At 31.9% G+C, this 115,408-nt stretch overlaps 3 protein-coding genes across 3 annotated transcripts; 1 reads left to right on the top strand and 2 right to left on the bottom strand.

Moving 5' to 3' along the window:
• Positions 1–5,556: 5,556 nt before the first annotated feature.
• On the bottom strand, positions 5,557–75,257 carry LOC129223868 (carboxypeptidase D-like). Its single transcript, XM_054858233.1, has 26 exons — positions 74,398–75,257; positions 71,834–71,976; positions 61,477–61,646; positions 59,988–60,505; positions 54,819–55,010; positions 53,831–54,117; positions 48,460–48,562; positions 47,099–47,241; positions 44,679–44,845; positions 43,784–44,048; positions 39,381–39,489; positions 38,326–38,578; positions 33,366–33,561; positions 30,669–30,777; positions 28,673–28,819; positions 26,721–26,901; positions 24,751–24,946; positions 23,008–23,137; positions 20,994–21,128; positions 16,261–16,365; positions 16,110–16,171; positions 15,449–15,580; positions 13,843–14,028; positions 13,537–13,639; positions 10,149–10,392; positions 5,557–8,678 (listed from the first exon to the last, which is right to left on the bottom strand). The coding sequence occupies exons 1-26, from the start codon at positions 75,248–75,250 to the stop codon at positions 8,645–8,647; spliced, it is 5,163 nt and encodes a 1,720-aa protein (XP_054714208.1). The 5' UTR covers positions 75,251–75,257; the 3' UTR covers positions 5,557–8,644.
• An 8,401-nt stretch (positions 75,258–83,658) lies between these two features.
• LOC129225253 (E3 ubiquitin-protein ligase RNF185-like) lies at positions 83,659–97,866 on the bottom strand. The gene is made up of 6 exons (XM_054859834.1): positions 97,728–97,866; positions 96,776–96,916; positions 94,236–94,364; positions 92,835–92,892; positions 92,288–92,408; positions 83,659–88,068 (listed from the first exon to the last, which is right to left on the bottom strand). The coding sequence occupies exons 2-6, from the start codon at positions 96,913–96,915 to the stop codon at positions 87,974–87,976; spliced, it is 543 nt and encodes a 180-aa protein (XP_054715809.1). The 5' UTR covers position 96,916; positions 97,728–97,866; the 3' UTR covers positions 83,659–87,973.
• A 250-nt stretch (positions 97,867–98,116) lies between these two features.
• Positions 98,117–105,016, top strand: LOC129224036 (peptide methionine sulfoxide reductase-like). The gene is made up of 3 exons (XM_054858434.1): positions 98,117–98,350; positions 99,889–100,140; positions 102,476–105,016. The coding sequence occupies exons 1-3, from the start codon at positions 98,151–98,153 to the stop codon at positions 102,705–102,707; spliced, it is 684 nt and encodes a 227-aa protein (XP_054714409.1). The 5' UTR covers positions 98,117–98,150; the 3' UTR covers positions 102,708–105,016.
• The last annotated feature ends 10,392 nt before the right edge of the window (positions 105,017–115,408 follow it).

Genomic DNA, 115,408 nt, shown 5'->3' with positions numbered 1-115,408 from the left:
ATTGATTCTTGAAATATCTACAACAAATAGCTACGAATTAAATTACAGGCCAATTCCAAGCAAATGCTGCATTTTTTCGAATTGACCGGTAGGGCTCGACCGATGGCATTTTTTGGCCGATGGGCCGATGCCGATTGTTGGCCGATTGTTCAAAGAAGGCCGATTGTTTTCCTCCAAATGGCCGATGGCCGATGGCAAAAAAAAAAAAAAAATCAAACAGAAATAAATTGATAAGATTGTCAGGGATTTAAAGGATCATTGATTCATTTCACTTTACTTCCTTTCTACGAATAAGGAATTGTAATCATAAAAAAAAAGAAAAAAGTAAAAAATCAGATTTCGACCTAAATTTCTATTTTACGATCACCCAATTTATAATTCACAAATTTTTTCGGCATATCTGTACATGCATATGTACCTAAGAACAGATAGATGACCGAAATATCCAATTTGAACGCCTCCTCAGTTAATTATCGGAAAGTCTCTTGTGATGCCTTCATGCGCGTAAATTTGCGTCACTCAAAAATGTTATGAAATAGTAATTTGAAAACTCATACATACCCGAAGTGGTTTTTTTTTGGGGGGGGGGGGGGAGTAGGAAATAAGGAATCAAAAATTAAAGAAGTAGGGAAAAATTTACTTTAAAAAGTAGGAAAAGATAGGAAGAGATAGGACTGCACACACATCAGAAGGAAACAAATTTAGCGTAAATTTTATTTCACATGTAAAATAAACTAACAGTAATTTTGATTTAAAACTGTCTCAAAAATAAACTAACACTACTTTTGAAGTATTCAAGGGATTTAATGAAATACCGATTTGCAAAAACAAAACGAAAGAAACAAGCTGACAATCATCAGTATTAAAAATGAACTGGTGGGAACAAAGATATTAATTACAAAAATATGAAAACAAAATTTAAACAAAGAAACACCTTTAAACAATACAGTAATAACATTTTTAAGTGTGAAAGAGTAAAAATGTAATATAAAGATCGCAAATAAATAATAATAATAATAAAACAAAACTCATATTTTGGTGCAATAAAACCATTTTTGTTAAAGATTTGTTTTGTCAAAAATGAAAAAGAGCATCCATTTATCATTTAAAAATACCAACACTTTCAGCTCCTGTTGTCATAAACTATGATACAAAAAGCAAAGCAAATATTAAATTAGTTTTAGTTAAAAATTATCAACAGCTACCACCAACGCCTCGGAAGAGTTTCTGAATCTACTTCAACACTTCCGAAGAAAAAATTCAAAAGTCCCTTTGATTTCCGAATTATGTCACCATTCAAAACGTCTTTAATCAATTTCTTACATTAATGCTCTAAATTCTTTCTAAACAATAGATAAAGTTTGAAAAAAAAATCTCTAATTTTATGAATGGTGTTAGTTTTAAACAACTCAGTAGTATAACTAGAGTTTAATTTCAGAAATTGAGGGAGTGGGAGGAGAGGCCTCGCAAGTGTTCAAAATAATCATAAACATTAAGCAGAAAAACCCTTTCAAAACTTGCACCCCATTTTGTTTTGACGTGCAGTGGCGGATTTAAAATATAGCAAATGTTACAATTGCCCGAGAGGCCCCATAACCATAGGGGCACCGTAGGAGTTGCAAAAATGCTTATGATATATGTTTTACAACTCCTGTGATAGAGAAATAGGGCTCCAAAATGTATTTCGACGGGCCCCAAACTTGTAACTACGCCGAAGCGATACAGAGAAGACTTCATTACTGTGATTCATATTACAAATATCGAAAAATTAAAAATGACCGTCGGTTCAACCAGAATCTAATAAAATAACACAAAAACTGGTTTCTTATCTCATATTTGTTTCCATGGTCTCCAATTCGGCAATATATCACCAAATGATCGTCAGTCTGAGACGCTATATTAGTTTTGCATTGAAATAAGTAAATAATAGCCACAAAAAAGGAGTAAACAGGCAGAACACCCTATCGAAAACAAAAAGGGACTGGAACGTACGCACACCCGACATGCGAAAATTTATCCTTTCTACAGCTTACCATTTTTGAGTATGACTTATGAGAGATACATACATACATCCAGCTGCAAGAAACAACGCAATAAATAACTTGTTTGGTACCTGAATGCAGTATTCAAAACACTTTCAGGGGTGACTAAAATGGAAATTCATACTGAAACTTAAACAATTTTATATAAAAACAATAACTCCCTTTATTTTGTATAAAAAAGTAAAACAGCAAAGGCCCTTTTTTTTTCAAAAACATCGGCCAATTCCATCGGCTTTTCGATGTTTTGTAAGGCCAATGGGCTGATGTTTCCTGCAAATTAGCATCGGCCGCCGATGCCGATGGCTAAATTGTTGAGCCATCGGCGCCGATGCATCGGCCAGGCCGATGCATCGGTCGAGTCCTATTGACCGGAAAACTTCACTGGCTACATACAGCCTGTGTGTCACAGGTTGAGTATTACTGCTTTTTATGGTATACAAATTATTTCCATTTTATTTCACCATTATGGGTTGAAATTTAAAAAAAGAAAAAAAAATCAACTGGGGCATTCAATTTGTTGTTCATCTGTTACACATGCAATTTTTTTTTTTGTCATGATGTATATTTTTGGCACTAAAATTTTGTAAGATTAGTTCTAAATCTCTTTTGCATAAAATATACTGCTTCCTTAAAGAATTATCAAGTATTTTATTCCTAATATGCATAAATATAAAAGGTATGCTGAAACAATCTTAGTTTGTGTTAGTCCGTTACGATAAGTTTTGTTGTCTCATTACTTTTGTTATTTAATTACTGATACTAAATATTTTGCCGAAAATAACTACCTTAACTTCATCCTGCTCCCAAATGCAATGTATAACGATTCTGAATGAGTATTTAAAGCTCTTTTAAGATGGCAAGGCAATTTTCTCTTCTGTGATTGTTAATCTATCAAGATGGAATTGCCTAGCTACAATTCAAACATATTAGTTTCATTAGAGAAAAATATATAGAACTAGCTGACCCAACCACCCGTTGCTGTGACTGAGAATGGAAATAATTTTTTACTTATTTTTAAACGATCAAATTAATATGTTTAACAAAGCTGGAAAAAGTTCAGTCGATTTCAAATCACAGGGAATTGAAAGTGGTCGTGTTTGGCCGAAGTAGGAACTTATTAAATTTAGTAAGTACTAACTAAATTTTCTATTGTAAAAGCATAACTTACTATACTTATGTTTGGTAAATTTAGTAAGTACTTACTTTGGCCAAACGTGCAAAATGACTTGAATATCAGAATGTTGTAGTGCCGGAATGTTGAAATTAAGCATTAACCAATATACATTTTTGTATGTACATTTTATTCATCTAAGCTTTAACTATAGTTTTTAATCAATGACTTCTCACAAAATATACCAAATAAATTAATAAGCTATAAAAATGAAATTTTTTATAAATATGGCAGATAACATTGATTTCGAACTATTGTTTCGATTATTTTAAATTATTAAAATTGAAAATTACCTTTGTACTAATTTGTTCTCAATACTTTTGTTAAATCTGTATTTTGCTCACACGAATAGATTTGAGTTTTTCCTCTTGTGAGCAGGTGACATGTAGTTTCCCATGGGCGAAAAACCTATTTTAAAAGTTCAAACCGAAATTGTTTGCCTTGAGATCTATTTTTGGTTATTACGAAAGCTTAGCAAAGCGGAAAATGAAGCCTTCCGAACTATATTGGAGATTCTGACGATATTAATGGAATGCATGACTGCAGGATGATTTCTAATTTAAACTTTTCAAATTGTTGCTTCAAGAACATTTCCGGTGATCTTTTTGATAACTATACGTGTATATTTGCAAAATCTAGATGGGTTTAAATTTTGGAGAAGATTAATTGGTGAACCAATTTTTAACTGGAGATTGTGTGGTGTCATTCCTGGTACATCCAAAGAATTTAAAATTCAGTTGGACACTTTACGGATTCGTTCTCATTCACAATTCTATCGATTGATTTAAATGACTTCAAATAACCGGGCAACAACTGTTGTATCTAAAAGTTAATTGCATCTGTATCAACGTATTTTGCTACCAAAACAGCGCGATTACAGAGGCAATTATGATTGAACAAAATTTAATTTATCCGGGAATACACTCTCAATTTCATCAATTCAACTTTTCGTCTCAACAGCAGTGTAGAAATTGTCTGGCTGTTTGTTGTAATGTATATTTTGATACAGTTCAATTTCACCCTTTCCAATACCCAGCAATTGCTTAGAAAATACTTGTGCGAATAGATCATTTTGCGTTTATACACGCATTTTCATGGTCCATCGTGTTATCTTGACATTACGCTATAAAAACGATTATTTTAAACAAGTTGATTTCATCACAATAACTGGTATCGTCTGCCGGACCTCCCCAGACAAAGTATTTAGACAATTTCGCCTAAAAGTTGATCATTGCCATTCAAATCTTGCATAATTCTATGATGTGCTTTGAATGAATGCTTTCACTCATGAACCATTGTACACTTATCCCAAATTATAATTGCACTCTTTTGCAACACTACAGCCATTCCGCGTTATTTTCTTTAATTATACACCTTGCTTTAGGTTTGTTATGAATATCTAATTGGCAACTTTAAAGCTGAATGTGCTCTTCGTCCACCATATAAAAAATCTCTAGCAGCAATGCCTGACAATGCAATTGTCATTGCAATTTTCTGTTGCGACCGCAACTTTGCAAGAATTAATGATATTGAAAATGTCTTAGAAAAGAAAAGAAATGTTTTCTGCTCAAATTCAGTAACCTTCCACAAATTATCCTGGAATATTTTTGAAGAATTCATTAGTCTTCTTGGTTAAAGCCAGTTATGATTCTGGCACCTTCAGAGAAGCCTAACGTAGGTTTAATATAATAGCCTGGAACCTTCCTGATTTTCCAAGAAATCTCTCAAAGCATTAATGCAATCATTGCCAATGCCAAGACAACCTGTCAAGGAAGTAGCTTGAATGTAACGCGTCTGCAAATCTTGCAAGGCTTCATGATCCAGACATCTTTTCTCTCTCATCGGGAGCTGAGTCAATCTGGACGGACCGTCATTGAGCTGAAACCGATACACCTATTAAACACGTTCAGTTAATCTTAATACTGGTGGAGAAAAATATTTTCCACAGCTGTGTGAAGTCTGCAATTTGTAGGCAATTCAGGAAACTTTTTGACACATATGGATGATTTTCTCCGGAAGTGAATAATAACCTGTAAAGTCACGAAACGTTATATGGAAATAATAAGCAACATTTCGGATTTTTTTTAAAATATATTATTATAGTGTTTTTAGTAGTAAGTCAAATGTTGTTAGAGTTATATCGGTTAATTAACTTACGCTATTATTGTATAATTAATATTTAATTTGCAATAAAAAATAATAAAAACTATCCTATCTCTTAAGTTGGACCAAATGACACATAGGTATGAAATTTGATAAAAATCGGTTGAGTAGTTTCGGAGTTTACCCCGAACAAACATCGTGACACGAGATTTTTATATATATAGATGACAAAAGACTAAATTTCTAAAAATAACAATCTTTAATCACATTTTTTAACAGATAAAATTTAATGTCATTTTTCATCACAGTATGCTTTAAATTAGTTATTTCAGCAGAATCTCCCTTACACAAAGTTCTTCATACTTATTTTTTGTTAAAATAAAAAAAAAAGAACTATGGTTTTTAAAAGATTTTAAAATATTCTGCATGCAGTGGAATGCATAGTTCCAGAAATTTCTTTTGCCGATTAGTCTTTTTTTTTTTAAATTCAATTTTTGCTTAAACAGTTTAACAACATGAGTAATTCACCACTCACAACACATACCATATAGAGTTTCCAATCCCGATCCCCGCGGGATCCCGCATGATATTTAGCGGGATTTCGAATCCCGCAAATTTTTTGCATGCAAATGTTTTCCAACTTTTTCCGCTCATAAAACGACTATTTTCACAAGTGTCATCTGAAGTTAGAATCACCTTCCTTGTATTTCTGCAAGAAGAGTAAGAAAACTTTCTATTATGTGATGTGGATTTACCTTTTAGGAACAGTATAAAAATAGAGCATATTTTTCTGAGGGCGAATTGGTATTCTCATTCGAGGTTTCAGTTTTCATTCGTTCAGTAATTGAGAAAATGCGTAAAAATTACAAACATTTTTGAAAACCATCTCTAAAATTTAAAATTCAGAAAATTATGGTTTAGAAAAAAAATAAAGAAAGTATCATAATAGAGAAAGGACCCACAACATGCGTTTTCATCAAACTTATTATTTTTTGAGCAAAAATCCTTTCACATCCCATACGAACGATGCTTTGTTAAGATGCATTGGATTTTTTTAGAGCACACTTTTGTGTATCAAACGATAATTGCTAATTGGGATCTGACTTTTTAGTGCCCTACAATCCTTTCCAAAAAGCACAATATTTTCGATTTGAGAATTAAAATTTAATTTTTAGTTGAATAAAGTGAATCCTGCGGGATTGACTCCTTACAATCCCAAAATCCCGCGGGACTGAATTCGACGCGGCATTGGAAACTCTAATACCGTACTCTGTTCAGCAAAAGGTAAAAGACCGAAAGTAAACAAATGAGTTACCAGTATTGGTGCATTTTCTCTGCAATAAAAAGGTTAAACCCATATTCACTATCTGTTTGGTGCTGATTTGTATTCCAAATTCATGGTTGACTTTGCCACATGGAGTGTTTCTTTATTTACACCTAGTTTAACTTTTCCCAGATATCTCTACTATTAATACTTATAGCTTTCAAAGGAAGCAAATCTTCAAGCATTAAGAAAAGTAAACATTTTGATTTTACCACATGCAAATAGTTTTATTGTCAAAAAAAGGGGTGACCTACAGATACTTGTGATTATAAAAAGTGCAAGGTGTTTCAATGAAATGAGATCTTCGGAAGTTAAAATTAAACCAATAAAAACTTTCGACATCAGCAACAAATAATTGCAATTGAAAATTTGTTCTCAATTTGCTGCTAATTTATAAATATCTAACATTTGATAACTTTAGAATAAAAATGATCACATAAATATGTTTATACAAAATTATGAAAAATATGCAAGTGTTGACATCTATATTTCCCAGCTACAACCATGATAAAATGACAAAAACAATAAATTATTTACAAACATTTACAAAAATTGTCAATTTTTGTCTGGAGGAATTTGTTGATTTGAAACAATACTTTAGAAGGAAAAAGTAAGAAGATTCAGTTTAATTCATAGCCTTTTGAGCTAGAGGTGATATAGCATTTTTACCTAAAGCATTTTATCCTCAGCATTTATACCATAAGTATTTTATCTTTAGAAAACATCCACTTCTGTTCACTTTAGCTCTCGAAACTGACAATTACACAGGAAATTATATCATACTTATTTTAGGAAAATTTTTGTTTCAAACACAAGCAATTAATGCCACATTTTGAGGACTGAGAACAAATTACTTCTGGTAGGAATATACCAACTTGGAGTTCAAAGTTGAGAAAAGTGTTTTTTCCTCCTTTCTCTCTCTCTCTCTCTCTCTCTCTTTTTTTTTTTTTTTTTTTTTTTTGTTACTTTCCCATTTCTCTTAATTTTTAGCCATTTTACTAGCTAGTAAAAATTTTGTAACTGGCTGCTTATATTGCACTGAGTAAAGATCATAAAAGTATGATTAATGCAGAAATGCTATTAATAGTCAACTGTACAATCATTTATAGGCTTTACAAGATTTTTTTTCTTCTTTCATAAATGGAATAATTTACTAGTATAAACTGGTTTTCATTTATTTAATTTAAGTGACTTTTATGTACTGGCGTTTTTATTGTTACTGTATTTTTTAAATAGTTTACAGCAAAAAAAAAAAAAAAAGAAATGGCTAAAAAATATTCACATAAATATACTGAATGCAGATAGCAGTTCTGCTCAACCACCTGAAAAGGATTCAATACAGAATTTTAAAAACAATGCTTAAAACCTCTTACACTTACCCAACTACATAAACAAACATAAAAACCACATTAAAATTGCACAAATAGCAATTAGAATTGCAGAAACATGTTTCAGGGTTATAAGGAGCCCCTTTTTCAGTATCAAAAAATGACTAATGGATGAAAAGGCAACTCATAAAAGCCCTTGATAAAAGCTTTTCATTTGAGAGAAGTCTTTTCTTCCCATCAGCTAATTTTTTGCATTGAAAAATTGGTTCCTTGCACCCCCAAAAAGTGTACAAAATTGTAAGTGTTAATTTTGTAATTTTAATTTTATTACACATGTAACTTATGACACAAAGGTAAGCATTGCATTTGCAACGTATGCATTTTTAGGTTAAAAAATGAATTTATTGATGAAGTACTGATTTTATAATAAAACAACTTTTGTTTAAAATTCTTCAAAGGCAAACTTAATGAAGTGCAATTTCTTTTAAACAAAATTACATGAAAATAGCTATAGGAACTATCTGAAGAACAATAAAAATGTATATTTAAAATTTAAACATTCATAAAAATTTTAAAATCACAAAAATATTACAGTAGTTTCTCTTAAAAAAATCAAGTTGTTCATGATCACAGGCAATATATTAAATATATATTTTTGTCCTTTCAAGGCTTTTTCCTAAGTTGCATTTCCAGCATACCATTTCTGCTTTCTGAAAATTATAACAAAGAATTAAAATTTACTATTAACTTCACACATGGCAACAAAATAAAATAAACCATTTTATGTTGAGAAACAAGAAAATAAATTTCATATCAAATGAATAGTGATTGCTGCAGTGAAAAATATTTTTACATTTAAATACACACAAGAATTTCACAGATATTTTGCAGAAGAATGACTGCATTAGGACAAGGATAAAACATGTGATTCTTTAAATGTATTGAATACATCCTAATGAAATGGTTTAAAAAGCATAAGTTCTACCCTGAGATAATGTAATAAATTAGCAAAATTCATTTGATGGAGAGATAATGGTTTCTTGCCACTACTGTTTGTAAAACTTTGGGGAAAAATATGTAGGCAGTAAAACAATTTTAAAATGCAACTTAGGGGGCCATGCATCTTAATGCTGTTGTTGTTATGTGCTAGGTAGGCTGGCAATTTGGGGTGCGCTGCTTCACTTTTCTAAATGTACCGTAATTTGGTGTGAAGTTCGACTTCTACAGCACACAAATGCCAGAAGGACCCGTTTATAGGGTAAGCAACCATTCACAGCATAACAACACATTCACACAAAGAAAGGACAGGAGAGAGAAAGTACGTCCATGCCCGGATCCAAACCCGGACCTTTCCGTCGCAGTCAGACTTCTCCGAGCACTAGACAAGGCAGGCGGAGGTGCATCTTAATGATTAACCATTCTGACAAGCTTTCCTCAATAGCTTCAACGGGGCCTTGGATTTCAACAAACTAAAATGTTAATTTGTCTTAGCATAGTAAATTTGTGACCTGTTTTGCATCTGTCAGTTTCTGGTCTTAAAGGCATGTAGCGACCACATGTTCTGATACAACTCTTGGTTATTATCATGCGCCTGACCTGCATTCAGATTTTAAACTACTAGTTCTGAATCACCTAGTACATCAGTGACTATCTAACAAGATGGCCAATTTGAGAAGCCTCACAGTATTGATTCCATGCCTTTTTCTTTGAAATAATTTATACAATTTAAAATTAATTATAAACAAAAAGACTACTGTAAAAGCACTCATTTTCACAAGCTCGTTCTAATCCTGAAAATGTAAGCCTCGCAAAACATTTTTTTGTGGTAGATTTTTAAACTTTCGGTTCTAGTCAGATAAAATTCCTGAAACCAACAATATCTCCATTTTCACAAAAATTACAGCTTGGAAAAATAAGTGCTTTTACAGTATATGTTGTATTTATAGCTCAAAACCGCATACTGTTGAAACTATTTTTTTAAATACCAAACAATTTAATGAATGTAAAAATTCATTCTCTATTGTAACTTCTTACCATCTTTGAAGAGTGAGTTTTATTATTAATTAATAGGATTGCACAGTATTGGAGAATCTTATGCAAGAGGAGCAGTACTTTTTCCTTATTTCACATTATGGTTTCAACATCAGCCAAAAAAAGTGAAAATTAGCTATAAGACTCACCTTCGACCATTTTTCCATGCATATGTATTATAAAGTTCATCTTCGGAGGTGCTTTCATCGTGATACTCAGAAGTTTTTAGGAGCCTTTTAGAGGGGCTAAGTTTTAAAGCTTCAGGTGCTTCATCGTCATCAAACAAACACTGCCCCTGATCAAGTCTCTGGAATGAGTACCCTTTGCGTCTTCTGTAGAGAATAGTACTGTAAACACACAGTGATGCTACCATTAAGAAAATGCCCACTGAGCCTGAAAGAAAAAGAGTTGTATGTTTAATGTTTTTTTCTGAGTTAATTGTTTTTTTTTCCTGAGGTTCAAAGAGAAACTGAATTTGAACTTGTCAAAAATACAAAAAAACTTCATCACTGAAATTGGCACGGATTACAGTCCATAGCAGGCACTGTCTTATCAGGGGGACACCCTCCCTGAGAAACAAAACTATTTATACACATGCATTTCAACAATGGAGAATGTGTTCTATGTCAAAAACAGCTTGTGTTGTTGTTACAGGTATTTGATCATAATTCAAAAATCAACGTTAAAAATCACTACAACCTTTATTTTCAAGTAAAAATTTAATTAAAAAACTGCCAATATAAAGCAGGGACGGGCTGGTCATTAGGGCAAAAAGGCCAGATGGGACGGTCCTTTTCCTGAGCAAAAAAAAAAAAAAAAAAGACGGATAAAAAAAATAGCCGTTTTTTTAATACATTTATAAATATAAATGATTTTTCAATTTTTATAAAAGGTTAATCTCTCAGCAGATCTGTAGGAGGCCATACCACCCGGTTTAAACTGCATCTCTTCAAAAATACTGTGTGGGTTATGTATGTGTTCAGATCATCTTCAGTGCCACCTCTTTTCGTTTTAGTTTATACAGTTTTAGTTATTATGTATTGTTGAGCATCCTAGATCCTGTAAGAAAACACGTTTTTAAAAAAGGATTAAAGGTTAGAATTACCTCTGAAACACTACTTAAAATCATGTTTTGTCATTTTGCTCTCAGTGAATAAATTTTCTAAAATTTTGTGAAAAGAGAACTAATATGGGGGGGGGGCATGCATTTAATTTTAGTGTCCCTTAATATCACAATTCATGATTAAATTTGGGCCATTCCTGTGCTGCAATACTGCTTTCTTCAGATTGTTTAGTGTTGATTTAGTTTGATACCTTGTGTTAGAATTTATCTTCCAACATAAATCAAAAACTCTTTAAATGTCTTGCAATAACTCTCATGAATAATTCTCAGTATTATAAAAAAAATGCAATTTTTTTCAGAGCACAGCACAAAATACAAACTCATCACTATAATTCTTTACATGACCTCAAAAAAAAAATTAAAACTTTCCCAAACTCATAATACACTCACTCTCTCTCTAATACTTTAAGAAAAGAAAATAACTAACTATTAGCCAAAACTTGAAAAATGTCATAAAAATAATTATACGCACACAATAAATAAAAAAAACATGGCAATTGAATATTTCTATTTAGTTTTCTTTTTACTAGGTTTTAATTTTTCTTTTTTAACAATATTATTTTTCAAAAGCAGGTGATTTTTTCACTTTACTTTTTTTTTTTCATTTATGCTGATTTTGTGATCTTTTTAAAAAGGTCTTGCTTAATAACTCAGATCATTTTGCGGCCAAACATGTATAGCAGCAAATAGGTCATAAGAAATAACTTCCTCTGAGATTTAATCCCTCATAAAAGATTTGATTTTTAAACAATATGTTTAGAATTTTTAAACAGCCCTGATTTTACCTTTTCTGCTTGGAACGTTTTTTATCACTATTCCAACGGAAAACATAAAATTGGGGCTCCACTGTATTAAATTATGTGCCCATGAATGAAGTACTCTCAATTCAGTTCTAATATTTAAACGCTGCATGAAAATGTTTCGGACTCTATTCACAACTCCAACGAACTATAGGGGGCACTGCAGTCACTGTCTAATGGCCGACTTAAAAACTAAAACAAACGCATGTGGTAACGAAGAAAATGCTAAAAGTGTTGTGATTTTTGTTCGTATGTATGATATTTTTCGCTTTATTCTTTTTAAATTAATTTTCAAAGTCTTGTGGATATTCTGGCCCATGTAGAAAGAAATGAGAATTCAAGAAGCATTACTAAACGTCAAAGATTAATGCAAACTACGTAGTTCGTAGTTCGTCTTGCTTGGCTAGCACTTATCGTTTTGCATTTGTTGCTGATTATTTCTCTCGAATTCCCAAATCGGTTAATTTAAATTTCTTCTGTTTCGATTTTTCTAATTTCTGAGTTACGATTTAATTATGTCAAGTTATGCAAATCATCTACAGAATTCTTACGGATATATGGTGGTAATTTTCTTTTCAGTTGATTGACCATTATTTCTTTTTACTTATCGAATTCTGTAATCTTACTACCATTTTATTCCACTCATGATAAAAATTAAAAATGGTTTAACTAAAAACGCGAAATCTCGCCAAGGCTACTTTGCTCGCACAATACTAAAACTATAACCCTAAACAAATTTGGCGAAACCTTTCAGCTGAGAATAAAAGGAATAAAGTAAATTCTTTCTCGGTGAAACATTTTTCATTTTGTTCTACGATAATATATTCAAGAAAATATTTTGCATACCGTCCATTCCAACTAAATGCTGCTGTAAAAAATGGTTAGTAAAATTAATTTAAGATTTAAAAAAAACTCATATTCTTACAAATTCACACAAAACAATAAAAAAATTTACCTTGTATAACGTTATCCAAGTTTGTTAATCCAGTTTTCGCTTTCACTATTTTCAATCAACTCATATTTTAGAAGGAAATAAGGAAAACTAACATTATTTTGAGAAGCTCAAGAATACTACTAAGGGACGAATTAATTTCTGTAGCTGAAAGCAAACTAAGACTCATCGATTGCGTTAATAAATACTCAGAACAAACTGCCTGTGTTTACGTCAACAGACACACGTGGAACGCAACGTGGCAATGTTTTAGTTTCATCGGCAGTTTTGTAAATCACCGCAAGGTAGCGTATTCGAGCGCTGGAGTTCCGAAAACAATACACAGAGAATTATGCCATTCAAATACATTGTTATATGCACTATTTCAATCCTGTATACCTCAAAAATGGGAAAGTTGTGAAACATTAGACCCACACCAACGGATTCTGCACCCTTGATATATCATCACCTCAGAGCAACAGTAAGATATCTATTCCCAGAAATAACACTAAGATATCTTACTGTTCTTCTGAGGCAACGATATGTAAGAACCATGTTTAAATCCTTTCTCGAAAACAAGGTTATACCATCCCCATGTTATAAGGAAAGTTATTTTCTTGTACAAATTTTACAGTTAAGCACAAAATCAAATGAAAACCTCTCAACGTCAAATATAAACTTACCCAAGACGATAAAAAATGAGTTACGAGGCACACCTCCAATTCGATTATCTTCCTTTAGTTTAAAATCTACATTAGTGGCTTTCCCGGGGTACACACGCACAATCTAAAACAATAAGCAAATAGTTTTAGTTAAATAAAAAATAATTATTTCAGTATCAATGCCACCAATTACTCAAAATTTGAAATTTTCATTTTTAATTTATAATTAAACAAACTTAAACTTTACACTCAGCTAGAAAAATTTTAGCTTTACTATTAAACAAATGTAAACAATACGATTAAAAGCAATACAAATCTAAAACAAACCTTAGTCAAAGGTACATATCCATCTGCCACCACCTCAGCAACATATTCACCAGGATATAATAAAAACTGATACGATCCTCTGGTATCACTTTTTGAGCATCTTGAAAATTCACGAATTTTCACACAAGCATTAAGTATTGGTTTATCATTCAGAGAACTCACAGATCCAACAATTCCAATCTGAGCCTGAAGATAATTTAAACTATTATTTCTTTGATGCAGAAATATGATGTAAAAATATTTTTTAAAGCAAATAAACAAATAAATAATAATGATGCAGCAAAGCGGGATATATGCGGGACGGATTATCCGTAGCCTTTCCCACTTTCAAAAAAAAAAAAAAAATTCCGACGATGATGTATGCATGATATGATGAATGCATATATATTTTGCCTTGACAAGTGCTAAATTTATTTTTAGACATTCCTATTGCTTTCTTACCTTTATTTTTTTAAAAATGCAGCTACTTAACAGTACCTCAAGTTTCTACCACAAAAAAATTTGTTTTTGTCATCTTCAAAATTTTTTTTTTTTTTGGGGTGGGGGGGGGGGCGGTTTTGTAAACGTTATAATATAGGAGTTTTCCGGCTCATATTTTGTTCTGACACTTGTCAGGCACAATTTGTTGGGATTTGTACTTCTCCCATAAACTGAAGCGTTTTTTTTTAATTTCTTATACTATATACTGCAAAAGCACGAATTTTCACGAGCCCATATCATAGCCCTGAAAATTTAAGTCTAGTGAAATATTTTTCTGCGGCAGAGTTTTCAACTTTCAGTTATGTTCAATTAAACTTCGGAAAAAAATTCAGCTCGCGAAATTACCGATATTTTCTCTTTTGCAAAAATAAGTGCTTTTACAGTATACAGTGAAATCTCATTACATCAAACTTCAAAGGGTTGCAAATTTTGTTCATTAAGATGGGAATTTTGTTGTAGTGGAATTCAAGCAATATAATGGTAATTAAAACATTGAACATTTATTTCATTGAGATAGATATTTCATAGCATTGGCATTCACTATCCTGAGAATTTACAATACATTGGAAAAATTATATATAGGAAAAAGATTAACAAACAAAAGTAAAAATGATGATAAAAAGTAAGTGCAAAACATCTCAAAGGAAGACAAAGTTTCTTGTTTTACATTCATTGTGATGAAATCGACAATGCTTCTCTGTATTCGGTAAAACATTTTAAAAAGTTATCAGCATTTTTTTATAAATATGACTTTTTAAAGTAATGAACAAACATAGAGAAAAAAAGTCAGAAGAAAAAAGGATATTCTAAACAGTAAATAGAAATGATTAACAGATTTTCTTCAAAAAAGTAGGTATATAGTCGGTCACATATAAATATTTTAGTGTGAACGAATTGAACATTTATTAATGATTGTTACAAACTGCCGTAAGAAGGCGTATCCCTTACCTACTATTTAAATAAGTTGTATCATTTGGCAATACTGGCAAGAACGAGCAAACTGCCTTTTAATCTTCATTTCATTTTAATAAACCTTTTAGTTTTTACATTTGTCTTTTTCATTTGGAACCACCAAAGAAGAGAATTTACTTTAATGATAGAGGAACAATATAAATGAAAAACATACTTGCTGAATGAAACTTAGAATTGAAACTTTGTGATCAAGCCAAATTTTTGCCATGTCTTGTGGTTTTGCTTTAGAACAACATGATACATATACACCAAAGTCATAGCTGCTACCATGCTTAAAACCATAATCCTAAAAAAAGAAAAACAAATGTTAAATTCAACATAAGTTATGCACAAAGGGGGAAACTAAAAAATACTTTAATGATAAGAAAATATTAAAAAGCAGTTTTCTTATAAAAGAGTGCCCAAGAAATATATTGGTTTTACAATTTAAACACTGAAAGTGAAATAGCCAAACATTTTTTAATTAATTAAATGGAAATGGAGATTAAACGTTCAGTTATCAGTTATTGTTCTTTCAGTTATCTCAAAAGAAAAATGAGTGCTCTAGTTTTTCATAACATTTTATATGAATCATACTTAAAAACACTATATCTTTGTAGAAATGAACAGCAAATGAAAAAGACTGGTTGAAAAATGAAGCAGACTTGCAATTGAAAAGAAATGACAGTTGTCGATATCATAAATTATGAATGATTAAAAATCTGCAATAAGTATCGTATTTGATTTTATTAAATGTAATGGGCTTATATGTTTCCATAGAATTTAAATGAATCTGGTTGTTGCTAAAAAGAGAGAGATAAAGTAAAATCTCTTACTATATAACTGCCTTTATGAGAATGCAAAGATGAAGCTTTTGCAATACCATCAGCAAAGTTATCTGAAAAGTTAGACAAGAATGAAATACAATGCTAGACTGTTTAAATACAAAAGTTAAAAATACATGCTTAAAAAGACTGAAAAACTTACAGTGTGTTGATGAACAATTGAATTTCCCATGAATCATTTCTGGATGGTTTTGACTGTAAGATTTGGCAAGTTGCATAAAAACATCTTTTTCCTTCGGCATTAAATCTGTAAAAGTTGTGATTCTTCTTGTTTAAAAAAATAATGAAAGTCATAAATAATCTTTTTTTTTTGGTCTATCATTATTAATTTAAAGAAATGAGTCCAATGGCGGTCCTACATTGTTCATCCATTAAAGCTTTTATACCATGATAGCATCTTACAATTTACATAAAATTTTGATGAAAAGAAGTGCATGCATCAATATAAATGACCAGCATTCAGAGTCATGAAATCAAAGTAGGCTTTTTTTTTTTTTTTTTTACAAAGGGGAAGACAACAGGAATGTATCATTTGGAAATCCCTTTTGAAAATGTTTTTTTTTTCGTGTATGTGCATATAGGTCTAATTTAAATTTTGGATGAGTATTTGCACTATCTTAGTTTCTGAGCTTAATTAGTAGTGGAAACTCAAGAGGGATAAGACACCTAAAATTTTGCTTAAAATAAAGTTTTTAATTTCACTCTTTGACCATATGAAGCAATCATAGCATCATACATGTTGCCGTAAAGTATTTTAGCTGCAGGGTTCTGAAAATTTGATTTTAGAAAAAAGCGATCCACATCATCAAAAGTAAATAACTACATTTTTATAAAATTTAGATTTCCAATCTCATTCATTAATTGTAATAAAATTGCTTTCAATGTTTTATACACCTAATAATATAACTTTTATGAAGTAGGAGTTCATTTATACCTAAAATAGAGCATGCTTGTAGTAATGAGCTATTTTATTAAAATGTTGTGTAAAGGGATGACACAATACGGCTCAGAAGGTCCCATAACTCTATTTAATAACTGAGACTGAATAATTATGTTAGATTGTTCTACTTTTTTCTTGAAAAAACAGACATCATTCCTTTTTTTGAGCAATCACGATTGCTTATTGTTCTCATTTGACCGTTTTTGAGGTCCGTGCCTTTTTCAGCTTGGACCAGAAGCATCTGCAGCACCACCGTCCACCGTCTTCTGTAGGCGGCACGGCTGCTCCGGTCCTGAGCTATCCACTTCTCCTGGTCGGAGACGTCCATGTTCTGCGCACGCTCACACACATACACTCACACACGCGTACGTGCATACACACAGGTCTACGCACACACACAAGCCTACACACTTACACTAGGGTGGTCCAAAAAAGGCCCTTTTTAAAAAATTCCTGATTTTTATTGGTCCTACCCCCTCATTTGGTTCCATCTGAGTAAAAAATAATTATTGTGAAGTTTGAGCTCATAATTTTAACATTTAGAGGTAGCTCAACAGCCTCAAAGTTCCGCGTTTTACGATTTTATGCCATAAATGCAGATAGAAATAAAATTGATCCTAGGAAAAGTATATAATTTATTTAATTAAAATTGCCAGCATTTTGTAAGTTAAAAATAGTTACATAATAATAATATTTCAACAGTTATGTATATGACTTTCCTTAGTACACATTACAAACTCTGCTTTTTACATCCGGGATAAGCTCGTCAATGTTTTGCAACAACTTGCAACAAGAATTGGAATTGTTCTTCATTGCGTGTCATTTTTCCATCAAACTATTTTATAAGGGCTATACCCCTTTCATCATTGTCATTAAATAATCCTTTTTGCTTTCTTAAAATCCTCCTGAAGCTCCCAGATTTCTGGATTTATGTGAATGAAGGTAGCTCAACAGCCTCAAAGTTCCACATTTTACGATTTTATGCCATAAATGCAGATAGAAATAAAATTGACGCTAGGAAAAGTATATAATTTATTCAATTAAAATTGCCAGCATTTTGTAAGTTAAAAAAATCTGAAGGTATCAGGTAAACCCATGCTTTGAAAAGATGAAATTGACCCCTTTGTCACAAGTTCTTCAAATTTCATATCCATAAAATGTTTTAGCAAAATCTTAGGGTGCTTCACCACATTATTTTCCCCATTTACTTTATTCATCGCCTTCACCATCTGTCTTTTAATTCAGTGTGGCACTTTATTGGCAAAAAGGGCTAATGCCACGAGCTCTTCTGACAAATACTACAGGTGGTTGGGAAATTTCAGCGTTGCAGTTTTGCTTATGTCTCCATCAATCTTTTTATACTTCAATCAAGATTTCATTAAAATCGTTATACGGTACATTTTGAGGCACAGAAGCAGTCATCCAAGCCCTTAAATGCACACGTGCAACAAATATGCATATTTTTTGCAATCCTTTTTCTTCTATTGACGTGATGGTAAATTGACAGTTAAACATCCATATTTTGAAACAATACAAAGTTTTGGACATCCATCTGGCACAATGCATAGCCCTAGGTGCTACAAATTTGATACCATGTTGGAGGAGCTTTACCGAGAAATATTAAGCATAGTTCAAGACATTCTCGATAATCATCTCTCGCTTGCATGCCATGTAGTAATCTTTCAGCAAATACTATTGTATCATCCTTTACATCTGTCACTTGAGCTAAAACGTCCTTATTGTTGATGCCTATGATGTATTTGTCTTTGTCTATAATTCCCAGTTGGCCTGGAATCGTTTAAAAAGAGGTACGTCTGGTGCGGAAGAAAAACCCAAACATTTATTAAACACTGCACCAATAATTAATTCCATAATGTGATGTCGACATGGAAAATATAGTTTTTGCTTTAGTAAAACACGGGTACGGTTGCTTTCCCCGGTATTGACACTCATTGTGTCAAAGCACATTGCAGAAACTTTGTCAGTTAGGCCCCAGTCCTGCTAAGCTCACCTTCTTTATTTTTTTGTGTCATTGTACTTCTGTTTTTGTTTTTTTTTTTCCAATAACTTCCATTGTTAATAAAGTTTTTCTAACTCGGGCTGACAGTTTTGGGGTCTTTGTACGGGTATTCTGGCTTTCTGCCAAAATTTTATTTCTTCTATTGTATTTCTTGAAGATTCTCTTACGGTTTTCTTTAATTCAGTATGGTTATGAAGAAACGTACCCAATGCCATACAAATCGAAGGTAGTTTACTACCTGTCAGCTCACTATTGGTTGAACTAAGAAGATAAACATCTGATTTTGATTTAATTGATGTATTTGCCATGCTCAGTTATTTTGAAGTAAAGAGACATATGCGTTTCAAAAATAAGTGCAAACTGCCATTCCAACAGTGGTGAAATCAGAACAATTTATATACATACATAAGCAACAACAAGTTGAAAATTTATTCTATCATGACTGTTAAAGGAATAGATTTTATGTATTTACTTGTATTTACATAAAGGCTATTGTTAAGTCTCTATATAAAATAGCAATTTTATAAAGCAATTGTTTTCTTGTTAATAAAAATAGCAATTGTATTTTACCTTAGTGAGGTCAATATTCGCGTGTCGTACGCATTCTATTCAACAATGATGAAAACTTGATCTGTGTTGAGCTACCTCTAAATATTATTGAAATGTTTTCAAATTTTGTCTGATTTATTTTTTAATACATTGGAACAAAATGGGAGGGTAGGACTCAAAAAATTTTCACCTTCGAAATTTTAAACCACCCTAACTTACACACACAAATATGCACACGTAACCGCCCAGGAGGAGAGGCAGGCTTGGGGGGGGACAGGAGCCATTTCTAGAAACAATAACTCCAATGAGTAGGGTCCTGTCTCAGCTCGTGATTGCGAAAAACATAATTTTAATTCAAAATTTCAGAATTCAAATTAATTTTTTTTTTTGATAAAATTCATTATTGAAAATTTGACACATGAAAAAATGGTTGGTAGCAAAAGCATATGCCAAACTTGCAGAGGGCTTATTATTAAAGGCTAGACAAAATAGATTTTACTAATAATATATAAACCTTAAAACATGAGTGATACGGAGTCTTTGTGATTTTACACATTATTTTTGAAAATTATGGTGGTAATTCAACCGTCAAAGCATGTGTGTCCCATTTCTCATTTATGTAAGGCAGGGTTGAGGCATTTTTTTTAAATATTTTTTTTTTGTAACAATTGCCATCAATTATGTGTTTTTTAAAATACATAACTGATGGCAATTAAAATGCTTTAATTTATCGTTCTGAAAATCGCAATGTTGTAGCAGTAAAAAATGATGTGTAAGAAATATTTTTGTCAAAATTGTCCCACCCTTTTAACTCCCAATTTTTTAATGAGACTGACTTGTGTGCACTCATAAGCTAAATTGGCAAAAAAGTTATTTTTTTTAACAAAAACTACTTTTGCTTAGAAAAAGTAACTATACTGGATGAATCTATTACGCCTGACTAATAATTCGAACTCCAGCTCTCATGACATCATTTGATTAAAAATTTACCAATTAGGAAGAACACATATATTTTTATTTTAAAAAAGATATGAGGATAAAAGAGTTACAAGAAAAATTCAAAATGAAACTGATATTTTCAATGAAAAGAGGAACAGATTTTGAAAAAGATGGATTTTTATGGACTTGAAAATAAGAAAGGGAATTTTAGGGGAGGGGAAGGAACCAGTTAGGAGCTTTGTGTTTAGCATACAGATCTAAAAAACTTCTTGCAAAGAATATCCCAAACGTGTAATAGCATATAGCCGATTCAAATTGAAATTCAATACAATTGAAAAAACATTATCTGTTACAGACTAACATTTTGCCATGAGTCCATTCATTATTAAAAAGACAAAATGAAAACAAAAATGAACTAATACGCTACCTCTATTATTTGACTCTTGGAAGGGGAAGGCGACTACTTCAGCACCACTGAAAAAGGCAGCAGACAAAACAGCTGGTTCCAGTTGCATCCATTTTTTTACTGCAGCAACTTCTGGTTCTATGTGCCTCTCAGACGCTGTGTCATTAAACAAGACATTTACATGTTTGTGATTTATGAATTTTAATAGTATGATAAAGCACTACAACTTGTAACAAGAATTGTTGTACAATAAGTAATGCTACTTTTCCAATTCTTAGTTATTAAATTTGTATCGACATTAAATAAATAAATATTACTATCTCATTTTGTCTTGAAGGAAATAGTAGTGCAATATAACTTTTTTACTATTACACAGCATTTCTCTCAGTTTTATAAAAGAAGCAAAAATTGGAATTAATACACATGCAATGTGCCAACAGCCCGTTTATGTAGTTCTGCCTTAGCCCTTGCTTAAGGACGGTAACCTACTGCTTAATGCAACAGGTTTTTCAAATAGATTTAAATTGAAATTGAAGAAAATATTAATCTTCAAAATATAAAATTCAGTGTTTGGCCATTACTTTAAATGATGGGAAGTATAGTCTATTTTCCAGCCTACAGCCTGCAGATAATCCATTTGAATTGTTACAATTTTGATGTGTGTGCAGCCCTGGCTCATACAATAAACTTTTTTAAGAAATATATAGTGATTAAAACATGGATTTTACAAAAACATTGGCAGGAGACATTGCTCTTGCTTCATTATGTTTCAAATACTTGTTTTTATGAAAATGACAGATTTTACTTGAAATCGCTTCTGGATAGAAGAATAGCCACTTAAAAATAGACACAACTGTTGATTAATCTTTTCATGTGTACGTTGAAATATTTAGTTAAATCAATATTTAAAACACTTTCATAAAATATTTGATTATTAAAACTAGTTCTCTTGGATGTTGCTTTTTAAATATTTTTTTTCATGAAAGTAATTACTATTCTAAAAAACCCCTAAATCATTTTTTTTTAAAGGACTATTCCACAATAACCCCACTATGGGGGAGAGGCTGGGGGTAACAGCACCAGTCTAGGAAAAAAAACCTGGATATTTTTTAAGTTGCAATATGCTTAAACCACTTTTTTTTTAATTTAAATATTTGGCTTTAACATGTTGAAAACTTTTTTTTTTTGGCTCATTTTTATATGCTTCTTTGCTCTGTCACTGTGCAGAAACCTTACAGCATTTGCTTTTCGTTAATCTTTCTTTTTTCTCAATAAATTTCTCAATAATAAACAATACAAAGCATATTCAGCAAAAATATTCAGATACTTTTTAGAACAGATGTTATTATTTGGTTGCATTGATCGGTATGTCGTACAATGCATTATAACAAGACAAACACCAGGGTGTCTATTTCAGACCAGTATCTAATTTCTCTAACCTTTCCCGGACCTCCACCTAGCAACAACACAAAATTTTCCAGGATCAAATTGACAAAGTGTTCTTTGAAAATATCATTAAAAAGATACAAAATACTTATATTTTATGTGTAATGTTCAGAGACCAACAAAAACTAAATATTTACCAGAAAATTTTTTTAGTCACCAGACAAATTATTTCTTTAATTTTACATAGACTACCCCCCTCCCATTCTGAAAAAAAAAAAAAAAAAAAAAAAAAAATTTTTAGCCTCTAGGGTCCAACAAAGCCAATGCGACCTGGAGCCCTGGGGACCTTTGTCGAACCCTAGTAATATTTATGAACAAATTATATTATTTATAGACTTTAAAAGCATTTTCAAAAATAATTATAGCATTTAAATACAGCAATCACTAAATAAATAAAAGTATCCACAAAAAAAATTCCATCCTTTCATCAAGCATTTAAAAAATCCGTAACTTTTCTAGATTATCAAGATTTTCCAACTGGATTGACCCCTTGGCAACATATTATCTTTGGATAATATGCCACTAAGAAGTGCACACTGATAAGCATTGTTCACAGCAAATAAAAGTTGTAACATTAAAACTGACATACCATCAAACTTATTGTTCAAGAACAAATGTCTGTTCTGTTTCTGCATTATGTCACAAGATGAAAGATCAGCATTCTCTACTCCATCAGGATCCAACAAAGGTGCAATGTAGATTTTAGTTTTGTCAATCAACTGCAATTGAATTGGGGGATAAAGTCATACATTCATAAAAAATAATAATAATAAACTTTGCAATCAGTCAGTCTTATCAAAAGACAATTAATTCTTTACATATGAGGCAGTGAGAAGCAAAGGGATATAAGTGACATAATTAAAAATTTGCAGATAACCAGTTTAAATGGTAGGGGAACTTCTCCTCTGTTAGGTGCTGACCTGGCAGGCGCTGTTTACATTGGAAATTGGTTCATGTTTGAGATACCACATGAATTTCGAAATACTCGATGCTGTTATACAGCATGATTTTGGAAAAAAATCAATGAAAACCTTCCAAGGAGCTGAATTTCGACTGCGTTTTACTCAAAACTCTAAAACTTCCACTTACATCCCTTTGCTTTTCACTGCTTCATATGTGAATTCAATACAAGCACAGCGAGATCACAGTTAGTTACAATTGTCTGCCAAAATTTAGAAGTATATTTGAAAATATAAATAGTAAAAAAGTGCAGATCTGAAATAAATTTTTTGGTAAAATTAATTCAGTATAATTTTTCCTAAATAATTATAAAATATATCTTTGCTTATTTTGCCCTAAGTTTTTATTATTATTATTTTAAAGCATGTGTAACATGAATTGAAATGAACGTATAAAATACAAACATTTAGAATATTGTTATAATTATTGAGATTTAAAAGAAAAAAAAAAGCTTTTAAACTATGTGGGGTAGGTTGGTCTGGTCCAATGTTCTCCACAAGGAGTGGATCAACCTGCCCCACGTTCTTGGTCTGAAAAAGTGATGTCATAATTTTTTTATTTTAGACAAAAAATGAAAAAATTGCGAATTATTGTGAATTAAAACAACTTACTTTTAGAAAGGAGTTTAATTTTTTTTTCTGCAATCTTGATGAAAACCATTCAAAAAAAAAGTTAGTTTTCCGAAAATTACTCAGGACAACTGAAATAACACTTTCTGGAATAAAATTTGTTCCATATAACTGTACCATGTGATTTCATTATAGGATTTGTAGGATCATAGATGCTATTTGTTGGTCATAAAATATAATAAAAAATATTAATGGCATTAAAACAATTGAGACCGGTTCAACGTGTCCCGTGGTTCAACGTACCCCACCTCCCCCTACACGATAAGACTAAACAATAAAGTGGGGAACTATAAAAATCATAACAAAGCAAAAAAATATAAAAAACTTGTCCCACAATTTCTAATGATAACTTAAGTGCATGCATTTTCCATAAATAAATAAAGAAATAAATAAAAATAAAATTCAATAAACTACAGTTTTTTATTTCACTTAAAAACAAAAATGTTGTTTTATTATTAATAATTGGGTACTTTATTTCTTTGAATTTCAGTAAAATGGACAAGTATTGTGACTTTTTTTTAAATTTATTTACTCTAAATTCAATTTAAACTAGAACAAACACAAGAGGAGTGTTGTACTTCATTATGATAGTTCTCAATAGTTCTCAATTACAATCTTTTAATTGTGTTACATTGAAAAAATTAAAGGATTTTCCAAAATTGAATAATCTTTAAAAAAATTAAGGGTATTTCAAGTCAAGGAAAAATGTTACATGATAGCTAAAATAAAAACATTAAACTCACATTGGTAATGAAGGTATCTTTTCCATAATGTGTAACCAAATGGTTTATTAGTTGAATTAATACTTCTGTAGCAACAGCTTCATAGCCGTTCAATCCTGAAACTAGACGTACTGCAGGTAAAAAGTTCAGTGGTTCTGTTTCAGGAGGGCTGATTTCCAAGACCCACAAATCTTTCCCACTCTTGCTTTTTCCAATACTTCGAAATAAAAAAAGCAACAAATTAGACAACCAAATTTTGGCATTACTTATATTCAAAAAAAAAAAAATTATCAAGCTATTGACCTTCCAATTTCAGACACAGCAGAAAAATAAAGTGACAGTAATGTTTCAAATGTTAATTGAAACAGTAACTAATAAGAGGCTTTTTTACTGATTGAAATGTGGCAGTGAGAAGCAAAGGGATGAAAGTGCCCAAATTAAAAATTTTGAGATAAACAGTACAAATGAGAGAACTTTTATTCTTCGCTGGTCCAATGGATAGTACTAGTAGCCCTGGTAGGTTCTGCTATACAACATGATATAGAAAAAAAATTCACTTAAAGACTACCTAGGATCTGAACTTCAAACGGGTTTTTCTTGATAAGTCGACATTCGTCATAACGACCACTGTGGTCTAAACAAAATAGGTTGCTATACCGAGAGATCCCTACAACGCAAATGTAGAAGATATTGCATGTTTTTCAGAAATAGTTAAAATACTGGAATTACTTTTACATCAAGGGCGTAAAGAAATAAAAAATAATTGTCAGATGCAAAATAATAAATACTACCCGTTGATTAAACATAGCTTGAAAGAATGCATTGAACAATACAAAACCCTGAAAACAAATGAAGTAGGGGGTAAAACTGTTTGGAGTGTCAAAAATACTGACTTTACTGACCAAAATTTATAAAATACTGACCAATACTGACTAAATACTGACCAATGCTAGGTTTTCTATAAAACTAGATGGTTCCAGTCCAATAAAAGAATAGCAAAGATTTTTATTAAGTAAAACAGACTACCAGGTTGGTAAAATTGCGCTGCTGTATTTACAATTTATTGCTTTTTTTTTTAAAAGTTTATCAGAAAAATGAAAACAAAATTGAAGGGGAATATTATCTTAAAATTAATTATTTGGTAAACTTGCTAAAAAACTGACTAAATTCTGCAACAATTGACTTATACTGACCAATTTTTAAAATACCGACTTTAACTGACTTTTACTGACCCGTTTTATGCACTGGTGAAGTCATCAGATACTTTTAATTTAGAAATCATGGTGTGATCTTGTTCCGTTTGAGATAGTTTTTCAAATATCAGTTTCTCCTCTTATTTAGATATATTGTAGAAGCTTCCCGCTTTTTTGACTTTTTCTAAAAAAAAAATCAATGTCTATTATAGGTAATAACGCTTTCATCATCAAAAACCTCCTTCCAATGGAGTTTTTTTTATCTTTAGAAACATAAAATTTTTAATTATTTGTTTTTGAATAGATGGTCTTGAGAGTACAAACATGTTGAAACATTATTTTGGACGTCATATTGAAATGAATGATTCAGTTTGGAGGTTCTAACGGACATTAAAATACCATTGCATGTATGGAATAGAAAATGGGACTTCATACATCGGTCGTTATAAAGGAGAGGTCGCAGTAACGGGAGGTCGCACTAAAGAGCGTTGACTGTACCTGAAAAAAAACATACATCCCTTTGCTTCTCTCTGCCAAAAATATGATTTAACAATGTTATCATTGCTATTATTGTTATTTGAAATATGATAAAATTCTAAAAAAATTTACATCTTTTTCACAAAAAATAAGTACTAAAAATTGAAACTATAAAAAAAAGCAATAACATAAGTAATAATGTTTGTAAAATTTCACCTTATATATATATTTTTTAAAATTTAATTTATTGGGAAATTTTTTTGAAATTGAAGAAATATTTTTTTTAAAGAAGAAAACTATTACGTTTATTTCCTTCCATACCTAAATAAATTTGTTATTTTTGTGTGCTGTTGGTGCAAATGCTTTAAACTGTCAAACATTGAAACATAATCATGAGATCGAATATCTGTAATTACTGTATCCAAAACAATATCATGTTTTAAGACATCGCCTTCACTTAAAGTAATCTGACTTGTGGCAGTTTCGTATCCAGCACAGGAGACTGAAAAACAAAAATGTTAATGTTAGGAATTATTACATCGAAATTCAATATGTTTAGCATAACATGAAAAAATTAATTGATCTTTCCTTTTTCTTTTTTTTTTTTTTTTTTTTTGAAAAAACTAACAAATTTCATTCTGTGACTTTTCAGTACTCGAACAATTTTAGTTAAACTCAATCATCAATATTTCTACACACAAAGGATGATTTGAAACAGTGCTTAGCAAACATTATTTGACATACTAAGATCATTGCATTATTATCACTGAAATGCATAAGAAATATAGTTTTAACTAGAGGACCCGACAGATGTTGTTCTGTTCAAACTTTGTAAATTGAAAAGTTAAAAAATTTCAATAAACTGTCAAGTGTTTGAACCGTTTTGTTGAAAAAAAATAAGTAAAAAGAAAATGTTTTAAGCTGCTTGATGTCAGAATGCGTATATTTATCACAACTTGATTTATCTAATGCCCACTGAGCAGTTGTTTTATTAACTATATTCTTTCTCCCATACTTGATGATTTGCTCCTTCAGCCATCTCGAAGGATAAAAAGCGTCCTCAGATATTAAATGTAAAATACTAACTAACCATCTAGAACAAAAGGAAAATCCCGCTGCAGCATCCCCCATATGAAAAAGAATAAAACAATCGAAAGGGTATCATTTAAAAAAATGATAAAGGTAAAAACAGTTCTCTGAATGAGCAAAAATCACTCATTCCTCCGCCCCCCCCCCCCTGCCTCCCGATGTAAAATGCACAAATTCTTCAACTATGACTAAACACTCTTTAAAAACAACAAGCAATTCTTTGAAGTTTGAAATATTTCGCGGGAAAAAAATGCAATAAATTACATTAACAGTAGTTTTAAAATGTAAACAAATGATCACGCAACTCTATTGTTTATAGCCAAAGTCGCCAAGCCACCATGTTACTGTAATCCAGCCGATCAGTGAGCGAAACTAACTCTGACCGATTAGCGGTCCGATCTATTGAACGAAAACTTTTAAAACTTCATTTCTTGCCTATTATGTTCTTTCCAGCAAAGATAAAGATCTTCCACTGCACGTATCTTTTGTGTACAGAACTACCCTGTTGTAATTTATCTGGATGAAAATAAAATTTGTTTCGTCTTTAAATTAGATCATCTTTTCCTTTAATAATGCACTGATTAGTTTGATAAACCTTAAAGTATTCTTGACATTGGTGCCAAAATTCAGATGGATTTGAGCCAAGAAACAAATGTTGCTGGGTACGGTACTTTCTGATCATTTGGTTAGGAAAACCTGAAGCACCGATTTGGTCACATGGTACAACTACGACGACAGAACACACGTTTTGCGTGAACCTTCCAGTACTTTACTTTAAAATATATCACAGGACCTAAATTCGTTGCTTCCAAGAAATGAAGAGGCTTTACTCTCTCTCTCTCTCTACGTTCTCAATTGACATATCACAGAAGGAAATTTCATTACAAAAAGCAGATCTGGCTTTCTTATTGTCGTTTGGCAACGGATTAAATATTTATTTCAATTCTCGCTCAACAATAGGTTAAAATAAATATTAATCATTTGGGAGATATAACCATTCAATGTTTAAATTAATTAATTAATTAACAAAAACGTTTCCGATTCGATCCATCGCGCTTCAAAACCATGCTTGCCAACCCTTAATTACACACAAAAAATTTGATCAAAATCGGTCCAGCCGTTTAAAATCCTTATTGTGACAAACGTCCACACAGAAGATTTTTATATATTAAGATAAAACTTACAGAAAAAAGTATAAGTTCCTGGAGCTAAAGTGACTGCAAAAAATGCTGTTTTTGCATGCACTGGAATCATTCTCTTGTTATGAAGAATCCTGACATTAGCATTCGTAAGAGGTTGTCCATCACTATTTTTAATGTGCCCAAAAACACCTGAAAGAAACACGAAGTACACAATGAGTACACAAAGATCACTAATTCAGTTTAGCATCAACAGGATTTGAATTTTATTTTACACTAGTGGTACCCGCACGGCTTTGCCCATAGTAGAAAAATTAAAAGGTCTTTTGGTTCGCCTGTATATTTACAAATAATGTATGGTGAATTTTCTTGCCAATTGGCTCGTACCCATGTTACGGTTCCACGTTATGATAATTTCGTATTTTGCCAATTGGCTTCTGCCCAAGTTACGGTTCCACGTTATGATACTTTCGTAATTTACTCGTCCATCTTATGATAGTTTTGTTCTTATAATTGGAATAGAAAAAGAACCACATCGAATTTTAGAAAAATCACTTCAAGGTGCACACCCCCATGCTACAAACTAACTTTGTGCCAAATTTCATGAAAATCGGCCGAACGGTCTAGGCGCTATGCGCATTACAGAGATCCTGACAGACAGAGAGACTTTCAGCTTTATTATTAGTAAAGATTTCTATTGGAAACATTCTGTGCCTTTAACTTCTTTCTTTTATTCATTGTCATGAGTGCGTACAGGTACGCATGTGTGAACCATAAGAGTGAGTTTTCGTTTTTTTGAATAAAAAATAAATGATGTAGTCAACATCATTAACACAAATAAAGAAGTTGCGCCCTATTAAATATTCCTATTTTGACTATTGTATATTGTTAATTGACCCTCAAAATTCAAAAACTCATCATCGCCGAATTTTAAAACAACATGACTGATTTTTAATGAATTTTTAAAAAACCTACGCGCAAAGGTGCGCTCTTCTGAGCGAGCTTACGTCACAGGACTCTAGGAGCAGCCTTCCGCGGAAGATCCCCTGTTGTCGCTACGGACATTTTGAGCGTGCCAATATTTTTATTTTTTAGGAATTTAATAATCCTTTTCAACACACTATGGAGGTCGGAGTCGTTAAAGCACAGTCTAATAATTTTCCTCTAACAACATCAATGATGGTATTCAAATATTTCCGAGAGGATGAGAGATTTAATGTTCCAGAAACGCGATGACAAGTGCGTCTCAAAATATACATCACATGAACTAGTTTAAAGTATTTCAACTATTTCACTTTCAAACTTGTGAAGCTTTTAAAATACATTCCACTTATACATTTTTGCATTATTTTCTGGAAAAAAAAAATTGAATAGTCTAAAAAACTAAGATTAAAACAAATGCAAATAATTGGGTTGTTTCCCATTTTTAAAAATATTTTTTTTCTGAAAGAGCATGGTCAAAAACATGGGGTAAGTTCCTTTTATTTCTTAATTTTGACTTATTTTTCTCTCTTAAAAAAAATGTTAAATGACATTCATCCGTTATTTTCATTTTCGCTGTTAACGTTACAATAGAGCAAATCACTAGGGTTACCATAATAAAGCTTCAGGACACTGCCAAACTTTGCTAAATGAATATTTTATTCAACCAATAATTCTCATCCCGCTAATAGGGGGGAAAAAACATTCAAATGAGATATCTTGCCAGATAAGACAACCACACGCTCCATTTCAAGATGGCTTTCATCACTTGTGACATCACACAATAAAACATTTTGGTTCAAAAATCAGACATTTTAAAAAGGTAATTAAAAATTAAATGCGGAGAAAATACAAGTATTTTCTGAGTCAAAGTCTTATTTTACCAATTTCAGTGACTAAAAGTAATACTTTTGACTGAAGGAAGCATCCCCATTGACATATTACATTGCAGTGAAAAAACAAATCAATACAGACAAATAGTCGCTGACATATCTAAGAGAAAAAGGTGCATTCTAAACCAATTTGTTATGTAAAATGTCAAAAAAAGTTCAGATTTTACCTTGTGCTGCAGCCTTCAGGAGAGAAAGCATTGATTGAAGATTATTAGCCCATAGAGATGGTAATTCTTTGGGTTCTGGACTATTACAGCAGCTAATATGCGCAGCAATCTAGTAATAATTGGTGTCATAAATATATATAAAATTATAAGCAAGTCAATTAAGCTAACATAGTATACAAATTATACAAAAATATAAAAGGGACACATATGAATGTACAGAATTATCAGCTTAAAGATCCTGGAAACCAATAACATACTAAAAAACCTATTACACAATTTTAAAATAAAAAAGTAACCCTTCAATTAAAATTGAGAATTAGCACTCTAAACTTTAAAATGGCAACTAGCAATTTTTAAATCCAATGAAACATTTCCAATGTACTCGAGTAACTTTCGCAGAGAGCTCAGTTGCAAAGGGCACTAGGCTCTTTATGCCGACCAGGGCCGGATTTAGACTTAACGGGGCCCTAAGCTATTTCAGATATGGGGCTCCTTTTGTAGTTTGTACAATGTTTCTCTTGGTGGTGTAAGAGGCAATTTTTTATTTTCTTTCCCTTTACTATGCTAGTCTTTTTTCCTTGATAAATACAGCAATACTTTTACTTTTCTGATAGTTCTTTAATATGTTTTTCCTGATGTACTTTTTTGGATTGACTTTCAGAGGGGAACAGTATGAAGAGAGTAACCCAGGACTCCCCTTTAGGTGCCCCCCCCCCCCCCGTATCCCCAATCTCCCCCGGAGGAATTTTTGAAAAATAGATATATGAAATTCTGCATTTTGAAGCCTTATAAGATGTAATTGGAACTGCAAAAATATCAGGACACAAATAGGCAAAACAAAACTTTCTTTAAAACAATATATTGTTTCGCAAATTAATATAATATACAATAATTGTTTTTGATTCAACAAATCAATGACAGCAGCTGACAGAGAGAAAGAGCACGGCAAGAGAAAAGACAATGGCATTGTTACTTGCTCACACTGGCTTTCGATATAACTAGTTTTTAATCACCCATCCAACCCACCGACAAATACAAAAATGAACTAAATATGAAATGATCCATAGTAAAAAATGCTTTAAAGAAATGGTGTACAGATTTAGAAAATAGGTAACAAGAGAGTAACATATGGCCCATTTGAACAATTCATAATTTATGCACTTGATCTTTAATAATGATAAAGCTGAAAGTCTGTATGTCTTGATCTCTGTATGTCTGTTACATGCATAGCGCCTAGACCGTTTGGCCGATTTTAATGAAATTTGGCACAAAATTAGTTTTTAGCATAGGGGTGAGCACCTCAAAGCGAGTTTTTGAAAATTTGATTTTGTTCTTTTTCTAGTCTAATTTGAAGAACATTTTACCGAGCAAATTGTCATAACATGGACGTGCAAATTACCAAATTATCATAACGTGGAACTGTAACATGGGCGAGCAAATTAACATAGCAAATTTGTGAGAAATTCATCATCCATTATTTGTAAATATACAGGCGAACCAGATGACCTTTTAATTTTCTACTGCGGACAAAGCCGTGCGTGTACCACTAGTAAAAAATAAAATTGGATCTCACTTTGCTTAGGATTTTCAAAGACTTATCTAATTATTTTCAAGGATACTAAAACAATTAAAATTATTTAACGCACTTCATTTGTACTTTCCTGTCTCTGATATTTTAGTACTCAAGTGTAAATTTTTACAGTCCTGTTCTAACTTTGTAAGAAACAGCTAGTTTAAATTAAAAAGAAAAAAAAAACTAGATTTTTTATGACAATTTTTTTTCAGTTGCAAGTGGGGCAGAAAACAAAAAGGAATAGAGGTAGGGTATTTTTATTTTCCCGTGCTAAACAGATTGACAATATGTAGAAGAAGCGAGATAAAAGCAAGCGATAACAAAAGAATTTCCAAAATACTGCATTCGGAATTATATAAATAGCAAGATATGAAACATTGTAAGTCACAAAAATTCGTAATATGTTTCATAAACATGAGAACCATGGTTTTTACATTTTCGCTGCAGGACGCAGCAAGGAGCTGAATTTGACATATATTGGCATGCCTTCCCCCTACCTCCTTCTATTTGTGGTTTGCAGCCACACTTTTCCCAATTTTCAAGGTTTTCAAGCACTAAGAAAATAAAATTTATTTTTTCGAGTACTTTTTTTTTGAAAGAATCGTGCTAATTTTCGGTATTCGGGCCCCTAACAAAGTGGGGGCCCTAAGCTATAGCTTGCTTAGCTTGTACCTAAATCCAGGCTTGGTGAAGTCGTTCGAATGAAAAAGTTCAATGTACAGGTGAAAGAAAGGAACCATCCTCTAATGAATGAATCATTAAACAGAATGACATTGCCTATCTCAAGTATAAATAAGTCGTTTGAAAATGTTTACTTTCTTTTTATGTACAATTTTGATCATGGTAGAACAATGAACCATTTTTAAGTGAAGAAAAAAAAAAGGAAAAAAGAGCTTATCCTATTATCCATAAGCTCATTTTGTGTGCTGTTTTATCTGCTTGAGCAAATTTTCATTGTTATTTGTTGGTTACCTACCCCCACAAAGGCAAACATAGTATTTGTTTAAAAAAGTATTTCTGAATGAATTATCATCACATAAATTATGATAACTTTCATCTCATAAAATATATCCTTTTGCATAGTAAAAATGACAGTATAATATAATAAAAATTATCAATCATACTGCAACAGTTCCGTGATTTGAGTAAGCATAATCCAGAAGGGAATTAGGACCATGATAGACTGTTATAGATTCATTTTTATCCCCGCACATGGCTGATTTGGAGAGTACTGGGTGGTGAACAATATATTCTCTAGATAGATGTTTAAAAGTCAGTGAATCTTCGACATTATCACTTTCAGCAACAGCTTGAGGAAAACTGAAATAACACAAAAAAAGTAGCAATTGTTAATTTGAAAATTTTTCTATGTCAGACACAGATCACAATATTTACAGAGTCCTAAGAATATAACCCAAGTCCAAAGATGATGTATAATTTTGTACCTCAATATAAATACCCACTATAACTTGTATAAAAACTTATAAACTAAGATTAACAGTCACAAATCATATGCTTGTTAAAACAAATAGGAGTTATGGCTTAATTTTTTTTTTGTTATATATAATTCCTTATTCTATAAGCAATGTAATATCATAGCTGCCAACCTCAAGATACAAAAAATAGGAGCACTTAAGGGAAAAAATAGGAGCACTGAGGGTTAAAATAGGAGCATGAAATTGTGGCCTGCGCTAAACCTTCCTTCTGTACCATAAGTTTCCATAAATTCTAAGCACTTTTTAAATGCTTTTCTGAATTTTCATGTTAGATTTTCAACAAAACTACAACCAAGTTTAAAACAAAATTATTTTACATTAAAAAAGCAACATTACATAGATACATATTGAAAAGTTTAAAAAAAAAACATGATTACTGTTTGATTTAATAAAACTGCAATCTTTTTTTTAAAAATATGCTTGTATACATATCCTACATACATAAGAACATATTGAAGATTAAAAAACACAATTATTTCTTATACTTGGAAGTAAAGCAACTTCATAGTAAAGGTCAAAACTCTGAAATTTTGAAAGTGGCCACTAGACTCCAAAAACTTAGTGGTCACCAATATCGCCAAGTTTTGAAATATAATCTGGAGTGGGGGAGGCAGTTTTTACAACTTCCCAAAAAAATAATAGATGAATAGGATTTAAAGAGAGATATTCAATACTTTTTTTGCACATGGAAAATTTAAGTTAAAATAGGTTTCTGATTTATTTAAAAAAAATAATAATAATAAAAATTAAAAAATAAATAAATGAGAAGTCAGCAGGAACCTTCAATTTAGATGAAATAGTTTTAGTTTATAGCAAAGCCTACAAGGCAATGAGGATCAAATAGATAAAATTTCCCCTTCAAGAAAATTATTTTAAAAACTAGTATGTTGTGGCCATCACGAAACTTTCTTCTATATTTTTCTTTTTTTTTCTGATCCCTCCCCATGCTTGACGAGGAAGAAATATTCCCAACAAAAACAAAATTACACATGCAAAAACTTGACGACCATCCCAATGTCTGAATTATTGCAAAAGCAAAGCAAAGAGTGAAATTTGAAAGTTATTTTAAAAGCCTTGCTTGAATTAATTACAAATATTTTATTTGTTAACAAACATAAGATGGCAACAGTTAAAAATTTTAAATCATTGAGATAATATTTCCGATCATTTCCATACAATTAAAATCACGAGAAATATGCAGACGACAATCTATTACGATTTATCTTTCTTATTGTTGCATTAATAAAGCTATTTTTATTCGAAAAAAAAATCAACACCTCATGCAGCGATTGGCGTCAAAATTGAACCAAAGCCTGTTTACATATGGATTCACATATATTCCAAATTTCAACCAGAACGTAGCATTACTTCTTGAGATAGGGCACTCACAATAGAAAAAAAGAACGGGCGATTGCGCTATCCCCTTTTTAGCTGTTGACACTAAAATAAAATCAGCTCTTATACCCCCTAAGGGCTACTTGCTGATAAATTTTTCTTTCATTCCGTTCATTATTTCTTGAGATACAGCAGTCACAATTGACGACAAAAAACGTTCTATAGCTCAGCCCCCGTTTGAGTTATTGACACCAAAATTGAATCAGCACCTGTTCCTGTTACTGGCAACATATGGACCAAATTTTGTTTGATTCCGCCAGTTACTTCCTGAGGAATAGCAAGCACGCGCAACTCAAAAAACGTCCCATTGTTCCACCCCCCTTGGAGGAATTCACGCCAAAAACCAATGGGCACAAGTTCACATAGCGGCACATATGTGTACCAAATTTCGTTTGATTTTATGCGGTAGTTTTTGCTGTAGAGCGGCCACAAAAAACTGGTCACACACAGACGTGACACACATACACACACAGACAGACATTTTCCAAAAATAGTCGAAATGGACTCAATACACCTCAAAACGTTCGAATCCGTCAAAATTCGAAATTCGAAAATTTGCACGAATCCAATACTTTCTTCTATATATTAGATATAGAAGAAAGTAAAAAACATAACTTTTTGCCTTTTGTTATTTTTAATAGTTTGCATTGAGACAAACAACTAATTCTGTTTTCGGGATCTTAGGCTATTAATAGTCTTGTCTACTTCATGTTGCAAATGACCAAACATGGCAACAACGCGAAAAATTCAATACAATAGATTTTTGAGTTTGTTGCATTAAAAGTAATTATAAATAATTATTTAGCCTTAAAAAACTAAAATTTAGACGAAATAGCAAGTTTTTATCACTAGAGTCTAAACCAATGAGGATAAAATAATATTCTGAAGAAAAAATTTTGAATTTTTCAAGAAAAAAAATTTAGAATTTTCCGAAAAAAGAAAAAAAAGTTTATTTTGCATTATTTTCAATATTTTGCATTGCAATAAACAACTAAATCCGATTTTGAAAACTTGGCCACTTAAGAGTCTTGTGTACTAAAATCTCGCAAATGACCAAATATGGCGACTAAGTCAAAAAATTCAAATATAAAATTTTGAATTTATTGCATGAAAAGCAATTATAAATAATTAATGACCCTTAAAAAACTAAAATTTAGACGAAATAGCGAGTTTTTAGCATATTAGAGTCTAAACCAATGAGGATAAAATAATATTCTGGAGAAAAAATTTTGCATTTTTCAAGAAAAAAATGTAGAATTTTCCGGAGAAAAAAAACAGCCCATTTTGTATTATTTTCAATTCATTGCAATAAACATCTAATTCCGATTTTGAAAACTTGGCCGCTTAAGAGTCTTGTGTACTAAAATCTTGCAAATGACCAAAAATGGCGACTAAGTCAAAAATTCAAATATAAAATTTTGAATTTATTGCATGAAAATAATTTAAAAATAAAAAATCCCCATGAAACTACAATTTAATTGCGAATTTTTAGCACATTCGTGCCCAAAGCAATAAGGATAAAATGAAATTTTAAATGGTATAACTGTTTTTATATTTCTCAATAAAATTATTTAAAATAACCAAAAAAAAAAAAACATTTTGCAGCACATTTTGCTTTTTTCATTAGTTTGCAGTTAAAAGAAACACCCAATTCTGCTTTGTCTTTGAAAACGAAGGCGCTTAAGCATCGTCTACTAACTTCCATCTTGTGAATGACCAAACATGGCGGCTACGTTTTACACGTAGCTGAAATGCTCGATGAAAAAACGACGATCTCCAATCGACGCTCCCCCTCAGTGTTTATCCTGACACTAAGCTTCCAAAGCATCAAATTGTCTTCTCTTTTGTTGAGTTTGTGCACAATTCCTGCCTTCGAGGATAGAGAAATTTCTTCTTTTTCCTCAAAAATCGAAAAGTGTACAAGCAAAGTCAAAAAAAAAAAAAAAAAACGGAGTTTTTTTGGAAAAAATCGGATTTTCGGAGTACGCAATAAAAATCGGAGAAACTCCGGGAAAAACGGAGCACTTGGCAGCTATGTAATATGCATGCAGTCTCTATCAATATATTTTGCAAAAATAACAAAAAAAAAAGAAAATGGATTGATATGAATATTTTGGCTAAAAGTTGCACACTATTACATTAACTAACCACATTAAATTTTTATTTACTTAATATAGTTTAAAACCATTTATGGCTGCCTGTTGAATAAGCTCTGGTTTCAAAAAGTTTTATCTCTAAGTTATAAACATAAAAAAGGTTATTATTTAACAATGAAACAATTTTAACAAACAGAAAGAAGGAATTAAGATCAACAAACTCTGGCATGCTGCACTTAGACGGATTATCCCGAGAGATATTACTAGCCAACCAGAAACAGTGACGGACGCTCAGTAGGCGATACCCAACCAGAATGAAGAGCACTCAAGTTTCAGCCAACCAGAAACAAGGATGAACGACGTTCATCAGCCAATCTTGGCCCAGAACAAAGGGAGGCCCACTTCGATATCTGCATCAGTTGAAAAGGAAGTCGCTTCCCTGGAAGCTTCGACCACGCTAACACTGAAGATGGCCGCCGCAGATGCGGTCGAAACGTTTGGAGTAACAACACTCAGATCACAGCACAATAGCCCAGAATCTTACAACATTATTGACACCAGCCGTGAAAGCCTCCATTCTTACATCAAACTTGGATAGTTGATAGATGGATTTATTTTTCCTCTTTTAACATAAATTCTTATGATAACAGTTAAAACAACCAATTTATAATTAAATAATGAAAACAAATGTTATTATAATAATCCTTGCCCTGAATTTTCAATGCACTTAATGAAAATTTTAAGAAATTCAAAATAAATTTCAGTTTTATTTAACTTTAAAAGTTAAAATTCTTACTTTTGAAATTTTAGCTCTGCTATGTTTTTTAAAGTTTTTGAGATAATAATTGAAATAGTTTGCCACTTTTGAAACAAGAATAGATAAAAAGCTTTTCTTATTAATATCTAATTATATTTTTTCTTAACCTGTGCAAATATTTTATTTGCAATTCTGAATTTTCCCTTATCGTTTTCTTTTTAAAACTATTATTACTATTATTATTATCATTTTAATTTTTATAAGAGAACATCACATTGACAAACAATGGGGAAAGAGTAGAGATTGCAGCTAGAAGAACATTTTAAGGACGGCCAAGTACCTTAACTCCAGTCCATTTCCTTCAATACTAATTAAGGTTGAATAGTGATATGAAAGCAAATTGTTCTTCAAACCCTCCACAGGACCAAACACACCAGAAAAATCTTCTCCAAATTTATCACCATAGTCTAATTCGGAATCAATATCTTTCGATGAAAATTTGACTGAATGAGATCGGGTGTCCACAGCAGGAATAATGTGAAGAGCTGCATTTTCCAGAAGATTTTTGATAATTTCATCACCTGCTTTGTAGCCTAAAAATTCCAGAACATAAAACTGTTTTAAAAAATGTAAAAATAACCAACATTTATACCAAGCACCCAAATTATTATTCAATGATTTAATACAACAGTTTCAGTTATCTTGATAAACTTTGAAATAATCTATACAGTAAAACCTGTGTACAACGATACTGTTATGACCTAAAAAAATATTGTTACAGACAGTTTGATTATTTATGCTGACATTTTGCTAGGACCAAGGAAAATATCGCTACAGACAGGTTTATTATTATAGACAGTATTGTTATACACAGGTTTCATTGATCTTGACAGTTACTGGACATTCACTGTTCCTAATCACATATTTTTCAAGTATTTTCCAGGGTTTACAATGTAAACTTAAAACTTTATATAATATTAAAGACATTACACACAAAATATAAACCCGCAAATAATTTCCTCAGAAATACAAACTTTTCAGTTAAATATTCATTTTAACTTATTTCAGAACATCTCTGGCTATACTGCTAAAAATTGCAGCACAGTTCCTTTAATAACACAATACACAGTTTATTTTCAACTTATCTCAGGTTTTAGATTTTTCACACACAATTCGGTTAGACTTAACCAGACACAAATAAAATGTTTACATAAATAAATGAACCAGATGTAAAATATTTATCTGGTTCATTTATTTAAGTAAATTACTATATAATGTACAGTAGCAAACCAGATATAAAATATTTACATAAAATTTCTATTTCAAACAAAGAGATATAGTAAAGAGATATCTATAAAAAATAAACAAAAAAAAAATCATAAAGTTCATACATGCCTTCGACAAGATGCCTTAAAAGTCTAACAGAAATCTCTCTACCACTGGGTTGGTCATGATGAAGGCCTCCAATAACAGCTATTTGTAGCTTGTCACTACTTTTGTACACCTTTAATAAATAAAATTAAATTAATATTGCATTTAGACATTTATACATCAACAAATGGTAGCTAACAGTTTATTTTTCAGATGGCACAAACTGATAGTATGAATACTGAAATCTAAATCTTTAATCATTTAATTGTGTAATTCATATTAGTAGTGAGCTAAGACAATAGAGATCTTACTAAAAACATTATAGTGGCAACCGCTGATGAAATGTGGAACTACCATGGAGTCATTTTTAGAGGGCCGGACTGAACGTCGCCACCAATGCTTTAGCATAGGATTAGCTAAAAAAAATTAGCATTGTTTACGAGAAATTTAATTGTGTGTAAGAGTGCTAGTTGGCCACGGAATCATTTAAATATTATATTTGAATAATACTGAAAGCATCTGCATTTGATTGGCTATGGGTACATCGGCGTAAAATGATCCCTACTGATTGACAGAGAGGTTTTCCTTCTGAAAGGGTCAAACAAAGCGTTAAGAAATTTTTTAAATATACGTTCTTATAAAGGGAGCCTCCATTACCCCCAATGATTTGACAATATTAATATGCTTCATTACAAAATTTTCTCAGACATTATTAACAAAATGAAAAACTTAAACAAGTTTTTATTCATATAACTGATGCAAGCTGTCGAAATTTTTCTGTGTCCGCCTAAGTGCTTACACAATTTAATAGAACACAACAACACAATTAGAAATGCATTATATTTCTGAAAGAAAACATTTTTATACTTCAAATGAACTTTTTTGTGGATAGTTGCTTCACAAATTTACAGTAAATCTGCATAATTGTTTTCAGTAGAATTATAATAATGTAAATTCAATCTCTGACACAGTAATTAAGAATGCAAAAAACTACTTAGGGTTCGTTAAACTGTGAGCTTTTAAAAGTGCTCAGTTTATTAACTTTTAGTGGAAGCTCAACCAGGATGTGTGATAGTTCTTGAAAAAACATACTTATCTTGTGCAACATCAAGAAGAACCAAAGTTAAAAGTAACTTGTTTATTATGGCTATGATATATACAATGACATGTGAAACAAAATATTGAGAATACGCTCTTTACAATATTAAGTAGCTCATTATACTTTAAATGACTTCTGAAGCCAACATTCTAAGTCAAGGTATGAAACGTTAATCATATTCAGCTACGATATTCATGTCAAAAGCATCAAGCCGAAGCTATCGGCAAAAACGGACAGACTCAACTGAGCTGCCGAAAAAAAGAAAAAAAAAACAAGTCTAACTTGGGTTGAAATTGAAAGGGAAGACGATGAGGCAAAGTGCCGGGAGCTTAAATGCTACTGGCAATTTGCATATTTTGCTGATGCGATCTTGTTTCAAGAAGGAAAGAAAGAATGAGAAAAAATTAATGCAAATTAAGGTTGCCAACACTTTTGGAAGAAAAATTTACCTCCTTTCGTAACAGGTTCGATAACGGATACAGTTATGCCACAGTTGAAAAATTAAAACTCAAAAAAGTATAAAAACAGCCCAAAGGCATAACATTTTATGATTAATTCATAAAACTTGGCAGATAGGCTGACCCGAGTAGCATCAACTGATCGGCCGTTCATCGAAATCCGATCAAACTTTGATCGGTCGATGATCGGCCGATGATCGGATTCCGATGAGTTTTCATCGGAAATTGCTCCAATATGTCTCATCGGCAATAGTAGAATCCGATCATCGGAATCCGATGAATTTTGCTCCCTATACCGATGAGATTTGGAGCAATATACGAGCAGTGCTGTTCCAAGGCGATGAATTTTGGATAAAAATACGATGAGATTTGGAGCAATATACGAGCAGTGCTGTTCCGAGGCAATGAATTTTGGATGAAAATACGATGAGAAGTAGTAACAACTACGATATAGGGACAAGCAAGGAGGAAAAAAAAATAACAGTGGGAAAAATCTTGCAGGAGGGGTATTTTCGGATGACGTCATTTGGGAATTACTTAATATATATTATTTTTTTAATAACCTTTTTAATTAATTTCTCATTTAACAACTTTGGATGAGCGTGATTCATGAGTTCAATCTTAATCGCTCTAGCCGGGAATCGAACCCTAGTCCTCTGGAATACGAGATTCATATGCTAACCACTAGACAAGTTATGCTCGCTCCATGGCGGAAAATAATGTATTAAATGGAAAATCATTTGTGGCGCCATCTATCGGGTGGCAAGGCCATGACAGATTTCTGAACGGAAAGTGAGAATTTTATTCAGTGAATATACTTATGGCGGCAGCTAGTGAAGAGTTGAAGTCGGTAATTTTGGGAGTCAGGAGTGGAATTGTTTTGGAGATAGAGAGAAATCATTCAAGAGCCGGAGTCTCATTTTGTTCGCAATTCCAGTGAGGTAATCGGCGTTGGAATCGTGGAGTTAAAGTTGAATTGATTTTGCAGCAAATTGAAGTAAACCCTTCCAAAATCCAGGAGTCGGATTTGGAGTCAAAGTCTCAGTCATTTTTCCTCCGATTCTCAAACTTGAATGTTGATTTGTATAGCCTTACGTTTGATCAATAGTCGGATATTCGAATAATAAAATTTATCCTATTTTAACAGTTGGGCGATTTCCAAAAAATTTAGATTGGGAAAATTTTTATCGGAAAATTTAAACGACCTACTTTTTTTAAGATGAAATGTAACTCGTCAAATTTTCATCGGAAAATTTGATCGTTACGATCTCTTTTTCCGATGAAATGTAGCTCAGCAAATTTTCATCGGAAAATTTGATCGTTACGATCTCTTTTTTCGATGAAATGCAGCTCGACAAATTTTCATCAGAAAATTTGATCGTTACGATCTCTTTTTCCGATGAAATGTAGCTCGGCAAATTTTCATCGGAAAATTTGATCGTTACGATCTTTTTTTCCGATAAAATGCAGCTCGGCCAATTTTCATCGGAAAATTTGATCGTTGCAATCTCTTTTTCCGATGAAATGCAGCTCGGCAAATTTTCATCGGAAAATTTGATCGTAACGATATAGTTTTCCGATAAAAAACAGCTCATCGAAAACCGTTCTCGGATTCTGATCGCAACGATATCAGCGTGCATTACGCGATGAGTTTAGGAGGAGTCGATGATCGGCAGAGCAAAATCCGATGAGTTAATGCTACCTGGGTGAAGTTACTACAGTGCTTAATGCAAAACCACTTTTTCCTTGAAGTTTGTTTGATTTGGCCCAATAAAGTAAATTTAGTGGCGTTTTGTAGCAGACTGGTGCAGCATCCGTGATTAAGCACATCCCTGATTCCTACTTTACATGGTTTTTTTACCAAATGAATTTTAAAAAATCTTAGTTTAGATGAGTACAAAGCCTCCTTTTAAGCCTTTCTAGCAGCGCACTATATCTTCCTTCCCCCATTTTTTATACAGGAATATTCTGAACCTGCAAAATGATTAGTTAACATAACAAGTGGACGTGGAGTTCCCACGGTTCATCGATATATATCGTCATATATATCACAATATATATCCCAAATTTATTTTGAACATATCATGATATTTTGATATTTTCAATATTTATTTTTTCAACTACCATATTCTCAATATAAAAATTATATTAATCAAAGTCATATTGTTCATTTATTAGTCAAAATAACTAAAAAGTTATGTACTTTATTTTCATGATATATTAATACATCATTAATATAATAAAGTAAAACCTTTTTTATTTTATGTTCATAAAATTATTAGTAATGTAACAATTTTAATTCATATTAAAAGTACCTAATTAAATATAAAACGTTGGTCAGAAAAAAAGAAAATATCTTATGACTGTGCACTAATGCATATTTTTTATTTTTTAATCATATAACTTGGTAAAAGTGGCTAACAGAAGAAAAATGAGTAAAACAGCTAACGCTTAATTAATTCCATTAAAGTTAATAAAAATGTTAAATGAAATATTAGATATAAATAATGAAAGAAACCTGAATTTTAAGTCTACATATTGTAATAATAATATAAGAAAATAAAGAGTGATTTGCGGATGCATTTACTATTTTGAAGACTTTAGTTTGTGCTGATTGAAAATATTGGATATATATCAAAATATCCTACATATACCAAAATATCGGATATTTTCAATATTTTTAAAATATCATGATATTTTCAAACCCTGGGAGTTCTTCTTATCAACATTAAAAACATTTAATTAATGTCTGAAGGATTGAAAAAGAGTACATAAATTTATTCTCTTTGTTTCATCTCTATGAATGTGAGCATCCATTATGAAAATATCAAAATTGTTTTAAAAGTAGTTAGCAAAGTTTAAAATATTACCTCTGATGATACAATCACAAAATTCAATGTCTTTAATCCATCAGACCCTATATTTGACATTGGTTTCACAAAATTTCTATTGTCATTTGACAACTGAAGTAGCTCATTATGCAACTCAGAGTTACTCAAATAGACATCCTCAATATTATCCAATATTCCATAATCTTCAGTCTGAGACCAGTGGAAAAAGTGATTGTCTAAAGTGAAATTGACTTGAATTCCTCCTTTTTGGGGCACTTCAACATTTGCAGTGCTACGTGAATACCTATTTAAAGAAAAAGCACACTTGGAATTTCAAATACTTCTCAATTATAACAACTCTTATTGTCTTACATATAGTTAAAAGTATAGCAAATTTCAAATGGATAACCATAAAAGATATATTGGTAATTTTAGATTTTTCACTTGGCAGTAGTACTTTTACTTTTTCTTAGACACTTTGATCAGTTGCTGTAACAATTTGCTGTTGTATGAAACAGAGAATACATCTAACATAAGCGAGAAACATATGTACACATTTTGACAAAGTGTATGACCATGCTTATATTTAAAAGCAATTCCCAAAGTCAAGACTCAAGAGCCTTTAAAAAGGGAAAGATGCCGCGTTCACACTAGGAAAAAACACGCGTTGAGATTTTCCATCAAGGCCAAAATATCAAGTGGAATTTTTGCAGAATTGCCTGCAAATGGATTGCTGTTGAAATGGATTTTGGAAAATATTGTGGAAATTGCACCATCCAATGTCCTAGTGCGAACCCTGATTTAGAAATAGGTACGGACTAATTACATATTTAATATCAAAATACAAAAACCATTACTTTACAAATCATAACAACATTAAAAATTAAAGTTTGAAAGTTCGAATTTTTTACATGAATACTTAATCAAGACTTACCCCGGAGCACTAACAACCACTATATATTTTCCAGGTACTAAAAGCCTCCAGTAGTCACCAAATTGTGAAGATGTAACGTCATGACTAATTTCATTTACATGGATTGTAGCATTTGAAATGCCAACACCTTTAGTATCAAATATAAAGCCATGTATACCTGAATGAACCTAAAAGAATTGAAATGCATAAACTATTATGTATAAATTTTACAACATAAAATATGAATTTTTATTTATAAGAATTAGAGGAAGTTTTACCATAAGCAAATGACATATCAGTATGTTCAATTGACTACTGCTGTGGGCAAGTAAAGGGCAGCAACAGCATTTTTTTGCATTTTTGTCATTTATTGTACGTTAGCGTTATTGTGCAAGCTTGCTTATTTGGTTTCCTTTGAAACTAAAGCACGAAAAAAAAGTCCATCCAAAACGCGTTTCTTGAAATATCACAATAACTCATTTCTGCAGATAGTTCCGTTTACCTGCCCACTGCAGACTACATCAATGGTTTTCCATTGATGGTACACATATTTCTCTGCTTAAACTAAAATCTGTTAGGGATAGGCAGTTAACAACTAAAAAGTGAAGAAGATTCTATAGATAATTTTAGAATTTAATTGTGACAAGCATTTGAGCAATAATATCCTGCGATCATGCACTTAAACAAAAGTATAGTTGGGGCAAACCTAACCTGGCTGTGTCGTAATGCTCTGATTTAGATCTGCTCAGTCTTCACAATACTGCCTGGTTAGGTTTGCTCCAACTATAGTGCAATACTTTGTTACTTAACATCTGGCCTAGTGTTGAAAAAGAACGCTAAAAACTAGCAGATATTAATATGAAATAAATCTCTTCAGAGCTTTATGACAACTTAATAGTAACTTTTATGCTCATTAGCAGAATTGTTTTTAGTAGTATGCAATACAAATTAAAATGAAAAAATAGTCTGCAAGATAAGCCAACATTAGATTAATCGCAAAATCTAAATAGGCAGCAAGGAATGCTTAGAGAAAAGATACCAATTCAAGTACATGCAACCTGTGGATTATAGCTCAGAAAATTATTAGCTGAAGTGAAATATTTTTCTTTTAGAATTTTAGGTATTTTCTCCCCCAAGAAATAGCTGGCATACTTTCTTCAAAATCTGTGACGAACATAGCAGCATCACGCTGTTTCTGTTATTGGGCTTTTGTGAAAAGAGATTTTTGAGTTTAACTTATCAGAATAGCAATTATAAAAACAATCTTAATTAAGAGGATGCATTGCAGATATACTTGAACAAGCTGGAGCCAAATACTGATGATAAAAACAACACCATCTTTTCCACAAATTATTTCTAGAGACTTCTTAAATTTTATGTCTGGTCAAAAAATCTTATGTAAACTTTTTGTAAAATGTTCATTAAAATAAATTTCTCCCTTTACATTAAAAGCACTATTAATTCAACTTTAACAGTTTAACGTTTGAACTTCAATGACTAATCCACATTTTGATAAAAACTAGTGTTTGTGAAAATCATGCATAGTTAGATACACAAAAAATGGTATGCGGCTTCTAAGAGGTTGAGAGCTCCTGGAGTAATTATTAAATGAAACTATTTTCACAAAACAATATAAGATAGAGTAAAGGGCAGTAAATAGCAGTTTATTCTAAAGTCATACAGATTATTTTTGAAAGATGTTTTTGTGACAATGTCATAACTTCCTCAACAATTCATCAAATTTTACATGCTAGGAATCAATTTTTTTTTTTAATTTCCTTTTTTTTTTGAAAAAAATTGGTTTACTGTTTTTTATGAAGCATTGCTTTAATGTATTGTGCCCAAGGAGAAAAAAAAAATCGTACAGTTTAGTTTGTTAGAGCATCACGTTAAAACTGAAGATTGTGGGTTCATTCCCTCCACAGTTTTGTAGTTTTTGAATATCTTTTCTTCTCAGGTTAATCTTGATCCAAATTTCCAAGAATTTATAATCTTAACTCATTGTTGGATTCTGAACCACAATTTTATTTTTGCATTAAAATCAGAATCTATTTTAGCTTGGTAAATCTTTCCCTTTTCTTTTTTGTTACTTTCTTAATGTTTCATATAACTACAAAAGTAAGTTATTATTTTATTTTTTACCATCAATGGCTAAAAATAAACAAACATTTTACGTTGTGGCTGTTTTTTAAAAAACACTGTTAGAAAAATTGCACTTTTGAATTACCGCTAGGAAGCAGAAATGTTTCGCATGGGTCAGCTAGTAATTGTAAAATTAATACAGTTCAATCTAAAAGAAAATAGAATTGGTTGTTGAGAGTAAAAAAATCCTATTAAATCTATTCATTACAATATAACATATAAGTATTTAATATAGAATCGTTGATCAATTTGAAAGAAATTAAGTATAATAATAATAATAAAATAATAGTTTAAATCACCTCTTCAATGTATGCTATTAAAGGTTCTTTATTTTCATCCCAAAGATTTGGAAGATCTTTAGCAGGTGGATACTTAAAACATCCCAGTTCTAGAGTGATTTCGAAACAGTTGGAATGTAAATAATTCCAGTCCTGCATTCCGCCTGGAAAAGAAGATGAACAGTCAGAAACAACATTTGCTCTATGATAACAATTTGCCAGGTTATAACAGTTATATAAAGTTTACAATTATATAAACTAGAAACGGGAATGCTTTGAATAGAGAAATTACATTAAACGAAAGAACATTTAGTGTTATTCATACATACAAAAAAAAAAAAAAAAACTGTTGAATCTTTTATACTTTAGACCTCAATTACAATTGCTTTAATCAATTTAGAAAGTTCATCTTAGGTTAAAAAAAAAAAAAAAAAAAAAACAGGGCCTGCCCAGGATTTTTCAAAAAGAACGTGTTATCATCCCTTTTGGAATATCCGATTACAATCAAAAAAAGGAGGTGAAAAACTTGATGCCACACGAGGTGCAAATACAGAAGTTTTAAACTTTTTACAACTAGCCGTTTTTGTATGATTCAAGATGCATATATATATGACAAACATATATGCATATATATACGATGCATATATATACAAACGTCAAGACAAAACTCATCAAAGTTGATTGAAGCACAGGCAAAATGCATATTTTGGTTGTCTAAAAATTTACACACATAAAAGCGTATGGTGAGTGTGAAAAACTAAAGTCAAAACTAATTTAGATGTAATTGAAATGGAAATTTATGTTGAAGTTAGAGTGATAAATGTTTCATGATGATAATACTTTTTCATTATACGAAGAAGTAAAAAGCACTCCTCCAGGTGTCATCCAAAAGTTTAAATTTTTAATCTGGAAGAATTTTTCAAATAATCAGCGTTTTCGGTAATCTGAGGAGAGGTGATATATAGAGGTGATATTCAATAACCTTGAATTATCGAGACTCTACTATAGTTGGAATTTTGTGAAGGGTCCTTAAACGGACTCAAATTTTCTCTGACCAGACCCTTGCAAAATTATAATTTAAAGCATGTCAAGGTTTTTACTCTAATAAGGAAATTTTGCATAAAATTGGAATTAAAAAAAAAAGTAAACTTGAATTTTGAAAAGAAAAAAAAATATGGTGTGCATTAATAGCACAGGACATTCTTCACAGTACTTCTAAAAATATAGGTTAGCAGGTCTCAATGTTCATGAATTATCTGTATAACAATCTAGAATATTTGATCAAATTTTAATTTTGATAGTTAATGGGATTGTGCATATCTACTATTTTCATGACAGAGCATTAAATCTTGCAAACATAAAAAAAAATCAAATAATGATACCTGAAACACTGTACCAGACAGCACCATTTGTAATGCCACCAGGAAATGTTTCACTCATTTTACCTTTTCCACAAGGTTTAGCCAAGTGCATAGTAGGATGTTTCTGAAAATCAAGAGAAATATTTTTGATTTACTTTAACAGAAATAAAACTTTTTTGACATAAAAGCAATTCAATGAAAACTGTATACCAATTATTAAGGGAACCGGAAAGTAATGTCTTGTTTTCAAACCCAAAATTTTGAAACAGTTTTTATTTTTTATTAATTTTTTAATTATCTTCATGATCAAAAACTTTTTTGATATAAAATGCTATCTTTCAGTTTCAGATTAGCAAAAATGAAGTGTTTTTGGACCAAAAAGTTTGGAGATGGCATTTTGGATATCAGCTATTTTTTTTCGAAGTGTTTTGTCACATAGAAACCGAGATAAAGGGAAATCAGATAGAGCAATGTTGGGTGTTTTTGTTACAGTGACTGTCAACAAAAAAAGTGTGGTTCTGAAATAATTGCAGAGGGTTGTCTCAATAACTATACTCGCAGAATTTAATGAGGATCATTAGGCATAAATCCTCTTTTGATGTTGAAATGAAAGTTAAGTCAAAAAATAACTAAAAACAAATTTTATGATATTACAAAAAAGGAGATTATTCTCCCAGAAGAGCAATACCAAAACTGCATCCCAGGATGAGTGTACTCTTGGGTATATTATGTTTTATAAGGATTTATTGTTTTCCCTCATGATCTAATACAGTCAACTCACAATAACTTGAAGCGTTACAACTTGAATATTTCTTTATCTCAAATTGTTCATTGGGTCTGAAACAATTTAAGAGGCTGTAGGAGTTTTTCGTAACACAAGCTGGGCCCTTGGGACTTTGAGTTTTTGAGATTTGACTCTATAACAATATTCGAGTTCTCAATAAAAATTACTGAAGCACATTTTCATAAGCTTTAAATTTGAAAATTTAACTCTCTCTGACCCCCTTCTCCTTTACAGGGTGGCGACAGGAACTGTGAAAAAAAGTTCCCTGACTTTTCCCTGATTAAGTTCACCAAATTTCCCTGATTTACGTTACCAATGATAATGGATTTCTTTCTTTGCTCTACTTGAAATCCATTGTATGTTTGTATAAAATACAGTATTTTAAACGTTGTAAGTTGTGTAAAGTTGTTGAACTAATGATATATTTTAAAAAGATGCTACTTTTTAATAAAATGGCTAAAAATAGACAATTGGGGGGGGGGGGGGGGGGAATCTACAAAACAGTATATTAAATTTTTATACAATGGAAAGATTATAGAAAAAATTTTTAAAAAATACTTCACTTCCAGAAACCACTTAGCATAAGAATTTTAAGAAACTATTAAAATTACTCTTAAAAACATATGTGTATTTATGATAGAACTAAAAAGTAATTGAAATTATTTTGAACTAAGTTTTCAAACAGTATAATAATTGCTGCAAGAATAACATGTAATAGTGAAAGAATAGAAGTAATGTAATTATTCTTATATAACTAATTGACATATTTATGCAAAACAGATGAAACCATTTGACATCCATTCATAGGGAGCTTTTCTCTAATCAAGAACATAGGTTTTAATGAATGAATACAGCATTTTAACAATAAAAAAAAAATATTTACCTAAGTACACAAGTTAACTCTATTTCAAATGATTTCAGTATGTAACGAAAAAAAATCTTAGATTGCTTTTGTAACAAACAACTTTGAAATGCAAGAAAAAAAAAAAGAAAAAAAAAGCAATTAGTTAATTTCAAAATATATAAAAGAAGAATACAACTTGGTTATAAAATTAAAGAATTAAGTCTGAAGAAAAGAAAACGTTTATAATCTGCGATGACAACAAATAGTATTACGGCAAAAAACAAAGTTTTTTTTATTGAAAGTTCAATTTTAGCAATTAAATTAAAAACCCGAAGAAGTAATAACTTTTAAGCTTTTATAGTATTGATTCAAAAACCAAAGATTTCTTCTTGAAATCGTGATTACAATACTTAATTACTTCGAGACAATGGAATAAAGGCAAAGGAATTAAGCATTAATGAAGGCTTCCTCTTTGCCTGTATGGTTGTTTATTTTATGTAGCATTAAAAGCGTAAAAGGAAATTTCAAGCTAGGTAAAATAAACAACCTAACAGACACAGAAGCAATCTTAGGAAGTTCATCCTGTGGTTAATAAGTAAGATTCAATATTTTGACGTTGAGGAAAAAAGATGCACAAATATGCGGCAGTGTATAATCGCACCTCATTAATTTTATTTTTTTAACAGATAATTAGCAGAAAATGCATAGGGAATTAAAGTACTTAATTTTGTAAAGCAAAGAAAATTTTTTTTTTCTTCATAAAATCAATTTTCACTGATTTTGTGTTATTTTTTTTTTAATTCCCTGATATTTCCCTGATTAATAAAGTTCCCTGACATTTCCCTGATCTCCCTGATCTGTCGCCACCCTGCTTTAGTACCTGAGCACTTCCACAAATTTTCAAAACATAGCACAACAAAGAAAGATAGCAAAGAATAAAAAACAGGTTCATGTACTTTTTTTTTTATGGTAAAAAAGAAATTCTGACAGCAAAAATTTATGATTTCAATCTTATGAGAATTTTGCAACTTTCCCTCAACAGTGAAATCATTCCTTTATTACACCAAAAGAAACATAAATTTGAATTAAATATTCTTGTTGGAAACTCTGATTTCCCTATGTTATTTTCTTTTTTAAATCAAAGGAAAGTGATTAAAAAAAAATACATATAAACATTTACTCTACGATATCATGTTACAGGAAGTAACTTCATATCTTGAATATTTAAGCCACTTGCTTCCACTGCACAGGCAAGCCCCCCCCCCCCCCCCCCAATAACTACTAGAAAACTTCTGGCGTCAACAGTTTCTTTTTTTTCTAATTGTCTTGTTTTTAACAGAATTAAGGGAAAAGAAAAAAAATTTGGTAAATTTTTTTTTCCAAGTCGGAAAAAAAAGGCGGTAAAATTTGTTTTCAAAATTGTTTTCAAAAGGGGTTAGGATAAAAAAAAACCTATTGAATTAAAGATTATTGACACACTATTGAAAAAAATGTCATCAAAAAAAACAAACAAACAATGCGCATGTACGAAAATCAAATAAATAAAGCCAGTTTCCAGTATACCAATGTGAAGATGTAGCATCCTAATCAACAGTCCAGGTAGCATGACTAATGGACTAATAATTTGAAAGCTTTTAGGACAGAATACTTATTTTAACCTTTACGGGACTACACTTTCAACAACCAAAAGGCTGAAAGCAGGGTTGGCAAAAACCCAGGGTTTTTTTAAAAAGCCCATGGACCCAGGGTTTTTTGGGTTTTTTTTTGAATAAAACCCAACTAAAGTTGGGTTTTTTAAAAGAAATGTGGTTTTTTTTTGTCTTTTTTTAGGGAAAATGTGGGGTACTTGTAGCATATTGTTGCGTAAGTATATGGACAAAGTGCAAAAATTGTCTTCGGGGAAAAAAAGCTGGTTTCTGAAGAAAAGTATGAAAGACGAAAAAACCTAAGTATGGTGAAGTTTCAGATTTTTTAATTTTCATTATTACCAACAGTTAAGGCAAAGTTACTTCTCGAGTGATAAAATCTATTGTTCGTTTTTAATTACTACGTTTTTTTTTTTTTTTGCATTTTACTTTATTGTATTTCATTTTGTTATGCAAAACTACTGTAGAACCTCAAGTAGTTTAAATCCCTTTTTACTGAATTCCAGCTTAATCAAGACATTTCTTTGAATTTTATGCTGCCTGCTTTTCTATTTTCTGTGTACAGAGTTAGAAATGTTCAACTTTTTCGTAAGATAATGAAAATACTGTACCTGTTCTGTTTTCTGTTGACCGTTTGAAAAATCTGTTTATTTCTAAAAAATATACCTTGTGTTTATTCAAGATTTGTGATGTGTTGGTTAGCAGAAAATAATTCACATGAAAGCCTTTTAACTAGATTAATTTCCTCTGTACACATATTGAGAAAATCAGACGTGACAGGACTTGGTCGAGATAATTTGAGTTATTTATTGACCAGTTAAAGAAAAAAGTTAAATACATTTATTTAAAATCTTTGAAGTATTTTTTTAATGCCATTAAGAGTTAAGAAATACTATTAAAGTTCAAAATTCATTTTATATGTTCATTGTCTGCGGTGAAGAACAAATAAGAAAGAAGTTTAAATTGTAAAAGTATTTAAATTAATTATTTTTAAAAAAAAAATTCTCAGAAAATTAAAAAAAAAACAAAAGTGGGCTAAATAATGGGTTTTTTAAATGGGTTTTTTCAAAAAAAAAACCCATTGGGTCCAACCCAATTGGGTCCGATTCGGCCAACCCTGGCTGAAAGTTAAGACTCTAAAATGCAAAAAATGTCTTTGCTTTATCATAGAAACTTATTTTATTTTATTATGTACCACAAAATTCTCAAACTTTTCTTTTAGAAATGTTAATGGCTTTTAAAATAAACTATACAACAGTAACTAGTTTAATAAGAAAATCTTATTTAAAATTGGAGAAAATGTCCTCCTTTACTTCCTTATTTCATGGAATCTGTACAAAAAATTAAAATACAAATGAAACTATGAAGAGAAGATTTCTGGAAAAATGAAATAAAAGCTTTATTTCTTATCAGCGATAACTTTTATTAAATAGTAAATAAAATAAAAAGATGTCATTAAAAATTGATCAGTTGAAACAATACACATTTCAACTAAACTAACATAATTTATATAAAAATACACTTATGTACCAATATCACAAATGAGTAACATTTTCTTACCTTTCAGCAATACCTTATAGGAAGCACAAAGAAAAAAAGACAAATGAGAAATATGATGCATAAAAAAACAGTATGATCTTATTAAGAAACGCTAACTATCTAATTGAAGGGTAGACCTGGGGCAGACAGTAAGTCAGTTTTTTTTTTTTTTTCCAGCGAAAAAAGCAGTAAACGTTTTTGCCAATGCATAAAATTAACAGTAAGCTAATCGGCAAAATGGTTTAGTTTCTGCGAGCGAGGGAAGATGGCACTCGCATGCAGTCCGTGATACTTAGCCCAGCATTTTTTGCTTCCTGTGTAAAATTTACTTTTTGGGACATACTGTCCTCCCCCATGTCTCTATACATTATTTTTAAATGAGTTGACTCAAGCAATGATTGAAATGCATTTAAAAAAAATAAAATAATAATAATAATAAAACAAACTATCAGTCTGTAATCAACAAACTATAAGGTGAGCAATAAGAAAAACAACAAATGATATTGCTTTGATAAGCACATACAAGTTAAACATGTAAATAAATACAGCACTTTTTAAGATTAAACTAAATAGACTCACGTTTGAGTAAACAGATGCCAGTTGCCGAAAAACAGCATCATCGGGACTTTTACTGTACAAACCATCAATTTCATCTTTATTATCATCATATGGATAGTTTGCTACAAGAGAGCCTCCATGTAAATTAGCAGATAATACAAAAGGTTTGGAAAGGATCCAATTCATGACAGCAATGGTTTCTGGTTGTTGAACAGCATTGTCTTTGTTGACTCTGAACTGATCAGGAAAGTTACGATTAAGATCTATGTTGTTAGCATTTTCTCGCCCACCATACCCATCAAAGTCTCCTAAAAGATCAAAAATGACATAAAATGATTTTAAACATGAGAGTCATTCCATATCAAACCAACACACTGATTTTACATCACCCTCTCAGTTTTTGATGAAATTTGTTTCAGAGGTAATGTTTATATGGCCATAGAAAAATGTAAAATTCTTTTGAAAAATAAGAATCGGTTTTGAAGATACATTTTGCAAAACTACCAAAAATGGGTAAAAAGGTGACTTAGTTACTGTGTTTTTCACTTGAAGGAAGGACGCCTCGTATCAAGGCATAAAAACTAAATCAATGTTTATTTGAAAAAAGACAATGAGAAACAAATTTAGTATAAGACGTGCTATAAATAACATTATGTATCTGAAAACAAAAAACCAAATTATTTTGGACAATAAAATCTCATTTTTGGAGCAAAAATTGCAATTTTGGCCATTTTGTAACAGGTTGTAACTGAAATTGAAAATTGGTGCATATTTATATTATTTCCTTGCATATTATTTCAGGTCAGATCCTACAACATAAAGTATTTGATAGGACTAATTGGCATCACAATAAGCAGGGCAATCATATTTCTAAGATACCCCCCCCCCCCCATCAAGGATAGAAGAATAAACAAAAACAAAAAATCAATAAGTGCACATTAGAAAAGAATTTTATCTACATAAATTATAGATTGCATTCAGTATTTATGAAGGTTTAATTTTTCCTTACCTTCTTTTGCCTTTTCATATCCATCAGGATTCATTGAAGGCATAATATGTACGTGTGTAGTGTCTAGCAAATGTTTAATACGTTCATTACTTTCATAATTCAGGCAGAAATACTGTACAAGCAACAGAAGCATTTCACGGCCCACAACTTCATTTCCATGCATGTTTCCAATGTATTTAAATTCTGGCTTACCTACACATAAAAAGATTAGAATTTAAAAAATATATATTCAAAATATCATACAACAACAATGTAACAATAACAAATAACAGTGTTTTACTAAGGAAAACTCAAAAAAAAAATTTAAACTTGTATAAATCACGCATGTATTACGAAACTGCACAATTATGTCCTATGCTGTCCTATGTACCCTTCTATAACGTATGCTTTACCTCAAAAAAAGTCCTTAAAAATCTAATTATTTAAAAAATATACATAAATCTAATTTTAAAAAAAGAAAATTTTTCAACTAGATTAGAGTGTTCAACAAAAAAAAAAAAGCAAAATTTTAATGCAATTGGACAGATGCTAACATGTCTTAATTTTAATAAATAACTGGCAACCTATGAACTAAATCCTTACAGTCAAAACAAACTTCAAAATATGATGTTTTTGATAACTATGTTATTTGCTTTAAAGACATTTTACTTCAGAAAATGTATTTAAATATCTATCACTGACTCACTATGAAATGAATTAAAAATTTTCTACTTTCCAACGGGGTTAATATTAAAACCGGTTTTTTTGGGTGAAAACACCGGGAAAAAAGTTTTTTGGTTTAAACCGGATTTATTTGGTTTTCATTACTATTTGTAAAAGAAAAACAACTTTATTTTGGGAAAATCATGAAGATTTTACAAATTAACTGTTAATTAATGTTTAATATTCATATTTGTATATAATTTCTTCATAATTAATTAAATAATTAAGAGTTAAATCCTGTAATTTCATTTCCTCATAATTGGAGATTTCTGTAGGAGAATATTTTTTGAAAATCTTTTAACTATTAATCAATATGTAAATGGGTCTTGGTTAAAGATGAAAACAGTCGGGAAAAAACCGGAAAAATTCCGAAAAAATGAAAAAAAAAACATTTTTTTTCCAAAGGAGTAAATTTAGACTTCGAAAAAATTGAAAAAAAAATGAAGTTTTTCAATTTTTCAGTGTTTTAATTGAAATTTTCAGCAAAAAGTGATTAGAAATTTTTCCCACATAAATTTTGATGCAATTTCCTCCCCCACCCCATTTTATGCTAAAATACTGTCTAACCTTAATGCAAGTGTTTATATGATAATATAATTTTCATATAGATCAAAAAACATTTAATAATACTTTTTGCAAAAAAGCTTAAACCAATAACCTTAGTGAAGAATTTATTTTCCTTCTTCATGAAACAAGCAAGCATAACATCAACCACAAAACTAGGTTTCTGCTGACTGCAAGTCAAATGTACAGGGTGCGGCAAAAAAATAATAATAATAACGGGCAAGCAATTTTCCATAAACTTTATTAAAAATGAATAAATTAACAATACACAAAAAATAATAATGTGAGTAGACCTTTAGCAATCAATAAACTTAATTGGTTTCAAACTAGCAGCCTTTTGCAGTAATACAGAGATGCAACTGCTTATTGAATTTTTCATTCAAGGGCCACAAGTCCTTTAATCAATCCCATTGCCTATAAAGCAATTGGTTTAGAGTTCAAACTTACGTGTAGTTTAGGGTACATCTAAGACTCCTAAATAAGCCATACAGTGTAATAAATGTGATTGAGGTCTAGCGAGTAGAGCGTCCACTCAAAAAATAATATCATGTCAAAAAAAAAAATGCACCACTCTTTTCTTTTTGCCCATATGAATCGGTGTGGATCAAGGAAAATGTCCAGTTTACATTGCTGAAGTGCTCTTAGGCCCACAGAAGTACAATAACTTCTAAAATGTCCTTCTGGCTCACTTTTTGATTCATTTTATGGCCCTCATCCACAAAAACTAGAGATTTTTTTTTCGCTTGTGCTGATTCCATCACAGACAAGCCTGACTTCGGATTTTGGCAATATTTAACATTTTTTAAGGTGCTTGGCTACAGACCAATTCTTATTGTTCTGGGGGATATGAGCTGGTTGAATACTATCTCTTTCAGCGTGGCCTTGCGGCCCCTCTCAAACGTTTTTGGCATCTTTGGAGTCATACAAATGCCTGAACTTTTTGGAACTCGTAAAACTTCTGTTTGAGCTGTTTTTCCCCCTAGTCGCACTTATCGGTCACAAATTCCCATTTTACGAACGACTGCTCTCGTGGAAACCCAAGTCTTTCATTGAACTCACACTGGATGACCTGACGATTAACTCAAATGTTCACTGTTCATTTTGTCAACTTTCCGGACATCGACTATCATTTCCAAGCCACTCGAAACGACATACCGTTTCAAATAATGCCGGGGCACAACAAGCATACGAACTGTCGTTATACTCGGTTAAACAACTTAAAATAGCAGGCATTTTATTTAAAATTGTAAGAAAACAGAAAAACAATACATAAACTAGGAAATATATTGTAAACTATTTTCTAATCAAGTGAGAGACAAAAATAAATTAGGCACTTTTTAAAATGAAATTACTTTACTTTCATTCGATGATGCAATTTTCGTCCGATATTTTTTTTGCCCCACCCTGTATACTGCCGTGCTAAGCAAAAAAGTGGAATTTGAAGTTGGGCTCAAGCTGAGATATTGTGTTTTAAAGTTTGGCTCTTCCATACATTTGATTCAGATTTCTTTTTTTTTTTTTTCTTTTTTTAAGTTCTTGATCAAATGACCCTAAAACATTTTATTTATTATGTAAAATACGAAACAGAGAACAACTTGGTTCTAATAACTCAGTTTTGTTCAAAAGTGCTGGTATGATTACTTTTACTACTGTGCTTAGCACGGCCATATGAATAAACTGAAACTCCAGTTTAAGTTTTGGTTCAGCTTAAGAAAAATCAATTTAGTTTTGATTTGGACTTAGACTGGGTTGGAAAAAATCAAAACTCAATAGCTTTTATTTTCAGACAGTAACATTGTATTACTTTTCTTTCAAAAAAAAAAAAAAAAATGTTTGAAAGTCGAAAATTTCAATTAATATTTCAAGTTTCAAAGGCAATCTAAAATACAAAATGTAATTTTTATGATTTGACACACATTACCCAATATTAATGGTTGAATGACGACTGGACTTATTTCTAATGTTTGATCATGAAAGCTCTCAGTTATAAAACAAAAAGGTTCTTTTTCCTAATTAATCTTACCTTTATGTGTATTTCTGTCAAGCAGAAAAAGAAGATGTGTGGATAGCATATATTTTTTAATACTTAACCCTTTATATGTTCCAAGAAACACAGAGCTATTAAGAAACCCTAATTTTATTCATAAAGAAATCAAAATTTCCATTTTTTTCCAAATTTTCCCGAAAAAAAACGGTAAAAAACCGGTTTTTTCCACCACTTCCAAATTTCCAGAAATTTTACATCTCTAGTCTTGGTATAAGTAATCAAAGAAATTCCACATAAAAAAACATGTGTTTTGGTGTTACAAGGAACAACTTTTTCAATGCAAAGAAGTGTGAGCTTTTGGATAAAAAGTCATCCAAGGAAAGAATCTGCTTTTCTCAAAAAATTGCAGTAATTTGCAATTTTTGTGTATCATTTAAATTTGTGCATTATTAACGTTGGTAATGCATTCATTTAATTTTCAAGTATTTATTCGTTAAACATGGTTTAGCTCATAAAACACTGTCAGAGACTGGTTTCGTCTTTGAGCTTGCAAGGACGAAACTGCAGTCTGCAAGGTGGGGTCTATGCAGGATTGTCCTATTTTGTCCACCCCAGGAAAAACCATCCCGGACAAAATGTCATTTTGTTCACTTCATCAGTAAACTGAAAGTTTTTAGTTAAAATTTTGAAGCTTGAAAATAATAAATAATAATTAAGATTTTTCCTATTCAAGTTATATTTCAATATAAAAATAGCAAACATAAATCTGTATGTAAACAATTGATGGTAAAATCTTTTAAAGTAAAAATTAAAAAAAGTAAGATCAGCTGAAGTTAATGTAAGTGTAATTATAAATCAAATGAATGTTAAAATAAATTATAATGCATGTCATAGCATTTATAAAACAAGCACATCAGCTGTAAATTTTAAGATGTTCATCTGTGATATGGAGGTTTATTTGCTTATAATAAGTGCATTTATAAAATTAAAAAGTAGAAATAAAACTTTTTAAAGGTTGAAGTTTCAAAACATTAAAAATCATATTAAAAAAAAAAAGAAAGAAAAACTACTTGATATTAATTAAAGAAATGTTGGCATGAAGTGAAATCTGTTCTTGCAATACAAATACAAATGTGATGATCAGCAACAGGCTCTGACTAAGCTCAGTCAGAGTAGTCTAGTCAATTTATTAGTCCGCAATGAAGATTAATGGCCCTTTTAAAGCTATCTACCCTCTTGCCTATTATAGCCTTTTCCAATACACTGTTCGAAATACCCACAACACTACTAAAGTAGTAATTTTTCTTAATTTGTATCACATTAACATATTCATAAAATATGCGAGTACATAAATATTTTACTATGGGTTGACATCAATAAAAACTAGAAAAATATAACAGTTATAAAATATTTTTAGTCTATAAATCTTTGTTTTGCATGTATGTCTCCAAGCATTTCATTTGACTTTCCATTTGAGTTTATTTTCAACTACTGTATATAATAGTCTAATCATGCCCAATTGCTTGTTCACATTGTTAAATTTTATTACTTTTAAGTAAATTATGATCTAAAATTAGCTGCACCAATGTGTAATGAAAATTTTTTTAGATTTATGAAATTCTAAAGCTAATGGTTCTATTTTAATTAAATGATTAATACAGAAAAGAAAATGTATTAGAATAATATGCTAATATTATTACACCGTAACAATAAATTTATGTATGTATAATCAGTTTATTTTTCATTTCGTCCATTTTGTCCAGTTTCTTCTGACGTCCCAGACTTTTTACAAAAAAGTGGACAAAATAGTAACCCTTGGTCTACGGGTTCTTTTGTAATACTGTACCACTTTTTTTTTTTTGAAATTACAGTGTTAGTGAGAGAAAAGTCAAAAGTGATTAACAATAAATACATACCAGGCTCATGCATTCCAGGATTGGAACTCATTTCTAATACATATAATTCTCGATTTTCAACTGTCTGGCCAATGCTATATAAATTGGTAATTTTTGGACATTGCTTTGACACATTCTTTAATACTGAAACCATTTCCAAATAATTGTGATGCTTAAATTCAACCATAGATTCAAAGGATTTGTCCTTTCCTGATTCAATAGGTGATGCTTGTTCTTCATTGTCAACATCTAAAGCAGACGATTTGCTGGCTGCAGTAGGGCTCTCAGAAGTAGTTTGCTCAGAATGATTCGCAATGTCAGGTGTGGCTAAAGTGCTAGAGGCTTCTTCAGTAATTGGAATCTCAGAAGTAGAATTATTTTCTATGAAGGAGAAAGGAAATGAAGGAGCAAGTATCTTTCTACTCGGTGTTTCAACCTTTTTAGCAGGGAAGGAAATTGAACTATCTCTTAATAGTTCAAAATGAACTTCTTCAACACTATCAGGCTTGACAACAACTAACTTTGATTGAGGCTGATAGCTAAAATAGCAAAAAAAATTTTTTTTTAGAAATTGAACTTTTGAGAATCTTTTTTTTTATAACAAGTTGAAAGAAAAACATTAAATGGTTATTTTGTAACAGTAACATTATATTTATTCATGAAACTACATCATTATATATATATGTGGATAAAGGCTCCCTGAATGTAATGGTAACCACCATGAGTAGAGCGATAGATAAACAAAAGAGGGAGAACACAGTAAGACATGAGTGAGAGAAAGATGCTGTTTTGTTTGTGATGACGTGCCTAAGACAACAAACTTTGAATTTGTTTAATGTATTTGTGTTGTGTGTGTTGCTGTTTATGTTCATATATGTACCGTTTAGCAATATTGAACGTGTTTCATCTACTATTTTATGCTTTAATTCAGAATAATTCTCACAGATACCGTATTTTTGAGAGTAAGCGCCGCATTGAAATATATTATCAAGGAAAAAACTTTTTAATGTATGCGCCGCACCCGTTATAAGCGCCGCACCCGCTATTACACAACATATTGAACATTAACGGATAAGGTTGTTGAAATATATAGAATTATGTCGAAGTATATTTTTTCGCAGACTTGATTTAAAAAGTCATTTTTACTAAGTATTTTGACGTTTGAAATCAATTAATCATTATTAAAAGCGTTTATATGTTAACATTGTTATTTTTACAGAAATCAGAAGCTAAATAGAAAATCGCAAACATAAAAAAACGTTGTTTTATGTCAGAAAAAATATTGAACTTTGACATGACTTGACTTGCGTTTTCTTTTCGTTAATCGTTATATTGTGCTACCTGGTGGCAGCAGGACTATGTGCTGCCATTTATTGGGAGCATTTTCAACATTTCTTAAAAACTTGGATATAAATAGAATTATTGTGTTTTATAAATGATTTTGAGAGAATTAATGATTTCAATTAATAAAAATAATATTTTGTTTCTTTTTGGCAATGAAAAATCATACCCATATGAAGAGACTTCAACAGTATAAACTCCAGGAAGAAGCAATCTCCAATAATGTCCATCCTTTGTTGTTGTCACATTGTGGTCAATGCCACTAACATGAATAAATGCCAATTCTATTGCTGATTTGTCAGTAGAATCAGTAATTGTTCCTTTAATGCCCATGTGAATCTATAAAAAAAATGTAAATATTTATGTCGTTAAAATCTATAAACGGCATCAAAGGCCTCACTTGAGCAAGGAGAAATCATTTTAAAACCTGGTCATGAAATACAAGTCATTTAGATGTTTCAAACTAAGAGAAATTTTTATACATTTACTTTTAATTTTTAAATGCTAAAACAAAAACTCAGGTTATTTAAAATGTAAATGTTGGAAAAAAAATTTTTGAGCAATTCACCTATTAGTTACAAAGCAAGAGCAAAAGAAAGAACACAACGTTATGCAAATTAGCAGGAAACTGCAGACATTTGTTTCTTGGTTACAAAGAATCCCTCTTTTTAATGCAAAAGAAGAAAGCTTATGGATGAAAAGATATGCGACAAAAGGTATTATGTATTTTCGTTACTATTATATCTTTAGCATAGAGGTATTTAATTTATTCTCACTATGCAAGATTCAAATGTAACTTTAAACATTAATCAATTAACGGAATAACCAAAAAAAGAAATCTAACTCAAAGTTACTTCAGATTAATTTTATGATTAAATTCAGTTGCAGACCATGATTAAAGTTAGTTCAAACTAACTTGTAGCTTGGAAGAAAAGTGAATTAAAAAGACTAAATTTGACCATGTCAAAATTATTTTAGATTGATTTCAATTCAGTTAAATTTAGCTCAGATATAATTCTGACTGAATGAATAATTGATTAAATAAATGTGTGAAAGAATGAATAAACTGATGAAAAAATAACTACCAGCAAAATACATGAAGCAATAAACAAATAAATGAATAAATGGGTGAACTGAATGAATGTTTAAATGAAAATGTGTAATTAAATAAAAAATGAATAAGTAAACTAATGAATGAATGAAAAAAAGATATAAGAATCAATGAATAAGTAAATAAATAAATACACAACTGAATGAATAATAAAACGAAGGAATAAATTATTACATAAATAGCTGACTAAAAGAATGAAGAAACAAACAAATGATTAAGTTTATGATTGAGATAATAAACACATGAATGATTGAATAAATGAATGAAGGAATGATTTACTTAACAAATTTCAACCTATACAGTCAATATATGTTCTTGTTGGTAGTCATAACTTATCATAGGGTAAAAAAATAAAGTACAGCAAAAACGTGAATCAAATATCCTTTGTATACAAATCAAGAACTTTTCAACCATAGAAACTAATATGGTGTGTACATATTCATTAGAAAATGTTCACTAGCACCAACTCTTGAGGCTTGCCCATCCCTATCCCTCTTATAATTTTTGAGTATGCCTGTGTTTGGGATGAATAGCCAGTGCTTTACTTGAGAAGTTTCTTTTTCTTTTAAGTAGTGTCAATGATAACCGTGAAGTTTTTGAAGCATTTAATATACTAAAAGATGTTTTTGTATGCCCAGATTTGCCTTTTCAAGGTTTGAAAGGACTACTATGATAGTGCATTAAATGTGAGGGGGAAGTTTGTTAGACTTCAAAATTTGACAGTCAAAAGCAATACATGTCCACTGCACGGCTCACCACAAAATAGAGATGCAAAATCTCCCTAAATGACATGGTGAAATTGAATTGTTTCTCATTTTTCAAAAATATTTCAGGTTGGCGACAGGAACGGCGAAAAAAAGTTCCCTGACTTTTCCCTGATTTCCTTGATTAAGTTCACTGAATTTCCCTGATTGACGTTACCATGGATAATGGTTTTCGTCCTTTACCCTACCTGAAAACCATTGCATCTTCTTTACTAATAATAAAGCTGAAAGTCTCTCTGTCCGGAGGATGTCTGGATCTGTGACGCGCATAGCGCCTAGACCGTTCAGCCGATTTTCATGAAATTTGGCACAAAGTTAGTTTGTAGCATGGAGGTGTGCACTTCGAAGCGATTTTTCGAAAATTCGATGTGGTTCTTTTTCTATTCCAATTTTAAGAACAAAAATATCATAAGATGGACGAGTAAATTGTGAAATTATCATAACGTGGAACCGTAACTTGGGCACAAGCTAATTGGCGAGATACGAAATTATCATAACGTGGAACCGTACCATGGGCACAAGCCAATTGGCGAGAAGATTCACTGTACCATATTTGTAAATATACAAGCGAACCAAAAGACCTTTTAATTTTTCTATTACGGGCAAAGCCGTGCGGGTATCACTAGTATTAAATAAAATGCAGTGTTTAAAACGTTTCAAACTGTTAATTAGAAATATATTTTAAAAATAAGCTTCTTTTTTTGAAGTAAAAATAGTATATTAAAATATATAAGGAGAAATATTATAGGAAATCCAAAACAAATACCTTACTCCCAGTAACCTGTGAACATAAGAATTCTAAGAAATTATTGAAACTACTCTTAAAGACTCTTAAAGACATATCTAATCATGATAAAACTAAAAAAGTCTGCTTGGAAATAATTTTGAACTGAATTTTCAAGCAGCATAATTGTTGCTGCGAGAATAACAAGTAATTGCGAAAGTATAGAAGTAATGCAGTATTACTTATGTAAATATTTGGACATATTTATGTAAAACAAATTTGAACCTTTAAACAACCAGTCATATTGAGCTATTCTCTAATCAAGAACTTAGGCTTTAATGAATGAATACAGCATTTTAACTATTAAAAATTAGTAAAAATATTTACTTATGTAGACAACTCAACTTCAAATGATTTCATTATTAGTCGAAAAAAATCTTTTGGAACAAACAACATTGAACTGTACAAAAAAAAACCTTCGTACAATCTAAAGCGACAGCAAATATTAAAATGGCAAAAAAAGTTGATTTTCATTTAATATTCAATTTTAGCAATTAAATCGAAAATGCCAAGTAAAATATCTTTTAAGCTCTTAGCAGTATCAATTTAAAAAAAAAAAGATTTTTTCTTGAAATTGTAAATTACAGTACGCTAGCTACTTCAAGACAATAAGTAAAGGCAATGGAGCAAAGTCTTTAATGGCAGCTTCCTCTTTGCCTGTAGGGTTGTTTATTTTACGTAACATGAAACGCCTGGCAGAAAAATTCAAACTACGTAAAATAAACAACTTTATAGACACAGAAGCTTAGGAAGTTTATCCTGTGGTTAATAACTTAAGATTCAATACTTCGACCTTAAGGGAAAAAAATGCACAAACATGTGTCCGTGTATAATCGCACCTCAATATTTAAAAAAAAAAAATTTGACAAATAATTGGCGGAAAATGCATAGGAAATAAAGGTATTTAATTTTGCAAAGCAAAAAAAAAAAATGTCTTCATTTGATCAATTTTCCCTGAATTTTTATTATTTTTTCGAAATTCCCTGATATTTCCCTGAAATTTCTCTGATCAGTAAAGTTCCCTGACTTTTCCCTGATCTCCCTGACCTGTCGCCACCCTGTATTTTTTTCTGAAAGAATTCTTCAATTTTCTTAATTTTGATTTATTTTCTAACATAAAAAAGCAAGGACGTTCAGACGTAGTTTTAATTTTTAGCTGCTGAAGTCACAAGTGAGCAAGTCACCAGGTTTACCAGAATAAAGCTTCAGGACACTGCCAAACTTCACCAAATGAATATTTCATTCAACTAATTGCTCGCAGTGAAAAAACACTACAAGGCGATATCTTGCCAGAAATGACAACCACGCACTCCGATTCACAAGATGGCTTTTTTCACTTGTGAAGTCACACGATGAAACATTTTGTTTCAGGGATACATTGAAACCTGTTCCAGCGGCCACTCCTCCTAACTATCAATTTTTTGCGGCTCGGATTTTTTAGCCCATCGACTTAATGTTAAAAACACCCCTAGCAACGGCCATCCAACCTCTCTGAATGGCTGGCGAGTGGATGCGTCCATTCCGTTTTTCAGGGAAATCTATTCACTTCCTGTTTCTGATCTACAACTTTTCAGTTCAAGGAGGAGAAGTCGTATTGGCTGTTAATGAATTAAGATATTTTTGAAGTAAAAATGTCATTTATATTTATTTTATTAGTTGATCAGTGTGCAGTGCATGTATAATCTGGATTGCAAATCACACTGTCGGAGATCATTTTTACCAATCTCTAACAACATATTAAAATTCTGAGCAACAGAGCACGGAAAATCGGCGAGAGAATTTATAGAGTGCCATTTTGAATTATTTTCAGCATGGAACAGCAATGAAGTGTTTTGATAATTACAGGGCTGGCTGAGAAACACGTCATCTGGTTAACAAATCAGCGAAAATAAACACGTTTTTTCAAAATCAAATCTAATATTTTTTTGGGATTGATTTAAGTTAACTTAACAATTCACTGTGTGCATCATTAACGTTTTTTGAACGAAAGCATTTTTATGCCTTTCAGGTGTTAATTATATCTTTGGCGATCAATTTACTAATACGTTTTGTAATCATCAGCAAACTATATTTTCAACTGAAGTGATTTTGGGGATAATAAAGTCATCAGAAATTCAGATGCAATGGCAAATAAATTGGTTAGAGATTAACATTTTGAATTGAAAAACAATTTTGAAAACAGTTGTTGGAGCAGAGTAAAAACTTATGTCACAAATTGTATAATTTCTTCAAAAGATGTAAACAATAATTGAATAATATACTATTTCCTCTTTAGAAAGGTCTCAAACTTCATTTTATATATTAGACTTGCTAATATTAGTGTTCCCGCTAGGCCGTTTTTGAAGGGCGCAGCGCCCTGCCCTTTTCCACATCAGCAGAATGCGCCCTGCCCTTTTTTAGATCGCAAAATGCGCCCCGTCCATTAAGAAAAAATGAAATTGCATCCTGTGTTTTTAAAAAGATGCCTCAAGCATCGTTTGTACTCGCACGATATCGGGGCAATTTTACTTATCCAGCGATCGTCCGCAAAAACGCCCATTTCTTATCATTATTCCCAGAATTTCACCCTGAAAACGGCCCCATAAATAAAAGGGGAAGCAAACACCAAGGCAAAGAGGAGAAAGGGATGAGATTCTAGGAATTCTAACAGGCTTATCAGTAGGAAACAAAGGCATGTTCTTCCTTCTACTGAAGGTGGGTTTTTGACAGGGTGTGGGAAGTGATATGGTTCTCTAGGAAGAAAGAAATCATTGTTTCATTCATCCCCATCCTTGATCTTCTGAGAATCAACAATGAGAGAGGGAATAGGACATTTTCCTAGCATTTCAGCCCTTTGTGTCCGTTTTTCCTTTGCAGGTGGAAATTAGGCTTAGCAATTTTAGCGCATTGCTAGTGATTGTGTAGCAATCTTTTCACATCTGTTTCTGGAAAATTAACTTTCTGATTGTTTCCTAAGTAGAAAATAGTACAAAGATTACAGAGCTAAAATACAAGGGTATTTTTTTTTGCCCCTTGGATCTTTAACCCCCTTCCCCAGTTAAAAAAAAAAAAAAGAAAGAAAGAAAAAGCGTTTGAAATGGAAACATATCGCTTTTCCAAGGAAATTTTCTGCTGCAAAATAATCATTTTTTTCGTTTCTTTGTGCTAAGTATTTTTATTATCTTTGAATATAAATCGTATAACAGATTATTTTTAAAACTTATTGACATAATTTTCACGAAAATAGTCTGAGATAAAAAATTTGGATTGGCCTGAGTTGCTTATTTTTGTTTTGCACCTTGCTACGACTGCATTTTTGAAGCACTGCACACAGTATTTTAATTTAATTATTCTGTTTGAAGTGTAATATATTTAAAAAGGAGAATTAACATTCATCATGATTTTGATGTCTACTAAAATATGTAATGGCACAATGCACGTTACTAGGCAGCTTTTTTAAGTTAGAAGGGGAGATCAGTAATTAAATACTGTTCTTAAATTGAAATTCATAGGGTTTTGAAATGCCTAGGATTTATAGGATAGGTAGTCAAATTTAAGGCTTGAAAAGTGTTGAAAAACTCACAAAGCCAAGTTTCAGCATTACCTAAATGTTCCTATGGAGTGTGGAAAACATTTGTTTGGGGGGGGGGGGCTCATCCTTTTCTAAAGACAAATACATTTTCCTTATAAAATAATGATATTCAATACTAAAGTCAGTGATGGCGGCGATCCGGTGGGGGGGGGGGGGTGCATAGTAGGGTGGGCCGAAATAAGCCGAAAAATATTTTTTTTCGAAATCAATTTTTGGATAGCGCGCAAAAGTTGCGTGATGAGCTAATTAGCACTCACAAAAAATTTCTTGGACATTAAAAAATATCTAACCAGCGCTATTTGACACTAAAAAACCGAAAAAAATGAATTTTTGTCAAATTTTTTTAAAAAAAACTAAATTCCAAATATTTTGCTGGAATGCATCGAAAATGTTATATAATGAGCTAGTTCGAGCCCATAAAATGTTTCATTTATTTTAATGAGCATTTAACCGCTCCTTTCAGACATCAAAAAATTGGAGAAAAACGAAAAAATATTGAATTTTTTTAAAAACCATTGTGAAAATTATTTTTCAAAATTAAATCATAGACTAATTAATTAAATAGTACTATTAATCATAGTAATTATTATCACGCAATAATATCATACATTTTCTAGAATTACATATAAAGATATTAAAATTTTGAAAAAGAAATCTTCAAATTTGATTTATAATACCTCATGCATAATGAATATTATTTTTTGGAATAATATTGTGCCTTGTTATCAAATGATGGAAGCTCTTTCCTAGCTTGAAGTTTGGCACGAATGTATCCATCTTGTGCAGTTTCACCACGAACTTATATTGCAGCTTCGGTTATTAGTTTCACACAACGTTTCACAGCTTCCGTGTGACAGGGAAATTTCTCGAAACAGCTGTAAGCTGTTCTTTGAACATTTCTTTCAATTGTTGGTCTTTTAGATACATTGTAAGAGGTGGCTCTGTTGCAACACAGTTTGCCCAATGAACTAAATCAACATAATCAATGGCTTCAAAATTGAGTTTAGGACGCTTAAAAAATCGTAACCATCCGAGCTCTTCGTCTTCTTATTTCTAGAGTTCAGAATGCACCTAACAGCTAATTCCCCGAATGTATTTTCTTGAGTCAAACAACATTGTCAACAGTAGCTGTTCAGGATGAGCGAAATATGCATTATTTGTTACCTTATCCACTTTTCCAACAGCCATTTTTCTTACTATCCTTTGATCAATTAGAAATTGTTTTTCTCTATCAGGGACTTTTGCTTTTTTTCTGCAATTACACGAATATAAATCTGCGCATTTGCAGGCACAAACGTCAAACAAAGTCGTAGCCTCTGCTTTAAATTTGCCTAGCTTTGATTGTAAAAGTTGCGTCTTTATATTTTTAGCATTTTTTGTTGCGCTATTATATTTAGAATAATAAGATAAAATCATGGCAATCACTCTTCTTATCGAAACAAGGGGAAGGGAAGCACGCCCCCTAATATCAATAACTTATTTTGCAACTACAGCGGCCACACTTGCTGAAGATGGTTGCTTACTTCCTTCTCCCTTTATTTGCATCTTAGTGATTTGATAACATCTGATAATGTCCTTATATGTTGGAAGAAATAAAGCATCGGGAGGAGACAAATCTCTTACAGATCCAAATAGAAGACTACTTGTGCTTGCTCGCGTTACTTTCTTTTTCGCGCGTTTCTACATAACAGTCGTGTTGTATACCAAAACAAAGATAATACAAATACAAAAGTGACGACCAGCAACAGGCTCTGGGCCCAGCTAGAATGGTCCTAGTCAATTTACAATCCCCAGTGAAGATCAATGGCCCTCTTAAAACTATCTACTCCCTTGCTCATTACCACCTCTTCCGGTAAACTGTTCCAAGGTTCCACTACCCTGCTAAAATAATAATTTTTCCTAACATCCATCTTAGCCTGAGATTTAAATAGCTTAAAACAATGACCCCTTGTCCTGCTTTCAGTGCTAAACTTCAGCCCCGTAACATCTTTCATGCAATGACATTCGAAATGTCCGGCTCCCGTTTAAAAAACTTCAGAGGATTCACATTTTTTTAATACTCAAGGGCTCTATTTGTCAAACATATATAAATAGTTATAACATAATCTTAGGAATAATAGAAGCAGTTGAGCGCCGTTTATTATCCAGGAGAAACAATTGGAACCGAAGAGTAAAAAATTAGCATCTTATGTAACTATTTTTTATTTGAGTGTGTGCATTTTTTAAAATTGGCGAACAAATGTCGCATAGAATTGAATTGAATTTTCACTGTTTTTTCTAAAAAACGTATTGTGTAACATTTCAGTATTTACTTATTTTGAAACTACTTTAAATTTTTTTTTTTTTTTTCATTTTTCCCATGTGTCAGTCTTAAAGGAGCGTAGCTAAATATTCTACGAAATGTATAAAAGTCTTTGAGGATTTCAACTAATTCACTGACAGATACTTCTAATGTTTGCTGAAACTAGCTTCAAACTTTTATTTTTAACCCCCCCCCCCTCATTTTCTTTCTTTCTTTTTTTTTTTTTTTTGAAAAAAGTGCATTTTTGCCCTTTTTTTCAGTTTTTCAAGGTCAAATAGCGCCGGCTAAATATTAAACAAATTTAGCGAAATTTTTTATGGGTAATAACGGGTCCATATAGCAACTTTTCCGCACTATCCAAAAACAGATTTCCAAAAAAAGCTTTTCGGCCCACCCTAGTGCATAGTCTCATAGTGCAGACACTGTTTGAATTTTTGCAAGGTGTTTCATGATGTTATTTCCCCTCTTCGTTTTTTTGGAAAAGGGGGTACTTTTTGAGGGGTGCATCATTGGTCTTGGCTGGGAGGACACCGTTCTGAAAAAGTGCCCTTTTTATAACAAATACTGCCCTTTTCAAAGACCAGCACCCTGCCCTTTTTTTTCTAGAGTGAACACTAGCTAATATTATGTATTATAGAAATTGTATTGCAACTGTAACTTCAACTGTTTAAAGCAGCCACCCCCTCTCAACGGCAGAAATATTGCAGAATGGAGGGGTGGCCGCTCACAAGGGCGCCCATATAGGAGGGCAAGGTGGGCTCGAGCCCCCCCCCCCCCCCTTTGAAGTTAGAACTTTCTTGCTTTTAGAACTTTTTTCTCTGCAACAATGTAAAAACATTTCTTCTCCAGCTATTAATGAATAAGTTATTGAAAATGTCAAATTTTAATGACTCTAATCTGTCCTGAAATCAATTTCCACCGGGGAAATATCCAGCTAAACCACGCGGAAAATATTTGAGCCCCCCCCCCCCCTGCAACTTTGCATATTGGCGCCCATGGCCGCTCAGAGAGTTTCACTGTACGACATTCAAAAAAATTAATTAAAAATCAAATTTTGGGAAAATAAAAGTATCTTTTGGCTTCATGATATTTTTGTTTTTGCTTATTCTATCAATTTCAGTATTTCAATTTTTAGATTTGTAGTGATGATAAGTCAGTTTCACAAAATATCTGTGAGTGATATAACACCCACGCACTGTGCACGCACATATGTACACCGCGTACACCTGCCACCAACCAATAGAAAGTTTCTAATCTTATCCTTTCCAAGGGTAAGAGACCCAAAGAATCAGTTATAGGCTCTGACTCCATATCAGAAGGTTCCACTCTAATCTCTGCATTTTTCCTATATGTATATAACTTTATCTATTTTTATATCTAAATGTTGTGGAGTAAATAGTTTATACTAGAAGATGTCTACTCTTACTTTAACTAAGGTTAGTAACAGATTCTTTTACCTTGAAAACGCCATGTCACATAACAGGTTTGTGTAAATTATATGCACCAGAAAATAGATACAATGGCATTTTCAAAGAACACTATAATTTCGATTTAATGATACTTAACTTAACTATTTCTTCAACTTAATGATACATTCCACTGGTCCAGATTTGGCTACATTGAATATCCATACTCCTTAATTTAATAATATCCTTGTTTCAACTTTTTCCAGTCCCTTGATAATCGTTCAAACGAAGTTAAACAGTACAAAAATTTAAAAATCTTCAGGGTGCGAACTTATGAACCCCCATTTATTTTGGGGATCAAACACTCCAAAACTCACAATGACATCTGGCCCTAACAATTTTGGCAAGTTGGTGCCGCTCAAAATGTTTATTAGTACAAAAGGCGATACACCTAGAATGGTAAGTTAATATGGAGTAACAATTAGTTTTTCTGAATTAATGTCACAAATTTCAATTGTTTGACAGCATTTTAAAGTGACAGATAACAATAAAACCAAATTCAAAGTTAATAACAATAACATTTTTTACCATTTCAATGAACTTCAAAAGAGCTTCTTTATTATTCTCCCATTCTTGCGTTAAATTACTTGCTTTAGGATATTTGCAACATGATAATTCTAGTGTAATTTCAAAGCAGTTGCTATATACATAGTTGAAATCCTGCATTCCTCCTGAAAAAAAAATAATAATAATAAGCAAGTAATAAGTAATAATATAAATAAGTAAAGTAAATAAATAAGTAATAATAATTAACATAATTGAATCCCATTTCTTGCTTCAAAAATATCAAGCTATTATATCATGGGAGATATGACAGGAACTATATTCATTAACTTTTTTTTTTTTAACATTATAGTCATAGTCATTAGTAGCAGGAATGCATCAGATATCCAGTTGTGTTCAACGCCCGGCTTATCCAGTTGATTTTTAAATATCCAGAAACCAATCCAGCTCTGCACTAAATATTTAGACAGAAAATATCTAGAATATATCTGACAGAATATTCCTTTTTTATTTCATATTTATATCAGTAATGTTTAATATTAGTATTAGTAATTTGACAGTTTTAATATAGATTTAAAATGCTTAGTTAAAAATTAAAAGTTGGTTAGAAGAAAGGAAAATGTCTTCTGGCTATATACTGTCAAATATATACACTTACATTTCTGAATTAATTTTATACAAGTAACGAACAAAAGAAAAATGAGTCAAGAAGCGAATGCCTTTCATCATTAACTCAATAAATGCCATTTAAAGTATATAAATATTTACATAAAATGTATATTTTTATATTGAAAGTAACATAAATTTTAAGTCTAATATTATGCTAATAATATAAGAAAATAAACAACAGTGATTTGAGGATTCAGTTACTATTTTAAAAGAAATTGAAAATATCGAATATTTTCTATATTTTTGATATTATCCTGATATTTTCGAACCCAAAACAGTGTTTTGTTCATAAGGTCATTTTTCAGCATAATCCACTCTCCCTAAAATGGTAGTCCGTATCTGCCCTTGAATGTCACAAAATGTTTAGCAACATGACTAAGGTTGCATGTCCCACAACAAAATTCTGCAATGCTTTCCATGATTTTAAAGATGTTTTCCTAAAATCCACATTTTTTCCAAAATGCTACTATTTATAAAACAACAAATGCTACAAATTTTGACAGCCAACCTCAAGTTTTTTAAAAGCCATGCAGAGTATTTGACCCTGGTCAATTCATATATTTAACTATTTTGAATGAAGATGATAATTCTAGAGTACTTTTAAGAATATTCCAGTGTTTGATAATGAATAAGAATGATGAGAGAATTAAAGTTTACAGAGCAAACAACTCCCGAGACAAAATGTTAACCTTGTGTCCATAGTGGCAGTTTGATGTCAGTTGCAACAAATAACGTAAATACTAAGCAATTACTTTTGAAATATTAAAGATGTATTATGTGATGATTCACAAAACAAAAACTACTAAAGAAAGTACATATTCTATATGTTTAAATAAACAATGGCATAGAATCAAAGAACATATAAAATTGTCAAATTTTGTTATATGCTTTGTTGTTTAAATTAATGAAAATGGAGGACTCCAATGTAAAAAATAAAAAGGAAGAGGAATCCATCACCCTCTATCACTCCCGACTATATCACTGGGACCTTGCGGGGGCCAAGTAACTAAAATACTTCCTAATGTGGGAATCAGGACAGGGGTTGATAAATTAACCAATAGTCATAGCCAGAGGCGGTGATTGGGATTGAAAAGTAGGGGAGGGGACTAAAATACCATAGGCATTTTAGTCCCCTCCTATACAGCAGCGAAAAAATGAAAGAAAAAAGGTATAAAATTTAGCTAAGGCTGGTTTTGAGATCATATGAGTGGTAATTGATGCAAATCTAACAGCTTAACTCATGTTTTTCTTAAGACTTTCACGAATTATATACACAATAACTTTCCCCAAAGAAATATTTAGTTGACATGAATTAGACTTATATTATTTACCCCAAAGTATTTTGAGATATGACAAACAACTTGGTAATAATTTTATTTAGCAAGTATGGCCTGTTTAAGTAAAACAATTGATTTACAAATATCGAAACAATGAACAGTTAATGAACAATTAAAAGTTACTGCTTGCGTTAAATCATGTTACGTAAACAGATATACAAAGTAAAACAAATAATTATGATCTAAAAATGTTGACACATATAATTTTCGTTTTTTTTTTATAATTCTGGTTCCTAAATTGGAAAATAAAATAAAAAAATGAACCATAAAATTGCTGCCACTGGTCACGGTGCAAGGCAGTGAAGTTAGGAATCATGATTTCTAGGTAGTTTAATGCAGTAAACTCCCGATTATCAGAGGTCGGATTACAAGCAGTTAGGATTATCCACGGGTCTTTCACAGTCAGCCAGGAAGCAGCTCTCACTCAAGTTGATGGACTTCTTCGGATTATCCGCTGTTTTTGCTTCCCTATTCCGCGGATAATTGGGAATTTACTGTATTAGCATAAATTTGGGAAAAAAAACTTAACTTTCAAGTACCTGAAACAAATAAGTTTACACCGTTGTTAAATTTTTAACATACCTGGCACATCATACCATTCAGCACCATTTGTTATTCCTTTCACAAAAGAATCATCAGGGCAAGAATTTCCTTTATGCATTTCTGGATGCAGATTAGAGTAAGCGAGGGCTAAGTGTTGAAAAAGGCCGTCATCAGGACTCGTGCTTTTATACCCTGATATTTTATGAAACTTAGAATCATCAAAAGGGTAACTAGCAACTAAAGCACCGCCATGTAAGTTGGCAGAAAGGACAAATGGATTCGATACAATCCAAGTCATAAGGTTTAAAGTCTCGGGTTGCCGTCCCTCGTGCAAGGAATAATTTTTAGAGACATTAAACTGATCGGGGAAGTCTCGATTCAGATCGACTCCTTTCGCATTTTCTCTACCGGAAGGGACCTGAGATCCAAAACAATCGCCTTCTTTAGCCTTTTCGAATCCATCAGGATTGGCAGATGGCATCAAATGTATATCGACTGTATCCAGTAGATTGGTGATTCTTTCTAACTTTCCGTAATTATGTACCAAGTAATGTGCTAATTGGAGAAGCAACTCTCTACCGACAGCTTCGTTTCCGTGCATATTTGCGACGTATTTAAACATAGGTTTAATGGCCGTGACATTCGAAGTGATGCGTATAACATACATTTCTCTTTTTTCAATTGTTTTCCCCACAGAATATACATCTGTCAAACTGCTGAAATTTTCCTTCAACTGAAATAAGATTTCTTTCAACTGCTCGTAATGATGATACATCAATCCATCTTGGTAGATTGAGGAATCGTCTGCGTCCAAAGTCTGCACTGTTTTGGAAACAGAAATTGGTGAGGAAAAAAACAATAGAAATAACACGAATATAAAATTTGTACCCATCCGGAACTTTTTGACACACGACATACTTGACTCAGCGAGTGAAGAAAAACATTACGCAAGACGATGCCACACCACTTTACTTAAAGAATATAGCTGATCATTTAGTTTATACTATGGCAACACATGGTTGCATGTTAAGCAGCGCCACCTAGGTGGTTTTATTTTTAAAAACTGACGTCATACTGCAATCTGGTTCTCTTAACGTTTTCTCGAAATCGGGAGATTTGGGCGCCGGGAACATCGGACGCGGAGCATTTTGGGGAACTTTGGGTGCCGAGTATTTTGGGCGCCGAGAAAATTGGACCCAATGTGCTCGGCGCCTAATGTTCCCGGCGCCCAATCTTCCTAAACCGAAGTTTTTTCGGATATTGTTGTTTTGTTTTCAACTTTAATAAAAGGAGCAAACATGATATGATAACAAATACAAAAGTGACGACCAGCAACAGGCTCTGGGCCCAGCTAGACTGGTCCTAGTCATTTTACAATCCCCAGTGAAGATCAATAGACCTCTTAAAACTATCTACTCCCTTGCTCATTACCACCTCTTCCGGTAAACTGTTTCAAGGTTCCACTATTGCTAAAATAATAATTTTTCCTACTATCCATGTTAGCCTGAAATTTAAATAGCTAAAAACAAACCCCTTGCCCTGTTTTCAGTGCTAAACTTCAGCCCCGTAACATCTTTCATTTTAAAAAATTTAAACAACTGAATCATGTCTCCTCTGTCTCTTCTTTGCTCAAGACTGTACATTTTTAGCCTTCTAAGCATGGAATCATAGTCTAAACGAGAAAGTCCATTTATTAGCCTTGTAGCCCGCCTTTGAACCATTTTCAATACATTAATGGGGCATTCCACGGTATTTTCGACATTATGTAGAGTCCGTAACGTGACCTTTTTTTGCCATAACTTTTTAATTTACCGTTTGATTTGCAAATTATTTTATTTTGAGCTGGTGTGTTGGTAGCACGGAGTAGAGGAACCTACCTCCCTGGTTGGTAGGCAGGGCCGTCGCTAGCTAAAATATCTGGGGGGGGGGGGTTGACAATTGGCGGCACCCGTCGATCATTTAAAGGGGTCTATTGCCCCTCCCTTTCCAAAGGAATTGAAAAAATAATATTTTTACACATAAGTGGGTGTGGTTTTCGCTCTTTTTCGATAAAATTTGCATTTAGACCCTTTGCCCCAAACTCCTGGAAAAATTTAAACTGGTGGGCTGGGCGGCCCCGCAAACAGCTCTACTGTTTTTAAGTATATGCTAAAAAATGTCAACTGAAATGACGAACCGTTTGTACAAATATCATATAAATGCAATAAGTTCAAAAATTAGTATCTGTCAGTTAAAGTCTTACCCTTTGGCGTTTTGCCCTAACTATATCCTAGAATCATAGGCGGCTCGTACGAGGGGGCAAGGGGGGCAATCGCCCTCTCACTTTCAACAGTAAAGGGGCTTTGCCCCTCCACTTTTCTAAGTTCAAAACTAAGGGTCAAATGGAAAATGATTGATGATCTATACACGTGTTTAAAGAAAGAATTGACTTAATAAGTGCCTTTTTTAAGCTTTTTTCATGTTATTATTCCGTCAAAATAAAAATGGAACTTTGATTTTGGTAGGAGAAAATCTTCTGTGGCCACCCGCTTTTTGAGTCCGTTTCTCGAATTTGTGGAACAGGGTCAATTCATCAGTAATGACGTAAAAATTCAATTGGCCTCTTTTTGAAGAAAAAATTTAGCTTTCAGGGTGTGTCGCCCACCAAACCTGCTCCCTCCCCCCACACATCTCCTTTGACCCCCCACTTTTTTGGGGCACCAGCCGCCCTTGCCTAGAACCTAGGATATAGTTAGGAGAACCTAGGTTATGGAATCCCATCCGACGGAATGGTCTTTCACCCAAATTGCAGTCGCATTGGGATGGACCCTACAAAGTCCTTAACCGACTGAATGACGTCGTAGTGAGGATCCAAAAATCACCTAATGCAAAACCTAGGGTTGTACATTATGATCGGTTAGCCCCATACTATGGCCATAGTTCATGAGTATTACGTAAACAACCATGGTTGATAACATAAAAGTTGTAGATAATTTTTTTGCTTTTAATGTTTAGTAATATTTCTTGTTATTATTGTGTTTCCTATGCATTATTGGTTATTATTTAATGTGTGTATTTGTGAACTTGTGATAGAAGTTTGGCACCCTTTCTGGGGATTGTACTGCCCGGGACGTGCAGTCCCGGGCAATGTTACAAATTCTGTAAATAGTAATTATTGTTGTAACGTAACCTGTAAATAGTTTCCTGTAATGAATATACGCCCCCCTATTTCTTTTTTTTGTTCATTGATAAAATTTGATAACGGTCTACTATTTTCATGAAGCGTTTGGAATGTTGTGGGATATTTGAGAGATTCCTTTCGATGTTTATAAAAGCGTCCCGCGTGATAAAAAGTTTAGTTTCGATTGAGAATTTGTACTGAGAGTGTATTAGCTCTGTTTATTGCGAGGCATTTCGCTGTGTTGTTTTCGTATTTGGAAGTAAATACGTGTGTAACCGTTGAGTTTACGGTGTTGAGTGATATTTGTTTAATTGCTGATGATTAATTTAGTTAATTATCATCAACTAATTTGGTAAATTAGTTAACGATTTCTCCTGTACATAGTGTAAATAAGGCTCCTGTGTTTTTATCAAGAACTGTGTCGTCCTTTCAAGAAAGTTGGAAGTCTCGCCGGATCCGTTACAATATGTTATCTCAACTATATCATGGCTTCAAGAACATTCAGCAACTGCTTTGAAATCCACACAGAAATTGTCCTGAAATTTTCAGTAAAACTTATATGTTTAATAGCTATGATTTTCTTAATTAAATAATATTTTATACTTAAAATACTGTAAAATAATATTAAAACCTCAAATGAGGTATGGGTATATTTTTTTATTGAATAACCTTGCCCTCGTGTTATAATCATTACGATATTGTTCCTAAAATTAAAACCGCTAATTGTATAGCATTTCGGTAACATTATTATGGTTTAGTATTTACTTGGTTTGAAACGTTAAAGATGTTTTACGTCCACATTCAAAGTATACTGGTACATAATATGTATGTACTTAGAAGTGGAACATTAGTTTAAGGGATCCTAAAAAAATTATAAAAAAAACATTTTAAAATAAAGTAATGAAAACTTTGTTATGAAACATCGTATGTGGCAGGGGTAAGGAGGAGGTGCTATTCAATTTCCCGGATCCCCTCCGACAGATTTTTCTGTATCCGCCCCTGGTTCTACTGCACCAACTTTCTAATAATAAAACGTATATTTAAAACACTTCAGGTAATTTGTAACTCAGAAGGTCTATGGGGGAGAAATTACTCTTAAAAATGGCCGAAAATTTCTTCAAAACACCTTTTTACTAATATTCGGTTTAATAATAAAAAAAATATTTTACGAAGGTAAAATTCAACATTTTTGTATGTATATTATCAATTACATAAGTTACGATTAAAAATCTGTAAACATTCGTTGATAAAAAGATACTTTTCAATGAGCGAAAGTCTATATTTTTCTACTAGATTTGTGATAGGGAGAAAGTTGCGGAACGACACAAAATGGCGGACGCTGGAGCGTGTCGCCACTTAAGAGACGGATCGAGGGCTTTAGCGTAGCCAAGTGGTATAATAGGGAGTTACCCCCCCCCCCGCATATAGCAACAAAATGATTTGTATGAACACACTACAAGTGCCTAAATTGCACTATCCGACCTATTATTTCGAAACATTTTATATGCCCCCCCCCCCCCTGTTCCTTTTCTCCCAAGGAACGTTTATTGCTTCACCACTGTGGCAGTGTGCACAATATTTACCTACATGTAAGAGCTTTACTCTTTTACTCTTTGTAGCTCTAAGGCGGGGGAGGGAGGGAGGGCTCTACCCTCTACCACGAGGGCAATACCGCTTTTTTTTATTTTAATATTATAAAAATTTCTTTTCTTCTTTCTTTTAAATTTACTACATGAAACAAATGTGGCAGTGACCCTCGTTTATTTCAAATCTTCTGTTTTTTTTTTTTTTTTTTAATATTATTATTTAATACAAAATACTGTCCCTACTTCGGTGCAATTTGAATCACATTAATGTAATACTTCTGCATACAAAATTGATTCATGTGTCATGTCTTCTCCACTTTTTTTCATCAATATTTTGAGATTTTACTGAAAATCTGAAAATGTGTCACGTATTTATGCAGTCCTCTTTTTTCAAACACGGGATGACCGATTTGTAATATCCCGTTCACGCGTCCCCACTTAGCGATTAATATTCGTATTTTCCGCATCGAATGCCGCCCGAAAAGAATCTCAGCTGTCTTTCGCGGCCCCATTTATAGTTTTTTGATAGCTGAAAAGTACCGGATGTTTTAGATTTCATGTTTACTGACATTGCTAGTTATGTTTCAGTTATTTTATTTTTCTTCTAAATTTCAAAGAACCCTGCCGCAGTTTGAAACATTAATGTAATACTACTTCTGCATATAGAATTGATTCATGCCTTCTCCACTGAACAGATTTTACTGAAAATGTTGGCGCAACTTTTAAAGTTCTCGCACGTGTTTATACAGTACTTTTTTTTTCTATCAAGATACGACCGATATGTAATCGTTCACGCGGCCCCACTCGGCGATTAATATCTGTATTTTCCGCAACGATTCTTAGCTGTTTTTCGCGGCCCCATTTATTGTTTGTTTCTTTGGCTATTAGGGCCGCGATAGCTGAAAAGTACAGGATGTTTTAGATTTCAGGTTTACTGATAGTGTTCGTAATGTTTGTTCCGCATTTTTTTCCATTTTGCGCTTTTATTCCTTGCATTAGAAATTAAAAATAACCTAAAATCGGCGGCCCCTTTCTCCAAAAAAGTGGAGGGGTGTTACACCCCCCCACCCCCCTTGCCGACGGCCCTGTTGGAAGGAAAAGATCAAAATAAAAAATGCAAAAGGGAAGTCAATTTAAAAATGATAAATAAAATATTTAAATTAATTCATCCTTTTGGGGGCACGCCCAGGGGTGATTGTGTTTCGGTATTTTACCGAATTTCCGGACGTATTTCCAGTATTTTTATGTCCGAAAATACCGGAATTATTTTTTTTTTTTTTTTTGTTGTTGTTGTGCTTTTATCTCCCTACCTCCGCAATTTCTCTTAATTTTATAATACTCATCAAATATACCTGTAAGAGCCTTAAGATTGACACCTATCCCTTAAGATGTACAAATGTCAAGATAATTTGCATAACACCAGCTCAAAAGTAACTTTGTAACCCATTAAAAATTTAATCAAATGTACACACAATATTTTGACTCAGAACTATTTAATACTATGGCAAAGGTGCACTTAAGTAATAGGGGCCAAAGATTACCCCCCCCCCCCCACCGTTCTCGCTTTGAAACTTTTAGGTATATTTTGATGAACTCACAATCACCCCTGGGCACGCCTCTCCCCCCTAAAATCTGCTACTGGTACCAAAACTTACGAGTCCTACCTTTGATAGCACCCAGTGGCGTAGCTAGTCTCGACGGTTTCGGTGTGTGTGTGGGGGGGGGAGAGGGGGTTATAGGAGTTGTCTCGAAGCGAAAAAAAAAAAAAAAAAAACCAGGAACATTGAAATGTATTACTCGTACGAACTAGAAAATGCGGGCTTCCAAATTCCGAAAATCGCTAAAATGCGGATATGTTTTAAGGATCTCTTTTTTATTAAAATGTGGGAAAGGCCCGATCGACTGAAACTGAGGCCCACAATGCTTTGAAGGCTCCCCTCTCCATTCTATCACTTTAAATCAAAGAAAAATAATGTTAAAATATTGCTTAACATTTATTTAAAAGAGGATCTTTTATTATTTTCATTAAAATACATGATTTCTTAATGTTATGCATAGGTTTTAAAAAATTCGGGGCTCCTTAAGAAGATGGAGCCCCAGGCATAGGTCCAGTTGCCCTGTGCGTCACAAAATGTTCGGGAAAGGAGGCAGTACAGGGATGTGTCACAGCAATTTTTCGAAATTGAAGTTTCAAAAACGAAATTTCAGGTGAACTTTGATGATGATTGGGGGTTTGAGGAATACCACCAGATTTTTTTTCAAATTCATGCCCCGAAATAGGACCTGAGGCCCCAAAGAATCAGGAAGCTTAAGCTTCCTCTCTGACAAAAATTACTTAAAATTCTCAGTTTCTGTTTTTGAATGTATTTTTCAATGTATTCAAACCTTGGAACTCGTTGAATAAAGATTTTGGAAGAATTTTAAAAAGTAAGGTGAGGATACACAGTTCATTATATAAGGTATAGTAAAGCTATTTTCATCTGTGTAATTTGCCCCAATGTGCTGCAATATACTTTTATGACACTTGATAAATTTTATAAAGTGATGTCTGAAACACCAACTTACCTGCTGCGAATGGGAGTAAAAATAAGTAGTGTACAAAAGTTCAATACGTCGGGGGGGGGGGGGGGGGGAGGAATAAACTTTATTTGGAAGTCTGCTTGGCCGTTCTTGGAAATAATAAATATAGCATAAGTGAGTTTTGTTCCAATGTGCATAAAATGTTTAGAAAATATATACTGAAAATAAAAGATGGGGGCCTTGAAATGAGACTTAGCTTCCCCTAACTTCAGATGTTATTTGAACCCTGCCCCGAAAGCAAATTTCAGACTATCCAGGGAGCAGTGAATTATGTAACAGTATTCAAAAGAAAATAGTACTTTTTTTTTCCTTTCTAGTAAAAAAACTTTTTCTTTGGAGTTTTTTTCCTTACTTTCTTACTTAAAAATTTTTTGGATAAACTTTTCGGGGCGGAGGGGGGGGGGGGTCCCAAACCTCCCTCCTTATCTACGCCATACTGACAGCATCAGAGGATGGGTGGAGAGATATAGTGATAAGACCTGGAATTTTTTCAAAGTTGAAGTCTTAGAAACGCAGTTTCAGTTTTTCTTTGGTGGTGATGATCGGAGAACAGGTTTTGGGGTCTACTTCTGGAGAAATTTAAAAAATTCACATCAAAAAATTCGCATTGTTTGGCACTTTTTGTACAGTTAGAGGAAAAAAGGTATAAGTTACCACAAATAACAATTTTTGAAGTCAAATATTCATTCTTCTCTGTATACTAGTCACTCCTAATTTCTATCCCATACAGCACAAATTGATCCTCATTATGTCCTGAGTACTCTTCTCACTTCTTCATCATTGGTGTCCCAGGGATGTTCTGATTTTCTTTCGGACAAGTTCCGAACGAAACCGTAGGATTGCCACAGGAGCGTAAAATGTCCTGCTTACTAAAAGACAAAGCACATGAGTATAACACGGCAGGACCACTGACCACTTGAGGATTATTCAGAATTTCAGGAACTTATTAAAACTCACGGCTCTTTTGAGGCATTTCAGGTCCCTCCCACAATAAACGTCAGGACACTTTGATGTCCTCAGTTGATCTTCCATATATTATCGGTACAATCCAAAGAAATAAAGGCAGACAACTTCAGAATCACGAGGGATTTCTGGAACCTTCTTAGGATACAGAGCAATCATGAGGGCTTCTATGACGTTCTTTAAACAATCACAGGACACTTCGCCATACCTCAGAATGAATTCGGCAATTTTAAGGTCAGATTAGGGATTCTTTGTCATTTTATATACAATGTTGAAGTATTTACAGACAAACCGGCAAACAAGTAGACACAGTACAATTAATCCTAAGCATAACTCACTATTCTATTGTGACAATTTAAACTTGAATAAATGGTTTGCACTTAGTAAGTAGCAAATAATGCAAATACATAAACTGAAATACAGCAGCATCTTTTCTGGTATATCTATAAACATTTTAATTTTTTCTGAAAGATTTTAATATTCAATGAAGAACAAAAGGATAGTCATTGTTCATACTTTTCATATCAATTTCCAACAAGTTATCATATTAATCTACTTTTTCTTTGATATAAAAAAGGAATTTTTGAATGCATAACCTATTTATTGTGTAGAAATAAAATATACTAAAAATATATCCTCATATATATAATAGCGAATGATAGAGTAACAATGAAACTCGCGCCACAGCATGATTATTGACAATATTTTTGGTAATGTTTGACATGCAGGGAAATGCTTTATTTTGACAAGGCTGAACTGGATCCAGTATCTTAACCGTTTTACTGGTAAGACTCATTTTAGGATAATGAAGAAACGAAAAACAACAATGTACGCTATCTACTTGAGTTTAGGGTAAAAATTTCAACAATCAAAATTTCACCAAACAGGCAATTACTTTGTTCAAATGTAGAAGCAATTTTCACCGTCATACCTTGACAGGAGATTTTCTAGTTTGAAATAATAAGTAAAGTATTTTTTAATAAGTATTTCTGAAAGAAAATATATACATGGTTTTATTTAAATATTTTAATAGATTTTTTTTTCATTTACATTTATAAAATAATTTAAAATAGCTAAAAACAACTAAACATTATATACAAAGCACTTGGTAAAGGGGGGAAAAATGTTTAGCTAATAATGCACAGGAGTTTTACAAAAGAAAAAACTTTGAACTTAACATAAATAGAATGTTCAGCAAAATTATATTACATTGCAATTTAACATGATCTTACATGCAGTATGTCAACATAAAATTATGACATTTTAAAAGTGTGAAATTTCAACACTAAAGAGTTACAATGAGTACTATTTGATATCACATATGTATGTGTGTTTATTTCAGGGAAAAAAAGTTTTTATTTTTGCATACAGGGTTTTCTGCCACTGACAAGACTCGAGTTATTTGTAATTTTCCACAAACATACTGGTGTGTGAAATACACCGCCAGCTCAGTCATTTCCAGCCGGGCGGTAATTTACTGATTAAACTAGTGTGTGTATACAAAATGCATGTTACGAAACGTATATGAATTTACTACATGAATACAGGCAGTTTATAACTTTGGTGGGATTAATTACAACACAAATATTTCATTAAAAATTAAATTTGTACTTCGCAGTCATACAGTGGCAGATGCACAGGGGGGGGGGGAGATTGGGGCAATCACCCCCCCCCCCCCCCCTCAAAAAAGGGTTTGTAAACTTGAAAAATTTATGGTAAACCACCACCAAACGACCAAACATCCCCCCTCCCAAAAAAAACTTCATCACAAAAAATAGCCCACAACTGTATTTTTATGACTTTAATTCCAAAATTTTTCCATGGGAGAGTCCCTGAACACCCTCTCCAAAGTGATCGAAGATCGTCAAAAACTTTGAATTTTTGGAGCTTTAACTACGAAAAAATCACAGAGGAAGATTCCTTGAATCCCATTTCTTTACCTAATGTTATCAAAGTCATCCTGCAATCATGTTTTTAAGACTCCAATTCCAAACAACTTCCGTAGGAAATCTACAAAACTTCACCTTTCCCTAGCATGACAAAAAAGATCTTAAACTATGTTTTTGTAACTTTAATACCAACATATTTCAGAGGGAGAATTTTTAACCTCATGCCTTCGCTTAGTGTCTTTAAAGAGGGCGTTCTGTTGCGTCTTTGAAGATTCAATATCGAAAAGTTGAGGGACAGCTCCTGACCCCATAAAACTCTTAATGCTACCAGAGACGGCCAACAACCACCTTTTCAAGACTCCATTTTTGAACAATGTTCGGTGGAAAGTTCCGAATCCCCAACATCATAAAAGATGGCACACAACTGCTTTTTAAGAACTTCAATTTCAAAAAATTTCCGAAGGTGCCCCCCCCCCCCCCAAGTCGTTTCCTCACCTTTCAATACCATTCCAAGATTGTCTAAAACTGAATTTTTGGAATTTCACTTCGAAACAATTCTGGGGGAAACGTTCTGAACCCCATATTTTCCGCTACGTCATCAAAGGTGGTCCTTAGTTGTGTTTTTAGGACTTCAATTAAGAAAATTTTTCCGAGGGAAAGCCCCCAAACCCCTTTGTTTTTAGCATCATTAAAACTCTCTAAAGTTGCGTTTTTGGAGCTCTAATATGAAAAAACGACTGGGGAGAGTTCCTGAATCTCATCCTTTCCATTCAAGCCACCAAAGATGGCCCTAACAACTGTATTTTCAAAAATTATGTCCTTAAAGTTCAAAAAATTTCCGGAGAGGGACCTGCAAACCTCCCTTCCTCCTATTATCCACCATAGAGGGTTTAAAAATGCGTTCCTAACAAAACAAATTTGGGGGAGATCCCGCAAACACTCCTATTTTGTACGAGTAATAAATAGATCTATCAACAAACAAATCCAACTATCTTCAAATTTTAGTTCCAAATGCAATTCTTGTATTTCATTATGTTCGGTATGAAAACTGGTAAAGGGATGCCATCTTGATACTGTACCCTTTATTTTATAAGGAAAAAGTACAATTAGTTGAGAAACTAAATGGCTACTGAAAGTACTTTCCGAATCCTCAAACGAATCAAAAGTTGAAGGATTATGTTTGGACATTAGATCTACAATATGTAATAATAGAAACTCTTCCCTCTATTTTTTTTCCAATTTTTTATTCTTGGTACTCTTCTTTAACTTTCATTCAAACTCTTTGAATCATGCACATTATTTAAAAGAAAAAAATAATTCTTTAGTTCTTATAGATATATATAAGCTTTAAAAAAACCAGTCTCTCCCCCTTTCCGTAATTCATTAGTCATTTTCCCCTCCCAATCGTCTGGATCCGTCACGGCAGTCATAATGGGTAGAAAACAATTTCAGGAAACTGTACAGAAAGTAACATTGCCATCCCCTACAATGTTATTTACACTGCCTCAAGGAAAATGCAATTCAAGTTCCAACCATAGCTATTTTCAAGTGAATGAAATAAAAATCAAAGGCTAATATAATATTCAACTTATTTTTAGAACCAGTAACACGAAAAAAAAAACTATTTACTTAAAAACATATTTGATTGCAGAAGAATACAAGTATTTCTATGTAGAGAAGCAAGCTTAGATTTATTAGATTTTGGCTCTTTCTTGGGGGAAAAACTTCGAATAAAATATCAACAAATATGAAAATACTAGATTTAGTGTTTGTGATTTATTTATTTGTGTTGGGGTGTAGGATACATTCAATTCGAAAATAAATGATTTACTAGTCGATTATTTCTCATTTCACTTCTATACAAATCAATCTTCATACACATTTTAGGAACTGAATATGAGTTTAGGTTCAGCCCAGAATCATGTTGTTGGACAAACTAGCTTTCATAAATATTTTCAAAGCACGAATGCAATGAATTTAAAGCATTGATACATTGAACATCAAAACACTTTAAATAAAAAGCACATGGAAAACGTTGAGATGTTCATTTAATCTTCAAGTTTTGCTATTAATCTTGATAAGAAAAATGATTTTATTCATGCACATATCTTTATAATTTCTAAAAACAATGAATTTTACACAGAATAATACACATTGAAAAACCACAAAATTTATTTGAGATCACCATTCAATTCAAACGAATGACCAAACATTCTGATATGCAGAAAGTTATTTAGCCATGAACAGGTAAATGGCAGTATCTGCAGAAATGAGTTTTCGAGATATTTGAAGAATCATTTTAGATTCAATACTAACTATAGGGAAACATCAGAATTACACATTTTTTCATGCTTTTTTTTCAGCGGAAACCAAATAAGCACAAGCTTGTACAATAAAATCAAAGTACAACAGATGACAAAACTGAAAAAAAAAAAAAAAAAAACTTTGTAGTTACTGCCCTTTACCTGCTCACCTATACCTCACAGTATTTTCCGAGCATTTTATTGAATTGAATGCATTTACAAAACAAATTAATATTGAATAAACTCTTAAAAGTCATAACATGAAGTTTAAATAAAATAAGAACTTTCCCAATGTCTCATAATAAAATGATTCCGCCAAACAATCATGACTAATAGCCATTAAAAAACCATTTCAATGACAATCTTGTTGGCCACCTTTACTCTAGAGGAAACCTACTATCCTGTCTTTCCAAAAAAAAAAGAAAGAAAGAAAATCCAATGACATCACATAGAATTGCCAGACTTCAAACGTCAATGTCTTATTGATTCTTGCAGGAAGCCGAAAACTTGTTTGTTCAAATATTTCCAAAACACATAAATTTCATTCACTGGACCAGGGTAGCAACAAGCTTGATATCAGACATATAACGTTTTAAAAATTATTAATAAAAATGTTTATGACCTGAAAAATAACTACTAGGCTCATTTTTGGTACTTGAAGCATTTTCACTTCAGTGGTGATGTGGATTAAGACTTGGCTGATTTATGCGTCTAAAATCTAGCCGGCTGCTGCAGGAAGGATTTTAGATGTTCTCGGGTCACTTTTGACCCGCAGGCCATAGTTTGGAAACCCCTGCTATAAAAATTTTATATGGCAAAATCTAGCAATTGAATTAAAATGCTTTTAAAATTTTATATTGATGGAAATCTTATATAAATTTATAGAGAGCATGATATTTACAATTCAAAATTTTATTCATCAAGCAATTCAGTCTCTCTCTCAATCAAATCAACATTTTACAGCAACTTTTATTTTAAATTCGAATACACGTATGAGCTAGAGTTGATTCAATTCTTAAAATTCAGTTATTATGTACATATAAAAAAATTGCATAGTTCAATTCCTTGTAGAGTATATCACGTATATAAATAATATTTTGGATTTCTTTGTGAACACAATTACTGACTTTGTTCTCATGCAAACAGCAGCCAAATTATAAATACAATGGCAACCCAAAGAAATAGTTTTGATAAAAATTGATCTTCAGCAAATTCCGGTGAACCAGGAGCTAGAAACAGAATTAATATTTTTATGAAGCAATTTATCTTAACATCTTGATAAAATGAGTAGTATGAAAAAGAGTATTAAATTTTTAAAAAAAAAAAGAGTTTATTCTTTCTCCGGCTTTGCTCAAAATTTTCCTATGTGTGTGTATACATTTTATATGTATATACAATAACACTCATTTGTAGCAAAGTTGAAGGGACCAAATAAAGATTTCATTATAGCGACATCATAATAATATACATCCATATTTATTATGATAGACCGTACTTCAAGTTCATTTTTTTATCCTTATCTGAAAGAACAGCATTGAAAAAAAAAATTTTAAGAGGGAAAAAAACTTCTTTCTAACGGTGCTTATAAAAAGAAAATTAAAGGTAATTAATTTGTGCTACAGCACATTAGAAGACTTTTTAGAGTGACACATTTTGATAGCCCCTATGGATGACAATATCGTTAAAAAAAAATAAAATTTACGATCAGCAACTGAAACTCTTTAAAAACAAGTATTTTGACAATAGAACTTCAAAACACGAGTTTTTGAGGTATTTAAGTTCAAAATTTATGACAATCTAAAATCTAGGAAAAAACTTCCACATTGCTTTTTGTCAAGACTGCTGCATAAAATCTAATGAGTTTAAACTTACAACAGTGTTGCCAGATTGGGGGAAATTTCCCCATTTTGGGGCAATCTGGTGCTCTCCGGGGAAATTTTGGGGAAATGGGTTTTGAGGGGAATTCTTTGGGGAAAAATTTTTTCCTTGGGGAAAACCCGGGGAAAAAATATTTTGCTTTATAATGGCTTTGCTCGTAGTAGAAAATTAAGAAGGTATTTTGGTTCCGCTCTATATATTTACAAATAATGCATGATGAATTTCTCGCCAATTGGTTTGCCCACGTCACGATTCCGCATTATGATAACTTGGTAATTTAGTTGTCCATTTTATGATAATTTTGCTCGGGAAAAGTTCTTAAAATTAGAATAGAAAAAGAACAAAATCGAATTTTAGAAAAATCGCTTAAAGATGCACACCTCCGTGCCACAAACTAATTCTTTGCCGAATTTCATGAAAATCGGGCCAACGGTCTAGGTGCTATGCGCGTCTCAGAGATCCTGACAGAGAGAGAGAGAGATCCAGACAGACAGACTTTCAGCTTCATTATTAGTAAAAAAATAAAAAAGATAAACGATAAAGAAGACAAAAAAAAAAGCGAAAATGGGAAAAAAAAAGTTGGGGAATTTTATAAGAAAATTTGGCTATTTGGGGAAAAAAATGTTTTTTCAAGAGACAAAAATATCAGAGCAAGTCGACTCATTTTATGAAAATATTAGTGGAAAATTAATTTTTGAATTTGGGGAATTTTGATAGAAAACATCGCTTTTTGGGGAAAAATTGGTAGGGCATTGGGGAAATCTGGATTTGACCATCTGGCAACACCGACTTACAAAAACACAGGAATATATTAACAACCAAAAGTAGGGGAATGTGGGCATGGCGTAGCTAGGGAGGGTCAGAGGGGCGGTCCACCCTGGGCGGGACTTTTTAGGGGGCAGCAGTTTCACACTTTTGATGTGTTTTCCCAATAAGGAAATCATGCTTTTGATCTATAATTGGAGGCAAAAAAGGAAAAAAAAAAGTCTTTGAATTGTAAGGTTTTAGTACGACTATGATAATAAAATTACTCTACTACAAAACATGTGTTTTTCTTGTGGACATCTCAGCATTATTGCTTGTTTTTTTCTTTTCATTCGTCTGAAGCTACAGACTGAGGGAGTAAAAAGTAGGTGTAGTGTAAAGGGGTAGTGTAAAATCAAGGGGCTATGTTTTTTATCTTTTCTTTTTGCTGTTAAGGTTACCTATTATGGAGGAAACGATAAATTTCATAACTTTTCGTTCTATGATGAAGCTACCACTTAACTAAGTTCCCAAACAACCAACATATTTAAAAAATTAAAAAAAAAGACCCCCCCCCCACTTTTTTAAAGGAAAGTGACAACAAGAGTAAAAGGAGACAGGTCTCAAATGGGCGATTTCTTGCTCATTTTCAGGATGGCATTATTTGTTTCAACAACTGCTTTGATTAGTCATTGACTACAAAATTTTTACTGAGACAGAATGAACTTTATGTTTATATTATAAAAAAAAAAATTATTCATAACTCGAATAACAATTGTTTGTGCTACTGTATTATATCAATAAATTCCTTTATGCAATGAGTTTCACATTTAGTTATTTATTTTAAGGAAAGGGTTTTAATTAGTAAAATGATCTCTAGGGAAAGCCTTAGAACATTTCGACCTCTATTAGTTAAAAATGAGAATCATCCAAATTTGGTAATATAGCAGAACCGTATTTAGAGAAGGGGAGCGGGGAGGGGGGGGGGTTGTCTTGCTCGTACCCTTGGTGGCAACTTCCGAGGTTTCTTTCATTTTCAGGACTTTAATTTTGAAAAATTTCCAGAGGAGAGTCACTTACCATCCCTTCTTCCCTTAATTCGTCTAAACATAGCCTAAAATAGCTTTTTGGGGGGCTCTGTTTTTACACGCGCCCTTTTTCGTTGTCTAAAGTGTGCTACAGATAGCTTCAAAGTGCGTTTTGAGGACGGAGAATTTCGATCAACCGAAGACAGCTTAAAATTGGGTTGTTAAATCTCAATAAATGTCAAAGAGCAACCGAATCTTCCTATCCCTTAACTTCACCAAACAGCCCAAAAATGCAATTTCAGACCTTAAGTTTCGAATCATTTCCGAGGGATTAAGTCATCCCATCTCTTCACATCTCATCTTTTAGCCTAATGATTATGGAGTTTTTATAAATTCAATACCAACAAATTCATGAGAGCAGTCAAGCCCTGATCCTTTCTATATAATGATTAAAGGTAGTCTAAAGCATGCATTTAGGACATCAACTTCGAACTTTAAAATCGCCATCTCATTCAATGTCTCCAAAAATAGCTTAAAGTTGAGTTTTTGAAACTTAAACTTCAAAAGTATAAGTTAGGGACCCCAGATGTGCACAAAATCATTGCAGTTGGCTTCAAATTTCGTTCTTAGAAATTTCTTAGGGGAGATCGCAAATCCTTTTTTTCTCAGTAGTGAGGAGCTTAAAATGAACAACAGTTTCGAAAAAGATTTCGGGTGTGAAACCCCTCTCTGAACTCTCTCATAACGTTGTAAATTTACAGTAGAAATACAGTAGAAATAAGTGTGATATTAACTAAATAAATACTGTACCAAATATTAGTTACTCTCTATAAATATTTAAAATGTTACTAATTAATAACAAGAACTTTATCTTTTGATAATAACAAAAATAATTCGTGACTTAAAACAAAATATTACAACTCAAATATCAATTTTTGAAATTTGCTTGTATTATAATATGCTTTGATCTTCAGATGTATTTTTTTTCCTCGCTAGAATAGACAAAATGTGTTACTATATACAGTAGGGTCTCAAAAATCTGAGGTAATTGGGGCTCATGCTACCTCGGATTACTGAAAACTCAGATTATCCGAAAAATATTTAAATGTTTCATGATTAAAACTTTAAACTATTCATACAACATAGCACATGTAACTTTTCTTTCTTGTCCAACAAAGAAAAAAGGAAGTATCGTCTTTAGGAAAGATTTATGACTTTTATTTTATTAGGAATTTAAGTTTTGATTATTCTTAAACGTATTTTGACTTTTTTTTTTCACGATGACTGTAAGTATACATGTGTAAATTTGTAGACAACCAGAAAATGCATTTTAAAACTCTCTGAATCCATTTCAACGAGTTTTGTTCTGATGTCAGTATCTACGTATGTGTGTACGGCACCAACTTGTCCTTTTCCAAAAAAAAAAAAAAAATGCCCTTTGATATATTTCAAAGGAGCATTACATGTTCTTTATTCTGGAAAATCAATTTTAAATTCAAGTTATGTAATGTACTAAGTTGTTCTTAAATATATGATCTACTTAATCCACCGGTAGTTAACGAATATTTCATACTATTTGGCAAGTGTTATTGATACCAACCTCTCAAGACCACTTTTATTCATAATAAATTTAGTTAAAGAAATTTTACACATGCAAAAGATTTCAATTTTCAAATTAAAAAAAAAAAAAACACATAAATGTTGATTAGAACAATGACAATGCAATAAAAGAATAATTAATGTTTGATTTTTTAAAAAAAGTTTTTTCTGGGAGTAAAGCAATAAACTATGATCTCACCGGGTGCTGGTCGGCCATCTCCAAAATTGAAGGAAGGAGCAAAAATTCCAAATGGAAAAGCGCCAATTCCAAATGACATATGGAAGCCTCCATCTCCAAACCCAAATACTGGAAAAGCCGGCTGAAAATTAAACTCACTTTAAGTAGAGTATTGAATTGTCCATTACAATTAGTATTTATTAAAAAATTAATTTAAAAAACACTGAAATATTTTAATTCCAAAATTTCTATAACATAGTAGAGTTTTTTTTTACAAATAAAATTTCAACTCAGAGAATAAATACAAATAAAATCACTTCAATTTAGAGTAAGAGAAAATTAGAATGCATGGTAATTTTTTAAAAAAAAGTATATGAATTAGAAACATCACAATATTGTATTTCACACACAAAAAAAATACAAGAGTAATAGTTCTCTCCAAAAATAGAGTTCAAAAGAGTTAGAAATGTTAAAATGTTAACTTATTTCTTGAATTTTATAACGAGAGGAAAGTATGAAATACAGTAAATACACAAAAGAGTCAGAAAAACAAACAATGCAAAATTACCCCTTGGTTATTTTCAGCTTCTGTTCTTTGTCCGGGAGGTCTTGGGGGCAATTTTTCTCTAGAAATACAAAACAAAGTCTTATTTTCATTACATTAATCAAAGATGCCCACCTAGAAGGGGTCATGACACAGACTGCATCGTTTAAATTTTGTGTGTGTGGGGGGGGGGGGGGGCTTTCAGAAGTATTTTGTCATTTTTTCTGGGGGGGAGGGGAGCTCTTTCTCTCGGCGAGCCTTCGTGTTATTTAGAGAAAAGGGGTTTGTCATTGCTCTTAGGGGTTGGGCAATCCTGTATTAATCTATGATAGTCATTTGTGGACAAGATAATGAAAATAACAGTCTACTAAGTGGGTCAACAATAGCTGTTGTATACACACCATTTCATAATTTTTGTACACTTTAACAACTTCTTGCTGATTTATTCATTATTTTTAAGTGTCAACAACGATTAAAACCAGACTAAAGTTACAACATTCCAAAACCATGAAGATCCAGGCTAATGGCTCAAGAACGTATGAGAAGTACAAACACTGCTTGGGCACACAGCTGAGTCCCAAACACTTTTTTCAGTAGTTTTTTAAATACTTTTCATTGTTTGTGCCTTTTTCCGAACAGATATCAACCGTAACATGGGCACACGAGACAGATAAGGACTAGTATATTGCCAAGGCAATGATTTGTGCCTTTGAAACTATTTCCTTTTTACATGATATACACCGCCAGCTCATTCATTTCCAGCCGAGGACTGCAGGTTTCGTGCTTATTAGCACTCATCAGCCCGGCATAGGAAAATGACTGAGCTGGAGTTGGAAAACCTCTTAAGGAAGCCAAGAGTGCCAAACAAACTGGTAACTAATACAGAATTTGCACAGACCAGACGAGTGACCGAAGCAATGGTTCGGTTCAACTCTAAGATTAAAGGCAATGCATGGTATATTCAGTAAATTATACTGAATATATTACTGAATATTTCCTTTTTATCATTGCATGTGCACTTGCCATACAAGCACCACAACAAGTGTGAACTAAGTGCACTTTTAAGAACTGGTGGTAAGTAGCCTTCATAGACTTTGGTGAGCCACCAGACCAGATTTAGAAGTGCGCACCCCTTTCCATAACATTTATAAGTGCGCTCTCTTATTATATATTAATTTATTTTTAAAATTTTAATTTTAACATAACGCTTTTTTTTTCAAAGCGTGCGCCATCACCTCTTGCACCTCCCTCCCACACGGGGGTGTTACGTACGTCATTGCTGATGGTTTTACTTTACTTACATTACATAACTATTTCTGTGTTGTGCGTGTGTCTATAGAAAAACATAAACATGCTCCAAGCAGATGAACAAAAATCCATAAAAATATACATACAATTTAAGGCCACAAATATGAGCATGCTTACCTAGGATCTTGCTTAGAGCCTCCACGGCCATAAAGAGGAATAACCTTCTCTCTGCTAATAGCAGCTTTACAAACAGGGCAAACCTGTCGGCTAGGTCTAGTTTCTAACCATCGATGCAGACATGGCCAGCTAAAGTAGTTTATGCATAAGGTTCTTTATTTTTAATTTTAACTTTGCATTAAAAGCATATCAAATATGAACACTTCTGAAAAATAACAGACCCTATTCAGAGGTTAAACCTCAAACGGTTTAAACAATGTGAAAGTGAAAGGGGTTATGATTCTTTAGATCAAATAAAAATTAGTAATCATTTTTGACTAACTTGTGTGTACTCCCCCATTCTAAAAGTTCATGTTCAGTACTATCCCCACCCCCAGCAGGGCTTCATCGAAAGACTGAGCAATTGCTACCTTGCTTTGTTTTACTATAAGGTTTTAAAACATACAAAAAAAAAAGCTATTGAAAAAAAATCTGGTTGGATAAACATTTAATACTCTAGGTAGAACTAAATGCTCAAAGAAAGCCAGCATCTCCCATTTGAGGTAGCTAAGAGCAATAAATTTACCAATCAGATTTAAATCAAACAGCAGATGCAAAACACAGAAAAAAAAATATTTCAAAAAAACTATTAAAACTTTTTGAAATAGGTTAAAATGTATTTGATTATGCATAATAAACTAAAGAAAAGGCAAGATATTTCTTTATCCACCAAACCTAAGACTTCTAATAAGCTCTATAAAAATGCTATTTTTAAGATCATAAAGCAAAATTATGTTTTTTACTTTCTTCTATATCTAATATATAGAAAAAAATGTTGGTTTCGTGCAAATCCGAATCCGAAATTTCCAATTTTGAAGGATTTGAACATTTTGATGTGTGCAGAGAGTCTATTTTGACGATATTTGGAAAATGTCTGTTTGTGTGTGCGTCCGTGTGCCCTGTATGTGTGTGATTGGTTTTTTGTGGCTACTCTACAGCAAAAAGTACTGCATGAAATTGCACAAAATTTGGTACACATATGTGCCCTTATGTGAACTTGTGCCTATTAGTTTTTGGCACAAATTCCTATAACAAGAGTGGAGCAATGGAACGTTTCTTGAGTTATGCATGCCTACTATTCCCCGAGAAGTAACTGCTGGAATCAAACACAATTTGGTCCATATGTTGCCCCTAACAGGTATAGGTGCTGATTCAATTTTGTTGTCAATAGCTCAAATGGGGCCAAAGCTATCAAACGTTTTTTTTTGTCGTCACTTGTGACTAATATATATCAAGAAATAATGACCAGAATCAAAAAAAAATTTGTCGACAAGTAGCCCCTAAAGTGCTACAAGAACCAATTCTATTTTGGCATCAATAGCTGAAAAGGGGGTGGTGCAATAAAATATTCTTTCTTTTTCATTGTGAGTACCATATCAAAGAAGTAATGCTACATTCTGGATGAAATTATATGTGAACAGGTGTTGGTTCAATTTTGGCGCCAATCACTCCAACGGGGGCTGATATTTTTTTTTTTTTTTTTGCGAACAAAATAGCTTTATTAATGTAACAATAAGAAAGATAAATCGTAATCGACTGTCCTCTGCGTATTTCAGGTGATTTTAATCGTTAGAAAATGACCAGAAATCTCGATGATTTCAACATTTTAACTGTTGCCATCTTATGTTTTTTAACAAATAAAATAACTTGTAATTAATAAAAGGAAGCCTTTAAAAATAACTTTAAATTTTTGCTCTTTGCTTTGCTTCTGCAATAATTTGGAAATTGGTATGGTCGTCCAGTTTTTGAGTGTGTAATTTTGTTTTTGTTGGGAATATTGCTCCTCATTAAAGCTTGCATTTAGTCAAAGATAAAAAAATTAAATCACATAAAAGAATTGAATGGCATATTGCTGAATAAATAATTTGGTAAATAAATTATAACAGAATGCATTCTGAAAGCTAGAAAAAATTGCAAATTTTAATTATTTTGACACCAAATGGGAAATTAAATGGAAAAGGTGAAAAAAGCTGTTTCACAATGCAAATAAGTTATGCTACCCTTTGAAGGCAGCCTAATAGCTCCCCCCCCCTAGTTTTCAATCGGGGCAACCGACCCAGCTTTCTCCCCCCTAGATCCAGTACTGAGTTAAACTAGCACACTATAAGGCTTTGAAATATCTTAAATAGTAAAATAAACTTTAAAGCAGGAATAATTCGATGTATTGTGCTCTAATAAATTCCTGGAAGAAGTTGTTGGCTATTATTAAGTAAATATAGATTTTTTTTTTTATTCTGAAGATTCATGGGGTCAAATAAAAGTGATCAAATTGCGAGGATTTCACTATAGACAAAATATGTTCAAAATATTGTGTTGCTCACATTTATTAGAGATTTTAGATAGAGTCCACTGTAATATCAAAAGGCACTACATCTTCATCAAAGCTAGACAGAGTGTTGTTAGCGAGGACTATCTCTGGCTGATTCTTTTTGGTATTTATATACTTATTACTTGCTTTTAAGCATAGAGGACACCATTTAATATTATACTAATATACCTACCAAAATAAATGGCCACAAAGGCTAACAACAGCATCTTTTGCAGTATCTAGACAAATATTGCATTCGAAGGTTCCTTCTTGAGCAGTACTTTCTTCTTTGTCTTCCCCACCAGAAGCTGCAGCTTCTTCCGTTTTAGGCATTCTTCGAGAGAAGATAAGTCATATTTATAAGGGTCAGCAAAATAATAAATTAAATAAAAAATGAAATGTGATAAAATGAAACGTTCCTAATAATGTTTAAAATTACTTAAGCTTAAAAATATAAAATCTGCAACATTTACAGTGGATAAAATTTCAATATAACTTAAAATTTCCTCTAAAAGTAGAAAGAAAAGTTTGTTTTGGACATCTAAAACTTGTAATCAAATTTATAAAAATCCAAATATGTTATTGCAATTCATATAGACTATAATTTGCCAGTAGTATGCAGTGCAAGAAATAGCTAATAATCCTTTACAGATGTTAATAATATTGATATTTTAAAACAAAACTCGGTAAGATTTTTTTACTCATTGATAACGAAAAGATTCAATTAATACCAAAGAGAATCATGTTTAAGCCTCTATAGTCCATTTTTTAAGATTTATTATAGTGATAAACATAGCGTGAAGCACTGCAATTTCAAATAATAATAAATAAATAAACAAAACACTCAAAATTTTACGTTCAAATATGTCAATACTTTTAATTCAATAAGGAAATGACATAAAATAACAAAGTTGTAGCAACATTTACTTGTATGACGAAACTTTTCATTCCAAACATAACCAATAAAATTAAAATAAAGACAATGACTAGCACGAAGAAGAATCGATATGTGATGATTCCAAACCACGTTCCGTTTTGTGATAAAAACACAAAAAAGTACATGTAGGTATTACAAATTAACTATGATTTCAACGTGAAAATATTGCTTAGGAAATTTTACTTCAAGGACGAAGTTATTTACGTACCTGTTTGAAGTTACAAAAGGAGTTTATAAATATACATTTCACTAGCAATTACAAAATCAAAAAAATGAAGGAAAAACTTATAAAATATTCATCACTTCTCTTTAACATTATAAAAACGTCATTACTCCGTCAATTTAATCATAATATGTCAACAAGGTTGCCATTTACTGGGAGAAAAGCTTACCGTTCATCACGAAAAAGGTAAGAAAGAAAATCTAAAAAAACACAAATTATTAATGACAACAACTAATAATTTCAATGTGTAACATTAAAAAGACGATTTTTTGATGCAGGATGACTACAAATGTGTTTTCCTTAGACGGTTTCATAAAAATCAAAAGTTTTATTCTAGGTGGCAGCACGTTTAAATTAAATATCTTGTCGGCTGTCTGCTCTATTGTTGTTTGTCTGCTAATATCTCATATGGGTACAAATTTGTCTGCTGGCTCGACACTTGTTGCTCGTAATATGTCCGAAACAGTGAATAAAAACTTTAAGGTAGCTACTTTTGCAATGGGTTGCTTTTGGCACCCAGACGCTCTTTTTGGATGTCAAAAAGGTGTGTATCGGACTCGTGTAGGATACACTGGTGGAACAATGCTGAATCCTACTTATAGAAATCTGTAAGTACTAATTTTGTGCAATTAAAAAAGTTTTCATAAATGTGGAATAAAAAAGGGAAACGATTGTCCGTAAATAATCGCCTTATATTCGTAGAAATTCAACTAAGCTTTGCCTTCGTAAAGAATTTGTTATGTAATACAGATGTTACATAAGTGTTATCACCGTAATCTTTGCGCTTACAAGATTTCAATCAAGAGGAGAAAAGTCATGGGAACTAATTTCGATTGTTTTCTCTTATTTAAATGTAGAAGAATGGAGAATTTGAATTTTTATACTTTTTTTCTTTCTTTTTTTCGGTTCTTGAAGCAAAATATCAGGAAAACTTTTGATAAATAATATGTATTTTCATCCTTCTCATGGAAATGAAATATTTGTCAAGTGTTGCAATAAGTTAGCTGAAGAAGTTCAGAAATGTAGGACAGCTTCTACTGAGCAGCCGCACAAGTAAAGGGTCAAAGAACTTCATTTCAAAATTATAGCTTTGATATGCTCTATTGCAGTTTAAATTCTTGTCATACCCTTAGCTATAGTACAGTTTATTTTACATCTCACTTTTATTAAGTCTTAATTGAATTAATTTTGATATATCTAGGCTAACTTTCTTATTTTGTTACAAAAATTCCAAACGCCCTCTTATCTTCTGATTGGACATCCTTATATAAAAGGTCTATTCTACTAAACGTAAAAATGGGTGCGTATCAATAGGCCAGGAGGGAAGGAGATTTATCCCGCATTACACAAATTTTTCTTATTCAACCATAGACGATGACTAAAACTAACCATACCCAGAAAAAAAATGGATATTGTCAAATTGGCGAGGGGGGGGGGGGGGGGGGGCAAGTAATTTGACGAAGTTAATTTTTTCCTGGTTAAAATAAATGGTGCCACCCCCCCCCCCTTTCCAAAAGCAATAGCATGTCTTTCCATTTTTTAAATACCCCTTTCTTAAACTCCTCCCTAGCAGGCCCGGCTCTTGGGGTAGGCTACCTAGGGCGGCAAATTTTGAAGTTGATTTTTTTTTTTAAGTATGAATATCTGTTTCAGCCGCATAAGATTCTTAGTTTCAATGCTAAAAAAAAAAAAATAATTTAGAGTGTACCAGTGCTTGGATATGCAAGATATAGCTGGGAATTTAACTAGAAATTCAATTTATTTTTAGCGGCAGCAAATTGCATGATTTTAAAGTCTTTTTGAAAATACTGATATATGCTTCAATGCCATCAGATGCACTACTTTAATGCTAAAAAAGATAATTTAAAGTGCATCAGTGCTTGGATATGCAAAACTCATTTCAGAATTTAACTAGAAACCCACTTTTATTGTAAGCATTTTTCTATTATTTTTATTTTATTAATATATTATTATTTTATATTATTATCATTATTATTAATGGGGGGGGGGGTGGCACTTGTCAATATCGCCTAGGGTAGCAAAACTACTAGAGCCGGCCCTGTCCCTAGGAGCACTCTAAATGCTCAGTATGCTGCTTCATTCAATTGAAATTTTCTTTTGTAATTACTTAATTTATTTCTTACAGGGGAGATCACACTGAAGCTATTGACATCGATTTCAATCCTGAAGAACTGAGTTATGACCAATTGTTAAAGCTTTTTTGGATAAACCATGATCCCACTGAAATGCACAAGAGGCAATATCGGTCAGTGATCTTCTACAGAGATGAAGAACAGAAAGAAGCAGCCATAAAAAGCAAAGAAGAATACCAAAAACTCCATAGAAAGCCCATCGTGACAGCAATTGAACTTTTCAATATTTTTTATAATGCAGAGAAGTATGCACTTAAATCTGTGATTTTTTTTAAAAAAATTTTAAGGATCGACTTCTATACAATAAAATTAGATCATTTTAAGACATTGGGATGCATTATTAATGAACATTTATAAAGTTTAAAAATAAAAGAAAACTATAACTGACAGAAGTGGATACACGAAAGATAGTAAAATAAACTTGAAAGCAAGGGGAAAAAAACTATTTCAATACATTGTGTTAATATTTCAACAATAAAAATTAAACTAGGTTCTTTCTTTAAACAAACACAATTGCTGAAATTCAAATTTTTTATTAGTTTATGCACGGGATGTAAGGACTTTTTTGATTAAAAAGAAAACCTCCTCTACAGAAGGTAGTTATGAATGAAGGTAGTTATGAATGTGCTAGATCTTCCAAGACAATCTTTCAGGAGGGGATCTGAGAAATTTTACCATTGGTTTAATGCTTTTATTTACCTCTTGAAAAGAATTTTAATATTGAATAATACAAATCAATCTTTACTTTCTTTGGTAATCACAATTATATATTATACAGGCTAATTATGCTTTAATTTTGTGCTTGGCAAAATTTTATTTATTTGAACTACTCTGTTACACATTGGTTAATTTCACCCTATTTATTTTTACTTCAATTTTATTTTTTATAAAACTGTGTACATTTTGATTTAAAAATGTCAACTTTTTATGCTAATTTTTATACATACTTGTACACATCATTTTATATATAATAGCAAGATTTGCATACAAAGTTTCTAAAGACTCATTTTAATAAATTTTAACTTATGGGTCAATTCAAACCAACTGTAAAGATAAAGTTTAGAACGCCTAGCTTTTATATTGAATCACAAATTTTGCTTACATTCTGTTCATTTACATACATAAACAATTTTGAAGTCATTCTTCAAAATTTGGTTATGTGTGATACATTCAAAAACTTCACTGCACAAAGTGGATCACTGCAATCTGAGCGTAAAATCTTGCTTTGCTGAATTTGCTATACAGTTCTGCCATCTAATTGCTGGAAAAGCAAGCAAAAGCATTAAAAACAATACATGTGAAATAGTTAGGGAAAGATGGATTGTGCTACGTTACTTTTCAGCGTCGAAGCTGCAGTTTAGACAATGAGAAGCAAAGTGGACATTTTCAAGATTTGTGTAAAAAGCATTTAAGTTCCAGGCCTTGGTAGGCTTTCACTGAAAAGTTTTTATGAATCATGCAGTATAGTAGCACCTTCCAGGATGCTTGTACCAGCTCTTGCCCCAAAATAGAGGAGAGGTTCACCCACCATTAGTACTGGTTATTTCCAAATTTTTAATTTTGACTTACATCATTTTGCTTCTCACTGCCTCAATTGGTCATTTCGCCTGCCTGAGTTCAACTTCAGATAATACAAGAAGTGGTTAAAGGTTTTCTTTTTTTTCTGTCCCCGCCCCCCAGATTTGCTTACAGTTGAGACTGGAAACCTTCCTGCTTCTCTTAAAAAAATTTTATTTGATTCAAAAAATGCTTACGCATTATTATTCCCAGTGCCGGATCTTTAATTTTTCCAAGCAGGTGTAAATCTGGAAACTCCTTTCCATACTTCTTGAGGTTTGTATATCAAGTTTAAAAAAACAAAACAAAACAGCAGAAATGGTGTTATTTGCCGCTTAGAGCAAGATCCCTGTTTTGCTCCCCCTTAGATTATTCCATCCAGAATAAAAGACTATTTCCTCAATTCTATCAAAAAATATTAAACTAAAAGGTTAGGGTTATTTAACTAACATGGAAATAGCCCCTGAGAATTCATTGAAATTTCATGTTGAGGAATTTAATGTGAATATCTTTAGTGCAAGGGCGCCCATATGCAAAATTGTAAGGGGGGGCTCAGATATTTTCCCCATGGTTTAACAGGATATTTTCCCCATGGAAACTGATTTTAGTGCAGATTAGTTTTACTAAAATTTGATGTTTTTAATAACTTATTCATTAATGGCTGGAGAAGAAATGTTTTCACATTTTTGCAAAGAAAAAAGTACTACTAAAAGCAAAGAAGGTCTAATTTCAAGGGGGGTTTGAGCCCCCCTCATTTCCCCCCTATATGGGCGCCCTTGCTTTAGTGTATACTTGCAGAATAGTTGAACTTAGCATTTTAGTTATTAATAGACATTATCAAATTTATAATAAAGAATTAAATATTTGTAATTAGAATTTAAAGAACTTTAAAATTAAGCATAAATAGAAGAAATGATTGCATATACTCTGGCTCAAAAACTTGTTGCTAGTTGTCTATTTTGCATTTGTATTTATTTACTTGTTTTTTTTTATTTATTTATTAATTTTATCCTTTTTTTTCAGTTACCATCAGAAATACTACTTGCAGACACATCATAAAAAATTATTCAACAGTCTCAATATTGCGGAAAAGAATTTAATTGATTCTGAAGTGGCCGCCAAATTAAATGGATTTGTTGTGGGAGAAAATACAAAAGAAGCATTTGATGAGCAATGTCTTTCATACAAATTGAGTCAAGAAAGTATTTCTTATATTTATCAAATGATTAAAAAAGGAAAACAAGTGCATTGCTAGAATGTTTTTTTTTTTTTTTCAGAGACAGAAAATAAAATATATATTTGGGGAATTTTTAAAACTTCTGCCTTTTTATGCAAAAAAATCCATGTATTGTAATTTTTATAGTTGAAAGTGGTTTGATTTTGATGAGAATTACAGTATATGCTAGTGCTGAGAAATTTATCAAATGGATGATTTTCAAAGACATAGTGTAACTGTGTTTAGAATCATTCATTCAATAGTTAACAAGAAGTTCTGTCGAGAAATAAATGAGCCTACTTTCCTGTTTTCCTATGTCCGCTTTCTAGCACTAGATGAATATATTTCAGCTAATATAGCAAATTTGTCTAACGTACCTTTTTCATTTTTAAAACTGATTTTTAATAGAAAAAAAAATGCCTCTTGCAGAAAAAAAAAAAAAAAAAACTACTTGATGATATAGAAATTATAACAAATTCAGTTTTTCAAAGTGTTAAGCTTTTTCTTCAAGTAAATTTCAACTGTTAATGACCTTTCTACTAGGACCACTTTGAGTAAAACTCATTTTTCCAATGTTTAAAATTACAATTTCACCAGGAGTAAAATGAAGAACAAATTAAAGAAAAATATTCGGCCCTACATCCTATTTCGGACCTGAATAGGTCGAAAAGCATCATTAGCAAAGTAGCAGCATCATTTTGACAATCAAAAAAGAAACCTTTTCTGTAAAAAAAAATTTGGTTGTACGGTCGGACCTCAATTTAACAAACCTCTATTTAACGATTTGCGATTTAGTGAATTTTTCTTTTTCCCCGACTAAAATAAAGGCAAAACCCCCTCTTTACTGAATAATAAACCCCGAAATAACGAATTATTTTAGCAGCCTCCCAAAATTATTTTTGTTAATTTGAGTTAGGAAATATTGGATTAGTTTCTAAATGTTACATCCATATTGTCCTAAGCAGAAAAAGACTTTTTTTTTTGAAATCAGCAATTTTTGACGGGCGAGGGTGAGGCAGCAACCAACGAATGGTGATTCTGATGCTGAAAGCGATAGTGAAACTCTCAAAAACTTTTTCAAATACCTTATGTAGCCGGGAAACCGTTAAAACATATCTCATGCAGCAGGCTGAAAAAAAACACAGTATTTTTTTTTTCTCTCCATGTAGTCCAGAGAGAACTATTTCGAGTCAAGTATCAAGGAAATGGTCCAAACATGTATTACTCAGTTGTTTTAAATTTTAAATTAACTAGCATGTAATAAGTCATGGAATGCTGAATAAAAGGTTCAAACTTTCTAATTATGGATATTTTTGCACGGTTGCTTATTAGGAGTTTTATATAAGGTAAGTGCATTTAAAAAAGAAAAAAAATATCACTCCGATATTAAGAATAACCCCAATTTAACCTATAAAAGTTTCGGTCACGATGAATTCGTTAAATCGGGGTCCAGCTGTATTTGCAAAAAATAAATAATTTAATAAAACATCAAATATATATGCAATTATTATCAAAAACAATATTGTTAGCAGCTCTTTCTCTCAGGTAAAAAATGAAAAGTCTTGAATTTATTTTTCCCTGTTGCCGAAAACTAAAAGATAAATGGATAAATAAAAATAAACATCAGTTTTTTAAAAAAAAGTCTCGGTAGCTAAATAATATTTACCAAAAATATATATTTATTTATATGGTAAGGAGTTGACTCTGCAATGGATTACTCCCACTATGGCTTATGGGGTGATGAAGATGCAGACAATCTTACAAAAGAGGTTTCTCTCTTGACCACTCCTGTGTTCCCTGCTAATCTGTGAAACATCAAAGTTTTCCTTGAGCAAAAAATTCGTGAACATTGCACAAGACAAAGTAGGAAAAACATCTTGAGGAAGCCTTTTTTCAACTTATATTCCCTAAGCCATTGGTGTCACTTCCTTTGGCCTGCTGAGAGGATATTACCTCCTTCAGCTTATCTACATCGATTTAGATTGATGAACTTCCCTAGCTGCATTTTGCTTGGCAAGGGAGTTGACATGGATGGCGGGCACCTGTGGGACTGCTCTGCCCTCTGGAATACTAGCAATTCTTCCTTTTTCAAGACACTCTCCCCTCCTGAAGATGTTTCATTTTTGTATTAAGCTGCAAGGCTTTGTATGCTCAGAAAAGCAAATACTTAAGCTTACTCTTTTAACTATTTGAAAGATATAATTTAGTAAAAGAAATATATATTTATACACATATGCCATACCCTCTTATGCATGTTTATATTATTAGTGCAATGTAAATGGATAGTAATTATGTGATTGTAAATATTCCATGTAATCTTTGCTTGTAAAATAAAAGATTTTTATACAGTTGAAAGATTGTTTTCAAACTTTTTGTGTACAGCGTCATTTGTTCAAGTAAAGATGAAATATTTAATAAAAAAATAATCTAAAATACTTTTATTAACTTTGTTCTTACAAAAAAGTATGAAATAAAAGAATTCTTCGACTTTTTGATTACAACACTTAAAAATTGTTGTTGCTCTTGATGTCTTTATATTTATGTTTGTTCTAAAGCAGCAATAGTAATAAAATTTAAATTAAAAATTTGCAGAGCCATCACTGAGTTACTAAAAACAGTTGCTTTAGTAGTCTGTAACATAAAAATAAGTTGTTAGATTCAGAAAATAAGGTTTTAAAATAATCTCACAACTTTTTAAAACTCAGCACTTATCTCACAATAACGCAATGATAATTGTACATATCTTAATTACACTGCATGTAAGTGGGACCAATCAAAGCAGGCAGCTAGGCCAATAGGAGGAACAAACATAAAAAAAAATTAAAAACAGACATAGTCTGGTCATGGCCATATTTAAGGAGTCTTTTTTTAAGGTTCAAACCCCCTCCGAAATGTTTTCAAAACTAATCCATAAAAAAGTTTTTTTTTTCCCATTATATTCTTTTTGTTGACAGAATCATTACTATTTTAATTTTATTTGATTCCATTTCACTTGAAAAAGACCAGTGCTTATTATTATTGCAAACATCCTTTCTTAGAAAAAGGAATCTTTCCTTTAGATGAAAAGATTTCTTTTTTGAAAAGAGGATGCCCTGAGTTAGGTACATACATCTATTCTTTTGAACTGTTTGAAAGATATGGAGTTTTAAACAATTATTTATTTTGAATCGGTTTTCTTTCCTTTGTTTAATAAATATATCATTTTTTACATTAGCTCATGTTAATGCCCTTAAAGCACCCTCCCCCCTCATTTTGTTTGGACAGGACGGTAAAAACCAGGGGTTTTACCGTGGTTTTTACCATAGTGTCTAAAACCTTGCCCACCCTGTCATATAGATTTCATGAGAAATGTGTTTGGTAAAACCCTCCCCGAAACTAGAGGTCTGGTTATGGCCCTGATTCTGGTAGTAAAAGCAGGGTTGACCTCCCAGAATGTCCATATTTGGCAAATTTGGAGACATAATATTAATATTGAAGTTCAACAATGCGCAAATGTCCTTTTTTATTGGGTGCACAAATTTGTACATAGAGGAAGAAGCGGCACATTAGACCGCTTTTCTACTTTTCATTTTTTTATCTAATCAAAAAATGTAATGAACATTTTAATTTTCTGCAATAAGTTTCACTACACCTTTCTCATCATCTCAGATTTTTTTGAAAATGACGAATTGATTAACTTTTTTGCATTTTAATTTTTTATCCGAACCTTGTAAAGTCACAAACATACATCTTAGTCTGAAAAAAATGTCATAATTTTTTCTCTGTAACAAAAAAGAAAAAAAAAATGTAAATAATTCTGAACTAAACAAACTTACAAAAAGAAAAGTTTTTTTCTTCAATCTTGATGAAACCCATTAAAAAAAACATTTAGTTGCAGTTTTTCTGAAAATAACACTTTCTGGAATAAAATTTGTTCAATATAACTGTACCATGTGATTTCATCATGGATATTTGAAGGACCATTGGTAATAAAAAATATTAAGAATATAAAAATAATTGAGACCGGTCCAACATGCCCCATCTCCCCCTACTCATATTTTATCATTCGGAAAAATTTGGAGTTCTATGTCAAAAATTCAAGTACCCTTGAGAAAAAGGTTGACGGCATGAGAAATACCAGATTAGCGATAATTACAATTGCATGGAAATTAGTGTAGCCTTTTTTAAAAATCAACATAATAAGGCTACAAGAAATTAAAGAGCAAAATTTTATCGACATTCATTGAGAAATAATTAAAAAAAAAAAACTTTGAAGCGGAAACTAATTATCTGCAAAAACAAAACTTTTGGTAAAAAAAATATGACCATTACAGTTCTGATCATGAATACGATCAGAAATGTCATGTTCATAGCCAGTCTTTTGCCCCTAGAAAAAAAAAGGGAGTTACCTTTCTTTGTCACTTTTACACTAAAATATTAGCTTAAACCGAATGCAAAATATTTGCATATTTGAAATAATACAATTTAAAACCAAATGCGATATCGTTTTTGCCCATATGTTAGCTAAAATAGTAGTCATCGCTTCCAAAGTCTTTTTAGTCCCCAGTGGCAGCCCTGAATTTGAGAAAAGAGACTAGGCAGTGTACTGCTTTGTACGAATAGCTTTAATATTGAGTGCTATAAAAAAGGTTTGTATTATTCTTCAGTTCTAAGAGAAATTTTTAATTTCTACTCCATATTGCAAGGAAACGTTGATCATAAATTGTTACCATCATATAGGAACACAGTGAAAGTTATAAGTATAAGTACAGAAAAAATCAATATCTATTTAGAATGCTTATTTTTCAAATTAAAATGCGGTTGTAATCATAAAATCTAGTTTTAAAGTTCATCCTTTAACAAGAATTCAAAAACATACAGAATATTCAAACACCATTTTTATTTTATTCCTTTACTTTTGAAATAGTACATAAATAATCATATTAACTATCAAAAACATTCAGGATTAGTGAACATGATATTGTATAAACGCTGAACATGAATATTGATGCCAAATTTTACAGAAAAGTAATAAATGCTCTGTCTATTATCACAATCAAGACATGAACATTAAAAAAAAAAAAAAAAAGAATTTCATTGATGAAGAATTTCAGTAATATTCAATTCAATCTTGGTGGTAACAAGGCAGTGAGGTAACAAACAGGATTTAATTTTTGAAAACTCAGTAGTGAGAATAATCAGCAGAAACAACGGAACAACATTCTTTAAATACAAATATGAATGTTTTTTAAATACAAAATATAACTTTACTGTAACATTGATGCGTGAAGTAAACGTTTGTGGTACTATTTCAGAAATTTTACGGAAATTTATTCTTTCTTGGCAGCTTTCAACTGAGCATCAGTGAATTCTTTCTGAAGACGTTGAAGCACTTCTTGTTGTTTGTCTTGCTTACCACTCAAATCTTTTAATAAGTCCTCATTGCGTTTAATTTCAGAACTGATGAACATTATTCGTTTTTCTACATTTTGTTTGGCTTCATCAATTTCTTGTTTCACTAAAACAGGGCCTGTTATTTTATACACCTTATTTTCAGCCGTTAAAAAATTTAGCTCTTCTTTAACAACTTGATTTTCGGACAGCTGTCCATCTAAAGTTTGTTTCGCAGACATTGCCTTCTGCATATCTTTCTGAATAGCTTTCATTTTGTCAAGTTCTTGAGATAATTTCTTTTGGAATTCTTCAGATGACCCCATTTTCACCTTTTTTCTTTGTAAAATTTCAATTGAAAAGGAATAGTCCAAAGAGAAGACTAAAAATTTTCGAAAATCGGTCAATGCAGGAACGATCCTGACAGATAAACGGGAGGCAACCCTATATTTTGGCGCTAAATGATATCATTCTCAGACTTGGCGACAAGGATTCTTCCTGTACCTCGTGCGTGGTGGTTTAAAAAATGGCTTGAAGAATGTACAATGTAGTAATGAGAAATGTGTTGATGTATTTATTATGATGAGATTTTTACTATTAGATATGCATGAAAGTAAGTGAAACATTTTCTTGGATGTGACTATATTAAGTTGTATCTTTTTGTTTTTTTTATTTTGAAAAAGAGCGTGTTCCTTTATTTATGCTTACTGTCTGACCACGGATAGTATGGAATGAGAAACACCGTTTTACAGCCGGAAATGGATAAATTTATTATTTTTTACCGATGTCAGCTTTTGCAGAAGCAGAGTCTCATTCAAATGAGCGGAATACGCGCTTCAAATTTTTACTTTTCCCCCTTATTCACATATACAGTGGCTCCCAAAAGTCTTCGTACACCTTCGACTTTCAACGAAATAGGCCCCAATCCATTGGTTAGAATTAATATTTCGGAATAGGTATTTAGTTATAAGATCTATGTTCTATTTTTAACAAAACTACATGAAAAGTTTTTAAAAAATATTAAAACTTAATTTTTTAAAAATCAAAAACCAAAAAGTGCCGGAAATTTTATCTCACAAAAGTCTTCGTACACTTTATGAAATGTCTACAAATTATTGAATAATCTAACTTTTGATTAAATTATTCATTAGTAGAATATCATACAGCATTCATAACACCTTTTAAACGTTTGAGAATAAATTTCATTATTTTTCTTTCTTTTTTTTGCGTAATTTCTGAGTAAGTGTTCAACCACACTGCGAGTCTTACTATATCTAGCTCTATTTTCGTTTTAAAGTTCTATTTTCGTAATCTAGCCCCCAGATATCTATAAATACGTTACATTAAGTTAAAATCCGGAGATTGAGGGGGTATTTTCTAAATTTTAGGACAATTTTCGAGGCACTAGACGCAAACGTTGAAAACCGTGTGCTTCTTATCGTTATCTTGATAGAAAACAAAGTTGTTTCCAATAACCAAATTTTTGGCTAAGAGTTCAAAATTGGTTTTTAAAATATTTATAGGAACAGCATGATTCATTATTTCATCAAAAAATTCCAAACTACCAAGTCCTGATGCTGATATGCACCCTCACACTAAAACACCTCCACCGTCCTGATTAACTGATCCAACTAAGTTCTTAAGATTAAGTTCATAATTTTTTCTTCTTCTTGCAATTATACAACAATTTAACCAAAAATGTTGAATTAATTTTTATATGTAAGTAAGACGTAATTCTAAAACGTTTTGAGCTTATTTATCATTGATTTTGCGACGAAAAGCGTAAGCTTTCTGTTTTTCGCACGATCAAGAAAATTTCTGCTGGAAGAGGTCCCATTTAATCCAGCTAATCAGAGAACTTGGCGAACAATTTTAGGTGAAAATTAAATGTAAAATGTTTCATTTAACTCTGCAGAAACTTTTACAGCACTCAAATGTGTATTTTTCATAATTTTTTTAACTTTAAATCTCCGATTACGTTTTGTCAACTTTACCAGTTGACCTTTTATTACCTTGTTTTCGGTCCGATTTCTTACTTTAAAGCATTTTATCAAGCACTTTCATATACAAACAAATAAATTAACTACATTAGATACATTTCAAACCAATTTACCGCTACTGTGGGAAAAAAATTCAAATTTTGAATGGTGTTTGCGGTTTTTTACGAATACCAGTCATTTTACAGTAATAAGCACAATATTAAGGAATAAATAAACAAAAAATTTAAGCCAAAAGACTTATAAGGGTCAACGCAATCCAAAAATATTAATAAAACGGCAGATGATAATTTTAGACATGAATTTATTCGAAAACATTTGAGTGTACGATGACTTTTGTGGCGTGTTATTTCTCTGTCTCTTCGTTTTCTGACCCATTTCAAAAAGAAGATCTGTCAATATTTTGAAAAAAACCAATGGGTTGTATTTAGAATGACTTAGGAATGATGTGAAAAAATATTGGACTTCATATTCGAATTCAGTTTCGAGTTATTTTGGTTTTACTAAAAAATTTCAAAGTGTACGAACACTTTTGGGAGCCACTAGATTCGTTGATCTGGACGTTTGAAAACCATGCAATCTGTAATTGGACAGTACAACGGTCATGAAATTAAAAGCATGTATTAAGATTTATTATGGCTAGGCCTTAGGTTTGTTTCTAGATTATCATTCTGTGCATCTGTACTTTCAATCCGGACAAAATTTATATTTATTTATGCCATAATTAGACGTCTTTCAGATATCTAATATAATATGGGAAATTGTTGTTAGACGTTAGCTTGCATAGGTGTGCATTAAATAAACGTTTCTCGTGTGCTTGAGATTTTTGCTTCCCCCCCCCCCCTTGGATAATCGAAACTATTAGGCTTCTTTTAATTTCCCGCCTTTTCTTTAAGACGTCCTTAAGGATTCTTCCTGTAAGCGTGCATGTATTCACATCATTAAACGTTTATCCTTTGTGAAACATTAGATGTTTCCTTTTCCTTGCATAATTAAAGCTACTGAGTTGCTTAATTATCCAAAATTAACAATCATTTTTCTCAGACGTGTTGACTTTTGTCAGAATTGTTCCTGTCAGCCTTTAGCGTGCGTAGAAATCTGTTATCGTGAGTAAATTGTTTAATTTCCTTCATTTAGTAAAACCATTTTGATGTATAATTAATTTAACTACTGCCAGAATTAAATTTATTCCTGTCATGTATTCTTAAGGGCAGATTCCTCCTGTTAGCCATTAGCGTGCAAAGATGGGTTTCTAATGAACGCTATTGAAAATTGTACTGTAAAGCATTTTTGTTCCTTGAACAATTAGGAATATTTAGCAGCAAATTTAATTTTCTGCCAAAATTAACTTTCTTTCAGATATCAAGTCTTAAGTAAGTATTCTTTCTTGTGTAGTTGAGCATCAAATGACTTCATTCTGACATTTATTTTCTTTTCCTGTTGCATAGTTGAAACCATTTAGGGCCATACCTCCGTCACATGTGGGACAAAAATAGGCTTAAATTTCATTAACATTTCGTCATATCTCTTAATATTTTAATGAAACTGGGGTAAGCAATTTTTTTAATCTTTAAATTTGATACAAAGATACTTCTGAAACAATTTTGTTATTTAAATTAAAATTTATTTACATGCGTCGCGTGCGGGACATCTAAAGTCAACCTCGGGTAACTTGCTTGTGGATAAGCTAATATTTTTGCTCTATTAATACAGCAATGACGAAAGAAATTGCAGATTTTGAAAGCTATGGTTCTAATGTAAAGGAAACATATCTCCTAAGTTTAGAAATAATTATTTAAACCATTGAAAAAAAAAATGTCTATGCCTATTCCATTGAAAATGGTCATTTTGTCCCGCACGTGACAGTTTCTGTATTTCATAAAAAATAAATAATTTTTGAAGAAAGTTTTGGCTAAAGAAGTCACACATGCATTTGTGATGTCTTAAGCAACAAAATTTTGTTAATTATCCTTTTAAATTATTATATTTTATGAAATATACGAAGCGTCACGTGCGGGGAAAAAATTACCGTTTTCCGTGGAATAGCCCTTTAACTGTTCAATTTCCCGGCAACTGGCAAAATATTTTTTTCAAAAATGAACTCTTTAAAGGTTCTTCCTGTTAAGTCCCCTTCCCTTCAACCATCATATCTTTTCTTCTTGTTGAATATTCTCCCTATTAGCCTTCCCGGGTGTGCCAAAAATGAACATTTATTAATTTTCATATTCTTAGTGTCAGAAATCAGTATGCTGTTTAATTTACTGTCAAAATTCATGCATTTTAGGTTTTATTCTTATCCAAAATTATAGATGTGTAACAAATAGGTGTTTATCATGAGTAAAATACTTATTTCCTAATCCTTACATAATTGAAACTATTTAGCTGTTTAATTCATTACTTAAAATTATGCCAGATTTTTAATCTCTACTGAACTTTAACTTTGTCTAGCAACAAAGATTTTTGTAGTTTGCTAAGAGCTAAATTATTTAAGCATGAAACACTATTCTATTAAATTAGTAGGGCACCTGGTACATTTGTCAATAGAACCTGAAGTATAAGTTCATCTTTCAGTGAGCAGTCATTGTTAGAGCAATGATTGAAATCTTTGAGATTGTGGGTTTTTCACTGGTCAGTCATCAGTTCCATGTTCATCTGATGCACAAAATTCCTGCGGACAGGTGTATAAAAATGCTTTATTTCAGTGTGCCCAAAGTTTAATGTTCTATTTGTATTATGAATACATTTTTTGCTTATTGTTTATTTTTCAGCATGGTTCCTCCATGTTAGTTTACCAAGATGGCAATTATTTGATCCTGAATAGCGAGAAGATGGATGATTTCATGGAAACTTAAGCACGACACTAGTTGAATTTAGACTTTGCATGACAGTTACTTTATTAAAGTCTGCTGCAAAGTCTTAATTTTGCTGGTAATAATGCTTTAACTGGACCTTTCAATGAACAAGAACAACCATTAGAATCTTTGAAATGGTGGGTCTATGCTTTGCAGTCAGAAATTAGTATTAAGTTCATCTGATGCACAAACTTCCTGTGGGATAAGTATAAAAATAATTATTTCAATGTGCCCAAAGTTGAATGTTCAATTTGTATTGTGAACTATGAATACATTTTTTGCTAATTGTATATTTTTCAGAAGGGTTCCTCCATGTTAGTTTACCAAGATGGCAATTGTTTGATCCTGAATAACAAAAAGATGGATGATTTCATGGAAACTTAAAGCACGACACTAGTTGAATTTAGACTTTGCATGACAGTTACTTTATTAAAGTCTGCTGCAAAGTCTTAATTTTGCTGGTAATAATGCTTTAACTGGACCTTTCAATGAACAAGAACAACCATTAGAATCTTTGAAATGGTGGGTCTATGCTTTGCAGTCAGAAATCAGTATTAAGTTCATCTGATGCACAAACTTCCTGTGGGATAAGTATAAAAATAATTATTTCAATGTGCCCAAAGTTGAATGTTCAATTTGTATTGTGAACTATGAATACATTTTTTGCTAATTGTATATTTTTCAGAAGGGTTCCTCCATGTTAGTTTACCAAGATGGCAATTGTTTGATCCTGAATAACAAAAAGATGAATGATTTCATGGAAACTTAAAGCACGACACTAGTTGAATTTAGACTTTGCATGACAGTTACTTTATTAAAGTCTGCTGCAAAGTCTTAATTTTGCTGGTAATAATGCTTTAACTGGACCTTTCAATGAACAAGAACAACCATTAGAATCTTTGAAATGGTGGGTCTATGCTTTGCAGTCAGAAATCAGTATTAAGTTCATCTGATGCACAAACTTCCTGTGGGATAAGTATAAAAATAATTATTTCAATGTGCCCAAAGTTGAATGTTCAATTTGTATTGTGAACTATGAATACATTTTTTGCTTATTGTATATTTTTCAGAAGGGTTCTTCCATGTTAGTTAACCAAGATGGCAGTTGTTTGATCCTGAATAGCGAGAAGATGGATGATTTCATGGAAACTTAAAGCATGACACTAGTTGAATTTAGACCTTGCATGACAGTTACTTTGTTAAAGTCTGCTGCAAAGTCCTAATTTTGCTGGTAATAATGCTTTAACTGGACCTTTCAATGAGTAAGAACCAATAGAATCTTTGAAATGGTGGGTCTATTCTTTGCAGCCAGAAATCAGTTTTAAGTTCATCTGATGCACAAACTTCCTGTGAATATAAGTTTAAAAATAGTTATTTCAATGTGGCCCAAAGTTGAATGTTCAATTTGTTTTGTGAATTATGAATACATTTTTTGTTTATTAGTGTATCTATTTTTCAGAAGGGTTCCATGTTAGTTTACCAAGATGTCAATTGTTTGATCCTGAATAATGAGAAGATGGATGAGGTTATAAAAACTTAAAGCACACTAGTTGAATTTAGAACTTGCAAAACAGTTACTGTATTGAAGTCTGCTGTGAAGTACTAATTTTGCTGGCAATAATGCTTTAAAACCGACTTGTTAAAATTCAAGTGCATTCAACATCAGTCATATAGTGTAGTCTAAATATATGATTCTTGTGTCTGATGTAATAAAAAGCATTTACAGAATTAATATAAAGGGATGTTGTCACTTAATTTATGACTAAAAACCTCATTATAAATGCTAACATTTTTTAGGCTAATTTTCCTCGAGATAAAAAGTTTGGTTTGAACATTTTTACTTGGTCACAGATATATTTTATTTCTGGTACAATTATTTTGCTTAGAATTGTAACACAACCGGCTTAAAAAAAATCTGTGTATTCTATTTTAAAACAAATTCTTGCTGTTATCATACCAAGAATGAATATGCTTCTCTAAGTTATTCCTGTAGTTAGCTCAGTACTCTAAAGTTTTTCCTGGTGCAAAAGTTTCATAAATGTCAAAAGAAAAACATTTACAAAACTCCTTTGGCATGCTAGCATTAAAACTTAGAGATCACTATCTGTAATTTTATGGTGTAAGAAATTAGGGGTATGAGGAAAGTAGAAATTAAGCAAAGTATTCTAGTGAGGAGAATCAAAAGAAAATGAGCATTAAATCAACATTGCATTTTAAGTAAAAGGTATCAGCAAAACTTAAGTGTATAATAGTAGTGGTATATATGCTTTATGTTATTGATATGTTTCAAAAATCCCGTCAAAGCAATGACATATATTGTTTTTTTCAATTATGTATTTAAATATTAAATTTCAAAGCTATAGTTAAAAGAGAAAATGATTGTCTTTCTTTGGGTCAAATATATTTTTCTTGTACTTTAATTTATTGTTTTCTACAAAAGCACTATATTAGTAGTTAATGGTAAAAATAATATAGTAGTTTGGTAACAAGTTTAGCATGATAGTCATTAGGCATGTATTTT

This window comes from Uloborus diversus, chromosome 6 (assembly GCF_026930045.1).
Source record: "Uloborus diversus isolate 005 chromosome 6, Udiv.v.3.1, whole genome shotgun sequence".
Lineage (NCBI taxonomy): Eukaryota > Metazoa > Arthropoda > Arachnida > Araneae > Uloboridae > Uloborus > Uloborus diversus.
The sequence above is the reverse complement of the archived record's forward strand: the minus strand, read 5'-3'. Positions and strand labels throughout refer to the sequence as shown.

Excerpts from the sequence above, each read along its gene's own strand:
- LOC129223868 (XM_054858233.1), bottom strand. The coding sequence starts at position 75,250 with ATGGGTACAAATTTTATATTCGTGTTATTTCTATTGTTTTTTTCCTCA. Across the intron at positions 38,579-39,380 it reads TTTAAGGCATCTTGTCGAAG|GCTACAAAGCAGGTGATGAA; the intron begins GCATGTATGAAC and ends TGGAATTTTTAG. Across the intron at positions 24,947-26,720 it reads AAAATAACAAATTTATTTAG|TATTGGAAAAAGCAAGAGTG; the intron begins GTATGGAAGGAA and ends TTTATTTCGAAG.
- LOC129225253 (XM_054859834.1), bottom strand. The coding sequence starts at position 96,915 with ATGCCTAAAACGGAAGAAGCTGCAGCTTCTGGTGGGGAAGACAAAGAA. Across the intron at positions 92,893-94,235 it reads GGCTCTAAGCAAGATCCTAG|AGAAAAATTGCCCCCAAGAC; the intron begins GTAAGCATGCTC and ends TTGTATTTCTAG. Across the intron at positions 92,409-92,834 it reads AAGCTGAAAATAACCAAGGG|CCGGCTTTTCCAGTATTTGG; the intron begins GTAATTTTGCAT and ends TTTAATTTTCAG.
- LOC129224036 (XM_054858434.1), top strand. The coding sequence starts at position 98,151 with ATGGGTACAAATTTGTCTGCTGGCTCGACACTTGTTGCTCGTAATATG. Across the intron at positions 98,351-99,888 it reads AATCCTACTTATAGAAATCT|GGGAGATCACACTGAAGCTA; the intron begins GTAAGTACTAAT and ends TATTTCTTACAG. Across the intron at positions 100,141-102,475 it reads ATTTTTTATAATGCAGAGAA|TTACCATCAGAAATACTACT; the intron begins GTATGCACTTAA and ends CTTTTTTTTCAG.